We start from the raw sequence: 101675 nt of genomic DNA, 5'->3' as shown, positions 1-101675 counted from the left end.
AATAACCAAGATACGGCGGATAAGGATTCTAGGCTGAGTATCCACTGTCACTAACGAGTCCGCGATGCAATTACTAATACAAGTTAAACTTCCCTCACCAAAAGTCTCATATAATTTTGGTTCGAGTACTAGGAACGTCTCTTATATCCTCGTGGAGGGAGTTTGTAAAGTTCACGGTACGTTAAATTAAGCACCCAATGTTTGAATAGATGAGATAATGTCCCCTTGGACCATACCCAACTGTACGGTAAACAAATTGACATATAATTCACACAAACATATTTAAAGCTTACCTGAAGTACCAATCCTTTTTTTATAAAGTATGAAACATTCATTTTTGCACCAATATTAAATAACTGAATAACCACAAAATAATTATGAAAAATTAACACAAGACGGTTTGCATTATTTGGTTTTCACTTCATACGTAAATTTTGGTAGATCAAAAAATCAAAATGTTAAATATGCTAATTTATTATGTTCTCTACTAATTATATGAACACAAACTTAATTTCACTAAAGGAAAACAAGCATAATGGGTGGGATTATAGGCCCTACCGCGATACGTAACACGGCGACGGCGACGCGAGTTGTTGCGATTACGAAGTTCTGGTGATCACCATGTATGAACACCATTCACAGGAGGGAATCACTTATCTTCTAGCACCCATTAGGGAAATGCAACTTCACTAGAAAGTAATTTTTCTTGGTTGGATTTTGGGCTGTTTTCCTCACTCCTTCCATTGCTTTCGTTGCCAAGTCAGGTTCCACTCATACGTTATTGTTCCACTATCCATTGCGGTTTATGACAATTAACACATTTTGTTTTTTATGCTTGATTTTGTGGGTAACTATGACATTTATGAGATTTTCACAATAAAAATTCTCTTGAAGGATATCATTTTACATTTGTTGGAAGTACATTTTGACTTGATACTCTTGCGTGGGTCAACTTATAAATTTTGTCTGTCTAACATCGCATCTAGAATCCCACTGCTCGCTGCGCGCGAGACTGCATTTTACCCAGGCAATGGGAGCGTAAGCATACACTTCTTAACTAGAAAATATTTCTACCAAAACATTCGGTTTTTAAGCAGTTGCTCCTCTCATAGAAACTAATAGTTTAATTCTTGTGTTGTTAACAGTATAATGATTACACTTGCACGAACATTAAGATGAATAATAACTATTAATTAGCAAATATGGAAGTTATAAAATATAGTTCGTTGCTTCGCACTTTAGTTTGTATGGAGGGGGGAGCCACCCTGTTCTGAATTCTTCTCCCGAATTAGGCTGTGCGAAGAGGGGTGTGGGTGACAAACACACACACATACAAGCACTTGTAAGAGAGGACTTTTGCGGTTCTGCTCTTCGAAGAATTATGCCTCGCCAGGCGCTGATTCCAAGAAATCCTTCCGTATGTACGAGGGTTGTTTAAAGAGCATATAACGATAACGTTATAAGGTGTATATTCTACCACTGAGCCATCGCGACCCCAGCATATGTTTGGAATGTGATACACATGATAAATGATACAGCTAAGTCCAACAAAAAGCGAAAATCGATTCTGACATTTGTTCACAATGACTAGTAGCCACGGAAATATGTCGACAGAATTATTTTTTCTTGGTGGACTAAACTATAACATTTACGGTTATCAGTTTACCATAAAAAATATCCTATCATTTCCTTCAGTTTATGGAATACCCAACTAACAAGTATATTAACAAGGGTACCGTTAAAATTAATATTGAAATCCGGTTTGCATGACCAGTGTCTTACTTCAATGTAACAAACTTCATTAATCATCTGTGAATTATATGTACGTGTATATTTAAAATTCTCAACTCAGTGTACAATGCTTGTTACCATGATATTTTCTGCTTAAACCACCATATTCGCTCTTCAACAAATACAAGATCAATAACTATTCGTTCTCGTAAACAGATCTGAATACCTCTTCAGTGCAGTAAATCTTTGTAATATATTATCTGTAGTTGTATCTGATTCCTCTGTGTTATCACCATCATTTGTGATAAGTACATCGTCCCCAGTATGATCTATGGAGTTAAGATTCTTAGTTAAGATTCAAACATATGCAAATTAAGTATATAATACAAAACAAACTCAAAAGCTACTCAGTTTGCTGCTCCAAATTATAATAGATTCTCTTAATATATATATATATATATATATTGTATTAAACGTTGAATTTGAATTTTCACTGGCAGCTGGCAGCATTGTCAAGACTAGGTAAAGAAAGGTATTCAATGAGATGTATGGAAATTAAGCATTTACACTCATAAATAAAAACACATTGCTGCTCCACAGAGTAAATATCTTATCTTTTTTGTGGTTCTTCAGTGACTGATGACGTCGGTGAAGATGTCAATGATGTTACTCAGAGTACCCAGCGTACGGGGAGAGCCAGAATTATAGGGATTGGAGTGTGTTGGGAATTATACTGCCGTGCTAAGCGAAAAGGCCTTAACTCCATTTCACATACTTTCGAGAAAATAAGCAAAACGCGTTTTGGCTTAGGCTGTACGTTCAAATTTATTGTATTTCAGTAAAACTTTATTAAAAATATTTTCACGATCTAAAATTTGTGTGGTTATACAGTTAAATATACTTGCTTATGAATTGCCACTTAAGGACTTTTTGCTTACTTTCAGTTACAGTTTTGAACATAAGGTAAACACCCACGACGTCATTACCCCCTACCTATTGGTCAAACCACGTCAATTTCACTTTAGATAGATGCAGAATTGTACTACGAACATTCCCATACCAATATCTCGATTTTCGAAAAATGTGGAGTTAAGGTCTTTTCGCTTAGGACGGCAGTATACGGGACTTCCGTTATGAATCTGGAATTACCTAGGTATTCGGGTAGCCATTGGCCCGTTGCGTTAATTTTACATGTGAAATAAATAGTAGAAGAGAATAAAGTCTAAGTACGAGTAATATCCATTAATATTCGAAATATTGTTAATTCTCATTCAATGCTAGGTGCAGCAGGTAGCTGCGCACTTTTTGAAGTGATATTTCCTGATAGCGAAATCGCATCTGGTATTCAGCTGTTAAAGAGCAAAGTAGCTTATGCTTTAACTTACGGTTTTGAGTTGTATTTGTATACACCACTCTTGACCACTCACCTGCTTTAGAAAGTAATATTCTGGCAACCGTACGTTGGAAATTCTAATATTTCAGCTTTAAAGATTTCAAATATGTAAAAAATCGACATTTGTTTGATTTAATTCCAACTGTAAGAGCACATTACTGTAACGAGTGATAGATGGCCAAGTTTTTTTTAAACAAGACTCTACATAATTATTTCCTGAATTATTCTTGTAAAGACGTATTTTGGTATTAATGCCAAAGATAATTATGTATATATTGACTTATGATTCTTGTCTAACTTCAGCTGAAAATTTTGTGTATAGAGATACGTTCAATATTCATAACTTTGATAAACAGCAAAGAAAATCAACTACCAGATTCACTCGTGCAGATGTTAATAAAAGACAAACGAAAAAAAAGTAACTGCCTGAAACCATATTTAGTTCTGCTGTAGAATATTTTGGTTAAATTTGACATTCTGTTTTTAAATATGCATTCCTGATTTCGTATAAAATTACTCAAAAATATGGCATTCATTTGTTAGAAAGCAACTTCGAAATAAGTTTTGTTGTTACTTAATCAGACGTTTCACAAGTGCCATGTTTAATACAATTATATTATATTTCAGAACAATTATTTGTAATATTAAAAAACTAAAATATTAAAATATTATAATATGTAATTTATAGCCAGAAAACTTGGATAAGTATGTAAAATTAAAAACAAACAGGAACACAGAAAGGTAAACAACAGGTGACGTATTGGAAGTGAAAGTGAAAGTCAACAGTCTCGTTACGTGTAAATACTGAGCTTGGAAATCCCATGTGATCTGACATCTCTTGGATCTTAGATCCTTTAGTTCTTGATTTACTTCGCTATTAGAACGCACTTCGATAGTTACCACTAAAATGGCCTTTTTACCTGGAGTAACGTAAGTTTTCCTTTCAATATTCCTTTTAGTTATTTTGGTTTTGACCAGGTTGATTGTGATGTAGGATGTTTTCCCGATAGGCAAAATTTATTGTAATTTCATTATGTATTTTGTTTTTCTTAAAGATATCTCCACTATACGACCGATCTTTTCATGTTAATTTGCAAGTACACTTTGTTTCTCGTCGTTACCTGTTTTATTGTTTAGCAGCAAATACAATTTGTTATTTGTATTGTATGAATGTTCATATCACTAAAAGGCGTAAAGATAATTCGAATGTATTCTTTGCTAATATGCCTACATAAAGAACATTCTCACTCATCCATTGTTTTGTGTATCCAATAGGCTATATATAATTGTCAAGAATATTACTCTTATCATTTCCTTAGCCATTTAATTATAAAGTCTCATTACTTTTAAATCAAGAGAAACATTCTTTAAATTTATAAGAAACAATCTTCGAATTATAAGGACGAGACATACGGAACTAACATCTTGATGTTGCTAATGATTTATTCTAACTTTTTAGTGCACAAGATGTGAAATTTCCACAAATTAAGTGAAAAACACTTCCGGTCACACATTTTCGTGTATAGCTAAATACAGAACATGCTTAATGGAATCCCATTGTTTCGTATTTTAATTTCGTTGTGAACATGTTACCGTTCAATAGGTTGCATTGAACTTGAACAACACAATTCATATATTACTATGGGATAATATAGATAACCAAAACAAATGATATAGACTATGCTTAGAGATGTGTATATCCATGGATGTATCCGCACCAATATGATTTTTACGGGTATATTTTTGGTTCCTATCGAATGGCGGATAAAATGTGGATACTTACGAAGAAAAGATAAGAACTTTAGTGGAAAAGATAAGATTTTTATTGTAGTTTGTGTGACGTGTCTTATTTTTCTTTCTGGAGAGTCTTATATCGCGATTTTACTTTTGCATTCTGATCAAAGAAACTTATGTCTTACCAGTTAGGAAGAAGTTAAAAAAGATTTGCCTTAAAATTAATTGACATATAGGGAATTACCAGTTTGACAACTTTCTTGCAAGAAATCTGTATTTGAGGTGATCTTAAGCAAGTAGGTATTATAAATTCTTCAGTAAAAGGTCAAAGCATTATCTTTTTTAAAAAAGCAGGGGACAATAAGGAACTTAGTTTGTGAGTATAACATTGGTTACACGTAATTCTCAATAAAAATTTATTTTCGAAAAGTTTATAGTAAACATTTAATAAGAACATAAAACATTTTAAAACAATGTTCTCTTTGAAACAAGTAAAATGAGCGTTTCAAGTGATCAAACATTGCCGGTGATAGCTTTAAAACTTACTTTAACAAAGGACACAATTCTGTTTTAAGGTACATTTCCTTTCTTTACAATAATTTATTAACATAACAGTGCAGTATATTGTTCGAAACTCATGTTGTTTTAATGATAATACAATGTTGTCAACCTATTTTGAGTATATCTTCTGATAAATTTTTGAACTTTTTCTTTAAATTCTAGTGACTTTGCCATGGATGAAGTTGTACAACGAATTGCCAAAGTTCCTTGTTCTTTTGCAGTAGTGGTACCAGTTATTTCAATTGTGATATCTCCACTTACGTCACAGTCTACTGTAGGGCTTGGTGAAGGCATGACAACAATAGTCTTACATGCTATTGATTCCTTAATTGTGCTCCCCTGTGTATTAACATCTACATCGCAAGAAAAACTTACTAATTCATACACACTTGTGTTCGCAATGATTGTAGTACATGTTCCTCCTGTGATTGCATGCGCTGCTCCCTTTCCTACAGACTTACCATTTTCACTTTGAAAGCAATCTGTTATTCTTTGAGATTTTCCTGCTTCAGAAACCACCTCGATGAAGCATCTCGAGTCAGCATTTGTAGAGACGGATCTAAGTGTTGAATTTACCTCACTTACTGCATCGATACTGCAATTTGTTGTTTCTCTTATAGTTAAAGGATCTGGTCTTCCTTGAACTTTTACTGATGCATTGAGTTGGCATTGCTCTGTAGAGTTGATTATTTCTACGGGTCCGGAAATCACTACATTTGTATCTGCATTGCAATGAATATCCACAGTTTCATCAAAGAATGTTTTTACCATATGCGATGATCCATTCAAATAGGTTCCAGTTATGTTTTCAGTACAATCGACTTGAGCTTTTGAAGAGTCTTTCATACTTACAGGAAATATTTCACATGAAAGATCTACAAGGAGTGAAATTGTGCTTTTTTCTGTTCGTACATCATTAGAGATTATATCAGTCTTCTGAGGTCTAATGTCCACACATTCTGTAAACTGAAAACGAAGTGAAAAGATAATAAATAAACCAGATATGAGTTCGGTGGCATATACGTAATTTATTAACAAAATCTGATATTCTGTGTATATCCATTTCCACTAATGTGTAAACCAATGTCAACAATATAAATAATGCAGATACGGTAATAGTAACAACAACTAAAAGCAATAATAATAAAAGAAGAGACGAGTCATCAGAGTCATTTAATTTAAAAATACTTACGCATAGAACCAAAAGCTGCTTTTGTACTAAAGAAGGCCAGTATTTAAGTATATTTGTATAGTTTCTGATACAGACAGTTCTGTATGTACATTCACCTTTTCTTTTAATACGTCAATGGATTGATTGCTGTACATGCAGAATGTTTTAGAAGAAATTACGAAATATTGCTAGAAACAATGTTCTTATATACACTTTTCCTGTAGCGTCATTTCAGATGTTGCTTTGGAGAGTGGGGATAAGACTTTCCAATATATGTTAATTTTCATATTTTTCACTGGTATCATTGGTACGTTATATTACTGATTAAAATATCTACATATTTCAAACCCAGGAACAATTGCGTCCCGATGAAATGCCATATGACACCACTGGACCTCTCTCTTAACATGCGCATACAGCAAATGATGAAGTTAGCAGGTATGATGAATAATATATTCTGGTCTTTGAAACTGACAAAACTATTATGAAATGCATTTTTAAAGTAAGTTAAAGTAATTTTCAATAATGACGAGTAAATTAATGATAGAATATCAAAATGTGAAATAAAACTCTAGAAAGAAGTTAATGAGATTTAGGAATTCCCTTTTCTCACCTATAAATTCAGTGTATTTCCAAGGAGAATTTAACAGAACTAAGCCCTACAATTTGGCATAGTACAGAATAGCTATTTATTTACATATTTACAACTGTTCATGAGCTGCGTGCCAATAAGCTTGCTAAGACACTCCGAGGGGATTGATTGCTGCTTTAGCATACACCCAGAAAATCATACTGTATGTGCGTTTCTTGGCGGTAATAGGAATAAATTAGCGTGAAGGACTTTAATTTCCAAGTCAAGAATTCAATTTGGGAATAGTGTTAATTATAAACAATTAAGATAGTAGGACACTGATTGGTTAGGTAGATTTGTAGTTTTGGCTTTTAGTTTTGTGACCCCTTTCAGCATCGAGGCTATTTGAGACAGACGTGCAGTTTAAGGTACCTGGATCCCGTGCACCAAAGGCGCTCTTGCTAGCCACCACACCAGCAGGAAGGGCTTGTAATAAGACATTATTTTTAACACTTAATAATGTGGGGATTCAGTATAAAAAAAATTCGGCATTAAAATTAATTGTAAATGTGTCAGAAGTTTCTTTTTGTGTATTTTTAGGTCATGTCTGTCGAAATACTGCTCTTGGAGAAAAATCGCTCCAAGGTCATAGATTTGTAGTAGGATAAAGTGGGATAGAGTCTGTAGTGTCTGTAGTGGGATAAAGTATGTAAAATTCTTGTTAAATGGTACCTTCCTTGTAGGTAATGATTTGATGCAACAATGAATCAGCTGAAATGCGAAACAAATTTGTAGAACAATCCAATTTTAGAACAATGTATACAAACGTTGGTTTTGTTCAACAGTCGTCTGCACGATATTGGTTGGATTCTTTTCTTTCTATGTCTTCCTGCATGTGATAGAATATGAGCTTCACTGTAATGTTGTCCACAGTTACATATTCCGAATAACTTTAAGCGGTAATCTCAGTTGTGATCCTCAGTAACGAAACGGTACATACTGATGCAGATGCCTCCCAAACTTCTTGCAAGCACTGCGTTAAATTATCATTGGCGAAGGAGTAGGCAAAATATTTAAAAGTTCCAAAAATGTATTATTAAAACCTTTACTTCTCATTTTAGTTGTTTCTTTTTTACCATTCAATCACACTTTGAAATATAAATGGTGTAAACTTGAATTTCACCTTATTTTTATTCATTACAGTACCAGTCACTTGTACACCCAAGTGTTGCAGACAAACCATACCTATTGCAAATAAAAGTGGGGTTCTCATTTGAGATTTTACCATTCATTCCCACTTCACCCACTTACGGAGGGAAATCGGAAAGATAATTTTCTAAGAAGTACATTTCATCTTTTGCACTATGTCAATTATATTTTATAATCTTTTTCTCCGTTGCATTATTCTCTAGACGTGGAATGATAAATACCCTCTGCAATTTCCTATTCGAATTTTTGTTCTGTTCATTTATCTTTAACCGTTTTCATAATAATGGTACTGGACGTTTTCTCTGATACAGGTACAATGTCTTGGTGGTCATTTTGAAAACAGTGACCCATGTGAACAATCTTTTGCAATATCGCTCTTTAGTTTTTAAAGATATGCCGAACGAGGTATCACTCACCCCATGTTTTCATATACAATTTTGAGGTTGGGCCCTGGGTACCCATGAATGGTGGCCCTGGGAGGCACCGCGACAACACCATTCGATGTGCCCCATGACATTTTCTATTTGAGTTTTTGCTCGGTTCATTTAGGTTCAACTGTTTTCATATTAGGGTACTGGACGTTGTATCTGATACAGGCACCATGTCTTGGCGGCCATCTTGAATACGGTGACCGATATAAGAAATCTTTTGCCACAACACTTTTTAGTTTTTAAAGATCTATCGAACAAGGTATCACTCACCCCATGTTTTCATATACAATTTTGAGGTTGGGCCCTGGGTACCCATGAATGGCGGCCCTGGGAGGCACCGCGACAACACCATTCGATGTGTCCCATGGCATTCCCTGTTTGTGTTTTTGTTTGGTTCATTTATGTTCAACCGTTTTCGAGATATTTCCGTGAAAAAATTAAAATGGGTCACCCTGCATATATATATATATATATATATATATATATATATATATATATATATATATATATATATATATATGTCTAATACTTACTAGATAGGCAGTAGATAGAAGAATATAAATATAGCACCAGAACTTCATTTTGCTTTTCGTTTGGCCAATAACCTGAAAAGAATGAGAAAGAACTCGTATGATTATTCTCATTTTACACTATTAAACCTAAAGATTTTTTATGCTGCACATGTCTCGGAGACATAATGTCAATATCTTTCAAACCAACATTAATTCTACTTCTTTAGATACGGTAAGAATTATTGATTGAGTGCTGCATAAATTATTCAGAAATATTCGTTGGTAAAAGTCGATACCGCAAGAAAAGTAACAAGTTGAGCAATATTGTTTTGAACTTGAAAATGCTGTAAAATAGGAATCAGATTTAAACTGCGAAAAAACCGAAAAGAGTTAGAAAAATCTTTGGATTCGAGACGTGCTGCTCGCTATACGAAGACGGTTTCTGTTTGTAACTTTTTTTTCTTCTTTTACAATGAGGCTATTATATGAAATGTGGACCTACAGCTTAAGGTATGACCTGAACCACACGAACTTCACCGGAAATTGAACCCGAATCTACACCAAAGGCGCACATTCATTGAGACGGACCTTGTACCCCGGACAATGCCGGAACCGGAACCGGGGCTGCTTTACACACGCGGTCAGCAAAACCGGTTCCGGCTCCGGCAATGTCTGTGCCGGCGCTGCTTTGCACACACATCCCGGTAATTCCGGTGCCGAGAAGTAGTTTGAATTTGAACGTGAAGGAGAGAACATGAGTCCAGCAATAAACAAACGATATCTCGTTGCCTTGCTGTACTTACTTCGAAGAAAGAGGAAACAAAGCAGCACTAGAAAGATGAATATTTTTATTATGATCTATATGGTAAAGCAGCATGCAACCACAAGACTGGAAATTTTCTTGTTCTGTTTGTGCTTTTTCAGTTGTTTCTGTTTTGTTCAGTTGTGTTTTAGTTTTTATTTACTTTAACTTACAGAGTGGGCGAGCTAATATCTACAAATGGTGCCCTCCCATCTTGCCTAATCATCTTGTCTAATGTTTTATCAGCCACTGATCTCTCCATGATAAAAAAAATCCATCCATTTTAAACGAGATTGGAATTTCCATCTCACCTAAAATGTTGACTAAGAAATTTCTGTATTAAGGAGGGAATTCATATACTTGCTTATTAACCATCAACATCATAAAAATCGTGCAGTCACAAAACGAAATCATTATCATTCGTTGTTCCTTTCGTTGGCGGTGTTGGAAATTTTGACTACAATCCGTAAGTAAATACCTCAAATAAAGGGCATAACTCAGTAGCGTAACTGAGGATGCATGCTTCTCCCCACAAAAATCACAAAGGCCTCTTCTCTTCCCATGCTTATGAAGCCACAGAATTTATACAATTAAAAACTTTTTTTTTTTTTGACGATATTCCACCTAGTCAGATACTATTTGCTCATAATATTAAAAATGATATTATTATTATTATTATTATTATTATTATTATTATTATTATTATTATTATTATTATTATTATTATTATTATTATTATTATTATTATTACCGCCTTTGGGTCAAGAGAAACTAAATCATCTACCACTTGTCAATAAAGCATAATGAACTGGCCTCTAACATGAACTTCCTTTAAGTGATTTAATACCTTCATTAGCTGCAAGAAGAGAAGATTCATGTTCTATCTACTGTTGCCCAAAGTATTCAGCATACAGTACCTATGGACAATCATCCATATCATAAAGGTGGTCTTAAACTGTCCGAAACTGTTTTGCCAATGACTTTTTTCCGTGATAATTGTTTCACCAAAGAGAAGCCTACCAATCTAGCAACTTACGAAGAATACCAATATTATTTACAAAGACAGAATGTTAATAGCATCATTTTATTCCGATGTATATTTTCCTTAATAAACGACGTGCAGTTTGTACAGAATGCAGATGCAGAGGACAAGATTCAAATAGGAGCTGCCTAGGAGTATGAACCAAGTATGATGTGATGTTATAGGTCTAATCATTACTCTGTTTCATGCCTCTAGGCACATAAATTCTACTTCTTGTGTGTTATCTCTACAGAAAAGCTGCTACAGGATACTAGAAACGAGTTAGAATTAGCAGAAGGGGTATATGAGATCAGCTTTGAGCTTTTTTTAGTTTTATGTCCCACGGTTATGCCGGCTAGGCTAAAGAAGACGGTGATGATGTGATGAATGAAATGGCGGAATGAAGGAAGTGGGAAGAAACGGAAGAACCCCAAGGAAACCCACGCACACGATGTTTGTCCACCACAAAGTTCACTTGGCGGGAGCAGGGTTTGAACCCGGGACCCCATACGCTCTACCACTGAGCCACCGCGGCCCCATGAGATCAGCTTTGAGCCTCGTAAGTTAAAATGTGTATTTTTGTTACAATTGACATTTCGTACGTTTCCCTATTCTTACGGCTGCTGAACTATTATACATATGTGTTTCTTAAGTATATAGAGGCCATGGTGGCAATAGCCGAGTGGTCTCGGGCGTTTGGCATCGGATCTGGAGGCGGTTCATTGAAGGTTCGAGTCTTTCTGAAGAGCATAGTCGGAATTTTAACTGTCCTCGATATTTCTGTGTTCGTATCTCTGTCAAGTCCAGTAGTTTTGAACAGTAATAGAGAGAGAAAAATGTCAAGAACTTTTTTTTTAAGTGGTAGAGTGTTCGCCCCTGGTGCGCGAGGTCTCTGGTTCGATCTCAACTCGTTCCAAGTGGGCTTTATGATGGACAAACACCGTGTGCGTGTGTTTTCTCGGAGTTCTTGTTTTCTCGCACTTTTTGCATTCCACTATTTTCATTCATTCTTAGCATCACTGTCTCCTTTAGCCTACACTGCATAAGCGTCTGACGTAAAACTGAAATCTTTTATTTCACTTTTCTTAAGCATATAAAACCCATTTCCTTAGTCGTATAGCATAACGGAAAAATATTTATACAACATTTAACAGAAGGTACTGTTAAGAACAGGATTTTAAAAAAAAAGTGCAATTATATTCATTTATTTATATTAGTTTGACGCTTAAAATTCCTTTTCAGCAGCAAGGCTAATAAGACATCTCTCGTCCCAAAGGCGAGCGCACGGCACAGAGGATCACAGAGTTCCTCTTACGTAAGATGTGTGCGAATCTTCACGATAATGAGATCTAATATCAATAAAACCATAACGAAAATCGCAATCGTGTCAAACAGCACCAAAATCGAGATGTGGCAAATGATAGCGCGGCCAATAACACACCACCTTCATTGCACGCTGATATCTCTTAGACGTCCGAAAGAGACGTAAATCCTGAATATTAGGATGTCCAATATTGTTCTGCCAATGTACATCCGTGTTCATTCTGTAGAAATCGAGATGTTTGCTTATGTCCCGGGAAATGGAAACTTCCTGTTGGACATTTCTGAGCTCTTGGCTTTTGATCATTAAAATATTATCCCGTGACAGGCACATCTCATTGAAATCGAAAGGAAATCCCGTGAAATATTCCCATTATCCTTAAAGTTTCTATGGTGATTCTAAATATTCCGGGACAGGAATGGGAGCTTTGTGATGTCCCTTCACATGTGGGAAAGGAATTTGCTTCTATGGTAACAAGGTGCAATAAAGTGATAAAGCTTACTGGTGAGAGGAGTCCCAGACCAAGCGAGTTTGTGGTAGATCGCACCAGATACATGGGTTTTCTAGGAGTCCTTCCGTTTTCTTCCACATTCTCAATCCACCAATCACTTTCGTAATCACTAGTCTTCTTTAATATAAAAGACAAGCGTGTTATGTTAATCTACAAATTTAATTTCATTTCATGCAATATGAAAATCATGGCAATTATATTGACTTCTAAGATTATTAACTACAGAAATAATAAACAAAAAATAAAATGAAATGACTGACTTCTAAGATTATTAACTACAGAAATAATAAACAAAAAATAAAATGAAATGACATTTTTTAAAAAAAGTTTTACGTCCCACGATATGCCGGCTGGCTAAAAGAGATGGTGAGAAATTAATGAAATTATGAAAATATGAGAAGTCCCACGTAGACGGTGTTTGTCCACCACAAAGCTCACTTGGCGTGAGCTGGGATCGAACTAAGAATCCCATGTACCAGAGGTGAACGCTCTACCACTGAGCCACCGCGTCCCCTGAAATAACAGACAGTGTACAAAGTTAAAAGACTAGTTATTACTATGAGCCTGGTGGATATGTATGTAATATTTTGAAGAGTAAGGAAATAAACTTACCAGTCTAAGGATATATGTAGTTAACTAAATTCTAACTGAAAAGAAAATGCAACTGTTTGTGGACTGTTCGTCTGATATCGTATTCTCAATGGTATCAGTATTTATACAAAGATGTTTGCCAATATTTTCAACGAATATAGGAGATATCACAGAAACTTTGATGTTCGCATGAAAAAAAAAAAATATAGATATATATTCCGAGTATTTGTCTAATGTATTGTGAGTCACGCGGTTCATCTGTTCCTTATCTGACTGGATTGCGTATGGTATATATAGCTCTTAAGTGGCAACGATAAAGGGTACACTCAAGATGTCATTAAGGACAAACTAGTGTATTTATTGGGCGTACAGGAAATGCTAAAGTATATTTCTCAATGTTGATGTTTCAACACGAGAGCACTGAACACGATTAGGAAATTTTAGGTATCGTTTTTTTAAATGCTTTTCTGAAGGGATGCTTTTAATTTTCAGGACACATAAGCTCTTATGCAGAGTCGTTCTGACACGTGATTAGTGCCATACTAAAGAGTTCGACTAATATATGTTTCCTGCAGTAGCCACGCCTTTAGTATGACGCTAATCACATGTCAAAACGACCAGGGACGTACGCAGGAATTTATTTCGGGAGGGGTCTAAAGCGTTTCGGGGACTACCCGTGTATCTTTCCTCCCGAGAACTCTTTCAATCAATAACAGCATATAATCACACAGCAGCGACTCCACAAAACAAACGCACGAAATTGGGCAGATAGGTAATATAAATTTTATATGTCATACCTATATTTCTTGGTGTTGCAATTTTCACAAACACCAGTGTATAATGTACAGGATTTCTGAAAGTAATTATTGACGTTAGGGGCCCGATGTAGTATAAATGAAAAGTTATTGTCTTTGCTACTTTCTCTAGATCGACAGATCATTCTTTCATGTATTTATTTTGCTTATTTTCCTTATCTGGCTTTTGTACAAATGAACCATTGTCACTCAAATTATCTTGTGTTCTTGAACTGACCCTTAATTACGTAAATTCTTACAGATTTTCCGATGTGAATCTGAAAACAAACGTAATTGAAACAAATTATCTTTCAACAGACACTATAGCATTTTTTCCTAACAACACTTCTTTCTCGGATTCTGAATATTAAGTACGTAATTACTAAGTATTACTTTAAGTGACGTCAAGAATTCTTAAAATCAATTTAAGTCTTTTCAGATCAATTTTCGTGACTATTATTAAGAATAATCTTTATTTTCAGGTATCTATAACGACGTCCTCCGTACGACGTCAAGACGACATGTTAAATGTTATAACAATTCTATTTAACATGACATGTAAGTTCACATATCAAAAATTAGACTTGTTTAACTCACTGATGCAAATCCTGGGAGATGAAAGGGACATGACCCCGCAATAATCCGATTTGAAATGTGTTTTTTGGGGGAGAAATGTGATGATTTATGTGCAACTGCGTCAAAGGAAAGTGAGATGAAAGGGATGTCCCACCAGAATAAGCCTCAAATCTGTCCGCCTCGCAATGTTGAAGACAACTCTGCTCCCCTGATCCTCCACAGCATTGTTTTTCAACTTCATAAATATTTTGAACATCGCTTTAAAAAAATTGTGGAAAAACGGAGAAAATCTCAACTATTTTTACTATACCTTATAGACATTGAATGTGGGTTCCACGAGTGGCGATGCAGACATCAAGACAATATTCTCATTCACGTCACACACGCTCCAACATATTTGATGAAATGGGCTGGATGGCAGCACTAATACGAACTTGCACTTCTTGCAAGTTTTGAGGCAATGGGGGTACACAGCAACGCATAAAAAGAACCCCTTTACGTAACCGCATAAAAAGAAGTCACAGACCGTCAAGTCAGGCGACCTCGGTAGAAGACATTATTATCATTTCCGGCATAAACTTATTCTTTAATAACAACACAACACAACGAAAGGAAAAGATTTACGTTAGCACATTAAGGCATAAGAGTACAGAACTGTATTGCCATACTTGGTACAATTGTACCAGATTCAGCCCTTTTTGTCATTCATCGGCCCGTTGGCACCACGCTGGCATTTTCAGCCCCTTTTGTGAAAAAGTTCGTACAATTCTACAACAATTCAGCACCATTTAACAAATATTGTCACATTTTCAAAAGTTCACGTTACTCATACTGTGTTGGACTCTTTAAGAAATGCTGGTGAACATTCATTCTGTGACGTTGCACCGCATAACCCTCAAGTGTTGCATCAAGTGTTGCATATTCTGAAGAAGACAAGCGGGTGCTGAAGTAAGTCTATAATTTATGTGTCGTTGGAAAGATTGTACATCAAAACAATAATAGCACCAGTGCCGTACCGTAGAAAATCAGAGCCTGGGCGAAAATATACGACGGCGTCCCCATACATATGACTGAGGTCGATAGACCAGCCGAGATACGGACAAAATCTCGTGGCCAAAACCTCGCCGCCCAAAACCTCGCGTGGCCAAAACCTCGCCGCCCAAAATCTCGCCTGCTCAAAACCTCGCGGAATGAAACCTTTCCTTAAAATTTACCCAATGAGTTTGTTAATATGCAATTCTATATTACTACTACTACTACTACTACTACTACTACTACAAATAATAATAATAATAATAATAATATACAAAATATCGTGAGCGTGGGTTTTCTTGGGTTATTCCCGTTTCCTCCTAATTTCTTCGTTCCATCATTTCCTTCATCCTGATCATCTACGTCTCCTTTAACCTACAAAACATAATCGAGGGACGTAAAATTCAGATATTATTTCATACTTTCATAAATATTATTAGATTATGTTAGAATTTCCTAAGGTCAGCGTCCAAGTGAAGTAAAAACCATCCCAGGTTCAAACCCCATATATGTTGCAAATTTGATCAGGACCAATCGAGTAGTTCAAGAGTTATTAAGTCACAAACGCAGCCACTTTCATTTTTATGTATTTCTATATGTCTCCACCCTTCCCCTCCCTCTTCCCGTCAAAGCGAAATCATAAAAACCATCCCAGAGTCTAAATTGATTTGTGTGGCAAATTAGATCGAGATTGGTCTCGTGGTTCAAGAGTTATTAAGTTTTATTTATTTTTAAATATATCCCCCTCCGCTTTGTTGTGCCGTCAAAATAAAATTCTAAAATACATCCCAGGCACAAACCTCATGTATGTTGAAAATTTCATCGAGATCGGTCGAGTGGCTCAAGAGATATGATGTCAAAAAATAGTCATTTTCACTTTTATATAGGATAGATTTTCAAAGCACGCGTTAGAATTTTCTTCTTATTATTTAAAATGCAATTATGTGTTATTGCAAAATATATACAAACAGCAATAGAGCATTCAACATCGACGTTTTATACTGACGACATTTCCTCCAGGCGAGATTACACTTCCTGCGTAGTTTAGGCCAGGCGAGATTCTGTGTCCCGAGATCAGGACCGCGAGGTTTTGACCAGGCGAGATATTAGGTATGACGAGATTTTGGGACGCGAGGTTTTGGCCCGCGAGGTTTCGGCCCGGCGAGATTTTGGGCGGCGAGGTTTTGGTCCGCGAGTTTGTCGCCGCGAGGTTTTGTACCCAAATCAGACCAGCCGCAAAGCGCCACTATGGTTGGCGCGAAGCGTAATAAAATTTTTAAAGGTAAACCCTGCTTTTCCTTGATTTTGAGCACTTATTCTTACTTTTTCCTTCAATTATATATATATTCTTTTTTCCTTCCGAATTGTGCGCCCCCTTACTTCGGCGCCCGGGACCGTTCCCCCCAACGGCATGGTATAGCACAAAAAATGCATTGACGTAGTTGCCGGCTTACCGGGCTAAGTTGTTTACTAGTGACACCATATTGACGAATATAAAAATACCCGAACATTTTTGCGTTTTAGAAATCTATATCGACGCGTTGTAACAAACTTTGTGTATAGGCGTAAAGTTAGATCAGGGATTATCAAACGTGGGCAAAAATATTTTAGTTTTTGGCAAAAAAAAAAAAAAAAAAAAAAAGAATTCAGCCCTTTTTGTTTAAATTTGGTACTATTTTTCAGCCCACTCCAGAGCTAGGACTGTGGCAACATTGGTACAGAAATATAATAGTTTTCCAACTGACCTCCAGCAGAAATAGCAACTACAGTGAAACCTATCAACTTGGCCACCTCTCTAAGTTGGCCACCTGCTTATCTTGGCCTAGTTCGTCTTGAACCTGCATTTTCCCATAAGACATTCGTTACTTACTACTCTATAAGTTGGCCACCTGTCTATCTTGGAAGTTGGCCACACTGAAGCAATGTTTACCCTATGATGATAATGATAAATTTACCTGCGTATCTTGGCCACGAAAAATACAGTTTTGTTATTTTTCTTAACTCTTTCGGATTCCCATATGAGAGGCAGATGTTCTGTATTTGTGACTGGACACAAAGAAGTATAGATTCGCACAATTTGTTCTTGGAGGTCAATGGCCAGAACACTACCCTCATAAAGGGGTGGTGAAGGAAGATGTGAATAAGAAAAAGCACGTGCAGAAATTCAGGAAATGGTTGTACGTATTGTTTACCCTGTCTGTTTTGGTAAAACCATTAGCTATATCACATATCAGCTCCTCTCATCGGTGGGGAGCTTTAGTAATTCCGGAAAATTTTCAAAGTTAAAACTAACCATCTCAATTGTCAACTATTGGCACCTGTCAAAAGATAGAGGAGTTTTTGAGATATGAATTCCCTCAAGATTTTCTCAAAACATCTTTAGCTCCGAGGGAAACACTTGTACTATAGTCCATTAACAAGAGATAGTTGACTACAATATTAGAATGTGCATATCTGGCAAAAAGAATAAAGCAAATATGTCTAGAATGAACCACCATTCAGTAACAACTGAAAAGAAGTCATATAAATTGCATATGAATTTCTCAATTTATAACTTATCTTTTCTTGTTTCCAATCTGAATAACTCAGTGTACTATAATATCAATTTGAATGAACTGCGTACATACACTTATATTTCATGGTTGTTTGTGTTATTGTGTTTTCAATCCGAATAATCCAATGTACCAGACTAGTTTTCAGGAAGAGAAAGGTATGCACATATATGAAACATACTATAGTAATATTTTCTAGTACTGTATATTTTTATGATTACTCTATATACATTATTTATAAGTAGCTGTCGTGCCAATGCTTATTAAAATTTTACAATCAAGTAATACTAGAAATCCTATTCTAAAAATACACAAATCACACTTATTTTCTGTAAGTTGGCCACCTGTCTAACTTGGCTACTTTTCGATGGAACCGATGGTGGCCAACATAGACAGGTTTCACTGTATCTGGTAAATATCCAACAATGAACCCATATCGACTAATCACAAAGTAAACATAAGTGTGAAGATACTTTTTCTGTGTTTGATTCCGTCCATTATTGACATTGTTATCCATTGTTATCCATTGTTGACATTCACAAAAATTTTTGAGTTTTTCTTTCAAATGTGATCGATTTCATTTAAATACAGGGTGAGCACAGAAACAGTCCCAGGTTTCAAATTAGTGTAAATTTAATATGCGAAGGAATATTTTGCTGAAATTTTGAACAGTGATACATAAAATCAAAAAGTTTTTGTAGCAATAATTGAAATCACAAACACTCGATGTGCGCGCCACCTCTAACGCGGGAAATATCAAGGCGGTAATTTAGCTCCAACCACACGTTGTGAAGCATATCCGGTGTGATGGAGTTGACAGCATCACTGATGCGTTCTTGGAGATCGTTCAGAGCTGCGGGTAGTGGAGGTGCATACACTTTGTCCTTCACAAATCCCCGCAGAAAGAAGTCACAAACAGTGAGGTCAGGTGATCTTGGAGGCCACTTGCAAAGAACTTGATCGTTGACTCCAGAGCGCCCTATCCATCGGTTTGGGAGGTTCTCGTTTAGAAACCTGCGTACAGCACGATGCCAGTGTATGGCACTCCATCTTGTTGTAGAACGAAATCGTCTATCTCTGCATTACTAAGTTGCGGAATCAACCAGTTACGTAGCAATGCTAAGTAACTTTCACCTGTAATGGTTTGTTCCTGAAAGAAGAACGGACCGTGCACCCGACGCTCTGATACTGCACAAAAACATTGATTTTCGGTGAGTCACGTTCCACATTTACATTTGCATGAGGATTCTGGGTTCCCCATATCCTTACATTGTGTCTATTCACCTTTCCACTTAAGTGAAATGTCGCCTCATCGCTGAAAATGATCTCACGGCGCTTTACCTTGTCTTGTGGGTATAACTTCTGAACCAACTGCAGTCGGTACGGGTAACACCGCAAACGCTTGCATAAGATCTTGCTTACTGTTTTTTGTGGCATCTGCAACTCTCTGCTAGCTTTACATGTAGATTTATGTGGGCTGTGTACGAATGCTGCTCTTACGCGCTCCACAGTTTCCTCGGAGACTGGACGTCGCCCTGAATGTCCTTTTATTTGATCACAAATGCCCATCTCAATAAACGTTCTATGCCACTTCACAATGGATTTGTGTGTGGGTGGATCAGCATTAATTGTGGTTTGAAATCACGCTGCATTCTCACAAAACTGCTTGTTTTTGCAAATTGTAAAACGCACTAGCTTCGTTGCTGTAGGGTGAACGCCATTTTCGATGTTACTGCCCTCTAGCTGCCCTGGTCAGAACTAGGATTCTGAAAAGATAGATGGGAAAATACTTTGAGTTTATTGAGCTCTGTACAAAATTTCATGTAAATATTCAATTAAATGTTAATTATATGGCACTTTAAAATAGGGTACTGTTTCTGTGCTCACCCTGTATTATTATCCAAAGCGACGTAATACCACTTTAAAGTATGATAGCATTTTTATGGGCACTGTGTGTATTTATTCACGTATCAATAACGCCATACAAGACACGGCTTTCTAATGACGTATCAAATCGTATAACAAATCTATAAAACATCATAATTAAGTTATTAGGTTAAACTTATTTAACCGAAACGTACTGTACCTAAGCTAAAACATTACGGGCCTTATGCAGAATCGTTTTAAAGTATGATTAGCGCCATACTATTGGTTTGACTAACGCATGGTTCTCAGAAGTGTACTCAGAATCTCTGGTTAGCACGTAGTAGTTGACTAAATTAATCAGATGTGACTACTTAATTTAGAGCAGAAGGTATCCTGATTTAGCCACAATGAACTTACATTTTGAGAATACAAAAACAATTAATTGCCTGTTTGTCCGTCTTTCTTCCCTTTCACCTCATCGGGTGAGCTATGGAACAACTATTAAGCCGAGTAACTGTTTCTTAAAGTGAACAGTGAGAGATTAGTAGAACATTTCCAGTTTTCTGAGGGATACATACAACTGATCGATAAATTATCTTCCCTTATAATCACAACATAATCCTCCTATTGTCGCTAATATTTAATTGACTTCTACTTATTCTACTTAGTAAATACATCCATCAAAAATAAATACGTTAATTATAATTCGATTTCGTAACTATTTACTAAGTTGTTGCGATGTCAAACCACGAAGAAAACAAGAATTTCGTATTTCACATATGTTCATTTTTACAGACTACGCATGCACATGTCTAGATTTCTGTAGTTGCCACATTTATTTTCTTACTGTTTTAGTTAATCATACTCAAATCAACTTAATAGCTGAAGTCCAAGCAGACTCTGAATACCAAAAGTTACACCCTCCTTAGTACAGAGCTAATATGAGAGAAAATAATCGCGTAACTAACACTTTATTAACGGATTCCCTCTGAGTACCGCCTTAGGTGAGTCATTTGGGGAAAGCAGGGTGCAATTTCCCCCTTGAGCTTGAGAAACATGGGTTAAAAAATGTATACAAAAAAAAAACAACAACTTGAAACTCATGTTAATAGACAATCTTGCCCCTTCTCCTGGCAAAATATGAAATCACGCTACTGTTAATATGCTGATTTTTTTTCAATAGATGGATTTGGAATAGAGTACATTAGATGAAATATGAAATTTATGCTATATTTTTGCAATGACAACAAGCTTTGAAATACACACGAAATGGTTCGAAAGACTCTGAAAAATGTCTTTTGTGGCAAAAGAGCATTTGCTAGAAGTGAAAATTCTTTACTACGTTACGAAGAAAAGTGCTGATAAAAGTTATCGTATACTTCAGGGCAGAGGTAAAAATGAATCTGAAATGGTAGGGGGACACATGACGTCACGCCGTGCCTATCTTTGCCCATTGCAATTTTTAGGAAGTGGGGGGGACGCCATAGATATATTGTTGGAAGTGGAATAACGGCATCACCCCGCGTTCCCCCTCACTTTTCCCTCTGCTTCAGGGACATGTTTCATCTCGAGATACGTGTAAATGCTGGTTTAAGTGCTTCAAACGTGCTGATCTCGATGTTAAAGAACGGTCAAGTCAACCGAAAAAACTTTGAAGACCAACACTTACAAGTATTATTGGATGAAATTGAGAGTCGAACTTAAAAACATCTTCCAGAAAACTTAAACGTTGTACACCAAACAATTTCTTATTATTTACAAACAAGGGAATTTTTTTAAAGGAGAATGGGTGCTGCATCAACTGACCGAAAGAGAAATGGAAAACCGAAAAGTCATCACTGACCTCTTGCTTCAACGGCATGAAAAGAAGTCATATCTGTATCAAATAGTGATCAATGATGAAAAATGGATTTTTTTTTTTTTAAGAATCTCAAACGCACATAATCGTGGATTAGTCCAGGTCAACTATGAACGTTGACTGCAAGGCCAAATTGCTAATATGAAATGCTCTCTGTATGGTTGGATTAGGAAGAGCTAGTGTGCTATAAGCTTCTAAAACTAGGTGAAATCGTTAATAGTGACCTCTACCAACAACAAATAAGTAATTTGGACTACACTTTGATAGTAAAAATCGCAATGGGCCAAAAGACACGGTAAAGTAATTTGCTGATCGTCTTGCAGCTCACTTTACCTTCCAAATGCCATGCACCTCAATTAAAGAACTTATATTCATACAAATAAAAGATCTTCAGAACAAAGCTGAGAGGATTGCAATTAAAATAAAGTCTTGCATACAGTCATTTTGACATTTTTTTAAAACTTACACGGACTGTGGGCTGAAATGTAACGTAAAAATTTATTTATAATATAAATTGATCATTATATTTTAAATGGTAGTTCCTATATACGCTACATTTTAGATGGTGGTTTACCGACCAGGAATATTGAGATTAGTTTGAAGTAAAGTAAAGCTGTCTCAGCATAGAGTTCAACACGGAGTATACTTTACTCGGTTGGAAAAGAATCTATAGAAACATAAAAATGAATGTGTCTGGAAATGAAAATATGAATGAGGAAGGTGGTGATGTAGAGCTACCAGGTATGAACTCTTCAACGAACGTGGCTGATCTTATAAGACAGCTTGGTCAGCAAATGTCCCATCAAATAACACAGCAACAGCAAAAAATAGATACCAAACTGGAGCAAATGTCACTTCTAACACAACAAACTATAGATACCAAACTGAAGCAAATGTCACATGTAACACAACAAAAAATGACACAATTAGCACCACAACAGATGGATGTAAAGTTTGAGCAAATAACTAATCAAATGGACACTAAAATGGACAGTAAATTGGAAAAAAATAACCAACAAATACATTCAAAAATTGGAACAAACCGATTATAAAATGGAACATATTTTACACCGATTCACTGACATACAAAGTTCGGTAGAGGTGGTGGAAACTTTAGTGAATGAGCATACCAATCAGCTATGGGAATTACAAGAGGAAGTAAATGCGATTAAAGAAAAAATTAGTACGGCAAATGGTGATCGAGTTCCGGCTGTCAATATTGAACCCATACCATATGAATCCAGAGTAATAGTGGAAGATAGTAATTCATCCAAAGGGTATTCCGAAAAGGACGATTGTGAAGCTAATCTAGAGAGAGTTGGTAGAAGAAATCACTCCTCTCACCACCGGAAAAAACATCTACGTAAATTCCAAACATCGTAAGCATACTGGTAAAAATAATCATTTTCGATTTAGTGAAATCAGATCCCTAACAAAATTTAGTGGAAGATCAGATGACATCCCGGCCAGTACTTTCCTAGAAAAATTCGAGGAAGAGTGTGATTTAATGGGAGTAGACAGATCTAAATTGTTGAAAATTCTGCCTAATATTTTATTACCACCGTGTTCAGTATGGTTCAAAGCAATCCGAAGCAATTTACGTAAATATCTAGATTTTAAAATGCTTTACTTTCTAATTTCAAGAACGATTTCATGTTGGCAAATCGAGACGCCTTGGTTCGAAACAGACGGTTTGATCCCAAAATTGATAAGAATCTAACTGATTTTGTGAGATCCGTATATAATGAATTGAAGTTAATTAATCCATACCAACAGGAATCAAGAATAATAGCATCAATCCGAATTTTGTTACCTTTTAAGTTGCAACAAATGTTGATTTCTGCACAATGCGTTAATTTCAATCACCTTATTATGATAGTGCAAAATTTTGAAAGTCAATCTGTTACAGGCTATTAGTAATCGTAATCAAAACAATAATAATCGTTATCAAGTTAGTTATTTACCTGTTCGCAACCTTAGTGTCAGGGAAGAAAGAGATTTTAATGCGAGAAGTAATAAGATTCCATGGTAACGATAATAGAACTGAACCTAATTGTACCGGTAATAGAACAGAATCTAATTTTAGGAGAAACAGGAACAATAATCGTAATACATTCAGGAATCAAGCGAACAATAAATGTAATTTTACACGAAATGTATTTCGTAATAGATTCATAGGTGGCAGAAATTCTCAAAATAGGAATCCAAATGCCGCTGAAGTACATAGGTAATAGGCAGGACCGTATACAAGATTGTACTGTGCAATGTAACTTAGGCTAATGTTGTGACATCCGACAAAACATTCAATTGATTTTTGTTTTATTTCACTTTGAATACAATTATGATTTCATTTGTAATTCGTACTTTGTTTGAATTCTATACAGATAATAAAAATAATGGATACTAAGTTGCAGCAAATTGTGGTATGAACACGAATACTACTTGCTAAAAGTTATGATAAATAGGCTCGAATAAATAAAACATATTATATTATAGTCTAATTTATATAAACCTGGCTAGTACTTAATATAATAATTTCTTTATTTGTATTATTCCAATATATTAATCAAGTCTTGTTTTATTTCACTTTGAATATTGTTATAATTTCTTTGTAATTCTTACTTCTTCTGAATTCTATGCTTTTACATCTATGCATCGATATAAATATTGTTTATCAAAGCTATATTAATTATGCCCAAATGAAAGAAATAAGTTATATAGTATGTCAGCATATACTGAGTTGATTTGTCAATGAGCTCCCATAATATTGATTTGAAGAATCTATTTTAGGACCTAAATAATTAATAAATTGATCTTATTTTTGAATTAGTCCTCTTCAACGATAATTTTGAGTTAATTGTTAAATGAATATAAGAATGAGATAAAAAGAACTTAATATATATGTATTGTAATTTATATATATATATATGAGGGTTATTTGAAAAGTAATATAACTATATGTAAAATTATGTAACGTCTGGGATTCTTTCTTAAATTGTAACCAATTTAGGAAGTCCTCGTCAGGAGCCATTTATACAACAATATTGTATATCTATTTTGTAATTTCTTGATTTTGGGCAACGGTGCATAAAAACACACAATCTGTCGTGTAGAAGAAGAAGAAAATTCAGTTCAATTTCGGTTTTCGTGAACATTTTACTGAGTATTTCAGATGGTACAATGATTTTCGATAAGTATCTCGCATATGATAAATAATAAACAATAGCAGCAACGTGAGAACAGCAGCCAACAGTTCTGTTCACGAAAACCGAAATTGTTCCAGTAGTGGACGAAAACAGTAATGAGGATTAATTTCTTTTAATTCACTCTTTTTTGATCATATTAAACAAAAATATATAGTAATACCATCGAAACAAACTAAACATAAATACCCATTAACAACAGGCATATTATTAACCAACTGTTACAAAACAAGAACAATTACTAAACAAAGATATATATATATATATATATATATATATATATATATATATATATATATATATATATATATCAAAGAACATTGATTATGTGCAAAATTAACACAAAATGCGGGAATGTATAATTTCAGTTGATGTACAGCAGTGGCGTAGCTAAGGGAGGTGCGAACAGGTTCGATAACCCCTTCATCCTCAGAGACCAATTACCATTAAGACAAACATACCTGTTTTCATAAGATTCCAATGTTATAACAACTTCATCCCCCCATTTAAAGGTACTGGTTATCCTAGTGGTGTACAGTATGTATCATACGTATACCATATAGATGCTGGCCTATGTACATTTGCCTTTTATCACTGTGAGGTACACTTGCAAACAAAATGAAAACAATATATGTTGTTAGGGACTCTCTCAAGACAAAACTGGCAAAAAATTGACTAGTGTGAACTTAGCAGGACCACTTTTGAAAATTATAAATATTTGCATACCATACGTTTGTACTGCGTTCGTACCGGGTTGTACCTAAAAATTTTCGTTTGTACCGGTCTCAAATTCGAAAAAATCGAAAAATAAAGTGGCCCTGCTAAGTTCACGTGAACTTAGCAGGACCACTGATAAGTTTCTACAAATTTGATGATTTTTCTGTACGAATCGTTTGTACTGCGTTTGTACCGCCTTGTACCGTAAAAAAAAAATATCGTTTATAACGGCCCCAAATTCGAAAAAATCGAAAAATAAAGTGGTCCTGCTAAGTTAACGTGAACATAGCAGGACCACTGATAAATTTCTACAAATCTGAATATTTTTCTGTTCGAATCGTTTGTTCTACGTTTGTACCGGATTGTACCGTAAAAGTTTCGTTTGTACCGGTCTTAAATTCGAAAAAATCGAAAAATAAAATGATCCTGCTAAGTTCACTGATACATTTCTACAAATCTGAAGATATTTATGCACAAATCGTTCGTACTGCGTTTGTACCGGATTGTACCGTAAAAATTTTCGTTTCTACCACTCTCAAATGGGAAAAAATCTAAAAAATAAAGTGGTCCTGCTAAGTTAGAGATAAGAGATATTAGAGATAAGATTAGAGATTAGAGATAAGGTATATCCTAAAATTCCGATAACCATGCTCATAATTGTTGCAATACTCAAGAGTTATTGGCTTTAAAACGTGCAATCTGAAAATTATCGATGCCGTACAAGTGAGAGAACTGCAAGTTATTGTTTCTGTCCAGGATGGAAAGTAATAAAAGATTCGTTTCAATATATTCAAAACAGTACTTTCACAATTGACGAAATTCAATTGACTTGTTCTTGGTGAAACAAGATTCGGCCAAACATGAATTCCTGCCGGCAAATACGGCCGGCACCCAAGTGTGCGATAATTTTGTAGCTGCCGATTTTTTCGGTTCCTGCCTGTTTCACTGATTCCTGTGTCACCGAATGCCTTAAGCTACAAAATTATCGCACATGAGGGCAGTCGGCTATGTTCAACAAAACAGGAATTCATGTTTCGCCGAATCCTGTTTGGCCGGAAACTAGTTCAAAGGGAATTTGCATAAGAAAGGGATTTTCGCCATCAAAGTTTTCATTTTCTTATGGTTAATTTGTGCAATGTTGCCAATTTTCATGGAAAGGCATGCACATCGTCATCGAACGTTACACTCCACTTAGATGTTGTTAGGTACAGATTTTTTACTTTCCAAGAAACTTCTAAATTAAATGCGCAAACAGTAATTTGGAAAGATGGCATTCGAAGATGAGGAGGAAGTCAATTACTGATCATCCAAATATATTCAGGTTTATTACCTTGATGCAAAAGGAACAAGCAGAAAACAAAACATTAACGTTCATATTGGAAGTTGGATATTATTCTAAACCACAAAAGATCAAAAATGGAATCGTATAAACGAACGCCTTAATGATATAGAACGTACAAGCCTATGTCCTTCCGGAAGGACTTTTGTACAGAGTCGCCGTCCAGCCAGTCGTTCCAACATGATTTCTTCGGTACTAACACTAGAGTTCATACTCTTTCCACCAGGAAAACTTTCTGTTCTGTTGAAATACACAAAGTAGTCTAATTTATAGATAAACATGCTAGGACATTTAGGACGTTACGTCCTGCCGGAATGACGTTGTAGTTCTATCATTAAAGACTCAAGACTAAACTTCGTACTGTTCACACTGACTTGAACCACTGTGTTGTAGTTGTGGCACACTGCGTTCATTTAGAGGATTAATCTCTTCCCAGCCTTTGAAAAAAGTGGATGTAAACAAACTCACCTGACTATCAGTGGATCGATGATCAGTGATTGGTTGTTGGTCTCACTGCACTAATATCCTACCGCAATATAATCCCTACTAAATAATAACTTCAAATGAAAATATCCGAATTTATCCTGTATTTTGTGATAATAAACGCAATATATATAATATTTAACAACAGACAGTGGTGCCCACCCCCCTTATGTCTATGACGCACCCCCCCAATTGTCTATCCGTAGGTGTTATTCCATGAAAAAATCTTTTCGATTAATTTTACCCCCCCTCATCAAACATATTTATATAGATTTTAAACCCCCCCAAATATTTCAATGACGCAGTTTGCGTCATAGCCCCCCCCTTGTGGGCACCCCTGCAACAGATGTAGCTTTATTTCAACCTCACCCGTCCTTGGACATATAGTATTTACTGCGCATGCGAATGCGTTCGCGCGCCGACTCCACTCATTTGAAATTGTAGAATGCAGAGAGTTCCGTGGCAAAAAAAAAAAAAAAAGTATTACAATAATCCACCTTCCTCTCGTGTTATAAAACACAAAAGAGAACATCAGGAACAGAGGCAATCTCGTTTATATAACGATTTAAGAAAATATGTATATATTCTACAACATAACAGTAGTCAGTGTCAGTGCGTTAATTATATACCAACCAACAGAGCCATACACTTTGAAAATTATGCGACGACAATAAGCTAGCAGAAGATCTTGCTGTTCACGCTTCTCGCTGCCGAAGCACATGTGAGCTGCGGAGTAATACATTTCGCTTTGTTTACATCTACTTTGTTCTAAGGCTGGAAAGACTTTAGGTGATTAGTAACTGTGATCACAAACAATTTTATTTATCTCAATTTACTCTGCATATATGCACACTTATTTTAATGTATTGACTTTGATTGAATTTGTTAATTTAAAAATAACTTATTTACATACAACTTGTTCATAGTTGTAGAACTTTGTTTCTTTCGGTTTATATGATACGATTTTTTGACTACTGTAACGGACAAGGTTGATTTTTGGAAACCAAATCTTTTATTTTAAAGTTTCATTTTAAATATTTAATAGTTAATTTAAAAATCAGTTTTATTCATATATAAGGTGGTGTGTTCATGGTTACAGAACTTATTTTTCTTTCAATTTATATGGTACACCTATTCACTACTGTAGCGAACAATGCTTCATTTCGAAGCCGCATGTGATTCTTTGCCTGAAGTGACTGTTTAAACATCCGCAGCACGTTTTCCGTATGATTTGGTGGGTAATTACGGCAACAGTTTTTTTTTTTTTTTTTTTTTGAGGGAGACAGGATTGATTGAAATCTTTATTGTCGCATAATATTTGGAAATATGATAAACTGCCACTAGAGGGTTTCGCCCTCTCTCTTGGCCTGGGATGTGAAAGCATCAATTAACTTTTATTACATTTGTTGCTGGGCAATGTGCTGTTAAAGAAACTATTGGTAACTAACAATTACTAAAACGCAAGATTTGCAAACACATATATGCATATCAATAAAAAAAAAAAAACTTGAAACAAAAACAAAATGTAAACATTAACAGTAACTAATAGGATAATAGAATAATAAGTGCATTTAGATAAATAATAGTAAAGAGGTGCAGTGAAAGCATCAAATAAATGAATATTCAAAACATGAAAAACGTGCTAGCGAAATATAGGCATATTGTAATGGACGACATTCATGCTCATGATAATGAATGCAGTGCACATCACATCACAACACAATGAAATATGTTAGTGAGACGAATGCTGGTTAGTCTTCTGTCTTGGGGCGGCTCAAGACTGATGAAAAACGTTGGGAAGCCCTTATTAGTGTTGTGGGATACAGTGCTATGATGGTAAAAGATGAGGAATATCATGATGAATGAGCTGTCGTCGGAAAAATCTTGCATGATGATGATCGTCTGGATGTGATCGAGCATAAATGGAAATGAGGATGCTGAGTGGTGTATAGTAGTATCGGAACTGGGAGTCTTGTTCCAAGTCTATGAATATGGTCTCGAGAAATATATCTTTATATGAATGGAGACAGTTAGCTATATATTTTTGCCGTAAGAGAGCAATATGTTCGACAAGTGGAGGAAAATCGATCTTATTATAAAGATCATCATTGGGGTATGGTAGTCTTATGCGAAATGCGAGTCTGATAGCATGACGTTCGAGGATTTCTAATCTATTGTAAAACTTCTGCGGAGCAGAGCACCAGGCTATATGACCGAAAGTGAGAACACTACGCATAAAGGCTTTATAAGTATTTAATAATAACTTAGAGTTTAACCCCCAATTTTGACCCACGAGTCGGCGTAAAAGCTGTAATCGATTTTTTGCTTTCCCAACAAGTTTCTGGAGTTGGGCTGTCCACCGCAATTTATCATCGAAAACAATACCTAAATAGGTAACAGTTTTAGTCGGCTGTAGAAGATGATCACCAACACGTATGCGTAGCAAATTTGGATTACGGTGAACCTTACTGCGGCGGTTGGGCGGCAAAATTACTAGCGTCTGTGTCTTATCTTCGTTAACGGTGAGTCTCCATTTATCACACCATTGAAGAAATGCAGTAATCGTAGCCTGTAAGTGGACATTAATTTGCTGAATTGTTTTACCGAGCGTGAGGAAAGCAGTATCATCCGCATATTGGAATAAATATGTATTAGGTGCTGGAGATGGTAAATCCGATGCATAGAGGATGTAAAGAAGTGGCGATAAGCTTGAACCCTGCGGTACGCCGGTCAGTGGGAATATCGGATGTGATAATGTGCCATTGATATTCACATAGGCAATACGATTCAGTATAAACGAATATATAACTCGAAGGTACGTAAGAGGAATTCCGAGTTTCAATAGTTTATAAAATAAGCCGTAATGCCAAATGCGGTCAAACGCCTTCTCGAGGTCCATGAGTACGAGGCAAGACGGTAATGCTTTGTTATAATGATTGGTAATTATAGTGGTAAGTCTTAGTAGTTGGTCATTGATACTATATAGCGGCCGGAATCCTGTTTGATGAGAAGGTAGAAGGTTATGTTCGCTAAGATATGGATGGAGACGACGTACCAGGATTTTTTCAAACAGTTTACCCAAAGTAGAAGTTAATTGTATGGGTCGATATGAAGTCGCGGAGTAAGGTGGTTTGTTAGGTTTTAAGAACATACAGACCTTGGACACCTTCCAGTCCTGCGGATAATAGCCAGTGCGTAAAATAAACGTATATATTGTTGCTAAGAAGAGAAAAAACTGCAGTGAGCATTCTTTAAGAATTCTATAAGATATACTATCGAAACCAGGAGCAGTATTGCGTTTTCGTTTGAGGGCTCCACGTATTTCATCAGTAGTAATCGTACGGCAACAGTTTGAGAAAAGTTCCCTTTATGAAACTTGGCAAAGAATATACCAGTGAGAGCGATAACGTGACTGAGTAAACCCATTTTAAATGATCTAACATGTGCCGCTCGACCATCACCAAAAAATCTATTTTTTTCATGAATATTTATCCTATATCAAGGTACTTCAAAACCACAAATAATTATTTTTTATAACATCCCATGGCGACACAGTGGCTGCCGCCATTTTGCGTTTTTCCGATTTTAGGCCTTTACATCGTTTTGAATATCTCAGCATATATATATATATATAAACTATATTTGTTCTACCAAATTGAAAATTGCTGGACGTCTCCAACTTATGCAGAGTTAAAACTTTGATCTCTTAACATTTTTGCCTAAAACCACTTGAAGTGGGTGAAATCAGGACCTACAGTGGCAACATTTTTGGACATTGAAAACAGTTTGGGATGAGGAAGCAACTGAAGTAGAGGCCTAAATTTGTGTGTGCATGTAGTCCGGGGTCATAAGTTAATACACAAAAATTTACAGATTTGTAGCTGCTCCCAAAGGCCTAAAAAAATCATAAAGTTGAGGAATTATGCTAACCTGGTATGCTCGCCTGGATTAAAAAATCTGAAATTTTAGGAACAGTTAGTCCTTTAGTATACCATAACACACAATAAAGCGAGTTTTGTGTTTTTGTGCAGAAAGGGGGTCAAAGTATTAACTAATGACGTCATATTCTAGGAGGTGTTTTGTTCACAAATTCAACTGGAAATTCGTTGTTGTGAAGTAAAATAAAGTAGGATGAATGGTTAGTCCAGTCAAGGCTCTTAAGCTCGTTTCTTTCCTCTAATTATAACACTTCGTATCACACCCACAACATCACTGGTGAAGAATGCCGCTATCAGCAGAAGGCGGGGAAAGTCAAAATGCACTCTTGACAAAAAAAAAAAAAAAGTCCGTAAGTAATCATTGTTCTTGCTGCTTGCTATATCAGTAATATTCAATCATGTTTACTCTTGTTTTAACTGTCAACTCATGCAGAAGACTGTTGTCCTTTCGTTTGATCTACATTCCCAAGTCAGTGAACACTTACTCGCTGTAAACACTGACTGCGGAATATAGTTCAAACGAAAGGACAACGATCTCCTGATTTCACCCCCTTCAAGTGGTTTTAGGCAAAAATGTTAAAAGATCAAAGTTTTAACTTTGCACGAATTGGAGACGTCCAGCAATTTTCAATTTGGTAGGACAAATACATGCTGAGATATTCCAAACAACGTAAAGGCCTAAAATAAAGTAAAAAACGCAAAACGGCGGCAGCCGCTGTTTCGCCATGGGATGTAAAATTGTGGTTTTGAAGTGCCATGATATAGGATAAGCATTCATGAAAAAAATAGATTTTTTTGAAAAGGTTTTGCGGCAATTTCTGTTTTTTCTCGATCACTTTGCATGGATTGATCGACTTCATCATCTTTCGAGAGAACGAGTCTAAAGCTGCATGTTCGGCAATCCTGACGGAGTATTTTGCACCGTCTGCAGCCTGTCTCGACATACCGCTCAACGGTTTGCATGGCATTCCATTAAAATCGGCTTCTTAATTGTCAATTTAATTTGACACTTTCTGTTAATGTTTCATACATATTGCACATTTTTGGAAAATTACATAAAGTCTAGTTTTGTAATCACATAGAGTGTATTTTCTTTGCATGGTTTTCGCCCGACGCGGAGCTTCCCCGGCTGTTTTCCTTCCCAAATGATTTTCTACTCGTAGTCATTCCCCGAAAGCCATGAAGCTGAATCTATTATATAAATATCGTAGACAGGCGTTCGACTAATCAGAGAAAAGGATTTGTTTATATTTACCAGTTTTGGCTAATCACAAACGAGCATTTGTTTATATCTCTCATGTGCGTCTACTTTTCTATTAATGATCCTTACATTTGAGATTACATCTTAGTTACTGAGGAGAAATGTTTGTTACATATTTTAATTGTATTGAATTGTTACTGAAAACAAAATTAAGTTTAAAGTTATCAATTATATTTTTCTGACTACGCCACTACAATGAGGATTAGTATTATACATGAGAAAAAGTATCTACTTCATTGTCCTGTGATTAGTTTTGTTTCTCTTAGTAAAACCAGATCTTTTAGAGGAAAGGCCACGACAATATTCTTCTTTCGGGGAAAGTCCACGAAATTCATGTTCGCGCAATCACCATTTTGGAAAATAACCACTAAGCCTCTATTTCATTTTCTTAGCTTAGTTTGCAAATATATATATATATATATATTTAAATTGATTTTATTTTATAATTTTTATTTACATATAGGCTACTTAGGGAGTGTGGTCCTAGGTGTAAAACATTTTTTTGTTTTCAGTTTAGAAAACAGAGTCGACAATCTTATGACGTATACTTGGAGTTTGATTACAGGTTACATACAATAATTACAGATTTTTTTTTTCTATTCCGCTCTGTCTTTCGACTATTGTAATGATGAAGGCTTTTTCTCATGAGTCGCAACTGATTTTAGTTGCCTGATGTAACTGTTCAAGATTATCCATAGACCGTTTTTCAAATTATTTTATTTGGATAATTATTAGATTGAATTGCCAAATTATTTTCATGCATATTGGCAACGTGTGGAACAGGGTTGTTTTGTTTAAAACAAAATGTTTAAAATAACTGATTGAAACTTGTTTAAACAATTGATTTAGTTTAAAACAAATTTTGTATACGTTTTAAAATTTTGTTTTAAACACATGTATTTTTTTAAAACTTGTTTTAAACATATGTTTACTTGTATTTTATTTTATTTTTAAGAGCAAGAAAATTGTCAAAAAGTGCTCATCATTCAGAAGACTATTTTCTTCTCATGTGAATGTTTTGATTTCTCGTGGCTACAGTAGGTCAATGTGGTGATCTACAATTTATTTTCTCTCTTTTCACCCTTATTTTTAACGTATATTGTATTGTTTAAATGCTTCTCAGTTAACTTGCGAGAAAGTGTCGTAGTCGAAGGTTGGACTACTTGTAGAACTGATATTTAAAAAATAAATAAAATAATTATCACAGAAACAAATTTTTGTGTTGTATTCAGAAAACAAACAAAAGGCTACTTGCTAAATTGAGGTTCTGCAATTAAAATATCGTAGGCATTCGTTGATACAGTACATGTTGGTTCTGTCTCCGTAAAACTTGGAATCGTTTAACATGAGTTTTACGGGAAGAAAAATGGTCATCATTTGGAGCAAATTTATTAAAGTAACTCAAACTCTATCAGATAAGACAATGACCATACGAGCTGGTTGCGAAACGTGTAAGAAAGAAATGATTGGTTTAGTTCAAAGAATGAAGAATCATTGCGAAAAATGCAATGCTATGAAAAAACTGGAAACCCAAACAAATGGTAAAAGTGTTTATCCGAAAATTGCTTCTGATGATTCTAACGTCAGTGATGTGGTTGCAATTGGAAACTTCAGGTAAGAATTAATTTTGTATCAACAATATTTTTTTTATTATATTGTGAAAATTTTATTTCGTTACACTTCCCCACCTCAGCTCTAAATGTTCTTTAAAAAATTTTTTACACCTTGGCATAGCTTGTATGAAGGGACCAGGCGAGAAAGCGCAAGGTATGCTAGTCGTCCGCGTAACTAACCATTAACGCGTGATACTTATTGTAACATCAGTGCCGAACGTCAGTGTCTGGGACAATTTGATCTCAATATGTTCGTCTGTCTGTATGTGTGCACCATGCTATAAAGCGCAATTTTCGGTCTTTTAACATTACATTTTGAGGATAGGGGCATGAGACGTCTGGATTTGCTGTATAGATTTTGACTGCGATCCGACGTAAAATTTCAAAATTAGTGGTTCGGATCCCACTTCAAACAAAAAGCTCTGTCTCATGTAGCCTTACTACTGATGTAAGACTGTAATCAATCAAACTAAACAAACTAATTTTATGCGTTTCAAACAAACTTGGGATGCAGGATAAATTTGACTCCAACTCAGTTTTTATAAAATATTTTTAGATATGGGGTATTCAGAGCATAAAGGATCAAAGTCCATTTTCAGAAAGGTCCTTTTTTGCTCAGCAAACGTAGTATCTTAGTGGCGTAGGGTACGAAATCAATGAAATAAAAACCACGTGAAAGCATGTGGGGGGGAGGGCTAATTTCCCCCTCCTTGCTCATAAATTTAAGATACTGTATTAACATTATATTGTGTACACTGCAGCGTTAGAATGATTAACAAGTCAAGCTCCGAATGCCATAGTCAATGATGTATAATTACATTAAATAATTGCAGGATGTGTCCAAAAGAATGCACCGACGGAAAACGTCATATTTTCATAACCACGAATTTGAGATGAAAGAAGGAAAAACTACATGTAAAGATGCAATTTAGAATTTTATATGATTGCCGCTAGACATGAGCGTTCGTTTAGAGGTCATCCATCCCCTACCCTGAATTTCAAATTTTGGGGGCAGTAATGCAGATTTAGAAACCTTTTGCTGAGGAAAGTCCAACATAAAAAATTTGAAATCCTTACACCGAATAAATACGGATTTTGATTAGTTATAATCCATTTCCATTGGCCGTAAGGAGCTATAGGCCTATATTGCTCTCTTGTATATTTTTTTGGCCCAAGGATTCCAAAGGTGGCTCGGCTCTACTTTCGAGTTTCGGGCCTGCTTAAAATTCTGGAAATTGGGCTTAAACAACTTTCCAGTTTTAATCATCTGTATGTTCTCCGTATTTATTCGGTATAAGGACCTCAAGCTTATTCTGTTGGACTTTGCTTATCAAAAGATTTCTAAAACTGTCTTACTGCCCCTAAAATCTGAAATTGAGGGTGGGGATGGGGGCGCCTGCCCTCCTGTTCTACTGACGGCCCTGTCTAATGGCTGTCATATAAAACTATCCCTCGCCCTTTCGCATGGTTTTAGTAACATTTGTATTGGACTCTTGACTGCGAAGTATTACGTTTTGAAATATAATTCATTTGCTGGGATCCATTGTGCTCTGAACGCCCCAAATATTACATTTCTTCAATAAATTATTGACTCAAAAAACAACCAATTACATAGGCTTGCAGAAAATATTCTAAAGTTAGCATAACATGAAGTGTACTTTAAACATTATTTTAAAATAATTTTATTAGCATCAGTGTTCTGAAATAGTAACCAAATTTTGCAACAGAAATCTCTCCATGAAATGCTTGCTTAGTCCCTAAAGGCATAACTACAAAACTTTCAGAAGCGGTAACTCGAAATGACTTGCTTTAGGGCTAAAATAACCGCAGAACCGCATTTCTGGTAAAATTTTAGCCTTAAAACATGTTACATGACACCATTTGCATTTGAAATTTCTAATATTAAGCAAAGATGTTCGCCATGATGCTTGATAGCACCATCTAATGTGTCTAATCATTTTATTAGCATCAGTGTTCTGAAATAGTAAACAAATTTTGCAACAGAAATCTCACCCGCCTCCATGAAATGCTTGCTTAGTCCCTAAAGGCATAACTACAAAACTTTCAGAAGCGGTAACTCGAAATGACTTGCTTTAGGGCTAAAATAACCGCAGAACCGCATTTCTAGTAAAATTCTAGCCTTAAAACATGTTACATGACACCATTTGCATTTGAAATTTCGAATATTAAGCAAAGATGTTCGCCATGATTAGAGATGTGGATCGGGTAAATACCCAGTGGGTAGGTAAATAAAAAATGGGTATTTACCCGGGTATTTACCCCTTTTGTATTTACCTACCCAAAAAATGGGTATTTTCCGAAAGTTGAATTATTTTGAGGATTTAAGAATTGTTAACCATACCGGTGACCTTTTTTTTATATTTTGGGATCTGTCGAGCGTGTTTTCTCATTCATTCACTATAAATATGCAAAATAATAACCATTGACCCTGTTCATGTGCGGTGCGGGTTTGCAGGCAATTTTGACCATGGCCCACCCGAGATACAATTTTGGATATTATATATTATTCTAGGTTAAAACGACATCTAAAACTATTTTTTTTTTATTTTTCTCGAAGAACTTCATAAGTAAAGAGATCAAAATATTGAATCGAGTGTTTTGAAAGGGGGAAATGGTGGGGATGAGCTGTTACAATTTTCAGATGAAGCCCTCGTATACACCTACACATGCATCTGAGTTTGAACAACATCGATCAAGCCAATCTTGAGAAATAATTAACTTTTGCGAGTTTACGTCATTGCTCACGAAAAAATCAGAGTTGAGAACCAGAGTCAGAGTTGAAACATGAGAAATTAATGTCTCCTGGGAGTACCTACATTACCACCCTCTTATCGTCTCGAGATTGATCTCGAGCTATTTTACTATACTTATCCACCTATGCCCTTTCTTCACCAAGGTGTAAACGGCTTTGAAACTTGGATTAGTTTCGCCAAAACTTAAAAAATTAAGAAATCGTAGTATGACTTCAAGTCTTAGGTTCTCCAAACGTAGAAATCGTATATAAACCCTCTTTGTCAAATCCTTGGGAGACAGCCCAAGTTTTAAATGTAAAGTTTGCGATACGCCACCGATTTTCAAGAACCGTATCAAGTTATTGTGTATTAACATTTGAGAACAGATGTTTTGAGACTCCTTCAATCCAACATTTTTTTCCGAAATGTGCAATTTTGAAATTTTAAAATTCTCAGAAATATTTCACAGACAACCGTCATACGAATAAAAGATAAACGAAAGCTGAACTATGTATCTAAAGCATTACATATCAGAGGCTACAACTAATTGAATAAAGGCGACAAAATTATCAAATCTTTCCGAGTCGAACATTATGGAGGTTCAAGTTAATCATGAAAAGATGGTATCTTATGTCCTCTAGTTTCCAACTTAAAAGAACATTTTGGAGTAATTTTACTAAAAGGAGAAAGTGAGTTTGATATAGTAGGTATAGTCGCATTTATTATACGAAAAAATACATCAATTTCCATCAAATATACAGGCTTTCCTTAACTTTTTATGGCTTTTTAGGTTCAACGTTACAATTTCGGATTTTTGATAGAATCTTAATATTAATGTTTCTTAAAACAAACGCCGACGTATGGAACCTTAATGAAGTCGTACAGAAAGCATCGAAGGAAAGCATTGCCAAAGCGATCTTCTTTGTGGGTGTTCCCTGTCACTTGTTGATCACCCTTTGTGGATTGAATTTTTTAAAAAGAAAATTCATCCTTCGTATTCTTATCTATCAATGTATCGTCTGGCTACGTGTTACTGGGATGCTCAACATAGTGAAATGCAAGGGGAAGTTAAAATGAAGTTAGAGGAATCAAGAAATATATATTTACAGTGTGACGGGTGGAGTAAATTAAGAAATGAATCTATCAGTTATTTCGTCATTTTAAAGCCTGAATCTGTTTTTGTTGATCTCACGTTGTCGAAAGAAAATAAACACGATGCACATTACTTGTGTGAAGAGATTATGAATATTCTGTGAAAACATAACCCTAAAAAAAAATTAATCATAGAAGACAATGCTTCCAACATGAGAGCATGTTTTAAATTAGTAAAACAGAAGTATCCTAGTATAGTATCTTTGGGTTGTCTTGCTCATCTTCTCCATTTGCTTTGTGCTAACATCATCGAATGTCCATCGGTAAAGACATTACTGGGAACTGTAATTGATGTTGTTAAAACAATCAAACATAGCCATCACCTGCAAGCACTATTTACACAAAACTCAAGGGAGAAAAGGGTTCCAATTTCGTTAAAGTTGCCTGAAGAAACAACATGGGGAAGCCATTTACAATGCCTCCAAAGTGTGCTTGTCAATAAAACCGGGCTTCAGATACTCACATAAGTGAGGAATCGTCATTACCTTCAGAAATCAACAAAAATCTTCTTGATTATGTATTCTGGATTTGTAATGAAAACCTTGTAGCCATTTTGAAACCTATAGTGGATTTGATTAATTGCTTCGAGTAAAATGAGTATCACATAGACACTTTGCACTCAAAATTCCAGTCTTCATCTAACTCTGATGACAGAACAGTTACCATCATGAATCCTTTCGAAAACAGAAGAGCAATCAATGATGGAAAAATTTAAACAAAGAAATGAACCCGGCTTGGGTCCAATTCATCTAGCTGCAGATCTAATCAATTTCACTTTTCACGGCTGCAAATTGACCGCTGAAGAATTGCTTGATGGAGTAAATTTCGTTTGTGAAGTTGGAAAACAAATGGGATTGAATTCTAAGATCACATTTGACTGACTATAGGGACAGGAAGGAAATTGGGCAAGGAAGTTTTTGTGGGACGAAGTGGAACAAATGAGCTCACTACTTTGGTGGAGAGGGTTTCGGGACATCACTGAATTAGCTGATGTCGCTATTTGAATACTTTGTGCTCCGGTTACATCTACTGCCACAGAAAGAACTCCCTCTACATTTAGTAAAACAATAAATTGTTTATCATTCGAGAGGACAGGAAAACTAACATATCCTTCTTATAATTGGAAGCTTTTAAATAAGAGATTGCCTGAAGTTTCACGGATGCAACACTCAGGACCAGGTCATCAAGGTACAAGTCATCAGCTGTTGGCATGGAACAGAATAAAATACCAGAGACATTGGAAGAGGATACAGAGAAATGAGTGACATAGAAGAAAATGAAGAAACGAGTGATAGTGATGTTGATACTGAAGAATCATGTGATGATTCCGAGTCTGATCTTACGGTTGATTCTGAGTAGGACGGTAAAATCTGTGGTAGTTTTATAGTACTCCAAATATGGTAGAGGTTAATTGCTGTTCTATACTGACTAATTTAAAGTATAAATATTACTGAGTTACTATACAGCTTAACGTTGTTTATCACATTAATATTTTAAATATGCTATTCCAATAAATTCTTTCACAAAGCATTATTGTTAAACTCAATTTAGTGAACACTTCTAAAATCAGGAATTAGTTATTTAAGTGTTTTACGAAATGTTATTCCTTATTTTATGGATAATTTTCTTTCAACGGCATATTTAGTAAATAATTTCATCGATCAATTTATTAAATTTAATTACCTTGATTATTCTGGAACTTTCGTAATCGTTAAATGTGTGTGTTTTTTTTTAAGTTTCTAAGTATTTTCAAGGTTACGCGCTAGTTACTAAAGTCGAGTTTCTTTACTATGATATAACTATATCAACAACTTCGTTGTTACAGTGTAGTTTCTTAAACAGATTAATTTATTAATTCTGTAAATCAGGTGTAAAACTTAAGAAACTTATTGGTCCAATTCTTTGCATACTCGACAATTCAGTACATTTCATTGCCTATAGATAAAGTAACAAAAATAACATTATTTTGCGTGGAGAAAGTAACCAGCCGTATCTGTAATGTCAGTTGAGTTTTTTTTCAATTATTAAAAAGGTTGTTTTCATCATTGCTATTAAAAAAAATTAAGGTAATGTTAACAATATATATATATATATAATATATATATATATATATATATATATATATATATATATATATATATATATATATATATATAATAAAATTGTTGTAACTTTGAATCTTTAAAATATCAAAGCAATTATTAATAATTCATTTTCCGCCATTAATAAATTTGGTAAGCCAAAAGAAAACGTATTTCTTTAGTAATAGAGATCCTGCTGTTACTTAAATATTTTAGTTATTGTGTGTTCATCGGTGATTTAAAAAAAAAAAAAAACTGGAGAATGTATTGAAAGATAAAAGAAAATGAGCCAGATTAAAAAAAAATGAAGAAAGTTTCACAAGAGGCGAACCTAAGGAAGAACTTAAATTCCGTGTCATTAATACCAGGAGATGCTGGCAGGCAGAATACTTAATAATAGTGTATGACTGGTTTGGTGACAACTGACTTGACTTTTTTTTTAGTCATCGTTACGTTCTGTCATAAATTTTAAATTTTCCTGTTGGTTTGATCCATTACCAAATTCTACCGCGTAGTTGATTGGACGTCTCAGGGGCACACCAAGGTAAGAATTCACAGGGTAGAATGGATAATTATTTTCTGCCAAGGGTAATAGAAGGAAATTTAGTGTAAGTAGAAAGAAAATTATGGTGAATTGGTAGGAAATCCGTACTGTATTACTTAATAAATATCAAATTGATTCTTTAATTACTAGAAAAAAATGATTAATTAGGTGGTTACTTAGTGTTCCTGTTGCAGGTGATGACCATTATATTTTTCATTGACAACGATAAAATCCATTTATTGCTAACTAAAACATAAAATACCCACTAAAATACCCATTTTGGGTAAATACCCGGGTATTTACCCGCTGAAATAAATACCCAGGTATTTTACATCCCTAGCCATGATGCTTGATAGCACCATCTAATGTGTCAGACCACTTCCAAGTTTCATCATTCTCCCTCAACCCGTTCTCAACACACAAGGATAGTGAGAACTTTTGTTTTGCCATGTACAGTATATTGATAGATTGTGTGAAATCTCTATAGTAGGTAGATTTTAAAATCTACCTTAAAAGCTTGTTATAACCAAGAAAATACTTACTGTATGAGAGTCACTGGCAAGAGGGTGTAATAAAAGAGGGTCGTGATATGAATAAGTTGAGAATTACTAATCTATACTGAAATATTCTGTACCCAACACAGTGTAAGTCTTAACGAGAATAAAATAAATGAAAAGATCGGTTGCAAGAGCAAGATCACGGTCACGGTCTTAATAAATACGTGATTTTGAAATATGTTTAAAATCACGTTTTAAACTGTTCAAAATGTTTAAAACATGTATTTTTTTCGTTTGTGTTTTAAAACATGTTTAAAACATTTTAAATACCTTTTTCATATTTTAAACACACGTTTTGTTTTTTTCTTTTTAAAAAAATGTATTTTTTCCAACCCTGGTGTGGAATGATGTAGTGGATTATACAGAAGCTTGAAAGCTCAATTCTCATGTTCGGCAATCATATGAAATTTTTTAAACCACACAATTCTTTTATCTTATCAAGGAAATGCCGAAATTATGTCGAATAATAAAGCTCTTGTCTCTCGCAGTCTTAAATACAGTTAATGAGGGATAACAATGAATAAAAAAATATTACCTTTAATTTAGAAATTTTGTAGAAAAGAAAAAAATTCTGCACGTAACACTAAGTGGAGCGTTTTGCCTAACTCTCAATAAAAATTGGCAACAACGCACAAATCAAGCTAAAAAAAAAAAAAAGTTTAAACTTTGCTTAGAAAAATCCTTTTCTGAATATGAATTCCCTTTAACTAGTTTTCGGCCAAACAGAATTCTTGATTCGCCGTATATGGCCGCCTCCCCAGGTGTGCAATAATTTAGTAGCCAAAGGCATTCGGCAAAACAGAAAGACATGATTTTCTGGAAGATGACTCACGTGATTTTGGTCACATTTCATAAATTAATATTTCATTAGAAGCTTGACAATATGGCATAACTCATTTGTCCTAAAAATAATCAAGGAGGGGCAATTTATTTTTGGTGGTGTTTTTTGGACGATTTTCTCAAAAACGCCTCTGGCGATTTTGTTCATATTTCATTAATAACCTGATATGATATAACTCATTTGTGCTTAAATAAATATACGAGGGGTAGCTTATTATATTTCGGAGTGTTTTTTCTGGACGATTTTCTCAACAATGAGTAATGCCATTTTGTTCATATTTCATAAATAAATATTTTACTAATAACTCTACCATGTTGTATAAATTATTCCTTACGAAAAAATCCAAGGGATAGTTTACTCTTAGGGATGAGTTTCTTGTCAGAATACTTTCTGCAAATGACACGGGCATTTTGGTCATAATTTCATAAATAAATGTTTCTTCATTCATCTTGATTCTGGAACTATTACTTAAATAATTACGGTAATACTTTTCTGACCAGAGTATGTACTTATTTACTATTTTTTTTTTTAAAAAAAAGTCATAACGGTTTCAATAACTTAACATTACCTTCATCAGACATTAACTAGCAAAAATATCTTCATAACATTAAAATAATATTGTTTGACAATGTTAAGTTATAAAATAACATAAGATAATGTTCAGTTATTGAAACCGTTACGACTTTTTAAAAATTTTAATAAATAAGTATATACTCTGGTCAAGAAAGTATTAATTATTTAAATAAATGTTCCATTATTATTCTTATAATGTTCCATAAATCACTCACATGAGAATATCCACAAGGGGTAGTTTACTTTTGGGGTGAGCATTTTTCCCCAAATCTTTCAAAATACCACTCATGTGATTTTATAAACAAAAATTTAATATATAATCGTACTGTATTTCATTAATAACCCTAGCATATAGCGTGTTATTTCTTATGGAAAAATCTACAAGGGGTAGTTGACTTTTCGAATGAATTTTCTTTCGGTGAAGTTTTGCAAAAAAAAAAAAAAAAAAAAAAAAACTTAGAATTTTGTTCGTATTTGAGAAGAATATATTTCATTAATAACTGCAGGACAACATGATTTACTAAGGAATTGGAACGAGACAGTCTAGTGCGACTTTCCGTGTCTTTTATTTCTTTCCCAAAATATGTTAATGAAAACGATATTTAAATGTTAGAACAATTATTGTAAAAATAAGAAGTTGTATGTTTTGAAAGACCTGGCTTAATAGTTTTAAAGAATGTGTTAAAATAAAAAGAAAAATCAATTGTTTTCCATGAACTGTTGAAAAACACCAGAAACCTTTCCGCTGCTGAAAAAAAATGTATTTCAAAGACTGTATGCAAACAGCTAATGTAAAATGACTTTTTAACTAGGGATCAAAGTCAACGATGTTTAACTAACTAAATATATACTTGCAAGGTTCTTTAGGAATATTAAGAAAGCAGCGTTTCTTAAACTATTAAAAAAATAAGTACCACATTTATTAGTAAGAATGTTTTACCGACCGTAATACCCTTGTCCCTGTAGAAAGCAGATTTTCTATCATTATATATATGGCGGATCCAGGATATGATCAAGGGAGGGGCTAAACCATAATTTGCTGCTTTATCCAGTGTAAAACAGGATTGAAGTCCATTTTATCCAGTGTATACCTGAGGGTAAAGGGGAGGCTATAGCCCCTATAGCCCCCCCTTGGATCTGCTCTTGTATATATTAATTAAAATTCGTTTTATATTGGTATTAAAACAATAATTTTTTCTTCTAATGTGTTAAAGGCAATACATTTTATAAATGTCAGTCCTGGGAGAGACAATGAAAAAAAAAAACTTATCTAATTTCCAAACTGTTTGCGATTCTCAGCTACACAGTGTGTGTGTGATGCTAATTCACATAAATTATTTTTTTTTCTATCCTTTGTGGGTTAATGTTCAATCCAGGAGGACCACAATTGCTAACTTCTAGTATCACTTATAATCCGCAGACCACAATTGAAGAAACATTACTATGGAGCATGTCAAGGAAAGCACACATTGAAACGATAAATAAAGCGATTGTATCCAAACTGTGTTTACTGAGTCACTGAACTGTACACAACTGAAATACTTTTTTACTTCGTAATGAAATAACAAAGACACTAAACGGCATGGAATCGAAAAACATCTTCTTGAAATTAAAATAAATTTTTCTGTAACCTTTGTTAAAACACTCTATTTTCAAGAGTTATTTTCGGAGAAAAATAGTTCATCTTATATGCCGGCAAATTATATATCTTAAATGTATCTTATAAACTAGCAAAAATCAAATAAAGTTATTGTAAGTACTTATTATTATCAATTATTCAAACAGACAACAAATACTTTCATATACAGATGGTGAAGTAACATACATTTTTTTTCTTTCTATAATTTCTCTCATGATTTTTATAATACCAATATATTCTGTTTCATGTTATATCGATTATTTAAGATTTTTTTTTTTTTTTTGAGCTGATTCCAATAAAATTATTCATTCAGGTTATTTTTAAATTACTGCAATCTAAAGACTGTCTTAAAACAGTCAGCTCCCTTAAAAATGTTAACGTAGTATTACAATACGGGAAATACTTTTGTCTAAGCTTCCAATTAGGGCATGTTTACACCGGTTTGATGCAGTTTGTATCTGGGTAAATATGGGATAAATTCATATAGTGTGAAGTCGTCGTACTAAACGCGCGTATCGATATAGAACAACATTCTAACATAAAACTGTTACAAATTGGATAAATCTTTTACCGAAACATTGCAAATAATGAGAACACTGTATGATGATGAAACATTATCGAAAACTCAGCCGTGTCAATGGTAACAACAGTTTCAAATATAGACACTTAGTGTAATGGTCAGAACTCTTTTGAACGTCAAGAAATGAAGAAAATATGGAAAAATTTCGTGCTCTGTGAGAGCTGATAGACATGTGGTCACGCAACACCTGCCAACAATGCTTTAGATAAAGGAAGGTTTAGGTTAATTTTAATCAAGGACCTTAAAAATTAGGAACGTGTGTACTTGTTCTGCAAAATGTCTCTGTCTTTTGACAGAACAGCAAAAAGCCAATAGGAAGAGTACTGTGAGGATCTGCTGGCTACTGCAGTACGGGACAATAACTTCTTGAAGTGCATCGTGGCGTCGACGAAAGCTGGTATGCAACAGTTTCGTACGACCGGGACATACGCAGGGGATGGATCCTGGAGGTCCGGATTCCCCCCCGAAATTTCGACTTTTGTGTAAATTTAGTCTAATTTTAGGGGCAATTTTAGAAATTTTATTATTAAATACCCTCATATTGAATTTGGTCCCCTCCCGAAATAAATTCCTGCGTGCGCTACTGCGTACGACGACTTCACACTATAGGGCCTATGCATTTGTCGTTCGCTTACCCAGACACGAACTCCATCAAACATGTTCAAACAGGTTTTAATAGGAAGCTTAGACAAAGATCTTTCCAGTGCTGTCATGTATTATGATAACATTATTAAGGTAGCTGACTGTCATTTGTAAAAAATCAGTTGCTTTTTGGATGCACCTTGTGGCTGGAAAATTGAATTTAAATGTCTTTGAATATCAACACAAGTACATTAAAATGAAACATATTGAATTGTTAGCTGGCTGTCATTTATAACCAGTTTACATGAATGTCTATATTATACCCCAACTAAATTCCTTATGCACAACTTGTAAACATATTTTACAAACATGGTACATTAGTATTTTAAGTGATCTATTCTATAAAAATCTACATTCCCCTACTATTCACGCAGTTTAATCAACCACTAATATATAACTGGAATTACGTAAGTAATATTTCTTAAAACACTAGAACAAGAAATCACTTCGTACATAAGTTCTTCAGTAGTACTGATAAGTCACAGTGATAGATATACAGTATATATATATATATATACACACACATTAATCATACACATACCTTTGTACACTTACATATAACCACGAATAATACACGTGGCATTAGGAACTTGATTTCTAAAGTTTATGGCACGAAGTTATAAGACTCACACACTTGTTTAAAACATATCACAAATTAGTCCACCACGTAACATAAATTAGTTCACATTTCACTAGAACCTAAAATTACTTTTATCACACATCACAATCATACAGTATTTTGTACATGGAATACTGTGTATTATTTTTGCTTCAACCAGAAACTTTTGATTAGATCTGAACCCTTTTCTCCAATCATTATGGTTGGAGCATTTGTATTGGCACCAACTATAGTGGGCATAATAGACGCATCGATCACTCTTAAACCTCGAACTCCATACACTCGTAATTCTGGGTCCACAACTGCGTCTGGATCCCAACGGGGTCCCATTTTACACGTTCCCACAGGATGATATATCGTAAAAGTATATTGACGGATCATACATGCCCAGTAATCGTCAGTCCACAAAGGGATATGGGTACATGCAGGAAATGGTATATCATGGAAGCGGCTACCGAATCTTCTGAAAGCTTTTGTTTTACTCATGGCTAGAACAATTTTTATACTTTCTACGAGGGCTTTGAGATCTTCCTCCTCAGCAAAATAGTTTGGATAGATAAGTGGGTAAGCAAAAGGGTTACTGCTTCGAATTTTAATGACACCACGACTTTTAGGGTGAAGAAGTACTGGTATAACACTCCATGCATCTTTGTTGTTTATTGGTTTATATACTGTGTCATATAATTCGTCGGTTAGGCCGTGAATTTTACGAAGCTGCGAACCACCATCAGAGTTAGTAGAACCGGCGATGAAATGGAATTGAATGTCTGGGAAATCAATCGAACTATTAGCATATTTGGTGTTGATGAAAGAAATACCGTCAATGCCTCCGAGATTGGTTAATGGTCCGTCACCGTGGATTGCATACCTAAGAGCTGCTGGAATGTTGAATAAACGATTTTCTACGACTCCAACTGCTTTATCTGTTAGAAAGGTCAAACCTCCAACTCCAACATGATCTTGAAGATTATGACCAACTTTGAGATCTTGAATCACTCTAATCCCAACTTTGTTGAGATCTTCACTTGGTCCAATACCGGAAAGCATTAACAAATGAGCAGAATTGACTGTCCCACTTGACAAAATGACTTCTTTCCTTGACCTTACCATGTGAATCTTCCCATCCCTCTCAAACTCTACTCCATAGACAATTTTTGTGACTGGGTCAATGATCACTTTAGTAGCTTGGGAGTACAGAGCCACATGCAAGTTCTTTCGATGACGAATCGGCCTAATAAATGCTTTCGCAGTGCTACAACGAGATCCACGTCTGATAGTTCCTTGAGGAATCATGAATCCTGTCTGTTTCTCACCATTAATGTCTCTGTTTTCGTAACCCATTTCCTCTCCCGCTTGTACAAATGCAGCTGCCAAAGGTGAGTGCCACGGTACATCTTGTACTGTTAAGTATCCTCCAGTGGAATGGTACGGATTTTTGGCCAAATACGGGTTTCTGTTATCTTCGGACTTCCTGAAGTAAGGAAGCACGTCTTTATACCCCCAACCGTAATTACCCAATCTTTCCCAAATATCAAAATCATTCTTGTTTCCTCTGACGTAAAGCATGTAATTGAGCACACTTGATCCACCGATGACTTTACCTCTCGGCCAATTGCATCGTTTGTTCTTCATTCCAAGACACGAGCGAAAATCTGGCTCTGTTTTGAATTGCCAATCCATTTCAGTTAGCTGCATGTAACCAGCCATGCTAGGCACATCGGTTACCTCAGTTTCTTGACCACCAGCTTCTAATAATAACACTTTCCAGTGAGGAATTTCACTAAGTCTATTAGCAACAACATTTCCAGCAGAACCTGCGCCTACAACTATAAAATCGTATTCGGGATCCACTTCTGCAACGTTGATTGGATATTGCTCTGGGTCTTGTAAGTTGTAATTATAGTACGCCATGATAGCTGTGAGAATAGGGATGAATAGAAAACTAGTTCCAAACAAAGTTGGTCCAAATGCTACTCTGGATATTAAGGGTAGAGGTAAGTTGAAAACTGTCATTGTTTATAGCTATATTTATCTCTCAACTGAGAAATTAGAAACTCTTATTCTATATGTATTTTCTTTCTTGGTGGTATACAGTCTGAATAATCAGTAATGAGAAGACCATATCTTCAAAGACAATATCTGAAACGATAAGAAGATAGAAATATTATTAGATTTAAAAATACACGTACAACTAGAATTGTTTACTCCAGTAAAGTTTAAAATTATACATACACATTTGAACAAATAATAATAATAATAATAATAATAATAATAATAATAATAATAATAATAATAATAATAATAATAATAATAATATACCTCCGACAACATCTAATTCCATTATAGTAGCATTCTTTCTTTCTTTTTCCCTTTTTTTTTAATGAGTAGAACTGGCATTTACATACAGATATGGATAGCGAAAAAAATATATTAAACACGATATACAAAACCATTTAGAGAACCCCAAAATAAATATTTGAAACCCTTTTGATCCCGGCAGTGGCGGCGATTGGACGTTAAAAGTGGGGGGGGGCAAGACATGATCTGAATATTTGTATGTCAATGTTGGTTTTCCTGGTTGATGCTAACACTTCGTTTGACGAAAGGTTGTATAACTAATAGGATAATATATTCTTCAGTTAAAATACTGTATATCGTATTTCATATTTTATTAAGTAAATTGACAAGAGAAACGCAAGTAGGTACTAGCCCTTTGTACTCTCATACAACGATGGTGTAAGAAGAAATTTGATTCATTGCTCATGAACATCTTAAAATTCTGTCTGGAAAATTGTATGATCTAATTATTTAATAAGAAATTTGCAAAACAAGTAAATATAAAGGATAATATTAATCACAATAATGAATAATGAGCCTTGTTTTTCAAAAGTTATATTGAAACTGGAGATTAATGAACATCTTATATTTTTAATTCTACACATGCTGTTAAATGTATGTTATTACTCTTAGAAAGACAGTAAATACTACAAGCATATGCTACGACATTTAAATAAATACATTTGCAGCTTCCCGAAACATGTTCATTGCCATTAGGTGCAGTTTTCACTTTCTTGGAATACATCTAAACTCAACAATCTTAGAATTACTCCACACTCCAATTATACAAAATAATCCTAAAATCTAGAATTCTGTTGAATTCACTAAATTTAGTTGTTTATACTCTCGTACACTCCTAAACACATTACTTCACTAGTATATTACACTGCAAAACAATATAAAAGATAGAAGTTGTTTCTTGTTATTCTCCTTTTAATAAATATTCCTTACTATTAGAAAGAAGAAAAGACATTTCAGGAACTGTGAATTTTTGTGCAATTAAAGAATAACTTGTGAAAAACTTTTCCTTTTTTCTTTCTTTCTTTTTTCTAAATGGTATATCAATTAGTTTCAAAGCGGCTGACTAACATATCAAGCCCTTGTAAGAAGAAATGAAAGTACGCTGGAATTGTGGATCTAAAATAGGTTAATTTTGGGCCAATTTCCGTGGCAATTAAAACATAATTCGTGCAGTTTTCATAACTCCACGGGAAGACAACCAATACGTACTCACGTAACGGCAAATATTATATGGCATCATTTTTTCTATGAACCAGTAATACATACAATAACTTTACATTTCCAAATGATATACAATGATGGGTCACTTCAAAAAAGTGAGGGGGCAACTGCCCCCCTTTGCCCCCCCCTAATCGCCGCCCATGGATCCCGGTTATATGTTCTAAAGTATATTGTATAGATAGAGCACAGTTCGTAAACATCGACATTTATGAAGAGATGTACTAGACCCTACAAAATTACTCGATCCGGTTGAGTTAGGTCTCAAAGTTTTCCGGCTAGAACTTCAAAACCAGATTCACGCTTTCAATGGTTTGAAGGAGGTGTATTTTGACCCTATTTACTAACGATTTTATAATATCAAGTAATACTTTCGATAAAGTGGACACTTTAAATATCTAATCCAACATTAATAGACCAAAATCATATCTACGAAGAAATTTAATGTCGTCTAAAAACAGGGAATTTGTGTTAGGGACCGTCCACATATTATGTAACGCGGCAAAGGGGGGAAAGGGGGTTCGGCTTTGCGTTACGAAGTGTGACAAGGGGGAGGAGGGGTCGTTACGTTACGTTACGTAACGCAATTTTTGCTATGATTTTTATTTTTATTTTCAGGTTTATATGCAATCTTTTAAACAAATAATTTTATTCAGTTCTTTTCTTTTTATAAATAAATGTATTTCTGTTTTTCAGGAAATTGCAAACATATAGCCTATATAAATTGAGTCATGTAGAAGGTATTCGAAGACACCAACATGACTGGTGACCAACCCTGCGTGTATTACAATACAATAAAACTCCATTTTGTGGCTATCGCAGCATTGTATTTACGGCACACGCTTTTCTGGAGTTAATTGTTAGTGATCGTAACCACTGCTTGAGAATGCCCTCGCCTTCCCACTCGTATCGCTATTTCTGAGAATATTATTTAAAACTTTTGATTTGAATCATTACCCACTCTCAAGGGCGCCCATGTTGTGGTTTCCAAGGGAGGGCAAGTATAAGCGACATTTCAAATATAGTTTCAAATTTTGATGTAACTATTCTAAAAATTCTATTGGGTTTTTGATATTTCGAAGTGCAATTTGCTCTAGGGGAGGCAAACGCCCCATCTTGCCCCCCTGATGGGCGCCCTTGCCCACTCTATTCTTCTAGGGGGTTTCGCATGTGAAACATATTCAACTCTTTTTCGTGAAGTAATATTTTCCGCCATGGAAAGATCCATGATTTGCAAAATAAAATAAGTTATTAAAAACCTAATTCATCTCGTACTGATCTTTTTTTTTTTTTTTTTTTTTTCAATTTTTGAATTTGAATATTTCTGGAGAAATCGAGTTAATTCGCATTCTGGGACTGATTTAGAACAACAAGAATTTGAAAAGGGGTTAACTGAAGTCCGAAGTCCAAAGAAGATACTAGAAAACTTATTCACAAACGAGATGTCCCTGCTTCTTCACGTGTGCAGCGGCTTTGAATCTGTGGTCGACGAGGAAGAAAATTTCTTTGCATCATCGACACTGGCGAACTTCAAATACACAAAGCATCTTGGATCCCGGAAAGAAAGATCGATATCAGTTCTTAAGATAATAGTGTTTTTTAAGTGTTTTTAAGTGTTTTTTAAGTGTTCTACTCGCATCTTCCGGCAAAATTTCCATCTTGCCAATTATCGGTGACCTAAAAGGATGGGTGTGATTTTGGGAAAACATAGTATGCAATTTCGAAGAATTAAAACTGATTAAAATATTATTACGGTACTTCTATTTTTTAATACTTTGCTTTGTTGGCGAAAGAACACTACAAATATATTCAGAATACAAACATTTTGTAATAAAAAGTTCTACTGTTAAAAATAATTCCCAAAATAAGCAAAATTGGCGAAAAAAAATCAAAAGTGTTACATAACAAAGAGGGGAGGGGTTCGGCCTTTCGTTACGAAGTGTGACAAGAGGAAGGGAGGGGGTAAAAATTGGTCAAAAATAGCGTTATGTAATATGTGGACGGGCCCTTATTATTTAGTCAAACTCTGTCTTCGCCCCGGGTTCGTTTCCCGGCGGGAGCTCATGTTATTCGGATTCCACGTTAATCAGTAGGTCCACGTCTCATATAGCCTCGCTGCTGAACGGGACGTAAAACTCAAAACAACTCAATTCAACTCTTTACCTTCGCGAAGTCTGTCGAAGAATTCGAAGCTTTAAATATGGTACCTTATGCATAAAAAATAGTATACATACTTTAAACTGTCATATGAAATTGACTCGTTTGGTCTCTATTAGATACAGTATAATATTATCTCTATTTTTATACGTCCTTATTGTTTTTCTTTATCAATAGTAAAAGTTTATTATTTATTGTTAGTATTGCATCTATGGCATTATTTATGTTATTTTTTTGTACAAGTTAACATCAGGTATGATATATCTGCACCATTGGTGCACTCCGTATGGTGAGGATTCCGTAACTGGATTATCTTCCTTCTCCTGTTTATAAACAGCACAATTCATGTCAAGAAGAATAAAATATCTTACTAATAAGTTCATCACAAATAACAAATCAGATATCTGCACATATACTATAGCTACTCCTTTAATACATTATTATGTTTGCCGTGACAAATGATTTATTTGTTTCCTGCGACTAAATGATCATCCTTCTGCTATTATGTGATAAAGAAAGTATAAAAGTAATATAAGTGTGTATTGATATCTATCTATCTATATCTATATATCTATAGGGCTATATATCTATATATCTACAGGGTGTTTCAAAACAACACCGACAACATTTGGGAGGTAATTCCTGACACGAAGATAAGACAAAAAGTATAGACCAACCTGGATGCACAAACGCTTCCTTTCAGAGTTATAGGCTGCCGAAATCATGAAAAAAGAAGAACTTTAAAGGTCCATAGCTACAAAACTATGGGACCTATCATAGTCGAGTCAAGACTTCACTTAGGAACTAATATGTGCCCTATCCAAATATCCGTGTTTCAGAATCCTTTGGTACTTCTGCAATAATTTTTATAGAGGTAGTTGGTGAGTACTTCACATTATATGCTCGTAGCCAAACTCCCTCTATAAAAGCTGTTGCGGAAATACCGCAGGATTTTGGTTAAAAAAAATATTAATATAGTATGTTAAACTTGCAGTTAAACAGAATTTTCCAAGAATTGTGCTACTGTATATATTTTAAATTATGCTTTATTTTCTAAAATTATGCTTTATTATGCTTTTAAAATTAGTTTCTTCTGGACCCTTAAATAACCACAACCATGTTCAAGGTACCAAACATATGTCTAAATTGCTATTATGCTTTTTATGCTTTTTATGCTTTTTATGCTTTTGGGTTGCTCTATTCATTAATATTGTTACTATTAAATGCTCAATAATGTTGATTTTACGTGCTGGGAACTAAATAATCCACTTTTGAATGTGTTATGCTTAAAGCTGCAACCTTTAGTGCACATTATGGGATTCCTGCGCTGTACCAGAACGGCAACAAAGACGGTATTATACATAGAAATTTTATTTTCCAACCTGCAAGGTTAAATTTCTGTGAAAAAGTATTATGTTTCCCCAACACGTGGCTACTAATTGTTGGTCTAGCTGAGCAATCCATAATGGCAAAAGAGTAACATCAAAATGGTAAACGAACATTTGGGCTTTAAAGAGCGGAAGCATGCTACTAAGTGATACTGGAAGTTTGCAAATGTTGCTGCAGTGATAGTGCAGAGATAGTGAAGATGTGAGTATGGGAATAATCCACCTTCAAGGGTAACAATTACACGTATACCTTCAAGAGTAACAATTATGCTTTTGAAAGAAGATATTGACCAGCGGAATTAATATTACTCTATACCAGAATTAAAGACGTGGCATCCGTGTGACGTTTGCAAACACATACTGACTTTGCCCTATGGATGGTACCGAAAACGAGACTAGACTCGGTTTGGTCTAGGCTCGTCTCAAAATTTCGAGACGAGCTTTTATATACCGAGATGATACCGAGACTCAACATACTGCGACTTCTTCGAGGTGAGACCGAGATCGAAGCAGAGACTTGTTTCGAAACGAGACTACGCTCAGTATCGAAAATATCTAGTCAAGAATGAAATGGAAAACAAAAAGCGGAAACAACAGGCTGCAAAATGATACTACTCATACATTTTTAGTTTCATACAACTTATTTCGAGACTATTCAGACCTACACGACATTGAGACTTGGCCCTGGAGACTGAGATCGAGACTAGTCTCGGTATGGTATCATCTTCTCTCGAGATTTCGAGACAAGGGTTTATAAATCGAGAATCCACACATTGAGACTTGCTCGAGACGAAACCGAGACCAATACAGATACTAGTAATTCAAGACGAAACTAAGCTCAGCCGAAAAAGTGTCTAACCAACATGAAGTGGAAAACAAAAAGAGGAAATGACAGGCCGTAAAATGATACTACTTATACGTTTTTAATTTCACACAATTTACTTCGAGACTATCGAAAAGAGATTGAGACTTGACTGTCGAGACCGAGACTGTAATTCCCGATTCGAGACGAGACTATGACCATTATTTCTTAACTGAAACGAGACCATGAAGTCTCGTCCCGATACCGTCCCTACTTTAACCATTCACTTTCAAGTGGACGGACTTATTTCACTCAGCGTTCATAGTTTGAGGGAAATTTCCCTAATCTAGGAAAGTTTTTTTTCGATAAAACTTAAAATTGCAAGGAAATTCTCGCGTAGACTGGTTATCTAATGTACGTGTGTTTAAACTTTTCTTAATTCTTTAGAATTAATTCTTCAGAAATTAACAAATACAATGGCAATAGTGTGTGTGTATTCAAAATAGCATAACTTATATCCATTCTTGGCTGGGTATTTTTTTTAGTGAAGAAAAAATTAAAATAAATAGAAGCAAAAAGCACAGGAATAAAATAAATGTGGTTGACACTTCCTTTAATATAGCTAAATTAATCTTATCATATAACTTCTGTCATAGAAGCTGGACACTGAACAATTAAACTAGGGAAAATTTGATACAAAGAGGGAAAATTTTATGCCAGTCAAGAGAAATTTTCTTAAGCTACGAACACTGGTTCCACTACACTTAAAAAAAAAAAAAAAAAAAAAAAAAACTCAATTAAGTATTAAGTATCATTTGGACAAGTTGCAGTCTTGTCATATGGAAATAGAAAAATAAACGGTATATATCGTCAATATAACAAAATGTTTATTTATCTTTCAGGAGTTCCATTTACCGAAACTCCTTTACGTATTTACCTTGTCTGTTCGTATGTGTGTATGAGTCCGTCCATTCGGGAGACAAAAAAAATCTAAAGAACTATGGAGGATCACTATCGATTTTGGCTACAATGTAGAGAATCAAAAATTAGGAATTGTATTCGTTGATGGAGGTGGTATTCAAAACAGAATTGGTAAAAGTGAACCATTTTCGGTTTTAACGTTGAATCACTATGGAGCAAATACGATAATAGACAGCGAGAAAACAGTTTTCTGCAGTCGATTAAGCGTCCCAAGAATGCCTGTCATGTCCATCATTAACTGTGTACTTAAACCGGAAGTGATGAGAGTCCAGTACAATTTCTGATTTTAATATTGATCTACATAGAACAAGAAACGATACTTAGCAAGAAGCATTTTTTAAAGTTCATTTAGCGTTCTGAAAATAAATACCACCTTCTCCCTTAACTTTCTATTCAAACCGGAAATTGCAGAATTTAACTACTTTCGGTTTTATCATCGATAGCTGTAAATTAAAACTGGTAATAAATAACGTTCAAATCAAGCTTTTATTGAAGTTTCCTGATATATGTATATATACGCTTTCTTATACGCAGTGATGTAAGATATAAATAGGCTGGCAAGGAACAAATTCTTCCTTGACGGAGCGGGAAAATTACTTTACGAGAGGAGAAAATCTCCCTCATCTCCCCTTAATTCGAACAGTAGTAATAGATAATGAGAAGTTGTTTTCCGCAATCAATTAAACGTCTCAAGAATAGATTCCGTCTCCACTCTAATTTCTCTACTGAAACCAGAAGTGGTAGAAATCAATTACAATTTCCGATTTCAATATTAATTGAGAAAATATTACGCCATATGAACCAAACTCATTCACGTTGTGTGATTAATGTTATTGTTCACGAAAGTAGCCAATCACATGGAAATAATCTTGAATTGCTTTTCTTGTTCAATTTCAAAATACATTTACAGTACTCAACTTGTAGCTCTCTCTACATTCATGACTAGGCTGCTTGTTTTCTACATATGCTATTACATGTTAAAAACTTCTTTGGAAATACACTTCAGATAAAGAGTTCGTTCTGTGAATAAGATGCTGAATGAAATGGAATGAAATCTTTAAGTTTTAGTCCCACAGTTATGCTGGTTAGGCTAAAGCAGGCGGTGATGATGAGAAATAAATGAAATGGTGGAATGAAGAAAGTGATAGGAAACAGGAGAACCCCGAGAAAACCCAAGCATGCGGTGCTTGTTCACCAGAAAGCTCATTTGGAGCGAGCTGGGATCTAACTGGATAGTACTTGAGTAAAAGATCTAGTCTTCGTTGATTGAATTGGAGTTTAATGTCGCTTCCGGCACATAGTTGCTAGTGGAACTACTACGTCTATAACATATTTCCAAATCACATGAGCCACATCCAGGAATGTAACTCGGGTCTTAGCGCTAAGGCTCGTATGCCAATCCTGGAACCATAGGTTGCATTAGCCTTTGCGAAGCGTAGGTCCAAAAAAACCTCGTGGGACTTTTCGCCAGTGCCATAACACAAGATCAAAAGTAAAAGTATCGATGACAGAATATCTACTAGCAAATATAGAATTCTTCTCTTTTCTAGGAAGCTGCTAAAGAAACGATGTCTTGTGTACTATCTGTCAAATAATTATATGTATGCTTTACGCTGGACAGTATCTTGCCCATTGCTGATATGAAAATAAAATACTACATATTACCCCACTTCATTTCATCGATCGATACGTGGACCATAAAATCTTTAGACTACCTCGCTATCGAACACTCTACGATGTATTATGGCCAGAGCAGAGAAACTGATTTATTTGTTTAAGAGACATACGCACATTACTCTGGTTTCGTTAGTTAGATCCGTGTCCGAATTTACACATCTGACTTGGTCTTCAAAATTTACTCGTAATTTTGCCAGTAAGTTATTATTAGCTTTAACGCTACATGCAAGATTCATAAAGTTAAAGGAATGACACAAATACAAATAGTAATCGAATTTACAATTCTAGTCACAAGAACGATTCTATTCAAGGTGTCACCTCACTTTCCTACCTAGAAAAACCCGGGTTCGATTCCCGGCGGGAGCTCACGTGGTTCGGATTCCACGTTAATCAGTAGGTTTCGTCAACGTGCTGAAAGGAATGCCAAACTCAAAATCAACGCAACCTATCTAGAAAAAGAGAGAAACAAAATTCATTACTGCTACCAGCTAACAAATATTTATACTCCATTTATTGTTGTTGTAAAATAATAGTTCTGTCAATCCATTAATGTAATAATATTATTACGTTCATGTGTAAGCCTAAGAAGCATCTGACATAAAGTATATCTCTTCTGTTCCTATCAATAGCTTCGACTAGTGGTTTTTTCTTTCCTTCTTTTGTCGTTCGAATAATAATAATAATAATAATAATAATAATAATAATAATAATAATAATAATAATAATAATAATAATAATGTTTTCGTCAAAAACTTGCGACTTTAAGATCTACAGTGTAGACCTTTGCCCACGACAACACACTGGACATTGTTTATAAAAAAGACCGAAAACGTTATTTACTAACTTATGGTCCACGGTTTAAACTGCAAGAAATTTGAATATTTCTTCGCGATAATATGAATACCAAAGTGAAATGTTGTGTTTCTACACAATTTTATTTTCTCATATGACTGAATAATTTAAAAATAACTTCTATTGTTATAAAGAAAATAAAACTTATGCCTTCAGAGGGAATCGATCTTAGGACTCCATGAACTTGAGTTCAGGTCGTTGCCTATTACGCCATCAAGATCTGCTTACAAGGAAAACGATACATTGAGTGATTTGTCGAAAGAGCCCGAACATTTTACATCGCATTGTATTTTTTCCTTGTTTCGTTTTTATTGCATTCACTCTGTGTTTTTCGTACAATGCGTGAAAAAACAAATACTTTTTTGCCACGATGTCCAGGAATACTGTTTTAACTGATCAGCAAATAGGAAGCTACTGGCGAAATGATATGGGGTAATGTGTAGTATTTTATTTTCAAGCAGCAAGGGGCAAGATACTATTCCGCGGAAAACATCGATACAATTGTTTGACAGATAGTACGGTCAAGAATAATAAAATACTACTATTGTTTTAATAATTTTCCTTAGTTTTTCTTTTTGTTTGCCATGAGTTGTATAATTTAGTTTGAATATATTTGTTCCGAGACAGTAATCATTCATCTCTTTGTTAGTCATTTGGAAGTAAAGTTGCATCAAATCGAAGAATGTATTTTACTAAATTCAAAACATTACTACTAAAAAGACTGTTCAAATTACCTCTATGGCTGCTGAATGCTAAATTATTGAAGCTATAAATACAATGACTAATCGTCTCTCTAAAATATATTTCCAGCGCTCTTCTTCTACTCCAATTTTAATCTGGGGTAGTCAGACGATAGTCTTTCTGCGTTTCAATCCTTTTTCGAGATTGAACCACTTCAACATGCATTCTTTGTGACGTTGTGGCTGAAAACTCTTTGTGGTTTCGTGATAGTTCATGTACAAAGAATTCTCCCACGTGCTTCGTCTCACGTATTCCTTCAGTTGAACCGAAATCTTTCTGATTAACAACAAACGACACTCAAAACAATATACGTACAGAACTTTTAAATTAGGAATGTATTAATTAGCGTCTGTCCTGAGTTTCGCTCTTAGCTGGAATTCTTGTGTAAAATTTACTAAAATGGAGAAATGTCACTTCACTTTGGGGAAATGTTTTTTTATTGTGTATCGAACAAGACATTTCATGGCAATCATATTCCAACCTATGTCACTTATCTGCAGTGACCATTTTCTAGGACCATAAGTTTAAGCGTTTGGTGGAATCTTTAGTGACTCCTAGTATCTCTGACAGAAGAGAAACCGTTGGCGATGTCCAAGATGCTAGTGCAGTAGAAACCAGTGATTGTGTTGTATGTTGAATCCTATCTCCTTCCCTATGATCTTTAGGTGAACTATCGAGTTTATAATCAAGTGATCTATGTTGAATCATGTCTCCTTCCCTAAGATCTTTAGGTGAACTATCGAGTTCATAACGAATTCCACTTCCAATTCGATTTTTGGTTTTTAAATATCTTGCTATAGACTCACGAAAATGCCGTGCTGGTTTCATTCTTCTCCCTCGTTTTCTACGTTTTGTACTAGTGTCGCTATCACGTGAAGGCATTTTGTGAAGACGTGAAGACCTTAAATTTTCCAATAACGAAGTAAAACTTCAACTAAAACTTTTGAATTAACACCTAATGATAACCAGACGCGCTATACTTCTTCTAGAAGCATCTTTACTTACGAAAACATCCAGTGACGTATTTAAGATTGTTTTGGGAGGGGGTAGGCACAAGACATGAGTTAAGTTGAGTTGCTTTTGAGTTTAACGTCCCGTTCAGCAGCGAGGCTATGAGACGTGGACCTACTGATTAACGCGGAATCCAAACCACATGAGCTCCAGCCGGGAATCGAACCCAGGTCTCCCACGCCAAAGGCGCGTACGCTAACCGCTTAGTCATGAGGGAGCTCCACACAAGACGTGAATAAGCATTTATATTTTTCCTTTTTGGTGGCGACAAATTTTAATGAAGTTCATTTTCCTTCCTCTAATATTTGTAAAATGATACTTTCAGGTACGAGGAATGAAAACATTTTGTGAGAATGGGGAAGAGGAGGAAATAACTGAAAGAAAAGAGTAGAATGGACAAAAAAGAAGAAAAGAACACAGTTCTTACATGGAATGAAATTTGACAAATATAGTATAATTTTTGAACAATGATAGTAAGAAAATGGAAAGTCAATGAAATTCTTAGAAATGATAAAAAGGATTATTGTTTTACGTGAAATGCGAAAAAGTAACAAATTTATTTCGAGGAGGGCTTGAGCCCGATAGTCCCCCTAAATACACCACTGAACATACCACTAATTACGTTACGCAATATTGTAGAAATACAGGATAAATTGACGGGTGACGGAATCACTGAAACACGACCTATCAAGTAGATGGAGGAAATACTCATATTCATGATTTATGCGTTAGTGTCCTGCAGATGGGCTACTTATATAACTATAATCGACTTGACTATTCGGGATTTTGTAAACTTCAGAATTTTATTGAATGATGCATAATTGTTATTCATAAGCGTTTTTTTTTTTTTTTTTTTTTTTTATATATAAAATCGAGAGTAAAGCTCGTAAAGCACAATGCCCTTCCATGCGTGGGACCCAAGGCAGTTGCCCGGTTTGCCCTATCTAAAGGCTCATGCTGCTTATAACTAGTTAGGAGCATGTCTATTCTTTGTAATTTTGTTGTTACATACGAATATAAAGCAAATATCATAGTAGATTATCACTTTCGAAATTTAGAGTTTAAAATAAATATTTGTCATTCGAAGTACTACGGTACATTGTTTATTGATTGAATAAGTCTGATTGGACCTCTTGATTTCGAAATTTATTTCCAGATTCAAGATTCTGTATTGTATTATAATTTTGTATGTAATTAAGTACTTCTGCGTGTGTGTGGATTTTTATCATACCTTTGTTCTTAAACACTTAAGATATGCTTTCAAAATAAAGAACGCTCCTTATTTCATTTTAAAAATCGCTAATATCCTTTATTCCAATGAATAATAATAATAATAATAATAATAATAATAATAATAATAATAATAATAATAATAATAATAATAATAATAATAACAATAATAATAATAATAATAATAATAATAATAATAATAATAATAATAATAATAATAATAATAAACAACTAACATACACACACACACACACAGGGCCGGATCCAGGGTTTTCTGAGGGGGATACACCAATAACTGCCACAATAACCAATCGCAGGGAAACTCTTCAAAGTGACATGTGACAATATTTTTTACCCCTGACAACACTGATGCATAGAACGGAGGAAAGCATTTTAAAGAGGGTCGCAAGTGTTATACAGGATTTTTTTTCTTTCCTGGTTTGTTTTCTTCCATACTTTTGACAAATGCTATTTTGATTTGCTTGGTGAATCCTTTTCCTTCAACCTTCAGAATATTGATTTAAACTATTGCTTTCAAAAAGCTCTGCTTTTTTCTTTAAAAAAAAAAAAAAAAAAAAGCCCTAAACGGAAACATGATGGCAGAAAGTTTCGGAAAGTGTTGGTATTTACACTGCTAGCTTTTCATTATAGTGTATATTTACAACAAAGAGGGGGGGGGCTGCACGTGCACCTGCACCCTCCTAAATCCGGCCCTACACACATATACACACATAAATGGACGAAATCCAATCCATGAGTTTGATTCTTTGACCGCCAGTCTTATAGCTGGAGTCTGGGCTGACTGCGGAAGAACTTCTCTTCTACCTGTCCACAGAAAGCGCCAGGTTTTGTGGTTCTCATTTAGTTACATAATACATTTTGAAATGTTCGTTCTGATGACCTACTTTCGTGCGTGGCTTGGTTAGGGAAGGGACCACAGTTTTCCGTTATTCCTCCTATCTTCTTCAGGGGTTAATTTTATACGGAAGTACTGAATCTTTGGTAAAAGTAAATACATTTTTAAAATAGAAACAAAATAAAGAGTAGTGCTGTGTAGTATAGAGATAATCCTTTTATTAATTTAAATCAATGAATTAATAATAAAGTAGTATTATAAATTTTAAATAAAGAGCTTTTACTGTTATGTGCTTAAAATTTAGTATAAAGGTTTCGTAGTAAACTGTCAGCAGCTGTTTGCAGTATTTGTAGGTTTCCTTAAGAAAATTTTCCTCGACTGACACAAAATGTTCCCTTTTCGTATCAAATTTTCCCTAGTTTGTTGAGTATCCAATTTCCATGACAGAAGTTATGCCATAAGATTAATTCAGCTATATTAAAGGAAGTGCCAGCTACATTTGTTTTGTTCATTTGCTTTTTTTTTTTTTACTTTTTCCGACAATTTCTTAAAAGAGAGAAAGAGAAAAAAAAAACACCCAGCCAGTAATGAGAGCATAGGCGCCGACTTGAAGAAAATATTGGGGGGTCCCAGCAATGAATAAATATATCATCATCGTATTCAACCGTTTTCAATTAACTGCTTGATGAAGCCCCCCCCCCCCAAGTCTCGATCCGCTACTCCGCTGCAAAATTCACACTGCATTGATCTTCACTTGTCAGGTCAGTGTTGCCAGAGTGTTGGTTGAACCTTAAGTGCTCTATTCAACAGCAGTCTGAAAACCGCCTTTTCTATCGAATAAGAAGGCTGTAGGGATGGCCACGAGCGACTTTGAGCGAGTTTTCTTTGAAACTCGACTCGACTCGAAACAGATATATTTAAGCTCGACTCGAGAACTCGGCTCGAAAAATTTCCTCCAACTCGACTCGAATTCAGGTCGAGCTTCGAGTCGAGTCGAGCCAGAACGAGCCAAATGGAGCTAAATTTTATGTAGTTTCAAGTACTCTCTTCAACTATCCTACATAGACAGTGTAATTATTATCAATGATACTACTGTTACTACAACTTATTATTATTATTATTGTTATTATTATTATTATTATTATTATTATTATTATTATTATTATTATTATTATTATTATTATTATTATTATTATTATTATAACAACACCGTGTATAAACATGAAAGATAGGTGCTTTCTATCTGAATACTAAAAACTAATTGACTGCCGACCTCGGTAGTCGTGAAATCTCGGAGCCATGGCCATCGTTCACGAGATTCTGGATTTGAGTTCCGAAGAAGCAAGGAATTGGGTAAGGCCAAATATTGTTAAAAGCTATAAAAGGCTGGCCAAACATGTTCAAAACTGCTCGGCTCGGGATTAGGGTTATCGGCCTGGGGGAGCCGATCTAAGCTGATGGCTCACCCAAACCGAGACGAACAGAGCTGATAGCTCAGTTGGGGCGAATCGATGGCTCATCTCAACCATCTCGGGTCGAGCATTTCGCTCCGTTGAACTGAGCCGAGCAAGTTGACATCACTACCCACGTTGAGTTTCTGTTTGGGCTCAAAAATTCGACCGTGCAGGTCTCAGCCTTGTGCTAACGACATTTGAGGCCTCGCTATAAAATCCTTTGTCGTCTCGTTATCGAGACGAAACGAGATAAAAGCAGTGTCCCCTCTCGTGAACAATACTAAAAGTATTCCACTTTATCGCTTACATTTCTCATGGCTTTTACTTTTCAGTCTAATCATGCCATGATCTTAAAACGAGTTAAAACGAGCTGAACGAGCGAGCTATTTATCAAACTCAACTCAACTTGAAACTGGACCTAAAAAACAGCGGCTCGGTTCGGAACTCGACTCGAGAAAATTACGTTTGACTAGACTCGGAACTCGATTCGAATTCGAGTCGAGTAAAGTTTTAGCTCGATTCGTACCCATTCCTAGAAGGCTATTCCTAACTTTGAATTAAAGGAATGACGAAGTTTACAACAGAAATTCTTGCTCCTCTTTGTTTATTCTTCCTCGGCCAGATTATATTGGAGGGGCGAGGACCCCACCTCTAAATATTGGGGGGCCAAAAGCATCCATTTATCAAACTCAACTCAACTTGAAACTGGACCTAAAAAACAGCGGCTCGGTTCGGAACTCGACTCGAGAAAATTACGTTTGACTAGACTCGGAACTCGATTCGAATTCGAGTCGAGTAGAGTTTTAGCTCGATTCGTACCCATTCCTAGAAGGCTATTTCTAACTTTGAATTAAAGGAATGACGAAGTTTACAACAGAAATTCTTGCTCCTCTTTGTTTATTCTTCCTCGGCCAGATTATATTGGAGGGGCGAGGACCCCACCTCTAAATATTGGGGGTCCAAAAGCGTCCTGCCCCCCCCCAAAGTCGGCGCCTATGAATGAGAGCAAATTATGCTACTTCGAACAGATACACACACACGCGAACTTTTGCTATTGTATTGGTTCATTTCTGAAGAACAAAGAAAAACTGTAAGCATTCGTACTGATCAATCAGTCAGGTCAAGAATTTCCCTCGATTTTCACGTTTTATAGAAAAAAAAAATTCCTTTATACCTTTTTGCTAACTTTACCTATGAAATTTCAATAGATTAGGGAAATTTCCCTCAAACACTGGCTGTTTGATCTGGACTTTGACAGTCTGCGTTAAGAGCCTACGAACAATAAGCGGGATTGAGGAAAGGGGAAGACACACTCTCACTTGCCCTTCATGAACAAATAAAAATAATATCAGAGTGAATCATTACAAGCAGAATTCACTTCACAATCCTTTAACGAGCCTATACAAATGCAAAGAGTTATTTATAACTGTCCCTTGATCCTATCAATCAATAAACTGTCATCTATCCAAATGATAATAAGAAATGCTCTTACGATCTTCAAAAACTGCTTTTTCTTTCCTCTTTAAACTTTGTCACAGATTAAAACGTTTGTCTTGCATCCGTACACGTATATAAATAAACATTTGTAGGGTCTATATGAAATTTTCATATCCAAACAACTGCGTGCACTGTCATAGAATAAATACAATAAAATTCCTTGTCAGTCCTAGTCAGAATTTTTTTTTGGGAGGGGTCCAGGCCCGTATCCACGAGGGTCTAGGGGCAGCCTCCCGTAAATTTTTGCTGGCCCCCTAAAATTTTTATGGTAGCCTTGCAAATGAAGTATAATATGGTGATAAACTATAATATGATTGCATCGGGCCCCCCTAACTTCAGCCGGCTCTCCCCCTACATTTTTGGGCTGACTACCGGCCTGGAGGGGTCTAAGCTTTGGAGAGAGGGTCCAATACGTCTATGTAGTATTGAACAGGTATTATTCTGCACTCGAAAAGACGGTAAGTAATTGTAACATATTTCCGCCGATATTTTCACACAAAAAATATAAAATAATAATAATAATAATAATAATAATAATAATAATAATAATAATAATAATAATAATAATAATAATAATAATAATAATAATAATAATAGAACTAGATTGTTTTTATAAGAGAAAGGGTACGGATGGAGTGTGAGATCAAATTTCCATGCTACATCATTCATTCCCCTGTTAAATAAGCATAGTTTTATTGAGAAAGTGTACAAACGTATGTTGAGTTAGAAAGTTTTGGGGTCCGGAGTCACTGGACCCCTTGGGTGCGACTCTGCTCCTTGTTACAACATTAAAATGTACAATGATACTTGAAGTAGAAATAAATAAATAAATCGACTTTCAACGTAATTAGGTTTAGATTGTTCGTGTTGTTTTTCATGCTCTGCACTACCGTACTCAAAATATGTCAATGTTTTAATATTTTTTAGGAACGACTTCCGGTCATTGTTTAACATGTCCAAAAATGTCATGAATTCTTTTATCAGTGAAAAAAAAATGTCTACAATGTCTTTTAACAGTGGCTGATAGGGACTGTCCTAAGTATATGGACACAGAAAGGACTTCACACATTTAGAAGTCATTTCTGTCCGTATACCCATTGGATACACCAGAAGTTCAGGTACATTTTGAAGGTCCTACTAACCACTGTTAAAAGCATTCTAGACTTTTTGTTTTGTTCACTGATATAAGAAATGACATTTTTGGACATGTTAAACAATGACCAAAAGTCTCTCTAAAAAGGTGTCCAAATCATCACCTTCATCATTGCAAAAAATACAGAAACTACTTTTAGACACAGTAGGACGCTTTACACATTACTGACACTCTTTAAATACCTCCAGATTACACATATTCACCCCATTTAGATACTGTATTTTCCAAGTTATAACCCAAATGTATTTGCAAAATATGTCATCATTTTGTTTCCGAACTGTTTGCTGAGAAGAAGTGTTTTAAATATATCATACTACATACTGTTTTTAGAGGATGACACGCGAAGCACACTTTATAAACACTATTTCATCAATTTTCATCTCAACATCTGTACTAAAAGTGTTTAAATGGTATTTTATTTTTTTACTGCACGAAACACTGATTTATTTTGTGCAGTATGGATAGAAACAGTCCTAACTCTAATGAAGATTTTACATATAAGAACGTAAATAGGAATAGTACAGCAAATAGCTAGTTTTTAAAAACTCATATATTCATGCAGTTTTCTTTCATTTTTAGACTTCCTAACTATGCTATGCATACGTGTCGGAAGTATTATAGAATGGTTATGTCCGTCTGTCAGTTTGTTGACAAATATCAGAGCAAAAACACTGAGAGATATCAACAAGAATTTAAGAAATGATCCAAAAAATGTATTAAAAGATTGCAATTTTCGCCAATAATTAGTTTTTGGATCAGGACCCACAAAATTTTTGAGCGGCCCCTAAATCGAGTTTTCGAATTTTTTTTACAGAATAAACACATCATACTGACCAGATATAAGACGTACAAGAAAATTTTTGATTGAAATATATTTGGTCTTTTGATGCATTTTTGGATCAGGGACCACAAAATTTTTGAACGGCTCCAAAATCGAGTCTTCTTTTTTCTTCCTTTTCTTTTTCTTTCTTTCTTGCTTTCTTTATTACAGAATAAGCACATCATACTGACAAGTAAGGTTTCCCAGGTGATACACGCCGATTTTAATCAAACTTCACAGGTTTGTAGAACAGCAAAAAATAAGCGACACGTATTTTTTTATAGCGGCCCATATGCATATTTAGGCGGTATAATAGGGCTGTCAAATTGGGACAACAAAGCATACTTTATGTAATAGCGCGAAAACGAGAAGAGATAGCCAACTGTTGTAAACGAGCAAGTTGTCATGACACGATAAGCATTTCAATAACACATAGCGCTTCCACGGGGATAACCCACAACATCCGCAAATGGACCAATCAGGGATGAAAAACAGTCACAGAGCTTTATCTATTACGCGGAATCCAAATAACGTAGGTAAGAATAAAGAATGATAAAAAATAAGTGATACGTGTTTTTTCGTTTTTGCAAGATGAGACAAAAAACGTAAATAGATGCATCGTTATCTCAATGTCGAAAGATTGGAGAACTGGGAACATGAAGATGTGAACGCCTATGAGAGGCAACCCGTCAATCAGTGTTATAGAACTGGTTGCAGACACGCCAGAAGAGAGACATTGGCTCAAGGACATTATAGTGTAAAGAAGCAGAACCAGAAATGTGGCGAAAACTGGGTATTACCTGCGAGTGTATGTCTACGTCAAACACGGAAGCCCTACAGTGTGGAAGTGGGGGCACAGTTGTGTTTTGAAACTAATAGACGGCCGGTTGATGGCGAACGTTTGTGCATCCTATACGTGGATATACGTGTGTTTGTGTGTATATGCCATGTAAAGATACCGGTAGAAGTCCTGAATACATGAACCCGTGTGTTGTGAAGTAGTCAGCATGAGGTGTGTGTAAATGGTATGCTATTGTTTGCAGTGTTGTGAAAATGATGTATGTAAATCCACACAATGTGCTGGATATGTTAATGGACACACACAAAGAAACAAAACGTGTTAATACTGTAAAAACAAAATATGAAATGGAAATAAAGGATATACTTGTTGATGTCCTGGAAAGTTTCTGGAAAGGTTGTAATACCGAAGTGGACGTTAAAGATGATCTGGTATTTATTGATAATGATGTACATGACGTCGCTTCTTCACTCGCGAGTGAAGATCACAGAAAGCAACGAAGACGAACGATTATCACAATACAACGTCGGTATTGCGGAGAAAGGGAGCACCAGCGAAGCTGTAGACACAGAATATAAAGTGAAGGCAGTTCTGTTTTGGAAAAGTGGAAAGAAGAGGCGTCTGTCGTTTGAAACTGTGAAACATAGGTTCAAGTTCGTCAAAAGTAGGAAAGATCTCTATAAATGGGAAAGACAGTTGCATGACGGTGGAACAAATTATGAAAAAGGGAAGCATATTGATGCAATCGTATATGAGAAATTTCATACTGCTAAATGCAAAAATCTTATAATTCATGACACAGACTTACGACGTTGGGCTATAGAAGCTAGTCAAACTGTGGGATTCGACGGGCTTAAAGCGTCAAAGAAATGACTATGACAGTTTAAAAGGCGTCATCACATCATATCACGGAAAATTACAAAATATGTCACGTACAATAGTGCAGAACAATCCAAAGATATACATGATAATGCTAATAGGTTCGTGCAAAGTGTTCGCTCATGTATAAATTCTCATGGCGCGGAGAATATGTATAATACAGATCAGAGTGGATTCAATTTTGAATTTCATTCGGGTAGATGTCTGGCAATGTGTGGAGAGAAACAGGTCTATCCAAATGTTCAGTCTCTGTCTGCGACGACACACAGTTACACGATACAGCCAATTGTATCTGCCAATGGAAAGCTACTGTCGCCTATGCTCATCGTCTAGAAAGAACCTCAGAGAAAGTTCGGGCCAAGGGTACAACAGACAATGCTTCGACCAGAAATCTTGCTGATTTGTGCATCGACATCCGGCAAAGTAACCAAAGAAATAATCAAATTATGGTTTCAGTCTGCGTACCTTCCACAAGTTGGTGACCGGAAGTTCTATTAGGCTCATGTCCGATTTCAATAAGAATCATTTGTATGACGAATAATTACTACAATTGCTTATATTCGTTCCATACAATATTCGACATTACGCTACATTCTGTTAAATAGCAGCCGGCTATGGTTCAACATACAGCATGTTACCGAAAATAGTGCTTGTGTAACATATTCATGTGTTTTGGTTTAAATGCATGCTCATATGCATGTGACTATGAATTGTCTATTTTTGTCAACCTGTTCAATTGTGTTCAACATGTTGTTTAGTATCCCGCAAAGGGCGTATTTATCCCTACAACGGGCTTGTTGCAAAACAATATCAATGTTTGTATTACTACCCTATACGGCCGATTCTTACAGGAAAGGCTTGATTTCGTTTACTGCTGGGCGGCTTTTGAATTACTGATTATGAGCATTGAACTGTTCGCAATCACTAACTACTAATAGATATAACATATAAACCATTGAACAACAAGACCAGGTTTGGTATTTCTCTCTCGAGCAGGATTCTACCTGTCACCTGCAACCAGTTTTACAACACTGATTGACAGGTTGCCTCTCATACAGGCGTTCACATCTTCATATTCCCAGTTCTCCAATCTTTCGACATTGAGATAACGATGCATCTATTTACGTTTTTTGTCTTATCTTGCAAAAACCAAAAAAAACACGTATCACTTATTTTTTATCATTCTTTATTCTTACCTACGTTATTTGGATTCCGCGTAATAGATAAAGCTCTGTGACTGTTTTTCATCCCTGATTGGTCCATTTGCGGATGTTGTGGGTTATCCCCGTGGAAGCGCTATGTGTTATTGAAATGCTTATCGTGTCATGACAACTTGTTCGTTTACAACAGTTGGCTATCTCTTCTCGTTTTCGCGCTATTACATAAAGTATGCTTTGTTGTCCCAATTTGACAGCCCTATTATACCGCCTAAATATGCATATGGGCCGCTATAAAAAAATACGTGTCGCTTATTTTTTGCTGTTCTACAAACCTGTGAAGTTTGATTAAAATCGGCGTGTATCACCTGGGAAACCTTACTTGTGAGTTAAGTGATAGTTTGAGTTTGGCTACACTATATGTAGTTCTCTAGATATGAGGTGTAAAAGAAAATTTTTGATTGAAATATATGCTACTGGATCTTTTGATTTTTGGATCAGGGGCCACAAAATATTTGAACGGCTCCTAAATCGACTTTTCTTATTTTTTTTACGGAATAAGCACATCGTACTGAGTTAGTGATAGTTTGGATTTTTCCACACTACATGTAGGTCTAGTTCTCCAGATATAAGGCCTACAAGAAAATTTTTGCCTGAAATATATTGGATCTCTTGATCCAAAAAGAGGTTTCTTGCAATCGATTTAGCGTCCCAAGGATAGGTTCTACCTCCTTCATCAACCTTCTATTGAAAGCGGAAATCAATAATTTCCGGTTTCAACATTGATCGCTATAGAACAGAAAAGGTAACATAGTGACAAGCGTTATTATTATTATTATTATTATTATTATTATTATTTTGCAATCGATTCAGTGTCTCATGATAACATATCATCACCACCCACAAAACTCTACAAATCCGGAAGAGCTTGAAATTTACTAGAACTTCCGGTTTTAATACCGATTTTCATAGAGCATAAGCAATAAAAGATATCAACAAGTTTTTTTGAATCGATTTAACGTCCCAAGAATAGGCCTATATCCCCCGTTAATTCTCTATTGAAATCGTAAGTGGTAGAAATAAACGATTTCTGTTTCAACGTTGATCGCCACAGAAAAACGGTAATAGATAGCGACAAGCCTTTTTTTTTCAATCGATTCAGCATCTTAAGAGACCATATCACCACCTACAATACTCTACCGAGACCAGAAGTACTTGAAATTTACTATACCTCTGGTTCCAATACTGATTTCCATAGATCAAGAACAGGAATAAATATCGAGAAGCAGTTTCTTCCAATCGATTCATCGTTTCAAGAATACATTTCGTTCCCTCCGTTAACTCTCTATTGAAACTGAAGATGGTAGGAATGAACGATTCCGGCTTCAACGATGATAGCCATAGAACAAAAACGGTAATATATAGCGATAAGCGGTCTTTTGCGATAGACTTAGTGTCTCAAGAGAAATAATGACCACCCGCAATCCTCTACCCAAACCGGAAGGAGTTTAAACTTACTAGTACTTCCGGATTTAATACTTAGAACGAAAACAACAAGAGAGATCGAAAATTGTTTTCTTTGACACAGATTCAGCGTCCCTAGAATGAGTTTTGAGTCGACTTTTATTTATTTGTTCAAACCGGAAGTGTTGAGTATCTACGATTATTCGGTAACAACGCTGATTCCATAATCAATGAAACGGAAATAGATAACGATAAGTAGTTTTTTGATATGGACTCAGTCCACAATAATATGTTTCACCTCTGATTTTATTCCTCTATTACAATCATAGGCATCGACACGAAGAAAACATTGGGGAGGCTCACCTACTGTAAACAACAACAAGGAATTTTGTTACATGTAGGATTAGTTGGTTGGAAACCAACTTATTTTAATCAGTGGTGGATTTAGACATCTTGCACAATGATCTTCCCGCTTCTGGTTAACAGTTTTCATTCGTTTTCTCCCTGTTTATGTTCCTCGTTTCTGTGCGCCAATAAGGAACTACTGACAGCTCGGTCACAATGCAGTTGCAGTCCTCTCTGCTGGTCTAGTGGCAAGCGCGCGTGATTTTCGTGCATAGAGTCCCGGATTCGATTCCCGGTGGGAGAGCATTGAACGACAGTGGGTCGGATTCCACCTTAAATTGTAGATCCATGTCTCATACAGCCTCACTGCTGAGAAGATACGCTAAATGATCATCAATTCAACTCAACAATTCAGTTGCAACAATTCATCAATGGGACATGAGTATTTGTCTGTAAATGAGAGGTGTTTGTAAAAGGGAGTATTCTGTCCCATAACAACACACACATTTTTGCTGGGAAGTGATAGACATATATTAGAACTTGCGGTTTAAATACTAAGATCCATAAAAAAAATAATAAAAAAAAATTAAAAAAAATACCGTAAGAGATAGAGAGTAGTGACTCTTTCATATGGGTTCATCATCCGAGGAATAGGTTCTATCCACAAATATTCCTCTATTGTAGTGCTTCTCAAACTATAACGCGGAGCCTCTGTGCATTTGGAAAGTGGTCCGCGGACCCCCTTGTAATGCTATCTGAAATTTCACATGGTATTAAAAACTATACTGATTAGAATTACCACTGACGAGGAAAAGATCAAGAAAAATATTGCAATAAGTAATTTATTCTAAACATATATGATAGATTTCTAGTGAACGAAATTTCAGTTGAAAATATAGTAACTTTCAAGACTGAAAATCAATGTACTTTTTTTTTATTTTTTTAAAGGAAGTTCACTTTGGTAAACAATGTTCTCAAATGTGGGGTCAGTAATATGAGGAATGAAATTTTTTCTGTTTTTCCATAATTGCACTGAAATCCAGAATAAGTTTTGTCACCATTAACCTTAGGTCCAATTCCACATTAAGGCGATTTCGCTTTCAGGCTTTAATACTGCAAAGAGCAGAAAACGTCTGTTCACATGAGTGGTAGGCATATGCATCAAGTGTTGCAATGCCTTTTTAGACAACTCTTCATGCTCACAGGGCAGAAATTTAGTAAAGTAGGGAAACATTTAAATTTACAAACGTACTAATTGTTTTCTTTTTAGTAACTGAAAAAAATACTTCTTGCATAACAGCTGTGAGTTCCATTTTATTATAACACATTTCAATTTTTAGGCGTCGCGGACCCCCTGGCTACGTTCTACGGACCCCAGGGGTCCGCTTACTCCACTTTCAGAACTACTACTCTATTGGAAGAACACCGTACAAAAAGCATTCCATTTCCTTGTCTGTCCGATTTGGATGATTTTTGGATATGTTGTAGCTGAGGACCCCCGGTCAATTGTTTATATAAGGCCAACTCTCTATGACCAACCCTATGACCTCCAGAGGTCACCAAAAGTCACACCATTACGTAGACTATCCTCATTTGCCGTAGCCCAGTACAACACACAACTATTTTTTGTATGCCAAGTTTGAACCAGTTCTACCAACACCCGTTGTGTGACCTTTGGTGTTCTCTGGAGGATACAAAGTTGGACATACGGAGTTGATCCTATATAAATAATTTCCCGGGAGGTCCTCAGCTACAAATCTAAAAATCAACCAAATTGGACAGACGAGGAAATGCAATTCTTTTTGTACGGTGTCCTTTGTAACCAGTAGTTATAGATGTGCTCTTCAAGTCTGAATATTGAATTTACATCGTTTGGAACTCTTCTGTAGTTGCACCCTATAAAACGAAACTCACTTGTTTCAAAACAAATCATTTTGGAGTGCCATGCGGAGGCGAAGCAGTTGTCCCCTCTTGCTCTTTATATGTATGTCAGTGATTATATTCCTTTTTGGAAGGTAATTTTGATGACTTTGTGTTGACGTTGCTTTCATTAGAGTCAAAAGCCATTTTTTTTTAGTAGTTTACCTATTAGTAAAGAGATAGTTTTTTTTAGATGTTTCTGTTTAATGCATTAGTTTAATATATTTTATTTTTATTAGTCTTTTAGTTTTTTTTTAATATTTAGTCGTTTTAGTAATAGTTTGAATTATAACACTGGATGTCCGGTAGGTCACGCAATACAAACTTTGGAGCATCAGAACGTTTGAACCATAAGTGTAAATGAAATGAAACTGCCACCCAAGGAAGGTCTGTCTATGTAGATATTTTTGAGATATAAACCATTGGAAGGGTATTCGACTCTCGTCCTCACGAATGCCAAAAACATATGAATCCGATTTCTTTTACATACATATATATTTACGAAACGTGAAAAATCAAGAATTGGAGACAGGTATGGTATTGTTTGCGGATAAATAGGAATGTTAATTGGTAGACTGAGTGGGAATGTATCGTTCTGAAACAAGAACGGCACCAAATGACACCAAATACAAACACCCGACGCCGTAAGAAAACACGGGTCTCATGCAGAGTCGTTTTGACGTATGGTTAGCGTCATACTAAAAGCCTGACTATTGCAGGAAACATATGTTAGTCGAACTCTTTAGTATGGCATTAATCAAGCGTCAGAACTACTCTGCATAAGGCCCCACATGTTTTGTGACAATATGGCATAATATGGCGACACTGATATTGCCAAACAGTGTCAACACATGCAGTTGGCTCTCAACCATTTTGCTGATAGATTATTACAAACAAAATACTTGTAAATCATTGAGGAAGTCATTGCCAGATGCAGATAGATTATTGCCTTTCCTCAGTGATTTGTATGTTTCTTGTTTGTTTGCAATAGTCTAAATAAGTAGTAATAATGGTGACGGTTAGTCAATATGCTTACCACACAACCCAACTGCAATCTAGCCTGTTATAGGCCTTCATGAGGTGAAAACAGGGGTTTACCAGAACACAACATAAATGTCTCAAACAGTTTTATTCACACAATCAAACCTAGATTAATTTTCTCAAAATTTTAATCTTTAAAACAAATTTGCTCTCTCTTCATGGCTCGTCGATTGAGGTCATTCGCCTCCACGGATTTAAATCATCAGCCATAATGTTATGTAACAAATAACATCCTGGTGCAAATCTAATAGTATATACACATATAGTAATGTTACGTAATCATCCACTTTAGCTTTTGTATGTTTGTGTATTTAGTGGTTATTGGAAATGAAATCAAACATTAGGAAACGCAGTACCGGAGATAACACGTGCAAGACTGATAAGATACTTGTGATTTAAGAGAGACTGTAAGTACTTAAAGCAGCTTGTTTAAAATTAAAAAAAAAAAAAGAGAGAGAGAGAGAGAAACAAATGGTATAGGGAAAGACACTCGTAATTTTACCTACTGATTTCCGTTAACTTAGTGTACTGTATAGAGCCATCAAAAGACCGACATTTAACTGATTAATTTTGCTTTCAATAATTTAAATATGCTTTCTATTCACTGAAATATTCGTTCGTCGCACGGGAATAATAGGCCTATGGGAAATGCGTATTTGAAAGGTGTTTTTCAGCCTCTTTCCCTATTAGGATGCGTATTTGAATCCAAATAAAACTATAAGAACTCAGTACGATGATCCAAGTGCTATCTATGTTCAAAAAGGTCTTAAGAAGCATTACTTCTTAAAAGGGATTCCCAACAACCAATTAATTTATGACCCACTTTGTTGGATTAGTACCGTCGGTATCATAAGTGTGGTATCGGGTTAGAGGAACCAAAAGAAAAAGTCCTTTAGTCCATAAGACAGAATCTTTTAGTAGCTGTGGCCCCAATTTATGCATTTTTACGAAAATTCTTATGTTAGGACCTGCTGAAAAAATTCGTGAATTTTTATCGCATTAGTGAAGTTCGGTAACATAGGACTTTCACAAGAGCATTTACATACAACGTTTGATTTGCATTAACAGGATGAAGTATTACGGTTAATTTGAAAGCTTTTCAAAATGTTTAAAAGTCAGCAATAAGTTACCCCAGAGTAGAGATGCAAGGGCTCGGAAAAAAACCGGCTTTTTTGGAAAAAAACTCGGTTTTTTCTGCTTTGCTTTTTTGCTTGGGAAATTTTGGGCTTTTTTCAAAATTCTGCTTTAAATCGATAAAGCAGACTTTGTTTCGCTTCTCTATAACACAGAAAGTCATTTAATTAGTGGTTGATGCCGATAATAATATAAAACCTCGAAAGTAAACCATGAATTTTGAAAAGATATTTTAAACAATTTTACTTCAACATTTTTACATTATGAATTCCAAAGGATTAACCAATGTATATAATAAACACATTTTAACCTCCTATATACAAAAGTAAGCAGAGTTGGCAAGAACCATGGTTGTTTCTGAAAATGCCAAAAACCCGTTTTTTTTGGGGGGGGGCAGTTTAAACCAGGCTTTTTTGGGGTTTAAACCAGGTTTTTTGATTTAGAGTAGTAGGGACCGACGTATATTGCGCCGAGTCAGCAAAAATTTTCTCGATTCTGATTGGCTGAGAGAGGTCACGTGACGTTAGGCCCCGCCCACGCGGGAAATTCAAATTTTCAGGTCACGTGGTATGACGTCATGAGTCACCCTGCGGGGAAATCCCTCATTCTCTTTTATGACCGGGATTTTTGAAATTTGTTCCCTTTTACGGGTAAGATGTGTGTTTCTGATTGGTTGATAGCTGTCACGTGATTTTAGACCCTGCGATATTTGAAATTTGTTCCCTTTTACGGGTAAGATGAGTGTTTATGATTGGCTGATAGAGGTTACATGATCTTAGACCCGCTACACGGTGAACAGGTCACATGGTATGACGTCATGTTTTACCCTTGCGAGGAAATCCATCACTAATTCGTTTCCTTTTACGGGTAAGATAAGTGCTTTGGTACCTTGATTCTGATTGGATGATAGAGATCACGTGATTTTAGGTCCTAGGATTTTTGAAATTAGGGTGTCCTTTCTGATGTATACTTTGGTATCTCGATTCTGATTGGTTGATAGAGGTCACATGATTTTAGACCCATCACACGGTGAACAGATTACATGGGAAAACCCCTCACTCATTTGTTTCATTTTATGGATAAGATGAATGTTTTGGTACCTCAATTTTGATTGGAGGATAGAAGTCACATAATCTTACCCTCACCCCAATGCTAGACATTCAGAGTGGTATGACAGTGATCACCCTCGACCTGGATTTTTTTTTTAATGGTTATCCTTTTTGGTACCTTAAAGTTCCCGTGGAGGGTTCAACCCATCCTTAAATAACCCTTTTATGGTATGATATTGTACTGAAGTTTACATTAAATATTATCGTTCTCTCTTTGACAGATAAGATGATTACCAGCTTTTTTTTACCTTGATGGAGATCCTGTCCTTGAATTAGTAGCCTATGTCTCTGGAAGTAACAATGGTGAAAGAGGGGTGTCGCTTGTAGATTTCTTATAACACATTGTTGTGAGTTTAAGCGATTTTTTAAACGCTCAGTAAGCGCTTCATTAATGGAAACAGTGTTGCCAGATTTTTTTAACCTAAACTGCTCCGATTCTTTTCGAAACGGTTCCGCAGAGTGCAAGAAATTTTAAACTAAAAATTTTTCGAACTAAAAAAATTTTTGTAACTAAAAAATTTTAAAACAAAAAATTTTCGAACTAAAAATTTTGAAACAAAAATTTCAAAAAAATTCGAACTAAAAAATTTAAACTAAAAACTTTCGAACTAAATTTTCAAATCAAAAAATTTTCTATCACACAAAGAAGTCTATCAGCATTTTATTTTAATCCACGTTACACTGTCAGATTTATTTTCTTAAAGTATATGTGTATCCTTTTCAAGGACCATGGTTCGAAACCCACCAAGCATGATTAAAACCGAATTCATTCATAGCTAAGCGGTTAGGATACACATCTTTGGTTTGAAAGACCTGAGTTCGATTCCTGGAGAAACATTTCTTAGGATTTTTCTAAAACTTGTTTCAATTTCTAGTTCGAAAATTTTAAAAGTTTAGTTCGATAAAAAGTTTGATTTGAGAAGTGTTACACTGTCAGATTTATTTTCTTAAAGTATATGTGTATCCTTTTCAAGGACCATGGTTCGAAACCCACCAAGATCGATTAAAACCGAATTCATTTAAGCGGTTAGCATACACATCTTTGGTTTGAAAGACCTGAGTTCGATTCCTGGAGAAACATTTCTTAGGATTTTTTCTTAAACTTGGTTTCAATTTCTAGTTCGAAAATTTTAAAAGTTTAGTTCGATAAAAAGTTTGATTTGAGAAGCGTTACACTGTCAGATTTATTTTCTTAAAGTATATGTGTATCCTTTTCAAGGACCATGGTTCGAAACCCACCAAGATCGATTAAAACCGAATTCATTTAAGCGGTTAGCATACACATCTTTGGTTTGAAAGACCTGAGTTCGATTCCTGGAGAAACATTTCTTAGGATTTTTCTAAAACTCGGTTTAAATTTCTAGTTCGAAAATTTTAAAAGTTTAGTTCGATAAAAAGTTTGATTTGAAAATTTTTAGATGTGATTTACATCTTTAGTTCGAAACTTTTGTTTTTAAAAAATGTTTTAGTTCGACAAAATTTTGTTTCAATTTTTTTAGTTCGAAATTTTTTTTTGGGTTCGAAAATTTTTTTGTTTGAAACTTTTTTGTTTCAAAATTTTTTAGTTCGAAAATTTTTTGATTTGAAAATTTAGTTCGAAAGTTTTTAGTTTAAATTTTTTAGTTCGAATTTTTTTTGAAATTTTTGTTTCAAAATTTTTAGTTCGAAAATTTTTTGTTTGAAAATTTTTGTTTAAAATTTTTTTTAGTTACAAAAATTTTTTTAGTTCGAAAAATTTTTTCGTTTAAAATTTCTTGTACTCTGCGGAACCGTTTCGAAAAGAATCGGAGCAGTTTAGGTTAAAAAAAATCTGGCAACACTGTTTCCATTAATGAAGCGCTTACTGAGCGTTTAAAAAATCGCTTAAACTCACAACAATGTGTTATAAGAAATCTACATGCGACACCTCTCTTTCACCATTGTTACTTCCAGAGACATAGGCTACTAATTCAAGGACAGGATCTCCATCAAGGTAAAAAAAAAGCTGGTTATCATCTTATCTGTCAAAGAGAATGATAATATTTAATGTAAACTTCAGTACAATATCATGATACCAAAAAAAAAAGGGTTATTTAAGGAGGAGGTTGGGCCCTCCATGGGAACTTTAAGGATAACCATAAAAGGGAACAAAATTCTAAAATCCAGGATCACCGACATATCGCTCTATATTTCACTCATGGGGTGTGTGGCGGGTCTAAGATCATGTGACCTCTGTCGGCCAATCAGCATCGAGGTACCAAAACACTCATCTTACTCGTAAAAAAAGGGAACGAATTTTAAAAATCCCAGGGCTTAAGATCACGTGACCTCTATCAACCAATCAGAATCGAGATACCAAAGTATACATCAGAAAGGACACCCTAATTTCAAAAATCCTAGGACCTAAAATCACGTGATCTCTATCATCCAATCAGAATCAAGGTACCAAAGCACTCATCTTACCCGTAAAAGGAAACGAATTAGTAATGGATTTCCCCGCAAGGGTAAAACATGACGTCATACCATGTGACCTGTTCAGCGTGTAGCGGGTCTAAGATCATGTATCGTAGTACCAAAGTACTCATCAAAGAGGATACCCAAATTTCAAAACCCAGGGTCTAAGATCATGTGACCGCTATCAACCAATCAAATTCAAGGTACAGGATTCATCTTACCGTAAAAGGGAACGAATTTCAAATATCGCAGGGTCTAAAATCGCGTGACAGCTATCAACCAATCAGAAACACACATCTTACCCGTAAAAGGGAACAAATTTCAAAAACCCCTGGTGAGGTCGGGGTGACTCATGACGTCATACCACGTGACCTGAAAATTTGAATTTCCCGCGTGGGCGGGGCCTAACGTCACGTGACCTCTCTCAGCCAATCAGAATCGAGAAAATTTTTGCTGACTCGGCGCAATATACGTCGGTCCCTACTACTTTTAGATATTTTGCTTTATGTATTTGTATTACATATTCACAGAAATAAGTTTGTTTCGCCTTGGTGTTATTATTCAACAACGGGGTTATGCCTGGAAGAGGTCCCATAAGCTTAAAGAAATCCGGTCAGTAAATTTCTTAAATTGAGAAACTCCCGCCCTAGCCATCGGGAAAATCCCGTCATTCTTTTAAATGTAAAACAATAACGGGAAAATCCTGTAAAATTTAATTTGCATGTAAAATTTAAAGGTCAACGTATTATAATCAGTACGCTAAAACTGAGTGACACACAATCATAGTCAACGTCTTGCGAATAAAATCAGAAAAATAAACACACTGCTGAACAAGACTGCACTTATTTAATATAAAAACACATTTACACTTGACGTTTCGATCTTCTATCCAAGATCCTCATCAGACGTGAGTGTACGTCTGATGAGGATCTTGGATAGAAGATCGAAACGTCACGTGTAAATGTGTTTTTATATTAAATAAGTGCAGTCTTGTTCAGCAGTGTGTTTATTTTTCTAAAACTGAGGTATTAAATTACAAATTTAGTATGTAGGTATCATTGAAAGTCCAATCCAAGCTAATGTTGGAAGCTAAGTAGGCAATCGATAAATTTTACCAATTTTAATCAATATATTTAAGCAACCTTCGCTTCTTTATAAAACAACAGGCATGCAGAAATATATAATTTGGTTTCGTTTTGTATGTTTAGGCTTAACATCCTTACGTAATACCATGTTATCAAGGAGAAGACTTTCGCTTAAAGTGACATCCGAAAGAGTACTTAGTTTACAAATGAAAGAAGGGTTGTGGTTCGACCGACAATTGAACATGGGACACCTTGATTAAAAGGTGAAAAGGAAATAAGACTAATGCAGATGGTTTGACATGTGAAACGTCACTATGAAGATCACACGATTCGCATTTTTGTTCTTTTAATTTTTTTAGTTTAAACCAGTTATTTTTTTTAAAAAAAAAACAGCTGGTGTAAACGAGCCAACCCTAAGAGTAAAAACTTCTTTCAAAAAATACACAAATAACTAGCAAAATTGTATGTAGTATTTTTACTTCAAAATATTCCATACCCTCTTTCTGAAACAAAATAAAATTAAAATAAAACATAAGAGAAATACTTAGATTTGCCTGATACAATTAAAGGCTGCACATGGTTCTGTATATTCTTGAAATTCTACAGTCAAGTTTTTTATAACCACCATCAAGGGCGCCCATCAGGGGGGTTAAGGGGGCGCTTGCCCCCCTAGAGGAAAATGTACTTCAGAATATTGAAAATCCAATACAATTTTTACATTAGTTACAGCAAAATTTGAAACTATTTTTGAAACGTCGCTTATACTTCCCCTCCTTGGAAACCACAACATGGGCGCCCTTGACCACCATCACGGTTTACCCAGTTCTCAAGTTTTCTGAATTTTTAACAAGAGGGATTCAACATATCATTACGGAACAAACAAACAAAAAAAAAAAAAAAAAAAAAAAAAGAAAGACTACGGAATATATTTAAGTTAAGCTAAATACAACTGCACAACAAACGTGACTGAGTGGTTGGCTTTTGCGCTTCTATCGGGAAGTCCGGGATTCAACCCAGCATTCGACAATTCTGACAAAGCCTTCCTTCATTCCATTTGAGAATGTAGAAATAGTGCGTGTACTGGCCGACTAGGAGTGTAGGAGTTGGCCGACTTCCTTTCTTATTGCTTTTAAATCGTTATTATTACTAATTACCAGCAGTGACGGTTTTGCGAAGGTTAGAGGATCGGTCTTTCGGACTGAAGCCTGTTCTCCAAAGTTGTGGAATGTCTAAAACGAACGAAATATCTATTAGTTATGCCTTTACTCATAAACTTTAAGCTCCCGTCAAATAAAAATTACGAATGTTTAGAAAAACTAAACATTAGTAGTAAGAAAACCCCTCCCAAAACACTTTTTTAAATTCGCCACTGATTCTCAGTATAAAATGATCTTCAAGGTTGTATCCGGAAGATTATTGCTAAACATATAAACGAAATGAAATATTAGTTATGCCTGTACTCATAAATTTCAAGCACCTCCCAAATAAAATTAGGACTTTTTAGAAAACGAAACAATCAGAGAAACCCCTCCCAAAGTACTTTTCTAAATCCGCTATTGATTATTTGTATAAATTGGTATTCAAGGTTGTATCTGGAAAATTATTGCTAAATCATTGCACAACTACAGTATAACAGAAATGTGCAAATACGGTTTGACGGACATATTGAAAAACGTATGCTTTGACGGATATATAGAAAAACGTAAGTTTAACTTTCGTGCTAGAAGCTGGAGTACTAAGCTCTTAGAAATGAAACACGGATGACAAACTAAAATGATCTAGAGAAGGAAAAAAATGTCGATAACTCAAAAGTTAAAATAAAGTTAAATAACCTGTAAAATTGCCCTCAAATACTACATTCTTCATGTTAGCTTTAATTCGTAAAATATGTGCTCCATCCATCTTGATGGTGAATTACAGAGCTAAATATGGCATTCAGGTCGTGGAAATCTTATCTAACTATAGAATATACTATAAGAAAGCTATTTGGATAGAAAAATCATGAAAATGAAAAAAGCCAAAATTTCCAAAATTCTCGGTTTTTTTCCAAAAAAGCCGGCTTTTTATGTGAAAAAAACCATCGATTCAAAAAAGCCGGCTTTTTTGCATCTCTACCCCAGAGTGCAATTCATCATGAAAACCGTAGATTTTAAACAAAAGGCTATATTTTTGACTCTGAACCATAAAAAAATCTGTACAGTACTGAAGTATAGACATACATGCACTGTTTTTTTTTTTTTTTCAATTTTTGAATGTGACTTGCTATGATCATATTCTAAGATTAAGAGAGACGAGAAATAATTATGAATAAAACAGTGGAATGAAGGAAGTGAAAGGAAATGAGAAAACTCGCCGAAATCTACGAACATGATTATGTCCACCATAAAGGTAGGATCGAACCAGGACTCCAAGCACCTGAAGTAGGCGCTTTTCACTGTAGCACTACGGCCTCGTGCACTGACTTGTGAGTTACCAAATCTCCCCACTAGTCTAGTGGCTAGCGTATGCGCCTTTGGTGCATGTGATTCCGGGTTCGATTCCTAGCTGAAGAACACAAAAAATAATTTCACAATCCTTCATTTTCATTAATCATTCGTCACCTTTTGAAAAAAGGGCATAATCGTGAGTCGTTAAACTACGAGGGCTATCCAGAAAGTAGATTACGTTTTGGAATAAAAAATCAACAAAGTATAGGAAACAAATTTTATTATATACAGATGAAAGCCACACACAAATACTACTTTTCGACATAGTCACCATTCAAATTAAGGCATTTATCGTAGCGATGTACGAGCTTGGAAATTCCTTCGTCGAAAAATTCGGCCGCCTGCGACTTCAACCACTTCGTTACCTCTTCTTGCAGCTGTTCGTCGTCATCAAAACGCTGCATAGCCAGCCACTTCTTCATTGCTGGGAATAGGTGGAAGTCGCTCGGTGCCAGGTCGGGACTGTACGGCGGATGAGGAAACAACTCCCACTGAAAAGATTCAAGAACTTCACGCGTGACATTTGCCGTGTGGGGCCGGGCGTTGTCGTGAATCAACAAGATCTTAGAGCTCAACATTCCTCTGCGCTTGTTTTGAATTGCTCTTCTGAGGTTTTGCAGAGTTTGGCAATACCTTTGAGCGTTTATTGTAGTGCCTCTTTCCAGGAAGTCCACCAAAATCACACCTTTTCTGTCCCAAAAAACAGTCGCCATCATCTTCCTTGCCGACATTGTTTGCATGCATTTCTTGGGTTTTTGGGGATAACCTGTGTGTCCCCACTGCATTGATTGCAATTTCGTTTCACAGTTCACGTGTTTCACCCATGTTTCGTCACCAGTAACGATGCGATCGAGTAAAGAGTCACCATCCTTATTGTAGGCGTCCAAAAAGTGCAACGCTGCAGCCATTCGCTGATTTTTGTGGTCCTCTGTCAAGATTTTTGGAATCCATCTTGCACAAAACTTGTGGTAACCAAGCTTTTCGCTGATGATTTCGTGCAACAAACTTCGCGAAATTTGTGGAAAACTCAAAGAAAGTTCCGTTATTGTGAACTTTCGATTTTCACGGACTTTAACATCGACTTTTTCGACAAGTTCGGCAGTCACTTTGCTGGGTCTCCCACTTCGATCTTCGTCGTGAACATTGGTTCGGCCATTTTTAAATCTTATGACCCACTGTCGCACTCCACCTTCAGTGATAATGTTGTCCCCATACACTTCACACAGCTGCCGATAGATTTCTATCGGTTTACAGTTTTTTGCTGTCAGAAACCTTATTACTGCACGCACCTCGCAGCTCGCGGGATTTTCAATTAACGCAGACATTTCAAACCGTCACAGTATCTTAACGGAGCACAGCACGAACCTCTCACTAGCACGGCTAGATGCCGACTGAGCTGCGCAACGCTCTGACCCCAAGATGGCCGCGCTAGCCCCGCCCCTAGCGGACACAGACGAAAACGTAATCTACTTTCTGGATAGCCCTCGTATAATATTTTAATCTGGAGACAGAATTGTGAATTCGAGTGGTAGAATGATAAATTTGAGAGGAAAGGTAAGTTTGGGGAAGAATGGCAAATTTGGGATTGAATTTTGAGTTTAGCGTCCCTTGCAGCAGTGGGACTATATGAGACGCGGATCTACAGATTAATGTTGGATCCGAACCACAGGAGCTCCCATTGGGAATCGAACCCGGGTTTCTCATTCCAAGGACATGCACACTAACCGCTTAGCCGCCAGGGAGCTCGTGGTAAATTTGGGAAAAGAATGATAAATACAGTGAGATGTTGTCTAAGCCATTGGGAGGATTGGAACCCTGTGTTTAACTAGAATAGTTATTATTATTACTATTATATATCAACCGATAGATAAGATCGAGTTGAAAAAAGTGGCATAGATGAGCTTGAGTTGATTTTAAGTTTAACGTCCCGTTCAGCAGCGAGGCTATATGAAACGTGGACGTAGCGTAAAGTCTCATGCGTACTTTTCGAATCAGGAAATCGAATTTTCATGGCATTGAAATTGTCGTTTGTTTCCGATAATAATTGATACTTTTTACAGACTATTTATTTATTTATGTATTGTACATGTAAAAATTCACTCTTAAGTACCTGATTGTATGTATTGTTCTTTATCATCTCCTAAGGGTGACGCACTCACCACTTTTACAAATTCCGTGACAGATTCTGTCACATATCCATACAAGATTTTTCTGAAAGGATTTCCAAATTTTGGAGAAAGCAATAACAATCAGAAATTCCATGTTAAAAGTTATTATTATTATTATTATTATTATTATTATTATTATTATTATTATTATTATTATTATTATTATTATTATTATTATTATTATTATTATCAGTAGTAGTAGTAGTAGTAGTAGTAGTAGTAGTAGTAGTAGTAGTAGTTCAAACGCAATTGTATCTGACGTATTGCTGCCTACTCAAATTACAGTTATAGTTTCTCTGTAGAAAAGACGTGCCTGTACTGAATTACGTCATGTGTTTTGTGCGAGTCTAATGAATCCAAAATATAGTTTGTAAAATACTTATGCTGAAAAGAAAAAGAATAGTAGACAGCGTGTTTATGTTATTAACGTTCATGATTTTTGTGCGGGAAATGCGGGATTGATTCTCGTCGAAACCTCCTTGATTGGTTGGTTTGAGTTTAGCTCCCCTTCTCAGCACTAAGACTATATGGGATGTAAACCATCAGTTTAAGATGGGATTTGAACCACCATAAGACTTTTCAAATTACAAGTGTTTCCCTCCGGGAATGGAAACCATAACTCCGTGCACCAAAGGTATGGGGGTTGCTACTTTTGTTTAAAAGAAAAATCGCTGCAAATGGATCATTTGTTTCTAAGGTCTTGCATAAAAAGTAATCTTGTTTAATTTTCTGATTAATCCAATATGACGGATACGAACACAAAAACATTGAGGACAGTTAGAAAGCGCTCATTTCTTTCATAGCGACTCGAATACTCAGGGGATCCACTGGGTCTGGACCAGTGTTCGAAGTGGAAACAAAGCAGGGGTGGTATGTTTTATTACGATTTTGACCTCACATACTGGCTATCTAAATGCTGAAATACAGTGACGGTATGTTGCCTAAAAGATTGCATTTCGTTTATATAATAAATGAAAGCCATTGGAGAGCTTCTCTGTAGTTACTGGGCGGGGGGGGGGGGGGAGGCATGAAGAGACTTTGATTCCTTGCCAACAACTTTCTGGGGGGAAAATATACCCTTATGTTGTATTATGGAGAATTATACAGGAAAATATTCAAAAACCAAGTTTTTAATATAATAATTTCCTAGGGGAAAACCCCCAACTTCCCACTTGACTGAGAGGTATTCCAAACTCCCGGAGGATCAGTCCCGCACAGTAGATAACCCCTAGATTCGCCCATGCTCAAAACACGGCATTTATATGCATTAAGGCAAGAAGACATACACACATACATAACAAAGAAACAATTCAATATGGCACATCAAAATATAAAGTAGATGAACTTCTCTGAAGACACATAATTTTAAAAAGAAACAAAAGATAGCAAAAAGATTTTAAAAATGTCGGTGTTGTCAACTTAGAAATTATTTCTACATAATAAATAAAGTATTTTTTACGTGCAAAGCTATTCGTCAATTACTATGTCTAAAAACGGATTTATTAAAGGTATTCAGTATTTACAATCCAATAATGTCTTGATCATTGATAAATCAGAGGCGGTATGCCTTCATCACTGAAAACCCAGAGTCGGTATGGCGTACCACCACATACCGTCTCACTTCGATCACTGGTCTGGACTGTCCAAAAACTTTATAACTCTCTATACATTTGTACACTTTCTCAATGAAATCGATCGACTTGTGTATGTCTCATCTTTGGACATTTTCTTATCGATATGTGCTAATAACGTTGTAGAATTATAACTAATGTTGCCTGTGAGACGAGACGAGAATGTGAAATTTGTAGAAGTCTCGTTTCGTCTCAATTTTCGAAGAATTCTTTCTCGAACTCTTCTAGAAAATTTTTGTTGTTTCGTTTGGTAAATTAATCTACAAAATTTATGACCCGATTTTTTTCTTAATTTCATTATTATTGAAGTATTATATTTGTAATGATTTGTGTATCTTTAAATGTTCCTTTGTGGTTATATGGGAGACCCGGGTTCGATTCTCGGTTCTATCTCATGTTGTTCGGATACCAGGCCAAGCTATAAGTTCACGTCTCATATAACCTCGGTGCTAAACGGAATAATAACTCCAAATCTAACCTTAAAAAATTCAGAGATTTGGATATCTTATAATAATAATAATAATTGCAACCCTTATTTCACCCTTTCCACTTCGAATTTCCAAAAATCCTTCCTTAGTGGCACCTTAAGTTACAAATCCTATGCAAGTAGAAACTTTATAGGTGAAGCGATTTGCCCTAGACATTGATCAGCTAGCATTTCTTATTTTATATAGCGAGAGTAACTGTCAAGTTATTTTCCTTATTTTTCCTGAAAACACGTCAAACAGAAATAGTCCTCTTTAAACTTTTAATGATCCATGACTACCCCTTTTTAAAAGATTATAGGAGCTCAGCGGTAGAGCACTTACTTCTGGTGCATGGGATCCTTGTTTCGATCCCCGACCAAGTAAGTTTGTGGCGTAGAAAAAAAATCATTGAACTTGTATTTAGTATGGTTGACTGATTTGAACTTCAGTGTCCCGTTCAGAACCGAGGCTTCATGAGACCTGGATTTTAGCCTAACGTAGCATCCAGAGCAAACGAGATCCCATCGGGAATCGAACATTGGTCTGCCGCTTCGAAAGTACGAACGCTAACGTTGTACCAAGGAGGAAGTTTTCGTATTTCCTATGTTTTAAAATAGGCCTAATGGCAGCACAATAGGGCAAAAAATTTGATTTTTTTAAAAAAAATAATAAAATAATCAACTTACCTTAATTTGTAAAGAAACTTCTATGTAAACAAAATGGTTTCAAATTCTTCGACCGCTTGCAGAATAGAACTGATGTTACACACTACCAATAAACTGTATGAACTTTCGCTGCTAGTGAACAACTGTTAAGAAGGAACAGAGAAATGGCTAACGGTTTGATGATTGTTGTTATTTTTCTTTGGACTTTCTATTTCACTCGGAAAGATTTTAACTCTTTTTCTTCTTTTCCCCCATTTCGTCTACGCTCCCTTTTGGACATTCCACAAATAGTCGGCATGTCCTACTTCCGATGGAAGATCCTTGAGAAGATCATAGAAAGTGCTTCCGAGTATTTTTCAAGTTAAAATAAGGCACACACACACAAACACACGCAGTTTCTTTTCATCTTTACAGATATAGATGAACATAATATTACACGATATTTTTTTTGGCTGTATATATAGTTAAAAAATGCATGAACAAGTTATAGATTAAGACTGGGAACACTTCTAAAACAATAATAATGTGTTGTATACGAAACGAGATTTAGAACCGTCTCGTCTCGAGAGAATCTGCTGTCTCACCACGGAGAATATACAATGGTGCTGATTTCTGTATAACTTTAGGGTGAGAGTTGTTTAGATTGATGTGTTTCGTTGTCACATGTGCAAGCAAATATATCTAGATCCTGGAGGAAATCCGTGGACCATGATTCGTATACGAGTATCTCTTTCTGTTGCAAAAGCTTGTTTCGTTTCGTGGGCAACACTATTATTATTATTATTATTATTATTATTATTATTATTATTATTATTATTATTATTATTATTATTAGTAGTAGTAGTAGTAGTAGTAGTAGTAGTAGTAGTAGTAGTAGTAGTAGTAAATGAAATGAAATGAAATCTTTGAGTTTTACGTCCCACGGTTATGCCGGTTAGGCTAAAGGAGACGGTGAGGATGAGAAATGAATGAAATGGTGGAATGAAGAAACTGGGAGGAAAGGGAGAACCCCGAGAAAACCCATACACACGGTGTTTGTCCACCACAAAGTTCACTTGGGGGGGACTGGGATCGCATCGGGGACCCCAAGCACCAGAGGTGAATGCTCTACCACTAAGCATAGTAGTAGTAGTAGTAGTAGTAGTTCAGCACTAGGAACACCAATGAAGCGAACACACCACTCAGTCAAAATTATAAACTCAGAAATATAAATATATTTTTCTTTTTAAAAAATGAAAGTAGTTTATACATTACAACTCTTTGAAAGCAAGAAAGGTATCACCACCTATGCAGCAAGAAAGGTATCACCTCCTCATTAAAAACGTGTACAGTGAAACCTGTCTATGTTGGCCACCATCGGTTCCATTGAAAAGTGGCCAACTTACAGAATATAAGTGTGATTGTTGTATTTTGAGAATAGGATTCTAGTAATACTTCATTGTAAAATTTTAATAAGCAATGGCATAAGAGCTATTTTTAAATAATGTATATAGAGTAGTCACAACAATATACAGTACCAGAAAAAAATACTACAGTATGTTTATTATATGTGCTAGTCTGGTACATTGAATTATTCGTATTGAAAACCCATTAACACAAATAACCATAAAATAAAAACTGTACGCAGTTCATTGAAATTTATATTGAAATTTATATTGAGTTATTCAGATTGAAAATTAGTTAAGCAAAATTATAAATTGGACAATTTATATGCATTTTATACGACCTTTTTCGACAGTGACTAATATTTTCTGTAGATACCTTTCGAAAAAATAGCAAATCATTTATTACACAAATTTATTCATGTTGGTTCATTCTAACCATATTTCTTTTATTGTTTTTGGCACAAATGCACATTCAAATTTTGTAATTAACTACCGTTTGTTAATGAGCTACAAGTGTTTCCCTCGGAGTAAAAGATGGTTTGAAAAGGATAGTAAGAAAATTCATATCTCAAAACCTCCGCTAAATTTCGACAAGCCGTCAGGTGCCAATGCTTGACAATTGACATTGTTAGCTTTAATCTTGAGAATTTTCCAGAATTACTAAAGCTCCCCACTGATGAAAGGAGCCGATATAGCTAATGGTTTCAACAAAACAAATAGGGTAAACAAATTCGTACAATTATTTCCTGAATTCCTGTACGTGCTTTTTCTTATTCACATCTTCCTTTGGAAAAATAAGCCAAACACTTTTATTAGCTCTGCTACGTGTTCGTAGTCTTATATAATTTCTACTATGTTACATAAGGGTTGGCATAGTCTTTTATTAGCTCTGCTATGTTGCATACTTGTGTTCGTAGTCTTTGTGTAATTTCTGATTGGATTATATGTTCATTGTATTAAGTAATCTCTGCTATGTTAAAATAGGGATTGAAAAAAGTACTCATAAGAGGGAACGAGTATACCCCTAAAAAGGGGTCTAAAAGGGGACGAGTACACCTCCAGAAAGGGGTCGTAAAAGAGAACGAGTATTTGAGGTGTTCGATTTTCCATAGGCGGGCGATACGAGTGGCATCACGTATTGTGCGACACTAGAAAATTGAGTCCTTGCTCTCAGGAGGCCCTGAAAACAAAGGGAGATTTTTCAGCTACCTTGGATCAAGTGACGCCCATCGGTGCATATCCCACGTAGTTTTTGGTTGCGTGTTAAGCAAATCGTTGAAAAAATCTTTGCATCTATTCAAGATGCTATCTGTATCTGTAAGAATTGTTCCGTCGTCTCTCTTTATATACGCGCGAGGTTGATACCCTTTCTTAAGTTTGCTGATTCCCTTATATATGTCTCGAATTGTTTTTCTTTTACTATTATCTTCAAGTCCATTAATTTAAGCTTTTCAAAAATCGCGTTTCTCTCTTCTAAACATTTAAGATTCCCGTCTAATGTCAACGAAATTTAGTTTAGTTATATCGTTCGGATTTTGTAGCCAATGCAATTTCGCCTATTTTTCCATCTCCGTTAGTTTGGTGCGTTCCTCGTCGAACCATGATTTGTTCCTACGTATTTCCGAATGCTCCAATTTTTCTCTTGCCGAAATTTTAATGCTGCCCCTAATTTGAACCCAGTATTCTCAACATTAGTGCTCTCAAAACCTTCTACATACTGGAATCTATTACACTTCAATCTGGTATTCCCCTGTAGCCTAGTTCTCTTCTAATTTCTTTAAACTAAACCTCTCTTTATTCTCTTTATTCAAAGATAATCTCTCTCTCTTGTTATCGCTGTTATCTGATAGTGATCAGTGTCACACTCAGGTCCTCTGAACGAGCGAACATCAATTATGCTGGACTGTCTTCTTCTATCTAGTAAAACGTGATCAATATGTGTGTTCTTCCATCTGGCGAAGTCTATGTATATTTATGAACGTCGCTATGTGGGAACTTTTTAGCTCTTCTCGATAAGGTTTTTGGATAGTCCAAAGTTCACGAAACTAAACGCCGTTGTCATTACTTTTCTTATGCAGACTTTCTTTCCCTATAACCGGTTTGAAAATATCCTGTCGTCCTATCTTTGCATTGAAATCCTCTAATAGAATTTTCATATAGTATCGCGGGACTTGGTAGAATACCGGTTACCCTTCTTAAAAAGTGACTTTTATATCGTCATCCTTATCTTCTGTTGGGGCATGTACATTTAAAATATCACACCAACCGACCCTTAAGAGTAATAAAAGAAAGTCTATCATTAACAAATTCAACTCGTTTAATTGCTTATATTAAAACAATCGAAATTAAGTGGTCACATACAGATTAAATTTACAAAAGTTTGCAATTAGTACTGGAAATTAATGCTGTAATTCGAACATTTTAAAAGCACATAGTTTCTAATGTATTGAAATTTCAGTTCTTATTGATAGTATGTATCGTTACAAATAGTTGTACTATAAATCTCCATAATTCATCTCCAAGTGGATCTGTATACCAACCAGAGGTACTTTTGTCAAGTTTAACAAAAAGTCCAAAATCCGTCTCTTGAAAACAACTCTTATTTGAAAAAAAAAAAAAAAAAAGTACATAAAGATCGCTTTTGGATGTTGCAATGGTCTATCCAAGCAGCTTGATAAAAAATCAACATAGCGTAACAACAAAAGCCGCTTCTGTTTGGCCTATATACATAAAAAAAAAAGATTGGAGGTGCGTGTAGGGGGCGCCGATTTCTACTTCGCCCCGGGCGTCGAAATCTCTAGCTACGGCTCTGGATAGGTTACATACAGTATAAATCGTGGGATACTGGCAGCACTTGTGACTATTTTACGCAGACAATATCACATTAATGTATACATTATACATTTGTGTTAACAATATCCAAAAATTACAGACATTGGTGCAATAGAAAGCAGGATATTAGTTGAATATCCGATAGTACTGAGAACCGCTCTGTATAAGGCGTTTGAAGCTTCTCAAGTTGTTGCGTAAGATTATGTAATCAGAAAGTTTGACTTAGGTCTATGCATGAAAGCATTTCCATTAATTTGGAACTTTCTTTGGATACAGGAAGCACATATTTCTTTTATTCATCTTTCGTTTAACATGTGCCTATTTCTCTGTTATAGGGAAGAAAATGATTGGGTCAGGTTTAGATGATGTCGTGATAGAAGCTGGACTAATGACATCGGGATCAATGAAGGTGCAAGAACTACAGTAGAGCTATTCATTGCTGTAAACTAGTTCTTGAGGCTCTTGAAAGAATGCTTCTCAAAACGTTTCAGTTTAATAAAAAAGATGATATGTTGGAGAATTTGTATGATGAGTTTAAGCAAGCAATTTTAGAACCCAATTATGACAGCATTAATTTGATCATGTAGAATGAAAAAGTTGTTCACTTTTGTAAAGAATATCAAGATTTCAGACAAGAAGTTAAAAGGGGATCACTTGGAAAAACAGCTCAGTTTTGGGTGTCATTTGTAGATCATGTGTGGCTGGTTTTGCAACTTCATGAAGCTGTTAAGAAAAATGACTTTTATCTGTATGCAGAGTATTTACATTTAATGTCACTTTTGTTCTTTAGCTACTCTGTTCAAAACTAAGCCCATATACTACCATGTTTTCAGTTGTGATGATATCGAACATTGAACATACTCACCCACGGGCAAAGGAACTGTTAAAAATGAGTGCTTTCAGTGTTGCGAGGAGCAGGTGCCAGGGTGTAGAACAGGTGTAGACAAAATCATGGGAGAAACATTCATCAGGTATGCAAAGCCAAGAGCAGGTGCTGGAGGTAGTGGAGTAGGGTTAACCGGAATCAAAAGGAACTATGGTGCATACCAAAGATGGATACCAACAATACACATGCTTTCAGAAATGTTAGGAGCAACTTCACATATGGCTGGTAGCAAAAGTAGAAAAGGAATTATTCATCCCGACAGAAAGATCAGCAATTGAAAAAGGGCACAAAGATTATTGAGAGTAATAGAAGCTTTTGAAGGTTACATGAATCCCTTTGACATTGAAGAAGATCGGTTATTTGTAGGATGTTCAGTTGTTTCTGTGTCTCCAAACATTGAGGAAGATATTCTTCAAACTGTAAAGCTAGAAAAAGATGCCAGAGATACTTTTGTGGAAGAGCTACTCAAAAAGAATGAGGAACTCTTTTGAGAGCATCAAAAAAAAAAAAAAAAAAAAAAAAAACTCAACTTGAAAACTACTGCAGTGCAGTCATGCAAATTAGTGTTAAGGTGGCAACAAGTACAAACAAAGTTACAGAATACTAACATCAAGGAAATATTCTATCTCAGCTACTAATGAAAGCACAACAAAAGATATGAAAATAGATTTGAAACAACTTATGACATATTCTTTGTCACCAATACCAAACAGGGACATTTTGATTCGAAACGTCTTGCCGTTGACTGTCTTTAATGTGTAATGGACAAGAGAGATACGGATTATAACGTCATTTTTTTAACGTTTTTTTTTTAAATCTAAAATGGCGCTGCTAACTTAGGTACGTCAAATAATTTATAAACGAAAAGTAATGGGGAAAAAATAAACTAATATTATATGCTTTCTTTTTTACACAGACATTTACATATTTATATAAATACAGAGAATTCTTATTTTATGATTTTACAACGGAGTTGGATTTTTCTATTTACAAATTGTGTTTAACATTAAAATAATATGAATTATAAGAATGATTCCAAAATTCTGCACATAACAAACCAATATATACACTATCTCGAATTAGGAAAAAAAATCCGTTTGTAAAATCATAAATTAAAGGGGCCAGCACCACTCCTTCTAGAGATACCCAATGACCAGTGCAGTAATATTAAGCTGTTTGGGAAAATGTGTTTTGTTGCATCACCAGATTAAAAAAAAATAACTACAACTTTGATTCCATTTTATTTATGTTTTTTATGTCACGTTATTTTTTTTTGTACCGTTAAAGCCTTTTACTAAATTTTTTCATGTTTGTTCTTTTCAATCTCAAACCCATCGAACAGAATGAGTAATGCAAGTAGGAAAGATGCTTATAGTGGGGGAACATCATACTATTTTGGGGGACATGATTTTAGAGAGACCTAGATCGAATATGACTAAAAGATGTTAGGAATTACTGATTTGGAACGTTTCAAAGCCACTCAAAGTATGAACAGCAGGGACGTAGCAAAGTCCTGGGACTCCTCCGTAGGTAATATTCCCCGGGTTACCTACTGAAATCATCACTATGGTCAGGATATACACCTACGGCGCGGAGATCAGAGTTCAATTCCAGGTGGTAGCTCATGCGGTTCTAATCCCACGTTAAAATGTAGGTCCATGTCGCATATATCATCGATGCTGAATTGGACAATAAAGCTTAAAATCTATCAACCAACCGATAAATGAAATGATGCAGATTCCTTTATGCAACATTTTATATTGTTTGTTTTTAAAGATTTTTATACAAAAATAAATGGAACACTGGATTCAAATAGAAACGAAGACGGAATGTGGCACTTCCATCATTATCAGAAGATATCCATTACACTAGTTAACAAATTTAAACTTTTTGTTTGTTACATGAGAAAAATCACCTGATCTTAAAGGAACTTTTTGCGCTGAATTCGAATATGCACTCGGTTTCTCTCCATCACGTACAGTTTTCCCGTAACAGAGGGATTTTCGGGAAATTCCCTCAAAAATTTCCCTTTTTCAGATATTTTATTCCCCTAGCTCCTGTCCCCTTACATATAGTAACATAGAAATTATACCTAAGTATACATTGATTTATATTTAATAAACCCTAAAAGTTTCGTAAAAATCGCTTTGTTCTTTCTAGAGAAATAAATATATTTGTATGTATACTGTATGCACTGTTTATTGATCCTGATAGTAATGCAATTAGACCTATTCCGCACGGGGATGAACTTCCACTTCCCGAGCCCCCTACCAACTGGGAAGAGATATGACCAAAAGACTCTGATGATGATCATGACCTTGATGAACCATCGACATCAACATGTACATCCAAGGATCCAACGTTCATCCCTGACTGTGTTCGCGAGCCACATTTCATCCGGCAATGTGAACTTAATGACCTAGTCCGTGATTTGCACCTGACAAAACAAGAGGCGGAACTTCTGGGATCAAGGCTCCAGCAGTGGAACTTATTGGATGCAGAAACGAACATATCAGTGTACAGGAAAAGGCATGTTCAATTTTCAAGCTATTTCTCAATGCAAGATAATGTGTGCGTATGTACGGATATAAATGGGTTGATGGCGGAGCTAGGAATTCCTTACGTTCCAGAAGAATGGAGGTTGTTTATCGACGTGTCAAAGGTCAGCCTTAAAGCTGTCCTTTTTCATAATGGAAATAAAAAACCTTCTATACCACTTGCGCACTCAGTGAAGATTAAGGAATCCTATGACACCATGTCAACTTTGCTAAATCTTACAAATTACAAGGACCATTGTTGGCAAATATGTTGTGATCTCAAGGTAGTTGGTATTTTATTAGGACTGCAGTGCGGTTACACGAAGTACCAATGTTTTTTATGTTTATGGGATAGCCGAGCTGATGACAAACATTATGAAGTGAAGGAATGGGAACCTAGAGTGAATTACGTACCTGGAGAATGCAACGTCAAAAACGCTCCTTTGGTAGATCCTAATAAGATATTACTACCACCACTTCATATCAAGTTAGAACTTATGAAAAACTTTGTCAAAGCCATGGACACATCTGGTGAAGGTTTCAAGTATTTGCGAGATAAGTTCCCTAACCTGAGTGATGCTAAGATTTCAGCGGGAGTGTTTATTGGTCCCCAAATTAGGAAATTAATGCTTGATGATAGCTTTGACAGCAAGTTAAACAGTGCTGAGCTAGCTGCCTGGACAGCATTTAAATGTGTTGTGCGCAACTTTCTGGGCAATAACAAAGCTGAGAGTTACACAGAAATCGTACAGGACATGATACAGAAATACAAAGAGTTGAGTTGTAGGATGTCTTTAAAAATCCACTTTTTGCACTCTCACCTCAGCTTCTTTCCTGCTAACCTAGGTGCTCTCAGCGACGAACAGGGGGAAAGATTCCACCAAGATATAATGGCAATGGAGAAAAGGTACCAGGGACGATGGGATCCTTCAATGATGGGGGACTATTGTTGGGGTCTTGTTAGAGAATGCAACATTTCTTACAAAAGAAGGAAGTAGTGTACGTTTTTGTAACCCAATGGAAGTTTCATATATTGTGATAGTTTTGATTGTCTTTTCATGACCTTTTGGTACATTTGTATTATTGTTTATTGTAAATTGTCACACTTGTAAATTATATTGTATTATATTTTATATATGTGTTTGTGGTAATAAAGCAAAACGGTTTACCTCAACTTAAGAGATCTGAAAGCATTACTATAAGGTGCAATAAACAGTACACATAGTATACATACAAACATATCTATTTCTCTAGAAAGAATAAAGCGATTATTACGAAACTTGTAGGGTTTGTTAAATATGAATCAAAGTATACTTAGGTATAATTTCTATGTTAGTATATGCAAGGGGACAAGATCTTGGGGTGTAAAATAAACGAAAAGGGAAATTTTTGAGGGATTTTCCCGAAAATCCGTCTGTTACGGGAAAATCGTACGTGATGGAGAAAAATCGAGTGCATATTCGAATTCAGCGCAAAAAGTTCCTTTAAGAACAGGTATTTCCTTTTATGTAAAAAAACTTTGTTAACTAGTGTTATTCATCCTTCATCAAGACTCCCACCCGAGTTTGGTAGCTTTATTCGCAACTGGGGAGCAGGTGAGAAACGTGCAGATGATGGGAGATCAAATAAATGATAAATGTTTCCCTCTCAGCCACATACTCTTCCCGACGTTGAGGTCAGCTGCATGAAAGAGCAAATGTGTGAAGTTTAGGACTTGGGTCCAACTAGAGTTGTCCAAAGGATAATTTTTTAAAAAAATATTACAAAAAAGTGTCACATATCTTGAATTCAAAAGTACACTGTCAACTATCCCTAGATGCTACTCCATTTTCCTTAAGAATCTACTCACATTATTTAAAAAAAAAAGTGTCACGTATGCTATAGTGTGAAGTATCAGTGTAATCAGAGTGACATGACTGTGAGATAACTGTTTAAACCTTTAAATTACTTCGTCAAATTCAATTACTTTTTAAATTGCGACTATGTTTTACAGAATTAGGAACTCTCTTAAAATTCATTGGAAGAAAACTTTTATCAAGATTGTACATTCCCAGATAGCCTCTGTTTACACATATTTGTTAAACTACTTCCCAATACTGATACTTCCCAATAGCCTGATACTTCCCAATACTTTGAACTCCAAAGTCATCATTCTTCAGCGACACAAAACCAAGGGGGACACAACAACAAGGGGTATTCGCCACGAAGTTGAGGAAGATGCAGGATCACCGGAGGCAAGCAGATCCCACCATTGGAGGACAACCAGCTCCATATCCAAAGAATACCATTCTGCCGGTTCATCGCCACAGACACTTTTGAGTTTGTCAGCAGAGTAGTGGAATGAAAGTGTAAGAGGACATCCTAAAGACGCATTATCGCAGAGACGTATCACAAAGAGAGTTCGACGCCCCTAGCAGTCCAACAGGATTGAGTTCCAGTTGTTGGTTAATACCAGAACATCCAGGTTCCTCCAGGGCAAACCCTTCATCGTTCCAGATGACCAGGACGACGCCAGCTTCGTTGGAATTAGGGTAGTGCTCATTCCTTTATCCTAGTTATATCCTTTCTCTCTCTCTCACCTATTTCCCACAACTAGTCATTTTCTTAAATTAAAACGTTTGAATTTTATTTAAATTCAACCACAATTTCTCAGTTAAGTACCGTGTTGTGCATCAGTTTCATCGCCATTTGGTTGCGTTCATTTAATAAATATTCTGAGCTACAACTGATGACACAGCATCGGCACAATAGTTACTAAAAGGTAAACTTCCAATTTCCTATTCCACACCACTGCTATGTAGTATCGTACTGAAACATCAACTTTGAGGAGCATAAGTTACCACATATTGTATATACATCCAATCTATTACTAATCACTTCCTCAGTGGACTTTGTCATTAACTTTTCAGATGATACTATACGTAATGTGATCAGATAAGAAAAAGAGAAAATGCATGACGCGTAAAACATATTGGACAAATACTTGAAACATAAATTTTCATAATAAAATCAAAGTTTCTGTGATATCTCCTATATCTGTTGGGAATTTTACCAAACAAGTTTATATAAATATCAAGTCCATCAGGAATAAGACATTAGTAAAACGATCGTCTCATAGTCGCATCGTCTTCAGATAGATTTTAATTAACCGTATATCCTTATACTGGTAAGTTTATTTCGTTCCTCTTTAACATATTTCATACATATTCATCAGCTTTAGAATAGTAACTAGTCTTTCAATTTTGTGCACTACCTTTATTTTTATAGTTAGTGAATTTCAAACAGAATGAAATGAAATGAAATTTATAGTTTAACGCAGGGCCGTGCCGTGGAAAATCAGCGCCCGGGGCGAGAGTATACGGCGGCGCCCCCATACATATATTCCAAGCAATTTTTCCTATCTTTTTCCTGTTTTCTGCCGAATTTTTCGCCCCCTTACTTCGGCGCCCGGAGCCGTGGCCCCCCTCTACGGCACGGCCCTGGTTTAACGTTCAACAATTATGTGCTTCAGATTAAAGGAAACGTATTCTTAGTAAAAGAAAATGATTATGAAAAAACTAGCGCAATGAAAATCTGGAAGAAAACGGAAGAAACTTGAGAACACTCATTGCTTTGAAGTTGACTACCATAAACACAGTTCGCATCGGATCGAACCTGCAACCCATCTCTCCAGTTAACTTGAAATTCTTTACCATATTATTATTTTTGTATCTTGTTATCATAGAAATATAACACCTTTTCCACATAGCACATGTCCACAGGATGTCAGAAATGTCCCATTCTTGTCCCGGGATATTTAGGCTCACAGAAGAAACTTTAAGAATAATGGATATATCAACGGAACTTCACACTAATTTGTCTTTCATGGGATAATAATTGGATCCCCAAAAGTCATCCTGTGATTATCCCACAAGAACCCAGAAATGACCCACAGGAAGTCCTGTCTCTGGGAAGTAAGCGGAAATACAAATTTATGCAGGATGTCTTCTGTCAAAAGTGGGACTAGCATGGACATCCCGATAGTTGTGTAAATAACGTCTACTGGGCGTCCAAGAAATATCTGTGTGCTGTTTGGACTTGATCTTCAGTAGGGGAGATATGTAGGTTCTGCCCCACTTTCCCCCTCCACCCCCTAACTGCCAAAAAATTTATGAAGCCGCCACTGACCATTACACTTTAACACAGAAGGATACCCCAAAGTACGATTGAATATGCTTTTATGACATTTAAAATCATAAAAACTTACATCTAAAACTTATAGCTAAAACTACACTACATATAATTATATCTACTCCTCTTCTATCCCATAATGACCCCAAGCTAATGTATTTATACCATCTCGTGCTATATATCTTTTATCGTCCGAGGAATCTAGTGCCAGCTTATGAACGGTTATGCTATATATATCGTGCTTATAACTTCTAATGAGGTTTATGTCCTTATACGTTTTAACATTTTTAAATAAGCTTTCTTTATAATCATCAAACTGCAACTCCTTGGCAACTACGCATTTAGTTACTCCTTTAGCTTTTTTCTTTTCTTTATTTTCTACTCTATAAGCATACATCTTTGATCTCAATCCAATAAACTCTGTCATTATCTTACCTTTATTCTCATCTTTCATCTTACCTATTACTTTTTTGTTTATTAGTGGTAGTCCATATATGTTATTTTCCTTGTATTCACTCGTGTCAAACTGGTCAATTATTTCTGCTATATCTTTGTAAAAGTCTTCAGTCTCAATCTCATATATAAAGCTATCGGTGTCCATATAACATAAATATATTGTTTCCATATTTCGGCTTCATCGTGTTATAATGAAAATCATACATTAACAGTTTTGATAGTTCTAATACACTCATACTAACATATATTGGCTTATTAAACGTTAATCGCTCTTTTTTCATATGTATAGCACACAAGTTCTCACTAAATATTGTTCTGTAATCAAAGTTAGGTTTAGCAATTAATGCTTCTACCCTCTTAGGATCACATTCTAATTGTATGGGCTGCCTCTTTCTAATATTTTCCATTGTTTTTCCGAATACCGAGTTATTCATGAGCTTATAAAAATCTTTTTCAAACTCATTTTTAGCTTGCGTCCTCATCTCTGTATTTAAATCAATGTATTTCTTTAGCCAGTTTGATTGTTTAAACTCTAATACCCTATACACTTTCTTCAATCTCATTCCAAGTGACATATAAAGTTTTAAGTTTCTATAGTGAATTACATATCTTTCCTTATTGTAAAGCGTTGTTAATAATTTCGATTGTTTTGAGCCGGGTGGACACATGTTCTCTGGAGCTAATGGTAAATCAGAATGCTTGTTATGTAAATGCTTTGGATATTCTAAATCTACTTCTAATATGTAGCCAGTTTCTGAGTCATCTGGAATGTTCTTTATATCTATGTATGGTTTAACCCACTTAAAGTCTTTATAAGGCATGTATTGGCTCATCGCCCATCCATATAAGTTGTTTGCGTCTAGATATGCTAGGTATGTTGAACACTCATCCTTATTATAATCTTGCATATATTTGTTGTTAGCTTTACTGCATTGTGAGATTCCCCCTCGTATACCCTTTTCTAACATTAGTATTTTATCATAATCAGTTAACATTTCTAAGTTAATTTTAGTCATCTTTAACATTGCATCCCACGATAGACCTGGTGCTGTATAATACCAAGCAGGATCTAATACATATGCCTTTAAACACACATCTCTAAAGTTTTCAAATATATCTGTTAATTGGAGGACATCCGTTTTGTTATAATGTTCAGTTAAGTCCTCCAATAACTCTAGATTGAATTCTTTACAAACTCGTACATGAAGCTTATAACGTTCAGGACTCATTTTTTCTCCTGTTAATCTGTTTGTAAATTTGTCTGGAGATAATGGAACAGGTTCTTTCAATTTTTCAAATGAATCAACATAATCAAATGGATAATCACCTTTAGTATTAACTAGATCAAGTTTATCAATCGGGAAAAACTTTAATGTTTCTCGAAATTGTTCTGGCTTTAAATTCTTTGTTAACTCTGCTAAACTCTTTGGCATAAATCTAAATGAATCAACAAATCTTAAATTTATTCCATCTTTTTCTGATTCTGCTTTTACATATTTTTCATATGTTATGTACCTTTCCTCATTATTAGCGATCAGTTTAATTTTCTGTGTATCATAAGCTAACTCCTTAATAAACAAATGCGTATCATAGCCAGTTAAGTTGTGAAGAAATACAGGAGCAAAGTTAGGATTTTTATAGTTTAAATTGCAATAACTG

General features: G+C 35.4%; 1 protein-coding gene and 1 pseudogene across 2 annotated transcripts; both read right to left on the bottom strand.

Annotated features, from left to right (window-relative positions):
* Positions 1-5272: 5272 nt before the first annotated feature.
* LOC145692214 (uncharacterized) lies at positions 5273-20082 on the bottom strand. The gene is made up of 4 exons (XM_081767509.1): positions 20014-20082; positions 12960-13085; positions 9335-9406; positions 5273-6385 (listed from the first exon to the last, which is right to left on the bottom strand). The coding sequence occupies exons 1-4, from the start codon at positions 20080-20082 to the stop codon at positions 5504-5506; spliced, it is 1149 nt and encodes a 382-aa protein (XP_081623635.1). The 3' UTR covers positions 5273-5503.
* A 24700-nt stretch (positions 20083-44782) lies between these two features.
* Positions 44783-87971, bottom strand: LOC145693066 (glucose dehydrogenase [FAD, quinone] pseudogene; annotated as a pseudogene). Its single transcript, XR_014132707.1, has 2 exons — positions 87772-87971; positions 44783-48911 (listed from the first exon to the last, which is right to left on the bottom strand). The product of XR_014132707.1 is annotated as a glucose dehydrogenase [FAD, quinone] pseudogene (transcript).
* Between the last annotated feature and the right edge of the window lie 13704 nt (positions 87972-101675).

The sequence above is a fragment of the Thermobia domestica genome, chromosome 8 (assembly GCF_964235325.1).
Source record: "Thermobia domestica chromosome 8, izTheDome1.hap1.1, whole genome shotgun sequence".
Classification (NCBI taxonomy): Eukaryota; Metazoa; Arthropoda; class Insecta; order Zygentoma; family Lepismatidae; genus Thermobia; species Thermobia domestica.
Note: the sequence above shows the minus strand (reverse complement) of the source record. Positions and strands in the feature narration are given on the sequence as shown.

Excerpts from the sequence above, each read along its gene's own strand:
- LOC145692214 (XM_081767509.1), bottom strand. The coding sequence starts at position 20,082 with ATGGGCATTTGTGATCAAATAAAAGGACATTCAGGGCGACGTCCAGTC. Across the intron at positions 13,086-20,013 it reads CCGAGGAAACTGTGGAGCGC|AAGACTAGTGATTACGAAAG; the intron begins GTAAGAGCAGCA and ends TTTATATTAAAG. Across the intron at positions 9,407-12,959 it reads GTCTGGGACTCCTCTCACCA|GTTATTGGCCAAACGAAAAG; the intron begins GTAAGCTTTATC and ends CATTCTTTTCAG.